The 121,896-nt window shown below is 33.2% G+C and overlaps 7 protein-coding genes, 1 non-coding gene and 3 pseudogenes across 11 annotated transcripts; 7 read left to right on the forward strand and 4 right to left on the reverse strand.

The window, feature by feature from the left end:
* The first annotated feature begins 6,538 nt into the window (after positions 1-6,538).
* LOC114726217 (probable galacturonosyltransferase-like 3) lies at positions 6,539-10,280 on the forward strand. 2 transcript variants are annotated; one of them, XM_028912794.1, is made up of 3 exons: positions 6,539-7,855; positions 9,582-9,789; positions 9,897-10,280. In XM_028912794.1, the coding sequence occupies exon 1, from the start codon at positions 6,621-6,623 to the stop codon at positions 7,668-7,670; it is 1,050 nt and encodes a 349-aa protein (XP_028768627.1). In that variant the 5' UTR covers positions 6,539-6,620; the 3' UTR covers positions 7,671-7,855; positions 9,582-9,789; positions 9,897-10,280. The 2 variants fall into 2 exon arrangements, with proteins under 2 accessions (XP_028768627.1, XP_028768626.1); XM_028912793.1 differs by having other exon boundaries at positions 9,582-10,280.
* Positions 10,281-16,911: 6,631 nt separating this feature from the next.
* LOC114726206 (uncharacterized) lies at positions 16,912-17,391 on the forward strand. Its single transcript, XM_028912780.1, has one exon. The coding sequence runs from the start codon at positions 17,040-17,042 to the stop codon at positions 17,169-17,171; it is 132 nt and encodes a 43-aa protein (XP_028768613.1). The 5' UTR covers positions 16,912-17,039; the 3' UTR covers positions 17,172-17,391.
* Positions 17,392-21,313: 3,922 nt separating this feature from the next.
* LOC114726253 (SUPPRESSOR OF GAMMA RESPONSE 1) lies at positions 21,314-26,295 on the reverse strand. Its single transcript, XM_028912831.1, has 6 exons — positions 26,089-26,295; positions 25,043-25,184; positions 23,537-23,723; positions 22,933-23,450; positions 21,886-22,287; positions 21,314-21,792 (listed from the first exon to the last, which is right to left on the reverse strand). Exons 1-6 carry the CDS (start codon positions 26,094-26,096, stop codon positions 21,736-21,738), a joined length of 1,314 nt encoding a protein of 437 aa, XP_028768664.1. The 5' UTR covers positions 26,097-26,295; the 3' UTR covers positions 21,314-21,735.
* A 15,347-nt stretch (positions 26,296-41,642) lies between these two features.
* LOC114726254 (leucoanthocyanidin reductase) lies at positions 41,643-45,377 on the forward strand (the record flags this gene model as incomplete). Its single annotated transcript, XM_028912832.1, has 5 exons — positions 41,643-41,906; positions 42,036-42,176; positions 43,174-43,411; positions 44,508-44,711; positions 44,912-45,377. Coding segments are annotated over 5 exons (1,068 nt in total), but the record flags the coding sequence as incomplete, so codon positions are not given.
* Positions 45,378-46,880: 1,503 nt separating this feature from the next.
* LOC114726237 (uncharacterized) lies at positions 46,881-50,309 on the reverse strand (annotated as a pseudogene).
* A 29,997-nt stretch (positions 50,310-80,306) lies between these two features.
* LOC114726271 (uncharacterized acetyltransferase At3g50280-like) lies at positions 80,307-81,910 on the forward strand (annotated as a pseudogene).
* Positions 81,911-82,672: 762 nt separating this feature from the next.
* Positions 82,673-82,746, forward strand: TRNAI-AAU (transfer RNA isoleucine (anticodon AAU)). The gene has a single exon. It is a non-coding gene; the product is annotated as a tRNA-Ile (tRNA).
* Positions 82,747-85,299: 2,553 nt separating this feature from the next.
* Positions 85,300-87,932, reverse strand: LOC114726269 (transcription factor bHLH30-like). Of its 3 annotated transcripts, none has more exons than XM_028912858.1 (3): positions 87,462-87,932; positions 87,081-87,326; positions 85,300-86,005 (listed from the first exon to the last, which is right to left on the reverse strand). In XM_028912858.1, exons 1-3 carry the CDS (start codon positions 87,633-87,635, stop codon positions 85,505-85,507), a joined length of 921 nt encoding a protein of 306 aa, XP_028768691.1. In that variant the 5' UTR covers positions 87,636-87,932; the 3' UTR covers positions 85,300-85,504. The 3 variants fall into 3 exon arrangements, with proteins under 3 accessions (XP_028768691.1, XP_028768690.1, XP_028768688.1); XM_028912857.1 differs by having other exon boundaries at positions 87,426-87,932; XM_028912855.1 differs by having other exon boundaries at positions 87,081-87,932.
* A 12,183-nt stretch (positions 87,933-100,115) lies between these two features.
* Positions 100,116-104,002, reverse strand: LOC114726216 (2Fe-2S ferredoxin-like). The gene is made up of 7 exons (XM_028912792.1): positions 103,757-104,002; positions 103,499-103,566; positions 102,683-102,786; positions 101,062-101,168; positions 100,834-100,883; positions 100,645-100,727; positions 100,116-100,565 (listed from the first exon to the last, which is right to left on the reverse strand). Exons 1-7 carry the CDS (start codon positions 103,812-103,814, stop codon positions 100,451-100,453), a joined length of 585 nt encoding a protein of 194 aa, XP_028768625.1. The 5' UTR covers positions 103,815-104,002; the 3' UTR covers positions 100,116-100,450.
* A 1,731-nt stretch (positions 104,003-105,733) lies between these two features.
* On the forward strand, positions 105,734-106,617 carry LOC114726215 (hevamine-A-like; annotated as a pseudogene).
* A 14,107-nt stretch (positions 106,618-120,724) lies between these two features.
* Positions 120,725-121,443, forward strand: LOC114726207 (CLAVATA3/ESR (CLE)-related protein 12-like). Its single transcript, XM_028912782.1, has one exon. The coding sequence runs from the start codon at positions 120,833-120,835 to the stop codon at positions 121,211-121,213; it is 381 nt and encodes a 126-aa protein (XP_028768615.1). The 5' UTR covers positions 120,725-120,832; the 3' UTR covers positions 121,214-121,443.
* The last annotated feature ends 453 nt before the right edge of the window (positions 121,444-121,896 follow it).

The following is a 121,896-nucleotide window of genomic DNA, read 5'->3' on the forward strand; positions in this document are numbered from 1 at the left end:
ACCTCCTTCGAAAGAGGAGGATGATCTCTTACAGAGAAGCTCTAAGAAGATTAAGAATGCAGCTAAGGAAGTAGGTGACAATGCTAATATGAGGGAGTGGCCAAAGGTGGGAGAAAAAGATGTCCCTATGCAGAGGAAGGGACCTTCGTTTGCGGAGATGCTGAAAGGAGTGCACAAGCAGAATGATTGCTTAGATGATGTCAGTGATAAGGAGGATGATAGTTCGGATGATCCCATGTCTGATTCGGAGAAGGGTAGGGAGGAACCACTAGTTAGGATTAGAGAGGATCCTAAAAGAAATTTTCCAACCTTCCATTTCTCTAGCAAAGTAAAGAAAAGACTATATCGAGCTTGGAAGAAGGCAGTTATCGTGAAGCTTTTGGACTGTTACATTGGTTTTAAAGCTTTGGAATTGAGATTGCAGGCTCTCTGGGCAAAGAAAGGAGTCACTAACCTGATCAATATTGGTTATGGCTTTTTTGTGGTTAAACTTTCAAATAAGGAAGATTATTTCAATGCCCTTACGGGTGGTCCTTGGATGATTTTTGATCATTACCTAACAGTGAGACCTTGGGAGCCCAGGTTTATTCCTAGTAGAGCAAAGATTGATAAAGTTGCTGTCTGGGTAAGACTTCCTAGAGTCTCCTTGGAATATTATGATCAAGAAGCTCTCATAATCATTGGGAATAGGATTGGAGAGACACTAAAAGTGGATGTGAATACTTCTTGTCAGTTGAGAGGTCATTATGCAAGGATTTGTGTGCTGGTGGATTTAAGCAAGCAATTAATGTCTGGGTTCTCATTAGATAGAGAAGATTATTACTTGGAGTATGAAGGGCTACACTCTTTATGCACTAGCTGCGGGGTCTATGGTAACCATTGTGAAAGATGTCCGACTAAAATTTGAGAAGCTGAGATGAACCAAGTTAATGGTAATAGCATGCCTAGAGAGGGACAGAAACAAGAGATGACGATGGAGGGGGATAGTGTGGAGAAGGAGGTTTGGAAGGTTGTCCAGAAACCAAGAAGACAACGGCGAGGTAAGGAGAAACAGGGGGAGTTGCTCCAGCAACAAGGAACCGGGACTCGTTTTGACGCTTTGGCTGATGTGGAAGATAGTATTAATTTAACAAAAATTTTTGAGGAGAACGTTTTGCCTGCGGATATGGAAGAACAAGAGGTTTCTTTTGCGAGGCCGACCACTATCAATGTACGACGTCTGAAAAGTAAAAAACCCGCGTAGCAGAAGAGGCAAGGCAAGGATAACGGTGTGGCAGAGATTGTGGTCCCAGCAGGAACTAACGAGATGGTCATACAGAAGGATTATATGGGGAAAAGAGAGAAGAGAACCCGAGAGATGTTTCATAACCACGTGAGAAATGACGAGATTTTAATGCTTACACTAGAGGAGTCAAAGGACGGGAGTAAATCACAAGAGAGGAATCGGGAGGAAGGGGCCCCAAGGTTCTCAGAGGAAATTGATGAGGACGAGCAAATGGAATTCCTTTCTCATCCAGCTGGCCTGCCACATGACCCAGGGAATGGGGGGGTTGTGGAGGAAAACAATAGTGTTGGAAATCTTGGGCTGCCAATGCAAAGCCCAATGGAGGTTATGGGTCAATCGAGTGAACAGGGTGATAGAGTAGTGGTGCCTGAAACTCAGTCTCCCGTCGTGTGCTAATTGGGCCTTGAGTTTTTCCCCCTTTTTTCCTCTTTGTCTTTATGGATTATCTCTCTTTCTAGAATACAAGAGGGGCCTGCGGAAAAGGCCTCCTTAAAAATCTGAAGGCTGCGTTTGGTGGGCTCAAGCCCAGTATTTTGATTCTGGCAGAAACAAGGTGTGATAACCTTTCCCGCCTGCAATGCCTCTCAACGTTGGGTTTCGATAAATCTATTATGGTTCCAAGCGTTGGTCGGTCTGGAGGGATTGTTGCAGCTTGGAGAAGTGAGCGCGTGCTAGTGGATGTTCTCTACCAAGACCGACAGTTCATCCATATGCGATGTGCCTTCCCTGGGTACCCTCTGTTTCTTTGCACAGCAGTATATGCGGTACCACATAGCAACTTACGCACCGAACTTTGGAATAAGCTGGAAACACTTTCAGCCACGGTTGTTGAACCTTGGTTAACTTGCGGTGATTTTAATGATATCTCCTCAGCTCTAGAAAGAATTGGGGGTTCTCGGTCGAATGAGAATCGCATCAAATGGTTCAATGAAAGAATTCAGAGGTGTCGTCTATCGGATTTGGGATTCACAGGACCAAAATTTACGTGGCGGGGTCCTAAAATCACAGGCTATGCAAGACTTTTTGAAAGACTAGACAGGGCCTTCGGTAACACCTTGTTTATGAACTGCTTTCCTGGATGGCAAATTAAGGTACGTCCGTGAATCTCTTTCTCAGACCATAACCCGTTAGCTATTATGGTGTTTGAAGAAGATTCACGAAGTAAAGGAGAAAAGCCTTTCCGTTTTGAGGCAATGTGGATGGAACATGAAAATTTTTCAGACCTCTTAAACTCTGCTTGGGTGGGGAATGAGAATTTAAATCATGCACTGACTGATTTCAAAGAATCTCTATTAGTATGGAATAAGGATGTTTTTGGTATGGTTGAAAAGCAGAAAAGAGTAATTCTGTCAAGATTGAAAGGAATTCAGAGCTCAAGCGCTTATCCTTATTCTAGTTTTCTATGTAACCTTGAATTGGATTTACAAAAGCAATTGGAGGAAATCCTGAATCGAGAGGAGATGAAATGGTTTCAAAAAGCCAGAACTCGATGGATCACTAAAGGTGATAGGAACATTCGGTACTATCACCTTAAGACATGTGTGAGAAGAAAGAGGAACAGAGTTGCTGCTTTGAAGAATGATGATAACGTGTGGATTGAAGACGAATCCGAGCTAAGAAATATGGTTCTTCACTATTTCAAAAATCTTTATTCTGATGATACGGTGGGTGGAAATAATCTCTGTACTGTTACAAATTTTCCCATATTTGATGAGATGACAAGAAATAATCTCAATGATGCCCCTTCGGATGAGGAGGTTAAGGAGGCTATTTTTTCTATGGGACCTTTCAAAGCCCCTGGTATTGACGATTTTTCCCCTATTTTCTACCAGAAGAATTGGAAGGTAATTGGGAATGCTGTTTGCAGTTTTGTGCGAGATATTTTTCTGGGGAAATCTGGAATTGGAGAAGCAAACAAAACTCTGATCTCCCTGATTCCAAAGAGGGATAACCCAGAGCGTGTGTTCCACTTTCGGCCAATTGCTTTATGTACTGTACATTATAAATGTATCACCAAGATCATCATGAGACGTCTAAAAGAAGTTATGAATGATATTATATCTCCCTTCCAAGCTAGTTTCATTAAAGGAAGGCACATTCAAGATAACATAATCATTGCTCAAGAGATCATCCACATTATGAACAAATCTAGAGGGAGGAAAGGTCTCTTGGCCATGCAAATAGATCTTGAGAAAGCCTATGACAGGATTAAATGGTCTTTTCTGAGGCAAGTCTTAATTGATGCTGGGTTTGAGGAGGATTTTATCAACTTAGTTATGACCTATGTCACGACAGTGAAATATAATGTTCTCTGGAATGGTGAATTGTCGGATGACTTTCTACCGCAACGAGGGCTCAGACAGGGAGATCCAATTTCACCACTTTTGTTTGTTTTATGCATTGATAGATTATCTCATTTAATATGTGATGCGGTTAATGAGCAGAAGTGGAAGCCAATTCGGGTTACCAGAAATGGACCTTGTGTTTCTCATCTAATGTTTGCAGATGACCTATTATTTTTTGGATCTGCTTCGGAGGAGCAAGCTCTTTGTATGATGAGTTGCCTTGATACGTTCTGTGAAGCATCTGGAGAGCTGGTAAGCAAAAGTAAGTCGTCGATCTTCTTCTCTCCTAGAGTTGAAGCCAGGACAAAAGCAAGAATCAAGGAGATTACACAAATGTGGATTAGTAGTGATATTGGTAAATACCTTGGTTTCCCACTCTCTAGAGGAAGGAAACCTACGGAATCTTTCCAGTACATTGTTGACAGAATTAGTTCAAAGTTATCGACTTGGAAGGCAGAGAGTTTATCAATGGCAAGTAGAATTACACTCGCCAAATCTATCTTGAGTACTGTTCCCCTTTACCCTATGCAAGTGGCAAAAATCCCAACAAAAATTTGTTCTGAGATAGAAAGATTGCAAAGAGATTTTATTTGGGGACATGACCGAGAGAAGAGGGGTTTTCACCCTATAGGGTGGAATCAAATCACACTACCCAAATCCCATGGTGGTTTGGGGTTTAAAAAACTTACGTCCATCAACAAGGCTTGTGGTGCTAAACTGGCCTGGAAGTTGCTAATCGGAGAATCTGGGCTTTGGGCAGATGTTTTAAGTCATCGTTACCTCTTATCTAATGAGGAGAATCTCTTTCAATACCAGCAAGGGGATTCTAATTTGTGGCGTTTCATTTGTAATTGCAGCGATCTTGCAGAAAAAGGAATTCAATGGCAGGTAAGAGATGGGAAATCAGTGAAATTCTTCACTGATTGCTGGCTTTTTCCTGACAAGCCTATTCGCACTATGTGTAAAAGGCCTATTTCTAGTGAAGAAGAAGGTAGTGCTGTTGCCGACTGGACACTCTTTCATTGCTGGGATCTGCAAAAATTAAGTGCCATAGTAAATGAGGAAGTAATTCAAAGACCGATCAGTATTCTTCCCCCTATGGAGGAAATGGGTAGTGATTTCATTTATTGGAAGGCCTCTTCAAATGGGATCTTCTCTATTAAAAGTGCTTATTTCATGCTGGAGCAAAATCCGGAAGAATTTTTTCACCCAACCTATAAGTTGATCTGGAGATGGCGGGGAGCGGAGCGAATAAGAGTTTTTCTATGGAAAGCCTTCAACAACAAACTCCCAACAAATAGTTGGAGAAGCTGCTGGGCCTTAACTTCACCAAAATGTTCTTTGTGCCTCACTGAAAATGAGGACACCTTGCATATCTTAAGAGACTGTACTTATGCAAGGCAAATTTGGTTGGCGTTAATTGATCACAGGTATGCTGATTCTTTTTTCTCGCTAACTCTGAGAGACTGGTTTTCATATAATCTGAAACAACAGGGAGCGAACACGCCTTTTGGAAACTGGGACCTCATATGGGGAGTGACAGTTTGGAAATTATGGAACTGGCGTAACAAGGCAGAGTTTGAAAATGGTGTTGAGAGGCCTAGAAATCCCGTTATGATCCTTACCCAAAGTTGGAGAAATTACATTTTTAAAGCTGAATGGGATGGGATAGATAAAAATTCGCAATTTATTAATGCTGGTTGGAATCCTCCTCCTAATGGGTGGGTTAAGCTAAATGTTGATGGAGCTGTGGAACTTAAATCCACTAAGGCAGGGTGTGGTGGTGTTTTAAGAAATGCTGAAGGCAATTGGATTGCAGGATTTTCTTATAAAATTGGAAGGTGCAGTGCTTATGAAGCAGAAGAGTGGGCTTTATTCAGGGGGTTGAGAATGGCTTGGGAATATGGTTTCAGGAAGGTTATGATTGAATCTGATGCAAAAGACTTGGTGGGAAAAATAATGCAAGAAGACTCCATCTAGAACTGTAGTTTGATGTTTATTCAGATCAGGAATTTGCTTCGGTTGTCTTGGGAAGCAAAGCTGACTCATGTGCCAAGAGCTTGCAATAGAGTGGCAGATATTTTAGCTAAGCAAGGAATTGAAATGACGTCCTTCTTTGAGTTCTGTCCAGTGAACCTCAAGGATACTGTGGAGAAAGAGAGCTTGGGATGTATTCCCCATTTGATTTAGTTTATTGTATTTGGGCTTGACCCTCTTTTGTATAAAAACAAAAAAACAAAAAGAGCACACGTGCTACCATCAAGAATTGGTCCAAGTAGTAAGCGGTTTGGTACCGCTTAAGCGAGGTCTCGAGTTCAAGCCTCAACGTATACAAAAATCCCAATTGGGAGACTCAACTACCACAGCCAGGTGCGTGACGTGGGTCGGATCCAGATGTAGTCGAAGCAAAGCTCCGGTGAACTGGGAACTGGGTGGGCAACCAAAAAAAAAAGGTGCCAGTATTTACTATCAGGCAATGTCACAAATAAGATGGCCTCCGATAAAAAAAATACATTTGCTTAATAAAATATTACTTCTGATCCTAATTATAAGATGTCATTTACACACTACAAACAAGGTCTTATAATTATAACCAGAGGTAGTATAACAAAGAAAAAAAAGAAGAACATACATGTTGTGCAACATGATTAGCAAGGAGAGTTGAGTTTGATAACAGTTTACATATAATTTCCTCTAATTACATGTACACTAAAAATAATATTAAGCCATCTTTTTTTAATTCAAGACTTAATTTTTGATTCTCATTTTATTTCTTATGTACACTTTTATTTTTGATTTTTTTTGGAAAGTAATTAACAGCAGTAAAATTGCACCCTAAAAAGATTAAGGTTAAAATTACACGTCTACCCTCTACTTATAATGTATTAGATTAATTTTTCCGTAAAACCGAAACTACCCCTGTGCCTGTACTGTTTAGTTAACAAAACTAAACATTCTGCCTTCGGCGTACGGGTACGACGAAGCGAACCATGTCAGCGACATCTCCCCCGTACAGGGCAATCTTCGCCTTTCTCCTTGCGACAGCCGTTATTTTTCTGGTATCATCGGACTCCGGTGAACTTCTCAAGTTCAGGGAAGCTCCGGCATTTCGAAACGGCTGGGAATGTTTCGAAACGTCATGGTCGACTTCCGACAAACGAGTTCACAACCCTTCCATCATCCATATAGCCATGACTCTCGATACCGCTTACCTCCGCGGCTCCGTGGCCGCCGTCTTCTCCGTTCTTCGACACGCGTCTTGCCCAGAGAATGTGGTTTTCCACTTTATCAGCGCGTCGCACATCCAGTCCGAGCTCTACAGTATAATCTCCGCCACCTTTCCGTATCTGGACTTCTACTTATACCGCTTTGACTCCAGCGTCGTCAGGGGAAAGATCTCGAATTCCGTTCGCCGAGCGCTCGACCAGCCTCTCAATTACGCAAGGATGTACCTGGCCGATCTCTTGCCGGCCGGCGTCCGCCGCATTATCTACTTCGATTCCGATCTGATCCTGGTGGACGACGTGGCGAAGCTCTGGAATATCAATTTGGGAGCGCACGTTTTGGGCGCGCCCGAGTATTGTCATGCCAATTTCACCAACTACTTCACGCCCAAGTTCTGGTCAACCCCAGTCTATGCGGCGGCGTTTCGTGCCCGGAAACCCTGCTATTTCAACACGGGGGTGATGGTAATAGATCTGTGGAAATGGAGGGAGGGTAGGTATACGAAGAGGCTAGAGACGTGGATGAGGATTCAGAAAAGTCACCGAATCTACGACCTCGGTTCTCTGCCGCCGTTCTTGCTGGTGTTCGCCGGAAACGTTGAGAGGGTGGATCATAGGTGGAATCAGCATGGGCTGGGCGGTGACAATCTCAAAGGTTTATGCAGAGATCTTCATCCGGGACCTGTGAGCCTGCTTCACTGGAGTGGGAAGGGGAAGCCATGGCTGAGACTCGACGCGAAAAGGCCATGCCCTTTGGATAGCTTGTGGATCCCATATGACCTGTTTCACCACTCTTCGTTGTTCTCTGATGGCTAGAGGTTCATCGTCGGCTATAGAAAACAGGGAGGGCAAAGAGAAGAAACCTGACAGAACTGGCAAGGTTATATTGACTTACAACCACGTCAAATGGGAGAATGTGATGATTTTGGAAGATGCGATGATTGTTTTTGGTTGCATGGGGTGTATAGTGATGGATGACAAGAGGAGAACGCGGTGTTCTGGTAAAGATATTATATTTTTCTCAAGGTCTAGGTGAAGCAGAAGTGCTGAAATTTAGCAAGTATATGTGTTCTTGTTCAGGAATTTAAAGTTCTTCTTCAATGTGAGATCCTAGAGGATTTTAAATGGGGTAGAGAAATTGAGCTTAGGTGAAGCACATGCGGGTGATGTTTGATTAATTTAGAATATTTTTTAAGTCCTGGAAGGTGATGCAATTTTTAGGATTTTGTTAGCTCAGATCTTTATTTATGATTTTTTTTGGGATCTGATGTATCAATAAGATATATATTTTTTCATTGCAAATCAACTTCGGAATTTTCTTTTGGGGCCAAACAATCAATGACGGAAGGTGAATATTAGTTTTGCTGTGGCTGTTAGAAGTGTGAACTTCTATATAGTCTTGTCGGAGGAATGATATTTCATATTTCTACATTTCTATGCCATATATAAATCATTATCATTATTATAACCAAGCTGTTTGTGTTAAAAAACATCTTTTTCTTGTACTGAATCTACTATGTTATGGTTCAGTTTGATTTGGTTTGTCAAGGTCGAACTAAAACTATATTCACTGATTCTCAATATTTAAAAAGAGCACTGAGTCCTGATAAATTATTAGATTGAAATGGAAATTAAAGCTTGACAAGTTGGTTCCAAACCAAACCTAACCCATTGTTGTTGATACTAAGAATTCCATGAATGTTTATCGGTTTTTCTGGTAAAAAAAAAGAATGTTTATGGTTTTGACAGGATGATTTTATTCAGGGGAAGGAGTTGAGAAAGGAATGCTTTTGAGTACGTTTAGAAAGATAAATTTCCCCGAACTCCTCTTTGATGGTACAAGATATTTTGTGTGGAGCTGTCGGAAAAAGTTATTTGATGTTTTTCAAGCGGTTATATAGGGTACCATAGTTCATCTATCTTATCTAGATTAATGTGATTCAAAATGGGGTCATGTTACTTACTACCCAGTGTGCCTATATTTACCCCTTTTGTTCAAGGAACTGAAACACAATTGAGTTCTGCAAAGTTCTCTTCCACATACGGATTTTTTCCTCTCCCTTCCAAGTAAGTCACTGGAGTCATTACTTCCCTTCTTGTTTGAAGATTCTTTATCTCTCCCCTCCTCCCTCCCACAATAATTCTTGTTTGAAGATTCTTTTTCTACTTCACAAATTAAAAACATCAGTTAACGTGATGAAAACTATTTTTCTTGTCAGTTTCTTAATTTTAAATGCTTAGGTTTTTGTCTGTTTAGATTGTTCGAGTCTTATAATCTATAAAAGTATTTTATGGATTCCTTCTTCTTCTTTTTGGTTTTTTTAAGGGAACCCGTTTGGCCGTTTGTTGATATGACATGATATAGGCACACTTCTATTGAAGATAAAAAAACCAAGTTAATTATGAAACGAAAGTGTAAACATGTGAGACAGGACTCACTTCTAACGTACTAACATATTTCTACATATTTGATTGATCTTCCGGCTACCTACCTTTTGTGAGTTGCTTGGTTACTGAGTGATGATGAATGGATTTTTGTTAGTGCGTCCTGGAAGGAAAGTCTTGAATAAGGCAACTGAATATAATTCAAAATAGCTGTGCCACCATTGCCTTGACCTACTAGTTGTTTCTATGTTTAGAAGTAACCTTGTTGTACAGACAACATCCGTTCTTGTTCGCATCATCTGACCCGTGTGAACCCGAATCCTTATTTCAAACTGTCTGCAGAATTCACCGAAGAAAGCTGATGCCAGGGAATTTGAAGGGCGACTTTGAATAGTCTCCATTTGCCCATTTGAAAAGAGAATATCTCAAGAGATTATGATTATGCTAATTCGATTTTCAGTCTATCTTTTTGAAGATCGAGGCGTTCTGATGGGCATGCCACCCTAGCACATCTGATGCTAGCTGAGTGAAGGCTTTCTATCTGATGCTGGTAGTCTCTCTAGTCAGCCTGAGTGCAACATGATAAGTTGTTCATTTTGTTAGTATTTACTACGTTTTCTTTCCTCTGGAGTGTCTGACTTGGCCCACTGCTAACAGGGAAGAAAGAAAAACTGGATATGTCGTCTTCTGCAACAGAAAGACAGAGAGAGGATTTTTGTTGGGTGACAAATAGTCCATATTCACTTTTTAAACAGTGACTTTCCACCGGCATGTTGATATTCTGCTAAATAACTGTTGTGACATGTATGAAAAGATGATTAATCTCAATGTTAAGAGATTAGCCTATTAAATGGGGGAGCCAATTGTTGTGGTTCTATCTCAAGAGTTATCCAATGTCAAATTAAAACCTTCTTCAAACTGGAAATAATGATTCAGGGTGAGGTGCAGGAGTTGAGTAAAGAATTGGGAAGAGAAAATTGAACAGGTCCAACAACGATGAGGCGTCTCCAATCTGCAATGTGCTTGACGGATGATAGGTTTCAGGATATTAATATAATTAATAATACATAAGATAATATAATTAATAAATAATTAATATGTATATATATTTATAAAATATAAGATTAAATATGTTTATAAAAAATATGTTTATAAAAAAAATAACAAGATACATATTCTATAGGCTCTCACACTCTCTTTTTTTTCTCCAAAAGCAAAAAAATTTTGATTTTTGGTGATTTTATTTCCCAAACCATGATTTTGGGGTGTCACCCAAACACAGCCTTAACTATTGGACTGTGAGTTGCCCACTGGAGTTTAAGAGCCAAACTGCTTATAACGGATCATGATTCAGTACTCGATGCCCAAGCCAAGCCAGGCATTTTATTATATTTGAGCTATTTGTTTCCTTTGAATCTCAACCGTCCGTGTCAAACATTGGGGGATCCAAAGGGGCCAACAGGCATTTAACCTCTGATTTTATGAAACATATATTATTTGCTTTGTTAAAAGACGATAATATAAACTTTAGCCTCCTAGTTTCCCTTATTTTAAAAAGCCAAAATTTTATATATATATATATATATATCGCTTATTTTTTAAGGAGCCCGATAACAGTAAAAGGAAAAAAAAAAAAAAGGAACAAAGTGAAGCCTAAAATAAAAATAGCAAAGGGTCCAAAACCAACAAAGACCTAGAAACTAGTTGATCTCCGCCCATCAGCTTTTAACTTCCTTTTGAGTTGTATCTATTTTTCCCTGATTTTTTATTCCACAAATATCTTAATGTCAATTCTGAAAGTAATTAATTTATAGAAAGCATTAAGTTTAAAACTAAATCTTCTTTTATTTTATAATGTCAAAAATGTGATAAAGTAATTTTTTTTTTCATTTTTCCCCTATAGTTGTGAACTATTTAGATCAAATTTTAATAGTTTGAATTATTTATCTTTTTTTTTAATCTAAAGTTATAATAATATTTGTTTTTATAAAATGTCAAGCCTGCACTTTTAAAATTTTGATCCAATAGTTGTGAAGGGAAAAGGAGGATAGTGAAGAGAAAGAGGATGAGAAGGGTGGTGGAGATGATCCAAGTTGGAAAAGTTGAAGGATGGAGACCGAAGGTTTCCTTCACAAAGGCTTTCACGTGGATTCTCTAAGCCCAATGGGCTGAGTAGTCGCTCTTGGCCCACCATAGAGTCCAATTCTGTGGATTTAGGCCGACATTTCGTGGATCTTACTGATGTGTCAGTCCCAGCTGGAAATTTGTTCTGCACGGGAAGAATGTAGGTATTTTCAATATGTTTAAGGAAACCTACAATATTGAGTTTAGTAGAAGAGACTAATTAAAATGTATAGAATCAAGTTTTGAATCCCTGCTAAGACAACGCCTCAAACATGATTGTCTCTAACAGGAAGATACCTGTGCTTAGCAACAAAAAAAAGAGGCTTAGAAGTGTAAAAAAATTAAATATTGGATAGATGGCTTAAGATGACATCTCCTACCATCCATTCACCCCAGCCTTTGTTTGTTTCAATGAGAACGTGATAGGAGAGGAAAAAAAATTATGAGTTTGATTTTAAAAAATCAGACAAAGAAGACTATAAAATTTTAATAGAAGAAAAACACAAGAGAAGAAGTAGGAAATAGATTAGAAACTTTTAATCTTGTTCTTTAAAGCAGAACTTATTAAAATTTTCTCCTTCCTTCTCTACTCTCAAAATGAACATACCATTGAAAAAACTTGGGAAACAATAAAAGAGCAGTTGAATACCTGAAAACCAATCAATTTTCAAGGCAAAACGTAAGAAATATTATGAGGTCAGCTATTTGAAGCATCATTTATTGTAGGGTTAATAGAATTTTTAGTTTTTTAAGTTTGTTTTCGTTTTAATTTTAGTCTCTCAAATTTCAAACTATAGGTTTTGATTATTTAAATTTCTTTTTGTCTAAAATATTAGTTCTTATAATTTAGTAAAAACTTGGAATATTTTGTCTCATAAAGACCAAAACATATGGTTTGAAACTTAAGGGACTAAAAACAAAATGAGAGAAAAATTGAGGGACTAAAGATTATATAAACCCTTTATTATACTCCTCCGGTCCTAAATATAAAACCCATTTTGTAGTATAATTTATACTACAAAATTGTTCTTATATTTATGATCGGAGGAGTAATAAGATAGTATATCTGTTGCCCATTTGCCTATTCTAGCCAATCATCTCTTCTTTTAAAAAAACTCTTCTAGCAATCTGCTGTTACCAAAAAAAAAAAGAAAAGTGGTTGATTTAACTTTACAATGCCAGCGGACACTGCTTTTTCATCTCTGAACCAAAAAAATCGGACTGGCTTTCCTTTATTTCACCGAGTTAAAAACTTGTCAACCTTCCTCTTACTGATTGCTGTTATACCATCAGTCTTGTTCATGTTTTGTAAAAATCTTATTTCATTTTTGTGGCCTGATCAATCAGAAAAGTACAGCTATATGGTTACTTATTACGTAGCCCCTTTGGCCCCTTTTAATCAATTAACTAATTGCTAATAGAGTCATTAAATGGGTCCGTACGGCATGAAGTAATTGATAATAGAGTCATTGCCAGCTATGCTATTACTAATATAATCTTGCAGGTTACGCAGCATAGTAGAATTTGCCAATGGAAGCTTAACGTGCTAATACTGTATTCCTTCGTACGACATCCCCTTTCAAATTGACTTCATTCCTTTAAATGGTGTATTATGGAAAGAATTAAAGATGTACTTCCAAGATTGTTTCGAGGAAAAAAGATCTGAATTCAATAAAAGTCCAAGCAGATCTCTGAACGAAATATTAATATTCTTCCGGTCTATAATCTAAGACCCATTTAACTAATTTGATTAGATTAAAAAAGTTAAGTAAGTTAATTAATTATAAGGAATATGACATGTTTTTTTCTCTCTAAAACATCGTAATCATCTTTTTTGATATCCTCCTCTCTTTCCTATTTAATTATGGTTGATAGAGTATTAATAAGGATAATTTAGAAAAAACTGATAAATATGAAAAATAGATCTTATATTTAAACCAAAATTAACTCAACAATTAGGTTCTATAGTAAGAATTGAAAGAGTATAATTGATTATAACATGAAATATGTCTAGTTAAGGAAGAATGTATGTGAAAATTTATTTAGCTGTAAATGGCAAGTTGTAGTGCTAGCGGTGGTACTATTTGGTATGTTTGAATGAGGTCTAAGACTCGAGCTTAGCGTTAATATTATTGTATGAATACGTGTGTTTGAGTGTTTGATTGTATAAAATTAAAAAAAAAATGTATAGTTAAATAACAAGAGATTTGTGTTAAGAAAGAATGATACTTAAGTTTCAAAAGATTTATTTAATAACAATTAGCTCCAAAAAATTTGATAGAAGATGACTTGCAAGTACTTGCAAATACGAGAGTCTCAAATGCAAATAATTGAGAGAGACAAGTCTTAAATGCCCAATTTGTAATGATACTCATATTTACAATTAAGGAGAATTGCAAACACATGAGAAAAAATAATTATCTTCTCAGTCCTGTTTATATGTCAAACTTCCATTTACAAGTGGTTAGAACCTGCAACTAATGACTTCTGTAATTTTGTAATTTAGCATATGCATGTAATTCTCCCATCACTTTCAACAGAATTGGTTGGAATTTAATGATTATTTTCTCTGATCCTAAATACATAAGTTTGTTGTGGATTTATTTTGATCTTAAATATGAAATCTTAATTCATTTTGTCTCCTAAATTTACAATTTTTTTTCAAACTATCTATACAAATTATACATATTAAATGGAGGTTTTCATATGGAATAGTTTCCATTGTAAATATTTTAAGAAAATCTACGCACATTTTTTCTTTACAAATAACTAATTTAATTAATTTTTTTAATATTTGTAAATTAGTTATCTCAACTCTGATATTTAAGACGAGAAGGAGTATTAAATTGACGTTTTTGGTACCTAAGTGATCATCTCCTTGTGGGTGAATTACTTGAACTAACAGAGTTGAGAGTAATTTCACATCTTAGAATAATGGGAGCATTCTGTCAAGAATAATAACCATTGCGATTAAGGTACACCAGAAAACTGGAACTGCCAAATCAAATGAAACCAACCCACTGATTCTTCCACATGCAAAATCTTGTTTTGCTCAAAATCAAAGACAAGTGGCTCTACATGTTATGCAAGAGCTGTCCTTAAATGGGGCATTTGGGATGAGACTAAAGCAAACATGTGGCGAGGTTGTTCCTTAACAAACAAGCATAAAGAACACGCATGGAGATCAAGAGAAATATTATTAAAGATTATAAAAGAAATGAGGCTCTTAGAGTCCAAGATAAACAACCAAATAATATTAAATGAATATCTGTTGATTGTCTCGCAGGCAATGCCATTGTGAATCACGAGAACTTCACGTGCAACCCTGACCTTCTTGTTTTAGTACAACCGACATCGTTACCTTTTTTTTAATGTTTCATTAAACTGCTCGTGCGTTGGAGTTGAACCACTTTGATCATTTAGTTAGTGTTCTAATTTAATCATGCACACCTCAACTAATTCTTCTTTTCTAAATGGTCAAATATGTATATGTCCCACACATATTGTAATATCTTGTCATTTCAATATCTATGTTAATGTTCTTACGGGAGTTAAACTCTGTCGCGTCCCATTTTTTCAACCTTTTGTTTGTACTTCTTTACAAAACAGTATGAACTGGAAAAAGATCAAAGAAGAAAACACACTCCTAACTGACAAAAGCTCTTAATTCCATGGACAGCATATAAAAACTATATTAGAAGGAGCCGTTGAATAAAGGTTGGCATTTCAAGTGACTTGGGGTGAGCACGAGACTGAGCAAGTAGATGCCCTGCTTTGGTTTTCGTTAAGTATGATTAAACTATTGATGATTTAATTAATCACTTATTAGCTGTGTTTTGGGTCTAGCATATAAAAATAGTCTCTCTCTCTCTCTCTCTCTCTCTTATTTTAATGCTGTAAGCTATGGAATCTTAGTCATAAGCTTGAAACTTACGTCCTTGGCTGCTTTTCTTGACCCCCTTTATGATGCTGCAGAGGGGGAAAAAATTAACCTTTTCTCTCTTTTGATCCATTACATTGGCAAAATTGCTTTCAGGCGCATGCAAAGTTGCAACAGATTACTTTACTTACTTTTCTCATTCAATGAAGTAAAGTTACTGTGAATTTGGAGTGTAATGGAGAACAAACTTGTGATTGTCATCCGATGATGGATTGATATTTTAAAACTTCAATCCTATTTTGTGTGGTATATGTGGGTGTATGTGTGTCTAATACTTATTATTAAACATCATACAGTGTTTTAAAATAATTTTTGTTCTATTATAATGTTTGTATCATGTTATGTTTCGCACCATATTTTTTAAAAAACTTGTGCTTCAATACAGTTCTGTCTTCTCCAAAAACTGTCAGAAGCATGTCTTATATTCTGTTGATTTAGACCGCCTCCATTATGCAGCTTTTGTTTACTCAGTAACAGAAGCTCTAATAAAACACATAGCCCTATATCAAGTTTCATTATTGTGGGGTTAGGCTCACCAAAATTCTGCTTCTTGTTCCTTGCGTGCAATAATTTCTGGACACAAACCTTTGGATAGACACAAATTTAACCTAAGAAATACTGACTCTGATGTTGATGGCTGTGTGTGGTGTCCGTGGGGTCCCTAAGTATATGTTTGTTTTCTATTTAGAGATAAGTTGAATCCACTAATGACCTTTTCAAATACATATTAATGGTTGTTGTGTACGCATTATTATGTAGGATTCAACTAAACCAACACCCTATCCACCGGTCATTTCCCTGATTATGTGGATCCAACAAAAAGATGAACAGAAGCAACAAAATTGAGGCACTGAGGAAAGAAAAAGAGAAGGCATTTGTCCTCATTCACACATTCACCTATAATGCATAAATCAGGGGCAGCTCCTATGAAATGCTGATTTTTTTTTTTTTTAAAAAGCTAGTGTATGATATATGTCAGGTATAATATAATCATTTTAGTTGGAATAATATTTAGACAGATGATATGTTGTAAACTTTTATGCATAATCACTCATAAAATTCTAATGTTAAAATCATGGCATGGATCTTGCACTTTATTTATTTTTCTTTTTAATCAAACTACCCGCTATTTAGAAGTCACCTTAGACTCCAACTAATCCTAGTTGAACTTGAGACTACTGGTTAAGTTAACACAACTTTTTGCTAGTTTTGCGACACGCTTGTTTGGTAAATTTGATTTATTTCAATCTGAATCATATTCCATGAGGATGTCATTGTTGAGTCAGCTTGTAAACTAAGAAAGAAAATGCCACCATATTTTTGAAACGGGAGGCCCCATTGTGCTGGTGGTTAGTGGCTACATGTAGGATAGTAGAGAGTGACATGACAATGGAAGAAAGTGAGGCTTGTTTAATCAATTCCCCCTTCATTGGGGTTATGGATTCCCCAAGTGATGAAGCTGCTGTGGGTCCCATTTGGTCTTATGTCTCTTAATGGATTTTGAGCCAATGCACACCCTTTCATGGCCCATCTCTGCCTTCTTTAATAGACCAACCCTTCGTTAGGACCACATCACCTCTTTACCATCCACTTGTATATATATAACACCCCATCTCACATAAAATTCTCAAACCAATTCACACAAAGTTGAGAACTTTGAGCTCACTAGAAGAAAAGGAAAAAAACCCTTTTTCTGTTTTTCTGAGAAGAAGAAGAAAGAGTAGCAGGTGAAGATCATGAAGATGGCAAGTGCTAGCTCAAAGAGAAGGCTATCAAACAGAGGACTTGGAGGAGCCCTCAGAGAGCAGAGGGCTCGTCTGTACATTATAAGAAGGTGTGTAGTCATGCTTCTCTGTTGGCATGACTAGAAGTTGAAGCCTAAGTTAAGAATGCTTTCCAGGGATGCGAAAGCTTTGTCTAGCTATTTATTTTGGTTTTTTTTCCTCTGATTCATGATGGAGTGTATATAGAAAAAAGGCAAGATATTATGTGAAGGGGAACAATTTTGTAAGGTTTTTCTGGCCTTCTGGGTCTAGCTTTATGTACATCGGAATAGCATGAATACCAAAGTCCTTTTTTAACTTTTCATTCTGTTCTTTGGTTTACTTCTGTTCTGATTTATCCTTTAATTTCCTCGTTTACACTTGAATCACTGAATAGCTTCCAAGGTAATAGTTATCTATGAGCCAAGTCAGTGATGGTTATCTTGAAGGGTGGTTCAGAAAGATAATCCCTTGAACATTTCTGAACTAAATATTCTGAAGTTCTTCAGATTTAGAAAAGATTTTCATGGAAGAAAGCTTTTTATGTGGTTATGGTGCTATGTCAAGTTCATACCTTCCACTGAGGGAAAAAAATGGAGGGTGGTGAGTTCAGTTGGAGTTCATTGAAGATTGAAGGGAGAGAAGAACACCAAACCCAATTAGTTCTTTTAACCTCTTTGCTGTTTGTCTTTTTCCAGGCTCACTAACCTAGTAACCTGCATTAGTTAAGCTGTTTGTACATTTTACCTTGCTCAGGAATTTAGTTAGTAGCAGATTTGGTCTTCACCATAAGCTCAAGAAAGCAGTAACTTTTAGCGTTTCGAGTTGAAATGCTGGTATCAAGATGCAGAAGCAGAGAATTAAGTTCAGTTTTGTACCGCTAAACCTTTCCTTAGTGTTGATTTGGTAGATGTTAAAACTCAAGAAAAGTGGCTTCTGAAAGAGCTTAGAGAGGGGGTGGGTGGAAGAGGAATTTCTAAAATAAAATGTTAAAGGAAGGCTAAGTTAATGGGCTTCAATAATTGGGTCATCATGTAGGTCCCTTAATCATTTGAAGTGAAGATTTGTTGAGGATTGCACAATTGGAACTTCCAAATTGTTTTATTAACATTGAATAATGTTCTTCACACACCCCTTTAAATTCCTAAAAAGACATGGTTTTATGTTATTTAATGAGTCATCTACGCAAGTTATCAGCAGATGGATGAGAAGCTTTGTGAATCCAAGCAGTAATCAGAATCAGACCCGTCATCTTTTAATGAAAACTAACTCTCATCACATTCCAATTTATAAAAGGAAAAAATCATCTTATTACAGACTATTGCATATTATGTACCATGAATTTGACATCATGGTTAAGATTACAAGAAAGCGCAAGATTGTACTAGTATTTTTGATTTCCCCCATAAATGATTCATAGTCACAACAATATTTCTTTAATACGCATAATGAAGTCCGATGATTACAGCAGATGATCAAATCTGTTGACCTACACCAATCATGTGATGTATTTATACAACGCTTCAATTATGTATACAAAACATGCTACAAGGTGCCACAAGCATTCCTTAATTCATATTATTAAAGAGAGATTACAGTACCAGAATCATGGATTAGAATTTGATAACAGCTACAGTTGTCGGTTATTTTATACCAGATTCCTTGTTAAAAATAATAATATCCTTTGTATTTTCATAAAATGCTGATTAGATACTGTAGGAGACACAGGTTGTGGCGAACCATGACAAAGACTAACGGCTGGTGTCCACTGAGAAGGTTGAAACAGATCTTCTTGTCTTCAAATCTCGTTGAGAATTGATCTGCTTGTCTTTCAACCAAACAACATCTCCCTCTTAATTTTCTTTTCTTTTCTTTTTTTGAATTAAAGGAAGTTAGCATATGGTAATCTTCATGTGTTTTTATTACATTGTTTTCTGCTTGAAACAGAGTAATTTTCAGACACGCCCTGGTTGTCCCTTTGGGTCAGGGAAGAAGCAGAGGGCAGAGAGTTCAAAGTGACATTTGTGGTCAAAGGACTCAAAATGTGGGTTGTGGGCCCAGCAAAGAGTTGGGTTCCAGCTGAGTTCCACACGTGCCACGTCAACAGATTAAAGGGCCTTTACCTTCCGAATGTTTCGGTCCAGAAAATAGGGCAATAGGGAGTGAGTAAGCTCCACATAAACAAATGATAGAGCTGTAGCTGCTGTCTTCACATATGTCCAACAATGTCATTCTCGTAATTTTATTTCGTTTTTTTTTCCTGGTAAAAATATTCTTTTGTCAGAAGAAAATGGTGATTAGGAAAGGCACTCCTAGAATTATGAGGCAGGGCACTGCTTGGGACTGAGGATTCACTAGAAGACATAGGCTGCCTCCAAGGGCAAGCTGTTTATGTTTTGGTTGGGTTGAATCCAAATTCTAATGACCTTGTGACCTATGACGCCAAGTTTTCTTTCTCTCTCTCTGTTTTTTTTTTTGTTTTATAGTACACTGCGAGTTCAATTCCGCTCATTTTCAAATTGTTTATCTTGCCCAGTTTTTTTTTTTTTTAAAAGAACAAAGTGTTTATTGACACTGTTGTTAGGCAGTAAGAGATCTCTTTGTTGAGGGTTAGCCCACCAATAAAATAGAAAACCTTGGTATGTTGCAGGGGATTCAAACTCAGTCTCACAGCCAAGGGGGGGAAAATGCAAATTTTATCTGAAACTTGAAACTACTTGTCCAACTTGCATGGTGTGTGTGAGGGAGAGGGGACCAAAGAAAGAGAAAGCTATGGTGAATATATCATTTATATGTATAATTTATAGCAAGGCACATGGATGAAATAACATATATGTAAATGTTTTACTTCGATGATAAAACTTGACAAGGTCTTTATCTTTAGATGAAATGTAAGAGGATTAAAGTAGCTCATTATTGTATCACTATGTGTCCAATGAAACAAAAAAAGGAGAACTTGGAGAAAGTGTCATGTCGGGCAAATAGGATAGAACATGGTTGGCAGAGCCTCCTTGGTTGCAGAAGAGAGAGGCAAGAGACGTCTGGTCAAAATGGCTGCCTTATCCCCTCCCACGTGCACCACCTTATCCTTAACCCCACTCATTGCCCTTTTTTGCCTCCCTTTTCCAATAATTCATTCCCTCTCCAACAATAATTTCCTCTCCAAAAACTCACCCTTTTACCGTTCAATGATTCATATGTTTTTTCCCCCTTCCGAGTTTCATTCAGCGTATGGAACACTACAGCACTCTTCAATTTCAAAGAGTACTGCCAGTTTATCAGCGAGGGTTTTATTTGAGCCAACTAAAAAAAACAATTTGATCTAATTTATTATGATATCAATATGTGAAAAAAATTGTCCCGTACGTAAAACAAATAGTTTTTTTAAAGAATTACAATAAAGCTTCAAGAAAAAAAATAATTATCAAAAATTTTCAATAACAACTTAAGTAGTCTATAATGATAATAAATTTCAAAATAAAAATAATAATTTTTAAGACTTGTTTTGTATTTTTTTTCCTGAGATTTCATTATAATTCTCCTATTTTTTTGGGTGACCCAAACATCCATGTTGTTTCTTTCTCAATGGTTTTGAACTAACATGATTTGGAAACGACATAAAAAAAAAAAAAAAAAGGGTTATGCTTGCCTTTTTAGGTTCCTAACTCCGGTTTTGAATTATCAGCAAAACGCAGTTTGGGCTTTGAAACTATAGTGTTCAACCTCCTAACATGTTTCCCAAATCAGCATTTGTTCTCAGCAATTCTCCATTAATAACAATGACTAAGATGAAATTATTAGCAATTAAAGATGTGGTTGGATTCTTAGATACTGTGACCGATATTCGGTTCAAATTCATGAACAAGACATCACCAGCTTCAATTATAGTATGATTAAAAAGGCATTGATTTTTGTTGTTGTGGGAACACTATTCCCCACAAGCACTTGTGCTACTCGTGAAGAGGTCGCCTGTTGTCTTTCTTCTTCATTATCTCTTTCTCCACCGCCTCGTGCCAACTAGCATGAACTTCTTCATATTCTTAGAAGTTCATGAATCTGTTATCATCATCAGACACAGTAAACATTAACTAACTTGACGGTCGACAGAGCATTTGTGAAACTTAAACATCCTAGAACATAGCTGCATACATCTGCATCTGTCACTTCAAACACAGGATTGTGCAGTTCAGGTCCACATCCAGGATTGAAATAACCTGAAAGATGCCATAATATGCCAAGACACAGTATGCTCTAAAAGCATTCTCATGCTCAGATCAGATAAGTTAAAGGGTGAAGAACACAGAAAAGCCACATGTCATTGTTTGACTGTAAGTTCGGTGACATCCATTACAGCGAGGTAGTAAATCCAGGGAGTACTATTTCAAAATATCCCTGATCAAATAAGGCAACTTATCGACAAAAGGGAAGTCTGGACAAAGTTCCTTAGGTGTTTATTATCAAGTTATCCCATAAAATTATGACATGTGAACATGTTTTTAATGATTCAAAATCATAACAACGACTCCTTAGAAATGATTCCTCCACATGTCATAATTCTATTGAAGGCCGTGATAATCAACACCTAAAAACCGTACCCAAGCTTCTTCCAGCATCAAAAAGTAGTTACAAGACAGGTTAATTTTCTTTTTATCTCGTGTGAAGAATGATATCAGTTCTCTGCCTTGCTGCCACCCCAGGCAATGTAGCTATCTTGTGAACCAAACTCCTATAGGAACATGAAAATGTGTTAAAACAAAAGAAATTCCACCAGTTAAACTGAATTTGATGTAAGGCAAATTTGCTGAGAGAATAAAAATACCAGCTGACTCAGTCGAAACTCAGGAGGCGTATCAAGTTCTATATTTGCGGGATCGATGGCAAGATTTTGGCACTCTTCAAGATCCTTTTTCAGATGCTCTGGTCCTAGCTGAGCATAGACAGAAAGACTGGGTCGGTCCTTGTGTTCTTCACTCTTGTCATCTCTGTTGGGAGATTGGCTGTGAAAGAGGTCCTCACACAAGGACAATGCTTCAACGAGCTGTTGTGAATTCAACAGATGCTGTGACTCACTGTCCCACCATTTAGGTTCTTCAATAACATCAACGTCTTCATTATTATCTGTTCCTTCATTGCTATTTTGATTTTCTTCCTTGAGTATGTCAGTTTTTGGCTCTTCACAACCTGCTTGAGACGTATCTTCTTCACAGTCCATTGAAGGATGCTAAGGAAGAAAGTAGTGCAGAAGACAAAACAGAACTCGTATTAGCTTCTTCTATGAATGCTATATTCAAATGGCATGCTTAAGATTAAATGCTTATGATATTTTCTGACACAACAGTGCAAACTTTGAAGAGATTTAAAAATTAAAATGCGGTATGTGACTTTGATGCAGCAATCAGTGCAGCAAAAGACATTAAAAATCGAATATAACAAAGTCATTTAAGCCACCACCACTTTATTTTCCTTCCATGAAGCTACAGCCGTCATGTGATTTTACTTCCGAAAAAAATGAAAATAAGTAAAGGATAAAGGTCGAATTCCGCATATGGAAATTTTATTGTGATAAGTTAATTAGAAAATGCATATTATCATGTAGTTACTTGTTAGGGGGAAAAAAATAAAATCAAACTAGTTTACTTTAAAAGCTCTCCAGCAAAATATGACAATGGGGATCAGGCTAAACATGAAAATAAACTCTTCTAATAACATATTCACCCACTAACTTCAAAACAATACGCATTATTTGTTATATCCTCTTGCAATAACAAAGGAAAACACAAATTTCAAACGTGTTTAACGGAATTGTAATCGGAAAATTATTTCAACATTGTCTATAGAGAAAATAATATATGATCACAGGATTCACCTGAGGAGTGACATGCGATTCTAGTCCCAAATCAACGTTTGAATGTGGTCTTTTGTTGTTACAAGGTGGATCAGGGGTCACTGATTTGGGAGTGACTGGATCAACTTGCACAGTTGTTGCTTCAATGTTTTCAGTACTTCCAGGAATATCCAGGGTGCTTGCAGGAATATCCAGGTCATCCTTATCCCCTGATTTGACCTGCTGCTGCTGGTAGAAAACCTTAGAAACAACATACTCTCCTTCCCTCTCATCCTCTTGTGTCCCTAGGTGATATTGATGCATAACCCAATTAGTTTTCTCAGCTTTACCTCCTCTAACCATGGTCATATAAAGAACCATAATCTTTTTACAGCCCTTCTGAACCCCGTCCAACATGACAGGTTTAGTTCTTCCAGTCTTGTGCCAGCGGACATCACCAAAATCCTGACCATGTATTTTTCTACGCTTACGATTGCCAGTATTGTAAGCCTTGATTGCTCTATGGAAGAAGTGGGTTGCACTTCCATCTTGATGGACACCTTTTGTTTCAACCACAACAAATCAATTACACCATATACGATAAAAAATTAAAATGAGAACAAACTTTTGCTAGCATGCAACCAACCTGGTAAGTGTTTTGGATGAGTATAACAAATTCCATCATCCACTTCAAGAGTAGTGATAAATTCATCAATGAAAGGATGAGGTCTTGAATTTGCCACACCAGCTTTAGCAAGCAAGTGGCATATTATATCTTGATCCGATGGATCAAATTTCACACCCTTTGGCAATCCAGGCCATTCTTGTGCTACCTAGCATCAGAAAGTTTCAAGTGTCAGAAAGCAGAAAACATAGAAAATCTATAACTTTACATGCAGTGCTCAAGAATGTAGAGAGGTTGAAATTTCAACCTCAAATCCAATAGAAGTATTAACTCCTAACAATAATACATTAATGCTAACCAATTTTTTAGGATAGGGTTCTACGAATTCAGAGATAAGGCAAAGAACGACTGCAGCCAACCAAAATCTTTGCATATATGAAAAATTTAACTTGCTCATGGGTAATTTAGATTTAATGTATCTAACTTAAAACTCTGGAGTCTGGAGGCATGGTTGAGAGTTGAGGTGCTCACGAAGGAAGTTCCTTTAGCAACCAATGGCTTCTGTTGAGCATGGGCCCAAGTTGAAGTATGTTAGACAAAGGAAAAAGCCCAATTCGGATGTGTAACGCTTTTTATGTGATAAGGGTAATTGTGGGTTTTTCCTAGAAGTTAGTTATGGGAAGGGACGAGTATAATTGGGGAAGTTGGGATAGAGAGGGGAGAGGAAAAAAACAGAGAGAGAAAAGTAGGAGAGGCCGTGAGGCTCTAGGGAAATGCTGTGAGCATTTCGGTTTCGTTTTCCTTGCTGTAATTCTCCATTGGAGCCTATCCGTGGAGTTTGGCCATTGAATAATACATTTCAGCATTGAATCTTCATTAGCTTCCTTCTCCAGACATGTAGTGACAACATTAACAAATCATCGTGCTGTGAAGATTTTATGTCCCATGTGATCCAATGACATATTGGCTTTAGTGGAAGCTAACAGCATATGAGCAATTAACATTTTGATTACGTCCTGCCCAACTTTGATCTCCCTTTGCTTACACCACTTTGGCACAAGAGGCTGAAGATATACTTAAATTTAGGGCAAGCCACTAGCTAGCACATGAAATTATGATAGTATTATCTGAAGATAAGAACAATACATTGACTGTTTCCTTTTAATTTATCATTAGAGGAAATGGTTCTGCATCAATTTTCACCATCAATTCAGTTGAGACAAAACCTTTTCTTTACTGCATTTTCAAGTTTCAACTAAGATAAAAGGGCAAACTTTTCTAATAAAATAACAATCATGTAACATTACTATTGAAAAGAATTGTAATAGACCACAATTAACACTTGTGAATGTGAATGAAATTAAAGAAACACAAATATAGCTGTAGGTCGAGAGTAAACATTTTCTTTCTATGAAATAAACCTAACATTAATAATCAAAGATATAAGCAGCTTATATACAACAATGTTCCATGTTCCATGAAATCTGACAAGGAAATCCAGAAGCTTCATGAAAAAATCACACTTACATCGCTGTTATCAATAACGTGTTGACAATTTGGACAAGCTCTGGTAGGATTGCTTTTCCATGTAACCTTCTCAGGATCAAATGCCCCAGCAGCACTCTTTATTTTGGTTGCTATTCTACTTTTGTCCACCAACCATGATGTCCTGCAAGAACAATAACAGACACAAAGGCTTAACATTCTACATCCCTATATTAGCTCCTAGTCAATGCAACATAAATTGTAACTGTCACATTGCCTAAAAACCAAGATAAGAAAGCTACCAAGTACAAATAGGACAAACACGTTACCAAAAATAAAGGCAACAAATAGAATGTTTACACTCACGAGTCAACTAAATGCTAGAAGCAGTTAGGGTTAATGGACTTTCATTCTATTTTTTCGGGGAGGGGATCCCTACTAGGTGAGAATACTGGGTTTAAATTCTTTTGATGTTAGAAGCTTGTGCTTTGAGGGCCATTTACGGCACTGTCATCAAATTTAGCAAACTTGTGCTTTAAGGACCATAAAATTACTCTGACTACGAACTCATGACGAAGTTAAAACGAGGAACCAATATTTAGACCCCGCAACCGGACTTAAAATTTTTTCCCAAGGAGTTAGAAGTTATAATAAAACGAAAGATTTTGATTCTTTCAAACTGCCGCTTAATCGGCCCTTTAGTTACAGCATCAAGTTGGTTGTAGGGGAAAAATCCGAAATTTCAATCCCCTAAATGAGCTTCCATTCAACTCGGTCCAAGAACAACGAACATTTCTAAGATCACACAACATGCGTGTGCGCCTGTGGGTATTTTAGAAAAAAAATGAAAAAGTCAGTATTTTTCAGATGAAAGTAACTAAACCCGTCGACAAAAAAAAGAAAGTCACAATCGAAGCTCAAGAACAGAATGGTCGTTTTCTGATCGCATAAATTTAGTTCCCAGGCAGTTCAAGAAGCAGTAATGTTCTGCTCCCAAGATCTCAGGAGCAAAACCAGCTGAATTTAGAGTTTAGTAGTATTCAACAAACACAGAAAAGAAAAAGAAAGAGAAAGAGAAAGGTACACACCCAGCCATAGGAGAGACGGAGCAAGATGATGATGCAGGTCAGGTCGCGTCAGAGATCAAAACCATCTGTTTCTTCGATTCACTGAGAAACTTCTCCGGTTGCGGATTTTAAATTTGTCCCTTTACTGTATTCAAGTGTATATACCAATGAAAAAGGAGCATCCGAGAACAAAGGAAAACTTTTTTGACATTATTTATGTTTAAATTTAGATTATAAAGAACATAACAGTTCCTTGAAGATTAGACTTTCTCCAAAATAAACCGAGACATTTGCTCAAAAACACACATACTGAAACATAAATAATAGTGCAGTGAGAAAGAAAGGGTTGGTCTTGCTAAATTTGCGGGCAGATTATTGCTTTTCTTATGAACCCTGTTCAAAATACCAAGAAGGAAATGCTGCCTTTTCCATCCTACGTGCTCCAGCGAGAGAGGCCAGATTGTATATTTTAAAAAAAAAACAAAGGATCAATATTATTTTTAATTTTTAAAATTTGATATTATTTTAGTTTTGATCTGTGAAATTTAAAATCAATCTTGTTTCAGGCATTAAAAAAATTGTTCCTAAGGTCAAACTAAAATGAATTCAAATTCCATATACCAAAATTACTGATTTCAAATTTTAAGAATTAAAATTAAAATGAGATAAAATTTTATAGACTAAAAATTAAAATTATTCTTAAATGTCTCAAATGATGTGCTGAGAGTTGACGGGGAAAAAAAAAAAAAAGATTTGCTGAGAGAAAATACCTTTGGGGATATTGTTGTCCGTGTCCGCCTCATTGGAGGGGAGAGACAAATGTGAACGTAAATGTCGGCAATGGATGGGGGGCTGAGTCCGCGTCCTCGTGTTGTTGACTTCGAGTCTCCCACGTCTTCACAGTACGATGTCGTCTGTGGTTTTGAATGAATGGTGGGCCCAGTCGGGGCATTTTTCGCGCTATAATGACCCAGGAGAGCGCCGGGCAAGTGATAAAAAGCGCTCATTTTTAATAAATCGAAATAAATTTTTTATATATTCATTTTGTATATTATAAAATTATTTTTAAAATTATGATTTGGGTTTCATTTAAATACCCTAAATTGTGATGTAGCCGTTGAGTTGAATTTGGAGTTGGACGCATGTGATTTTATATAATTTTAATTTTAAAATATTTCTATTGATTTTTTTCATTAAAAAAAAGTGACCTGTGAAGAAGTACATATTTTCAATAAAAGATGCCATATTTTAAACAAAATACATGCTAACCTACAATAAATAATATAATTAAAAATTATTAGCAGAATTAATAATATAACTAATTAAATGGAGAGTGAGGTACGAGGGAGTATTAGTATCGTTTTAATATATTTATTTTTATTCATAAAAATTATTTTTAATATTTATTATATGTCATCTTCGTCTTCTTTCTGGACAAAAAGCTCTGCGTATTAAGAATCAAGAAACATGTAAACATCATTAATACGCTTATAGAAGTATCAGCATCCTTTACAGTTTACACCGCACTCGGCTGTCTCATAATTCCACATCAGCCTCTTTTTGGTTACAAAATATAAATCATTCTGGATTATATACCTTAATTTTCCTCTTTTGATTAAGAAGTTTATTATTATTTGAATTTGAATTTTTCTCTATTATTATTCTATTAATATTTTATCAATTAACAATTTGAACTTGAAATAGTGAAATACACAATTATATTATCAATGTTATTATTGATTTCAAATTTCTAAAACTTATATGTAAACATCAAATAAACTAAAGTCGGGGGGTCATAAAGCAATCGGTTCTAAATATGTTTTCCATTTTTTTAAGCCAAACATGGTTCTAAAATCACCTTCACACTAAATATGGACACTAGGTTTTGTTGGAAAGATCCCACGTTCAATGTTAGATAATGCCCCGAATAAGAGAAAAAACATCAAAGATGCACCACTCACATTTAGTATCTATTCCACGGAGTTTCATATAAGATTGTTTTCGACAAAAAGATATTTGTATTTATAAATAAAATTACATTATCTTCTGTTTTTTTTTTGTTACATGTATTTTCTTATTATTAGAGGTAATCCTATTTGAGACAGTACACTAAATGTAAACACCTCCTATAATAAGAATTCAAAGCTCAGTTTGCCATATTATAAAGAATTAGGGGGTGTTTGGAAAGCTGTAAAAGTGTTTCTTAAAAGTATTTTTTCGTAAATCGAGACTAATTCCTCTACATATTTACTTGGAAAAATTACACTCAAGTCCCACAGAACACAATTAATATCGAAAAGGTCCCTCGAAATCGCAAAATGATTCTGAAGTCCCCAGAGACCTGTGTGTAATTAATTCTAATTGTGAAATTACCTACTTATCCCTGTTAATTTTATTGCAGCAATTCGTTTACAATCTCAACAGTGGCTGTTAACAACCCGAGAAGACGTGATTGACAATCTCGACAGTGCTCATGACAACTCACTCTGTGAAATGCCAGGGGCGTTGTTGAGGTTGTTAACCACCTCTTCTCGGGTTGTTAACAGCCACTGTTGAGGTTGTAAATAGGTTCTAATTTTATTGCAGCAATTCGTTTACAATCTCAACAGTGGCTGTTAACAACCCGAGAAGACGTGATTGACAACCTCGGCAGTGCTCATGACAACTCACTCTGTGGAATGCCAGGGGCGTTGTTGAAGTTGTTAACCACCTCTTCTCGGGTTGTTAACAGCCACTGTTGAGGTTGTAAATAGGTTCAAATTAACAAGGGTAACTACGTAATTTCACAATTAGAATTAATTACACACAGGTCTTTAGGGACTTCAGAATCATTTCGCGATTTTGAGGGACCTTTTTTATATTAATTGTGCTCTATGGGACCTGAGTATAATTTTTCCTATTTACTTTATATACCGTAAAATTACTTTTAAAACTATGATTTTATTTCTATCTAAATACTTTTTAGTTCGTTTTGTTAGCATCAACTCATTAGTTGTGAGCAGTGCCCGTATGATAAATTGATAACATGGCACACAACATGCGCGCGCGTTTCTGGGCACCTTTTTGGGTGAGTTCTTTTTGGGCACTTTAAATGCCTGTTCCTCAGAAGAGGCCCAACACCTTAGTTTTGGACCTTAAGTTTCAGATAAAATAGGCCAAAGGCCCAAAGAAAACATAAAACAACATACTCGCCTACCCTACTGTCAGTCCAGCCCGCCTCCCAGTCTCCGGCCTACCAAGAAAGAAAGACCGCGTAAGCTGATGAACACGGAAGAGGATACCGTCAGCGTCCTCTTTCCTCAGCACCCCTCAGCATCTAAATCGCAGCCGTTAAAATAAATCTAACACAGATCATATTGTGCCACGTCATGACGCTATTAAAAATTAAAAATTAGAAATAAATCTCAATTATAGTGTAAAATTTTCAACTAGGATATCTTTAGCATGGAATATCCAATTTTTTTCACCTGGCTCATTTTAGTTAAAGAATTTATGAGATGTTCAGACTCTAGACTAATAGACTTATCCAGATAATCATAAAGAATAAAAAAGCTTGACCATGAAATATTTATATATAATTTTTTAGATTTATCCATCTTAAACTGAAAGATTAATTTAAATTCAATCTGATGTGGATCGAGTCAATCATAACTATAAAGAGTGGCAAAACTATATCAAGTATTTTATTTTTTAAAATTTTTAATTAAACTACTTGATGGTAGAACTCTACCTCTCTTTGTGGTCCTACCTAACTTAGTTTATATTAATTTAGGAGGTATTTAGATGGAAACCAAACCATGGTTTTATAAGTGTTTTTACGGTTTACGAAGTAAATATGTAGAGAAGTTTGTCTCGTTTTGCATAAAAGTGCTTCTGCACTTTTGAGGGTTGCCAAACACCCCTTAGACTCTTAATAAACTCCACAGTTAAAACAAATAGATCCAAGAAATTAGGTGATGCACTCAATTTTTTTATCAAAAAATAGTTCATTTAAAAAAAAGCAATTTTAGCATTAATTAGATTTATTTTTAATTTTTAATAGCTCGATGATGTGGCACATTGAGAGCTCTTAGATTTATCTGATGGTAGATATTGGGACGTTGAGAGACGCTGAGGGAGGCGGCTGCTGAGAGAATTCGAACCCTGATAAACATAGTATAGGAGATTCTAAATTCAAGAAGATAAACCAACAAGAATTAGTCCAATTAATAAGAAGTTAGCTTATAACCTATAAAGTCATGAGTTTAAATCTTGCTCTTGATGTAAGAATCTTGCTAATGAGCAATTTGTGAGTACCTTAAATAATACAGTTTATTATAAAGAAGTTTAGATTAAAGAAATGTATATCAAGCTAAATAATGAACCGCATATGCTAGAGAGTCTAAAATAAGCCATATTATTGGCAATCTATGAATATTGCATCTTCTTAAAATTCTTAAATTTGTAAAAATAAAAAAATAAAAAAAGGACTGTGAATTTTGAATTTTCCCCCTAACTAAAATATGACCACAATAAAGTATATGTTGCTGAGGAATTAATTAAAGAGCACGCCAAGGGAAGGGTAAGATTGAAAAAAAAAATTAATTGCTATATCTTAGATTTATATTTAGGACTAAATAGAAGTGTAAGACAATTATGCTATGATTAGAAATTGAAGGGAACATATATTAATATGAGAACAAAATAAATGTAAGTCAAACTTGTGGAAGGTAAAAAGTTGCAACTTTTGGGGGTTGTTGAATCAACGTGCTTGTTCAAAGGAGCCCCAACACTTAACCTGTTGACTATCACAGGCAGAGGATTGTGAGTAAAAGGTAAAGTCAAGAAGATGAGGTTGGGGTAATATGAGAACAAAATAAATGTAAGTCAAAGCGTGGAAGGTAAAAAGTTGTAACTTTTGGGGGTTGTTGAATTAACGTGCTTGTTCAAAAGAGCCCCAGCAGTCAAGCTTTTGACTATCACAGGCAGAGGATTGTGAGTAAAAGGTAAAGTCAAGAAGATGAGGTTGAGGTGTGAAATAAACAACATAAGCAACAATTGCCTATATGGGTCCATGTGATGATGATATATGATTGAAACTCGCTTATATTTATGCAATGATGATATACATATGGTTGAAACTCCCTAATGTTCTACAGTGATATGGTTGAAATTCACTAATGTCCATGTAACTATATATATGTGTGAAAAATTGAAAAAAAAAAAACTTTTCACATTTTAAAATGACAAATTGATATTTTTGACGGATTTTGATTTGTCAACACTATTACAAGACTAGTCAGTATAACATATTTGTCTTTTTGAAATTTAGTTGATGTTCTTTTGTCATTTTTCCATACGTACACACACATATATATGGATGAGATTCTCTAATGTTCATATGATGATATATGACAGAAACTCTTTCATATTTGTGTGACGATGATACATGCATGGTTGAAATTCCCTAATATTTAGGTAAATAATGATGATATATGGTTGAAATTGCCCGAATGTTCATGCGACGATGATGATATAGGGCTGAAACTCCGATGATATGTTTAATTTGTTTGATGATATATGGTTGAAACCTTATAATATTAGAGTGATAATTATACGTAATTGAAATTATCTAATATCTATGTGATAATGATATATAGTTAAGAAATTTTAATATCTATGTGATGATGATACGTGGTTGAAACTGTCTAGTATACATGTAGAATAGCTTGGTTTGTGAGGTGATTCATTGAAATGAGTGTTACACCCTCAAGTACTTCACATTTATCTCTACGTATTTCCAAAATTTCCCACCTAATTGACAGGGGGTAACACTTTCTCTCAATTGATATCTATTTCCTTATTGCAAGAATTCATTCCGCAGTTAATTTTAAAGGGACCACCGGCCTGTTGGCCCAGTGGTGTGGGTGTGTGCGTGGGTGTGTGAGTGACGCGGGTTCGATCCCGCTCCTATGTAACTCAAAAAAAAAAAGTTAATTTTAAAGGGAGAATTTCAATAAATCCTCACAAAGCAAATTAGGATCAAATGTGTCTGAAACTACAATTAATGTGGGACAAAATAATTAAAATGATAATATACTACTCTCATTCTAAATATAGGATCTACTTTATATTGCAAATTGGATTACAAAGTAAATACTTCTTTAATCCTAAATATAAGACCTTTATACACATTTAGGACCGGAGGAGTATTATGTTTAGGATCGGAGTTAGTATTTTAATGAGTAATGATCAAAATGCATTTCATTTTTTTCAGGAAAATGTTTTCTCTATATCGTTTTACCGGGGGCCAAAGTTGCCACTGTTGACAATCGAAACCCTATCCCTTGCAACATTTGGTCCTGATTTTAAATTGATTTGCTTTGCATCTCCCAAAAAAAAAATATTGTTCAGACAAATAGCCAATGTTTTTTTTTTTTTACCTTGAAAATAGCCAATGATTTGCTACCATATAAACTATAATTTATTTTGCTCCCACACAAATTGTTTAAGAATTTTTTTACCTATGCATATGAAGAATACTTTTTTCTTGCTGTGAGTCCCACATTTTTTCACTCTTCTCCTGACCATATTAACTGTATTATGTTTTTAGAAGATTTTGTTGTTATAATTCGAATTTTATAATTAGAAAAATTATTAATTATAAAATCAATACAAATATATGTTTAATTCCAAGATTTTAAATTATTTTAAAATAAAATTATTATAAAAGATCATTATTAGAATTTACAGAATAAATAATAAAAATTTCAAGAAGCTGATTAAATATCAGATAAAACTATAACGGCTTGATTGAAAAAAATTAAAAAAACCTAAATAAAAACAAGTGAAGGTATGAGGATAAAAAGAGAAAAAACTATAAAACCCTAATTAAAAATTAGTTGAAATTATAAGGACCCTTCCTATTAATTATCTCTCTTTTAATTTAGCACCGTACCGTGGTCCTCTTTGTTATGGGACGTGGAACATCTAGAAATTTGGGTCCATATTTATCATCATAGATTACGTTACCATATAAAAAGTCGTATTGATCATAATGATAACATTTTCAACAGCATATGTCATTTGATAATAAAAAGTCGCATTTTTTTATATTTAATTATGACTCTTGTCTACAAACCAAGTGATGTCATTTTCTTAGGATTTGTTTGGATTGACTTATAAGTAGCTTTTCAAACGTGATTTACGGAATACGAAGTAAGTATGTGAGAAGAGTTTTATCTCGGCTTACGTGAATTTGTTTAAAAGCCCGTTTTGAACGGAGCTCCAAACAAGCCATTAATTTATAAAGTTGGTCTCTTGCTGTATTTTCATATTCTCTTGCTTCTTTATTGACGATTACGTCTTGATTTTCATTTTTCATTTTAATTTTGTCTTATCTTGTTCTTTATTTTCGTACATTTTACATTTATTTACTTTTATTTTTATTTTTATTTTTATTTTTATTCTACTACTACCTCTAGTCTTTAATATAAAAACTAATTAACTAATTTGAGTAGACTAAAAAAATTAGTCAGATTATTTATTTATAGTAAATAGGTGTTATCTTTTCTAAAATACCCTTGCTACTAATATGCATTAGCTAAAATTATCATTGGATGAAACATTTAATATGTGTAACTACTACAATGACTATCTTGAAAAAGAATAGATAAATACGAGAAATAAAGTGGATTGAGATATTATATTTAGAACTAAATTGAATGTCAAATTAGCTCTAATATTAAGAACTAGAGGTAGTATTATAATATAATTTTAAGAGTTCACATACTTAAAATTTATTATCAATGTGGAATTTCTTTTTTAAATATAATATTTGAATAGAATATAATATTTAATTTAAAAATGTCATATATATGAACATAAAATCGATTGCCGTTGCATTGATTTTTGTTCTAGCAATGAAAAAAAATTCTAAAAGAAGAACAGCCATATCCTCCTCAGTGATGAAGAACCCTTCATGATTCTAAGATATATCTTTCCAAAATCACCCTATGATTAGTTCTGGTCCTTAATATAATATCTCGTTTGACTTTTATTTTGATCTTAAATATAAGACCACAATCCACTTTGTCTCTCATATTTATGTATTTTCTTCCAAGGTAGTCCTTCTAATAATAGTAGTTCTAGCCAATACACTTGATTAGTAAGGATATTTTAGGAAAGACAATACCTATTTATTACAAATAACTAACTTAACTTATTTTTTTAATCTTCTCAAATCAGTCAACTAGCTCTTATAATTAAAACTGGAGGTAGTATCTTATTGCCAGGCAGACAAAATGGAAAAAAGCCATTATAAAAGACTGAAGAGACAGGGACATTTCGGGAGATTAGTGAGATGTGTTTTATTAAATTTTCTAAATGATCTTATACTAAAAATGAATGGCTAAATTTCATAAAAAAAAGTGAATGGGTAAAATAGCATCACAAATAGAATAGTACATTGCATCTTTAATACTATAAATTGCCTTCACCAACTAAAATTTCTGCATCTGTCATTAATTGATTTTCCGATTCAATACTGCAATAATTGTAAGGCCAGAGTTGATACGTGGTCAAGGTCAGAAAAGTCAAAATTCCTGAGACGAAAAAAAACAATGTAACTTTCAATTTGGGGCACTTTGCACTATTGGGCGGGGTTCTCAAAAGATGCCGCCCAACATTTTGGTTTTGGATTACATAAGCATAGAAATTGGATTGGGGAAAGGTAAAGTCAAGAGGACGATGAGGTGTTCATTAGAAGAAGAAGATCTCAACAACACTTGCAATTTGTATTTACCGCATTTCTCCAACAAATTGGCGGCATAACACGCTTTTTCTTTGATCACGTAACGTTTTAGACTTGTCTGCTTGGGTTCTTAATATTTACTTTATTTTTAATATTTATCTATTCTATTTATGATATACTTTGGTTCTTAATATAATAGTTTTAAAGATTCAATTTTCTTTTAAATATAAGACTCTAGTTTTCTCTATCTCTAATATTTATCGATTTTGTTTCAAAATAATTGCTATGATGATTATATATGTTAAGGAGTTTTCATAAAAAGATAATTTCAAATTATTTATTATAAATCATTAATATAACTAATTTTTTTAATTTTTTTAAGTTAGTTATTTAACTTTTGTATTAAAGATGGAAGGTAGTATTTAGAAGAGCATAAAAAGACAGTGTCTCTTATTGATGACGAGATATACAATATCATTATAGCATTAAATGCTTGGCTTTGGGCATATTCTCATGTTTTCCTTTGATCACAAATATAAAAATTAGATATTTGATACATATATGTATAAAAATTAATAAAATTAGTTAAATTATTTATTTGTAAAAAAATATCTATCGGTTTTGTTAAAATAACCCTTTGATCATTTGCATGGAATCATATAATCAATTCTGAGGTTCACTCAAAAAAAAAAAAATCAATTCTAAGTCACACACACACACATTTATAAGAGTATGAAAGTTATTCAATGGGTAGACGTAGAATTAACGCGGAAGTACACATGCATATATTTGGAAACCATATGACCATTTAAGGGCATTTCACCTAAAACTTTTAGCGGTACTATATATTTATGATTATTTAACTGTGCGTGGTCCATTACATAAAATGAGACCTAAACCTAACGAAATATATAGCATTCCGTCGTAAATATGAAACCAATTTCATAATGATATAAGATTTATTTTGTAGTATAAAATTATAATACGAAATAGGTCTTATATTTAAGATCGATGGATTAGTATATGTGATGGGTACTGAATTAATAGTAACCCTTAAACTTGAAGATTCCTTCCAAACTGTTGACAATTCAAAAGAAATTCTCTTCCATATTAAATGATATATACATATATATATGTGTGTGCGCGCTCATGAATACTTAATCCTCATTACTCCTCCGGTCCTTAATATAGGACCCAATTGGTGAGTTGGTTTTGGTCCTAAATATAAGACCCATTTATCATATTTATCAATTTTCTCTAAATTACCCCTATAGATACTCCCTCAATCATAATCAAGTGTAGAAGAGGGAGGGGGTATTAAGAAAGATGATTATGGTGTTTTAGGAAAAACATGTCACATTTTTTATAATTAACTAACTTACCTAACTTCCTTAATCTAATCAAATTAGTTAAATGGGTCTTATATTAAGGACCGGAGGAGTATTATAAAATCCTTAAAACTGAAGATTTCCCTCACTAATAACGTATGTTACTCTCTTGCGCATTCGAGACAAATATATAAATTATTCATTTTCAATTTATACAAAATTAATTAGGTTAGTAATTTAATAGTTAGCTCTAAATCAAATGTTATGTCCCCCCGACTGAATTTGTCTTTTTGGTGGGTGATAGATAGAGATAACAAATAATAGGGTTTGCATGCATGTGATTCTAGTCACTGCAAGCATATTATTAATAATATTACCTCATCAAGAGCACACTAGTTTATGAGCACCCAACATCACCACGAGCCAGGCGTTGGCCCCACTCTCTCACATATGCCTCACAATTCACAGATGACGACGAGGCATCCAATCTTGAAGCTGACATGCTGGAAGTATACAGATTAAATGCCCAAATATAATGTTTAAGAACCGACATGACAAAAATTGGATCCAAGAAATGGGCTAGCCCCTCGTTACAACGTGAGGCCTGAATTCTAACCACAAGATATGTACTTCTCCTGTCCTTAATATAAAATCTAATTATTGAGTTGGTTATGGTTCTAAATATAAGACTCATTTTTTATATTTATTAATTTTCTCTAAATTTTCTTTATAGATACTCTCTTAACCATATTATGCAGTGAAAAAGTAGTTTCTTCTATTACACCTAATCCCAATAGTTAATATTTTAATTTTTAATTTTTACTACCCCGGTGCTCAATACAAGAGCTAGATAAGTGAATGATTTTTAAAAGGTTGAAAAAGATGAGTTCTTTAGCCTATTTTAATTCAGCTAATAATATTTTTCATAAAAAATTATAGAATAGAATTCATCCCTAATTTTATCTCACTGTATTAAAAATAACTATTTTATTTGAGAAACCAGCTTACAAAAAAATTGAATATTTGCGAGGAATTAGCGTGAAGTTGTGGTTCAGGGATTTGTTTTGTCTGATATATGTCAACATCCACCAACTTTAAATGTAAAATTATAAGTACCATAAAAATATTAATTAAACAAATACGAGTATATTATATACTCTTTTGATCCTATTTATAGGGCCGAGAGAGAAGATATTTTCTAACTCTATTTATAGAGTACTGAGAAATTTTTTTGTATAGATATACAATTTTATCTTTTATTTATTATTATGTTAATTTTGTTTACATAAAACATATATTAAACATACAGATAAAGTTAAAAAATTATTAAATTTTAAACAAGAGTTAATAAATTTTAAGATTTTTCTAAATCTGTATTAAACAGGTTGGAAATAACTTATACAATCAAAATAGTATAAGCAATGCAAGTGGATCACATGAAAACCAAACCTCGGAGACTTAACAATTAAGTTTAAGATTTATATACTCCTCCGGTCTTTATTATAAGATCCAATTTGACTTTTTATTTGGTCCTAATTATAAGACCCAATCCATTTTGTCTCTTATATTTATGCATTTTTTTCCAAGATAATCCTTCTAATAATGATAGTTTTAGCCAATATACTTAATTAGCAAGGATATTTTAGGAATGACAACACTTATTTATTATAAATAACCAACTTAACTTACTTCCTTAATCTTCTCAAATAAGTCAATTGGGTCTTATAATTAGGATCGGAGGAGTATCATTTATTCCTCATGATCATGCTGTATTTGCGGAGGACATTCCCCCCAAACGATCAGTGACATTTTTTTTATCATTATTTTTTAATTCTAATCCACTAATTAAAAAGGGAGCTGAATCCAATAAAACATAACATGATGGAGACTGAAGAACGAACCTTGGAAAACGTAAGATTCGTTTTTTAATAATCTTTATTGGAAATTAATTAACCTCAAAGGATATTCTTGACGAATATATATTATATTCCTAATATGTGGGAGTGCATTTATCAAGAATTATTAAGCCGTACTTGATGTTGATGATTATGGACAATAGTTTATTTCCTCACAGAATTTGTAAAAATAGAATCTTAGTTATGAAAATAAGAATTATGCAAAATTGGAGGAGTGAAGTTGTATTTTTGTCCTCAATTTATTAAATTGCAATTTTTGTATAGCATTAGGCTCAATTTACGCTATTCACAGCGGATTCATTCATCTGGAAGTTTGTAACATTTGTGGAATTAATTATCATAGTAATAATTTAATATTACGTTTTCTTTGGCAAGAGACGCAACGCCAATCTCACATCGAAATCGCTATTAAAGGAGTTATGCTACGGCCGATTTTTCTTAATTATCATATTATTAATATTCCTAAAAAATATATCCCACACTTTTTATCATAATTTTTTTAAATTTCCTTTTAGGTTGGTTTGGTGACACGTAGACCTCAGGATAAGGGGGCTCAGGGAAAAAATATCTCGGAAAGGTCAATACCTTTATGTGGCCATCTTCGTTTCCCCCCTCCGAATTATTGATTAACGCTTACACTATTGAATCTCTCTCCCTCATTCTCTCTAGAAATTGCAATTTTCTAATTAAATTGTTTTCTTATATGTTTAAAATTTATTTTTTTATTTTTTTATTTTTACCTCCATTATATGTTCATCTCGTTATTTCAAAAAATAATTAAATTAAATTTTTTTATATTTATTATGTCAAATACTATTTTTTCCGTGTTAATTTGTAATAAAATGATAATATTTTAAAAATATAACACATCACTATGCCTAATTGAAAAGGTTTACTTAATAAATATAAATAACTTGATGTAAACATTGTCTTATTATTATTTATTTATTCTTTCTCATATTTGTTTATTATTTTCTCTTACTCTACTTCTTCATCAAATAAAGGTATACTTTAAAAAACACAACTCTTATGTATTTATTCTCTTTAGCTCATATTAACCCACTACTTAATTTATATAGGAGCTTGATTTTTTTGCTACACATAGTTCGATTGTTTATAATTATAATTTATTAAAAGGATGAAAATATTATTCCCCATATATAGTTCCCAACTGCCAGTCAATCTAAAAAGCCGAGTGACCATGTGACAGCCACGCTTCAAAATAATTATTAATGATCCTTAATTTTCATTTAATGACTATAAATGAGTGGAGTGATAAGAAATTAGGAGCTGGCAAAAAAGACAAATGAGAAATTAAGAGAATTACAATGAGGTCCTAATAAAAAAAATAGTTACTAGGAAATCCCCATAATAAATAAGCAATTATCATTTGTTACCATAGAACTTGTTATTTGCTGTGTTATTATTGACACTTTTTAATAATTACGTTCCTTGCCTTGCTTAGAATTCAAAGCACCTCTCCCTAAAAAGTTTATTAATCTATCCTTTCCTTTTTATAAAAAATAATCCCTCTTATTCTATATATAAACTTTAAATTTAGAGAGAGGTGTGGTTCATTTTATAAGTTTCAATTTGAATTTGTCTTAATATTTATTTTTTTTTAATTTTACCTTTAATTATTTATTCTCTCTCACATGTCATACTCTCCTATCATATTTCACCATTCATTATCTTTCATCCTTTTTCTAATTTATTATAAGAGTATATTTGACAACAAAATTATATTTCTAACTGATTTATTTCTTTTAACTAATTATTCGCTATTCGTGAATTAGTTATTTAAAGGGTATAATAAGGACTAAAAGGAGTAATTAACTAAATTATGTTATCTGAAATGTTGGTTAAAATTAGTTAAAAATAATAAATATGTAAAAATAGCCTTATTTATGTGGAAAAAAGAATATATGTTGTAGAGAGAATATGTGGCAAATAAATTTTAATAATATAAGTAATGTGAGCAATTTAATAGGGGAGACATGAGAAATCAACAAATAAAAATTGAGACAATTTCTAAATGTTTTTTTTTATAAAAATGAATATGCTAATCCATAATTATCTCTTATAATAAGAAATAGAGGGATGTATCTTAAAAGGAAGTTATTAGTTTAGAATTTATAAATTAAACAATTTTCAACTTTTAATATAAGATTTAGTTCATAATTCAACTAATCACGGAAGGAGTACATAACATCAATTTTGAGTTACATGCATAAAAGTGTTTACGGTAAATTCTGTTACTTTTTATATTTATGTAAATAATTCTTTTATCATGGGTTTATCTATTTTATTTATTTAAAGGGCATAATATCATCGGGGTTTCTTTGGCGTGATTTAAAATTTAGAAGAGTTGTATACATATAATTTAAAGTTTGAGGAGAGTAACACACACTATAGTCCGTTAATGAAATATTTTTTCCAGATACAAATAGTCCGTCAATGAAATATGAAATAATTGGCAGCATGGGAGTTATCTGTGCAAATTGCAAATCTACGGAAGTTTTTTGGGGCTATTTACATATAGTTTAAAATTTAGGGGAGTTTTTGGAAAAGAAATATTCTGGGGAAATCTTTTTTTCCCTCGATGAACTAGTGGTTAAGATTTTTTGGTGGTATAAAAAAAATAGTGGTTAGGATAATTTATCACCATAAAATTCACTCAATTCATTTATTTACAAATAATCTTTGCCTTAAATGAGTTGTTTCAATTTACGCGGCTCTTTAATTTGGAGACAAGACAATAAACTCCTTGCTACTTTTACCTGTACCCTTTTATTCATTAATTTTTAAAATTTTCAAAAAGCCACGTGACGCTCACATCTCACATACGATGAAATTGTCATAATGCAAAATAATAATAATAATAATAATAATAATAATAATAATAAAAATAAAAAAATTAAGTGCATTCCTCGCCCCAAAAAAAGGACATGCCTATACTTAGAAGAAAATTGTAATTCAAAATATAAAATATTGTCAAAATAATTAGTATAACTTTTTTCACTTTAACCCGTTAAATATAAGAGAGAGATGAGAGAGAACAAAAGTGTAATACTAAATGCAACGCTATCATTTTTTCCAGGGTAAAGTAAGAAATTTTTATCATGAGTAAATTTAAGTTGGTATGTGAGAAAAATTAACAAACTTCTTATACTCCTCTAATCTATTTATATGATAGAGAGAGAAGAAAATTTGTTGTCAGAAAATTTTTTCATAATAATTTTATTTTTAATTTATTATTGTATTGATTTTATTTTTTATGAGGTATAATGTATATTAATTAGGAATAAAATTAAAAAATTATTAAATTTTAAATAAAACATGTTAAAATGGCTTATAAATATGAGTAGAGGGGTATTACGGATCAGATAGAGTATTAAAAATATAAAAATATTAAATGCGGTTCATTATTAAACCTTTTGAAAATAAATCAATAATTAAAAAAAGAGTTAGAATTTGGCACGTGCGAAGTTGAAGAGTAGCTGAAACTTGTCGTTCGGGGTCTCGAGCCCTATATAAACGACAATCTTCCTCATAATTTTGCTCCCAGCCGCACCAGCCTCACGCCTTAAAAAAAATTAAAAATATATCTGTAAATCAAGCAAAGCAAAGTACGAGGTTGGAGATGACGGTGCCACCAGCCACTCCCCTACTGCCGCCGCCGTCGCCGCCACAACCAGGCGGGTGCTCATTGTCGGCGCGACGGGTTTCATCGGTCAGTTCTTAGCGGAGGCCAGCCTTGGCGCCGGCCACCCCACCTTTCTGCTCGTACGTGAGGAACCCCTCGTCCCTCCCAAGGCCGACCTCGTGAAAGCCTTCCATAAGAAAGGGGCCACCATCGTTCATGTGAGTAAAATATTCCACACTTTTTGTTTTCTGTTAAAATTTATTTAATATACAAATAATTAATAATTAAAATAAAAAATGAAATAGCAGAAATAATGTTCAAAATTTGGGTTGATATTATTGATATAGGGATCGATTAAAGAGAAGGAAGTGATGGAGAAGATATTGAAAGAGAATGAAATAGAGATTGTCATATCGGTGGTCGGAGGCGCGGCTATTCTTGATCAGCTCAGCCTTGTGGAGGCCATCAAATCTGTCAAAACTATTAAGGTATTATCTTAATCTCTCTTTTCTTTCCTTGGACCAAAAAAAAAAATCTCTCTTTTCTTTCCTTTTCCTTTTTTTTTTGGCCTTTTTAAATTTAAATTAAAAAATAAATTTTTTTAATACAATTATAACCGTTGGGAGGATAGAACGGTAGAGAGGGAGGACAAATGTTCGAAGCACTTCATCCAGCGTCTCTGAAACGTAACTGACTTGCACGCCTTTCTGTTCTTTTCTTTTATTTAATGTGAAAAAGACAGCGGAAATTAAATAAGATAAACAAGTTACGAATAAGAAACATTGAGCAGTTCCATCTGAAAACGGCATGACATGGGGGTGCGTGTGTGTGTGTGTGTGTTTTTTTTTTCGGTTTTGGGCTCCAAAACGACATTTCGATTTGGGGAAATGTCCTTTTCTCAGATTTGACAATTTATGTATGGATAGAAAGAAAGATTGGGATTGTATCAAAAAAAAAGAAAGAAAGATTGGGACGAAAGATAATAAAAGAAAAGAAAATCAAGAAACGAGAAAATCAGAAGGAAAACGTGAACACTCTTCCTATTTGGATGGACAAGAAAAAACAAAAATAAAAAAAATAAGTAAATATTTAAGTGACTAAAATATTTTTATCCTATGTCAAAATGTATCATGTTTAAAATTAAATTAAATATTACAATGAGATAATCATATTAACATTATACCATTAAATAAGTTAAATTTTTAATGGTATAATGGAGAATAACAATAAATTATTAAACAAAATAATTTTAAATATTTTTGAATTTTTCATTAAATACATCTGAAACAGTTTAAATATTAAATAATAACAAATATTTTAATATTTAAGAACGCTGGCAAAATTTTTTTTAATATTTAAGAAAATTTATTTATGTAGATAATGAAAAAATGATGGAGATAATTACGATGATAAATTATTTTATAAATAAAAATAACAAGAGGGATTTTTATTTTTTTAAATATGAAATTGAAATTGGGGTTGCAGAGATTTTTGCCCTCGGAGTTTGGGCATGACGTGGACCGGGCGGATCCGGTGGAACCGGGGCTCCAAATGTATGAACAGAAGCGGAAGGTGAGGAGGATGGTGGAACAGGCAGGAATCCCGTACACTTACATTTGCTGCAATTCTATTGCCTCATGGCCATATTACGATAACTGTCATCCTGCCAATCACCCGCCACCGTTGGATCTTTTGCACATCTACGGTGATGGCACCGTCAAAGGTAACTCAATCTGACCCTTGTTCTATGATTGAACAGAGAGAAAATCACATGCAAGAGAATTTTTTTTTTTTTTATAACCAGACAATTCGTTAAAGAGAGAATGATAAAAAAAAACTAAAAATTACAAATCCTAAATCAGATTTGATAACATAACTTTATTTGGTATTGACAAGTTTAAATTTTCAAATGACAACAAATTTTTGTTGACATTGGCATTTACAAAATTCCAGCTTTTTTTTTTTGTCGTTGTCCCTTTGTTAAACTGTAAAAAGATTAAAGTACACTTTTCCTAGCGTGTTTTTGAAATTATTTAATATTTAATATTATCCAATTTAATCAGAGATAACTTTGCAGTCGAACTTTTTTCTTTCTAATTTCAAGTTCCAATTCTCAACTTTATTTTAAGGAAGTGCCTCGTGGCTAATCTTCCCGCTTAATTTTACTATATTTATATAGACACAAATTGAAATTTTAAATCATCAAGTCCTTGTTACCGAAATGACATCAAACACTTTTTGTAAGATTTTTTTAAATGTAAAGTTAAGATAGAATGAGTGTGAATTGCGATTAAAAAAAAAAATGTTAGGTCTAAATTGCTATAAATCATCAAGAAGGGGAGAATTATACTATAAGATGGAATATCCTAATTATTGTTGCTCCCCACTACTTTTTTTTAATTGTATTTTCTCCTTAGATATATACACAAATACAACAAGTTTTCTTTTTATACTATGACATTTTTATTAAGGATCAAACCACCCATAGGCCCACCAAGCTTTCATTATTATTCTGTCTGAATGAATCATAATGACGTTGTGGAGCACCTAGTTTTATCTAAATTCTGGCATAATAGACCAAATGATTTATCGATTTACAAATTAGGAGAAATTAAATTTTAACCAAAATTATAATAAGTTAAAATTATAACGATGATGGGGACCCTTCACTTTAATCCTTGGATTCCTCTAAAGATAATGTTTTTCAAAACCATATTAAAGATTAAAAGGCTTTTCCTTATGCCTTAAAAAAAAAAAAAACCAAAGAAGATTAACAACCGCTAGATTGTGAAGAGCTTGGTTTGCTTATACATGGACAGCTTACTTTGTTGATGGAGCGGATATTGGAAAATTCAGCATTAAGGCCGCCGATGATGTCAGAACCCTGAACAAGAATGTCCATTTTCGACCACCAAACAATTTCTATTGCACCAACGAGCTTGCTTCTTTGTGGGAATCTAAAGTTGGACGTAAAATCCCCAGAGTCACAGTCTCTGAAGATGATCTTCTTGCTGTTGCTGCAGGTTCGTTTAGTTTCTCAACAACATCAAGCACTTTCATCTTCACTTCATTATTAGTTACTAGGAGAGCTCAGAACCAAAAAAATCTAAAGACAACATGAGGCGAGCTCATATGAAACACAGTACAAAAAGCAGACGCTGCAACATATGTCGTTTCATTCTAACGTTTCTTGTATTACTTTTTTTGATGTGCAACTCTGCAGAGAATCGTATCCCCAGGAGTGTCGTAGCATCCTTCACCCATGACATCTTCATCAAAGGTTGTCAACTGAACTTCCCCACAGAGGGACCTCACGACGTCGACATTGGAAATCTCTACCCTGATGAGACTTTCAGGAGCTTGGAGGATTGCTACGACGATTTCGCCCGGATGATCCCAGACAAGATTCATTCGGAGAGAAGTCGGAGCCGGCCTCGCTCATGATCTGATTATGGCCTTAATTAGATCTTGCAGGAGCCACAAATTCATCAGAAGCACAGCTATCTTTACTACTTTATGTTATTAATAAGACTATGTTACGTATGTATGGACTTGGTGTCTTATATATCCTGCAGTAAGCCCAATAAATTCGTAATAACATGTCACCGACAGCTGCTGTATATTCGTACTGTACTGGAGCTGATCTACGTACCAGAATATCACTATCTTTTTCCTTTTTTGCCAATGAATATCAGTGTATATATATATATATATATATCTATATATATCATCGAATGTTCAGGTTTGGACCATGGGATCTGAAGCAGACAAAATAGCCTTGCATGGGAGCCATAAAGACAGTGAACCAATTAGCAACGAAGAGAGAGATAATATATCATCCAGTCTGATTCTGTAAGTGATCGCAGGATTACACTATACAGGGAGGGAGGGGAGGGGAGGGGAGGGGAGGGGAGTGGAGTTGATTGCCTATTCACCCAACTTTCCGGAATTATACAATGGAATGGTCATAACAGGGGTAATGATAATTGATAAGATGATTATGGAATGCTTGTCAAGTAAAAAAAAGAAAAATGAAAATCATTCTCGAAAAGGAAGGTAGCAGCTGGAAATTTTACTTGTTAAAAGATGACATATTTGTTAACTTATATAATGCAACTTTATCTTCTAGCTTCTATTTTAAATCTTGACATATCATTTCAGAAGAAGACATGGTAAGTTTCTTCAAACAAACACAGTATGGTCAAATTTTTTCAACTCCTAATCTATCAAAGATTAGTAAAGTATGCTAATTATGCAAAAACGTGTTTGTCATTTGCCAAATGTAGGTCTTCCTAATAATTGAGCACGGTACTTTTTTTTTTTTTTTTGGGTTCATGATTAGCTTGATCTTTCCAAGAATTTCTCACTATGGTCCTAGGGAAGATTGAATCAACAACAGGAGTCACCTGCAAGGAAGCAGAGCCACATTTATCTGCTCTTCAAAGCAAACTCTGCATAGGATCTTTTCCCGATAGATTAATCAGTTACTCCGTTAACAGTGTGATAGATTAATCAACATTAAGATAATTGTCCCTTTACCATCTTCCAAGCACGATTTTGGGGGGGGGGAGGGAGGAATGGTTCCCAATAATAATAAGAATAAATGAGTGCATAAATTTATACACAACTATAAATTGCCAAAAGGGAGGCCTAGCATACATCAGCCATATCGGACAAGGTTTTCCAAATCACAGGTCTACTTGTTTATACAATAGGTAGGCCTCCAATAACTTTGTGGGGTACCCTTGGCCACGAAAGAATCTCTGTGAGATGCCAGATTCCTTGAGAAAACAACTGCAATAATTTTTGTGGACATTTGCCATAAAATAATGAGGCCAAAATGACAGCTTTTCGTTGCAGCATTTGCACCACATTGTGAGGAAGACAAGAGCAATTACTCAGGCACAGGCCCACACAATGCCAGAGATAACCACCCAAAACATAAATGAATTAATAGATAAAGCACACGCATTCAAGCTGGTTTCAACTGATGAACGAATTGGAAGATTGATGATCTTTGACAAAAGTGCTGATGAATGATGACATGGGGAAATGTAAGTATGACAAAATATACATGGCAACTGTACATTACATGAAGTTTGTTTTGTCTCGGAAGAAAACCTGCTGAAGATATTCATTTTATGCATCCAATAATTTTTGTTTTGCCAGAGTATCCAATAGGCATTATATTATTACCTTGACCCATGATCCAAGAAACCAAAGCAATCGTGGGCTCTTGACGCAATAGCTGAGTATCTTGGAGAAGTTTCTCCACTGTGAAGTAAAAGTACTAGTTTTTCCACTAATCTATAAGCAGCAAATAAAACACCAGCTCCTTGCAACAGAAAAAGGGGAGAAAAAACAGTCAGAAATGGTATATTTCTGGCAATGGCAGGATTTCCCTTAAAAACGGAAAGGACACGAAATGAGGAAAGAAAAACTCTTGAAAAGATTTTTATTTTCCATCATACCTCTAAATGCATAATTAGCAGTATTTGGAAACCAATGAAAGGAATCTTTATAATGTGCCCACCAATGTTCTGCTGAATGCAGAACCTGCTTTGCTGACCATCTTAACTGCTACCCCAGTTCTGGTATCTTATAAACAATGGTGATGATTCAGTAATCTCACCATTCCCATGAATTCTTGGATTGTACCACTTTGTAGAAGTAAGAAATGCAAAGCACTCTCCAATACTGAAAAAGGAAAAAAAGCAATTTATAAAGGCGTCAGATAGAACACTGAAATCCAGATACCATCAGTCTTATCACATATGTATACTATACCCAAAGTTAACAAATAAGTCCCACTAGCGTAGAGTAGCAACATCACCTGCGGATCATGGAGGGCAAGTTAGCTGCAACAAGATCAAAAAAATTGTTATGAATGTTTGTCAGAGTTCTAGCAGCATACGGAAGTGAACTCAAAACACTGAACGGTTTTGGCTTAATCAGACTTAACCCCAGGCTCAATCACCACTTAAGTGGAGCACAATTTGTCGATGTTCAATATAATGATTATTAATTTTTCAATGGCCAACTGATATGAGTCAAGTTGTGTCTTAGTTAATAATTGTAACATGTGTTAGAATAAGCACTCCAACTGTACAACTGATTAGTGGTTAGTAAAGGGATTAGCTTATAAATACTCCTTAGTTGTAATATCTGGGCCAGTTAGTGAATACAATACACACGTGCTATCTCTCTCTTTACTGCGTAATACCAACAGTATTTAATTCCTTTGGTCTGGTTCATCACAGCTAATACACTCTTTATTATTTTCCCCATTATTAATGAAATAATTTCAGTTAAAACACATACTTTCAATATCTCCTCAATCTCTAAGATGAACTCGGCATATTTTTAATGTGCAGAACAGCAAAGAGCAACACAGAACTCTTAATTTCTCCCAATCATGACGCCAGAGAAATTGTTACAATTTAACAAGTGCGGTTATTTATTCTCCCAAACATGCATCATAGTTGCCAGATATAGAGAGGCCACCAAAAGCTTTAGGGAAAATAAAACAACCAACATATCCAGATATGCCATGAAAAAGATCTTTTTTGAGTTTTTTTCGGAGGAAGGAGAGCAATGTAAGCTTTAAAGCTGCAATTCATTGGTGATCTATCGTGCATCTCCAGGGAACAATATGAACAGACATAAAAACTAACCACATATTTAAAGAAGAGTGGACACTGTAGCAGCAATAAGCAAGACCATGGATATTGTAACCCAGATGTGCTAGAAAACAAAAGTTCAAAGTTTACTAATTTAGTTTCAAGGTGACGAGATCGCATACTCTATTGAGTTCATTATTTTAAAAATATGATCTGTAAGCCTTGTAGCTTATATTTTGTCCCAAGAGAAAAAGGTAAGGTAATATCAACCATTAAGAAGGGAACCAAAGATCTTTAACACCAAGTACCAACAATCCCTTGAAGAAAGTAGCATATGAAATCCAGAGCAAGCAATAGATACCTATTACTTAGATCAACTCATCAATCAATTAATTAATCAAAATAAATGATGATCTGCTCACAGGAAGGATTTCCCATATTTCTTTATTATTCATATTTTCATCATCTACTGGCAGTAAAGTCCTGCACATCCTATGGAAAGATATATTTATTAGTTAATACTAAAGCAAGTACTTAGCAGATTGAAAGGCATAAAACTAGTATAATTGCACTTGCAACTAACATAATTGATGAACATTGGGCTGAACTAATCAGAGCGATTATTATAACCTCCTTTTATTGTGAAGTTATAATAACACTTCCCAAGTAAGAAAATGATTTGTTAAAAGCATACAGCACACTATTTAATCAATCATTTAATAAAAATTGTGCAGATGTGATGATTTGTAGTTCAATTCTTTCATGGAAGCTCTTGCTGTTTCGACAGCAGATGGAGGAATCAGAACCAGTTGAACAATATGCAAAGACTAAGAGAGTAGGCAGTCTTGATAAACTCGCAGATGGGATATGATAATTATCTGGAGTTATCAATCACAATAGCCACTTCAAAAGCCAACAGGGGTTAAAAAGAAAAAAAACTATCTTTAAATTGACCGCTGCATCATTTCAATGAAAAAAATTATAAATCAAAGGCATTAAAAAAATCAGCAAATTTTAAAAGAGAAGCTGCAATTCATCATCAATAAGATCCAAGATGGTTATTCCACAAGAAGTGTTTCCTACCATAAGAGCTCTCAAGATGTACACAAAGAAGTAGCTCAAAAGCAACAAGCAATTGGAGTTGCCGGGATGGCATGACAAGGAGCCTACTGTCCAAAAATTTGTTTTACTTCGAAATCCTATTAAAAAGCCATTTCCAACTTTGCAAGAATTTAATCAATTCACAATGAAGATTACGCTTTTTAACTATATGCTCATACATGGCGTTCATGAGGCATTGAAGGAGGAGGCAGGGCAAAGCGACCTCGAGCCACAACACCATGAAAATGCCAGAGAGGTGAAAATATAAACCTGCCAATTAGATTAAAAAAGAAAGATGTGGAAATTGGATTCTACTACCTCCAGTCCTAATTATAAGAGCTAGTTGACTAATTTGAGAAGATTAAGGAAATAAGTTAAGTTAGTTATTTGTAATGAATATGTGTTGTCCTTTCTAAAATACACCTGCTAATCAAGCGTATTGGCTAAAGTTATCATTATTAGAAGGACTTCTTTGAGAAAAAATACATAAATATGAGAGACAAAGTGGATTGGGGTCATATATTTAGGACCAAAATAAAAATCAAACGAGATCTTATATTAAGGACCGAAGGTAGTATTTTTCTTCCTAGGGTATTTATAACCTAAGATGTAGACCAAAAGTCCGCTTCTGATTAAAGACTTGCTGCAAACTTATAAGGACTTGCACCTGACTCGGATAAGGAATGCGACAGAAAAATCACAGCTTTTTTATTGTTACAACAAATTGGAGGGTATGCCATGGAGGAAAGCAATATTTGTGGAGAAACCAAGTTGTGGTCGCCTCAGTAACTGTGATTTCGTTTGAAAATTAGATTCAAATATCAACCATGCATGCAAGCACTGAATCACAAAGAGAGGAAAAACCAGCAGAGAAACCTCGAAGTCCAGAAACGAAGTCATATAGTTACCAGGTCGTCACCCTCCTCCAAACCAGCATTTCAATAAACGTATTGCACAGAGAGGAAAATGCAAAGCGAAAAGAGGCAACAATGGAGGAGTAAAACAGTCCCTATCTCTCTTTCATTCTCAGACAGAGAAGAGAATTGCGAAGATGATCGGAAAGTATCTCTAAGAAAATTGCAGGGTGGTTGCAAAGAGAAGTTTTCTCCGTTGTTGACTTGTGGGCGTTACAGAAAGAAACAGTTAGAAAAAAGTAAAAATAAAACTGCCAATCTTAACTAACGAGCATGATTATCTTGGAATGATAAATTATCACCATTTTATTTTATTATATTTAATTTATTATTTTTATGAATAAAGAACAAAAAAATTAAAATAATTTTCTCATTCTCATTACCATTTAGAATTTTATATTTAAACTGCCCATCCACATATGATCTCGAGTGAGCACCAACTAATGGGACTAATTCCATTTTTTAAATATGTTATCCCATTTCTTCTTCTTTTTTTTTTTGAAAATTTCTTTATTTTTTTCGAGAAGAAAGTTCCAAATAAAAGAACAATTTTTTTATACATGAAAAGCAAAGTTTCTGCTTCAGAGTCAGCAAATGGATAATGTGTTAGCTGATATCTAAATTATTTTTAGTTTGATAATTTTCTTTGTATGATTTGTGCATCATTGGAACTGAACGCAATATTAATTTGTGGAATATGCGTTTCCTGTAATATATTTTAGCAGCAATATTCAATTAAAATTGAAATGAACAGTTTTATTTTTTAAAATATAATTTGTTAATCATAGCATCATGTATATGTTGATGATTTAGAACTGTTTTATTTCTAAAATAAAATATATGAATTTAAAAACTAAAAGACATATAATTGAATTCTATAAATTATTAGTATGATTTAAACAGAAAAATTAATAAATTCAAAATTAATGCACGATAACATAACGCTAACTATTAATTATTATTATTATTATAACAGACAAATTTTAATATTAATGGCCTATCAGCACTATTGGTTAGAGTGTTGGTGGAGACCTCATAGGTCAAAGATGGGTATTATTTTCTGATTCCTGTTAAACGAATCGTTGGGCCCTGAACTGGGCCTACGCATAGACCTCATGATCCATGGCTTTTTGGTCAATACACATGGGTTCTGGTGTCCAAAAACTTACAATGGGTTTTATTTATTTCAATACCACATATTAAGGTTTACGTCTAGCGGATGGAACTAATCTCCAGTAACGTGATAAACTAAGGTAATACTGCAGGCCTACTATGAATGAATATATCACAGCAGCTATGAGGGGTGTGTGAGATTCTAGATTTGATGGTAGAAGGATTGAATATTTAGCCAAAAAATGCGTTTAGCATGCTGGTAATAAGCAAAGAGTGACTCTATGTTCAGGATCAATCATTACCCTCCTTGTCCTGAGCTAGCCGCCGCGGATGGCGTTGATGATGATCCAATTGAGAACATGATTGAATTTGGAGAACACATATACCCAAACGTAACTCTTATGAGATCCAACAACACTTCAGGCGTCCAAATTTCTCTTGATAATGGCACTTAGTGTGAGATATGTAACACCTCACCTAATTAATCCATATACTAGATAAAAATACTCATTTAAAAGTTCATATGTATTTTTAGTATCTAAATTGCCAGAAGAGTCAAAGCAACTCTGACAACCATAAACATGTCATAGTTTCAAAACAAAACCCTAACATGACTTAATAAAATAAAATATTGAAGTCTTGTAGTCATGACAAATAAAACATAATATAGTATGTGTTTGAAGAGTAAAGAAGTCTTCATGACTCAGTCCATCAGTGCCTTCCCTTAATTCCTATTAGGTCCCTCACCTGAGAATGTTAATATAAAGGATGAGATCTAACATCTCAATAATTATTGAAATTCTAACTTATAGAAGTAAATCTTTTATGATTGACAAAAATTCAATTATATATGTGGTGTGTATATATATTTGTGCGTGGATATTAGGGATTTTTACAGTCAACTAAATTTTACTTTTTAATTTAACAATATATCAATATCAATTTTTAATGTATCCAAAAGTAATGCAATACACAGCCTCTTTTTTATCACCATTCATCCTTATAATGCTGATTAGAGCCATAAGATAACACATAGTCCAAAAGAAATTAATCCATTTTACTAGATTATTCCAAACTCACCAATACTTGAGATATATCTAGCTAAAGATGTAGAGTTTAAGTTTGAATTATGGCTCCCCTCCTTTGAAAATAAAATAAAAAGGTGTCATATGTTTTGTAGCTCCAATAAATTCCCGACTAGAGGAAAACATAAAAGAAGGAGCATTGGCAAGTGTCATTCATTATGCACTAAGTAATAACATACCGCGTGGTAATTATATATCTATGTATCTTTTTTTATCCTTAGCCCAACAATGTACATGTCGTATGTAGATTATGTTATATCAAAAATACATTCACAAATATATTATTATTCTAAATAAGAGAACAATAAAATTTTAGCACAATTTAACAGTATACCACTTTGTTCCTTATTATAGGTCACTTATATCCCAAAAGTTTGTTTCAAAATATAAGTAACTTGTAGTATAATTAATGATCTTTTTCCAATTTTACCCCTATTAATTTAATAAAAAAATAATTAATCTCTCTCTTCATCTCTTTCTCAACTTTTCATTTCCTATACAATCCATCCCCTCCTCCCCTCTCTCTCAACTTTTAATAAGGGGAAATATGAAAAAAAATGGTTAATTTAATATATTTCTTAGTTTACGGGTTTAAGATACAAGTGACTTATAATAAGGAACAGAGTGGTAACTCATTATAATATAATTTAATTAAAATATTCAAATAATAATCATAATTTATAGCAATAATCTTGAATTAAATAAAATAAAAGTAAATTATTAAAATTCTATTTATCTGAAAACTCAATATATATACACTCACATAATTTAGTATAATTTAATGGGATCAAAAAGTTCATCCACAAATATAATCACGTGAAATTCACATGTACATGAAAGAATTTTCAGAATTACTTACTACTCTTTAGCTTACAAATAATTACAATAATTACTCCAAAATTTTCAATAAGTATCCACAAAATTCCACATAAATATTTACTAGTATATGACTCAAAATTATTCTAAAATTACCCTAAAATTCTAAGACTATCCTCTAAATTAAAATTATATAAACATATTAAATTTCACATATCTAACTATATACAATAGATACCATATTATTTAGGAGTAAAAATTTTCATATAAGACAATATTTAAATTTAATAACTTAAATAAATATATATTTATTACCCAAAATTCCAATCCCACATTAAAAATCTCAATTATTTATTCTAGTCTCATTTAAAAAAATTTTCATAACCCAAACAACTCCTTTAAATTATAAATAAACTTTAATATAAAATCCTCAATTTATAATCTAAGTCTCAAGCTTGAAATTGTTTTTTCAATAATATATATTTAAGAAGAAATCGGAAAAAAAGACTCTAGAATTTGAAAAACGCAGATAGGCACTCATGACAATTTCACTATGAGTTTTGACAACTTTATGATATATTATTATTGTCAAAAGTCATAGTGAAGTTATCACGGGTCTCTATCTACATTTTTTAAATTCTAGGGTCTTTAATTGTGATTCTTTCTATATTTAACCTATCCAATATTTAAACTGATGAAAACCTTAATAATATATTAAATAATCCAAATAAATTTTTTAAATTTAATCAGTATAAACATTCTATATGTTCTGAATAATAAATTTTTCTAACTAAAATATTAATTTAATATTCTCAAAACAACCAATAATGAACAAATATAAACTGATTAAAATTTATTAATAATTTATTTTTAAATTTTTTTATATATATTGTCAAAACTCACATGGCCAATCTTCGGTAGAAGAGAAGGTTGCTTACTTCATACCCCAATTGCAAAGGTTTCTCTAAATATTATAATAGTATTACCAGCATAAAGCTTAAAATATATAAAAAATATGCGCACAGAAAATTTGATAAAAAAATATTTTTACATATCTAAATAATTCTTAAAGCTTATCGTACTTTTTAGACCATGTACTTTGCAAAGCTTCTCGCTCGCTCTTTCTTTTTTCGTCTCTGCCTCTTGTTCTCTCTTTCTTTGGCTCTCGCAAGGCGAAAAAAAATAATTGGTTGATATATTTAACACATTCACATCAACTTTTCTAACAACCCCCCTCTTTTCCCTTCTTTAATTAATTACCCCCAATGTACTTCTTTCTCCACTTAATTATACCTCTTTTTTCATTGTCGGTGGAAAAAGGTGGGTGATTTTATTTTTTTTAAATTTTTTTAATTAAGTTTATATTAAATTAGATATATATTATCAGTAAATTTTAAATAATATTATCTTATTTTAATTTTTCAATAAACTTTTGTTTCAATTTTGTATTATTATTTGTCATTATTTTATTTTTATTTTTAATTAAAAAATAGTATGTTAGATATGATCATATTTAGTACCTGATAGTACCTCAAACAAAATTATTTCTTATAGAAAGATACTTTGCTTAGCAAAAAAAAGACCGAGAAAAATATTTAAGAATCTAGGTGAAATTAAAATCCCAGTAAAAGAAACAGCTTGAAATATAACTAAATTTTTAATGTTATATTTTCTCTTAAGTTTCTAAAGAAAATTTATACTTCTATATTTCGGATGATAGAAACAATTTTAATACTCCTCAACTGCTCCTTAATGTAAAATTTAGTTAACAGCAGGTTAAGGATGTTAGTTAAATAAATTACTATGAAATGTTATTTTCTGAAACACCATAAGTATCTTTCTTAATTTCCCTTTCTTCCTCTTTTCCTTGATTATTGTTAAGGGAATATCAATAGTGTTGATTTGGAAAAAAATTGATAAACATGTGAAATAGATTGTATATATAGAACCAATATCAACTCTAAAATTATGTCCTATATTAAGAACAGAAGGAGTGGGTTTTTATTTAAAAAATAGGATGAAGTATGTAATTGGCGCTTGCTTAATTTTGTTGACTTGTCTTGAAATCGATTCATATCTCGAGAGTTTTTCCATGTAAGAAGTTTTGGGTGATGCTGAGAATAAATTTAAACTAATATAAGAGTTTGTTTAATTTTTATTTTAATCCTAAATATAAAACCCCAATTCACTTCGTCTCTCATATTTATCTTTTTTTTTAAAAAAATAGTCCTTGTGATAATAGTAGTTTTGGCCAATACATTTAATTAGCAATGATATTTTAGAAAAGACAATGCTTATTTATTATAAATAACTCATTTAAGTAGTTTCATTACTCTACTCAAATTAGTTCACCAGCTCTTATATTAAAGGCCGGAGGTAGTATAATTTAGGGTTTGTACAATTTTTGGTCTCTTATGTTTTTTTCATTTTGGTTTTAATTCTTTAAATTTCAAATCATATGTTTTGGTCCTTCAAATTTTTTTTTATTTAAGACATAAAGTCTTTATAACTCAATAAAAACTCTGACTATTTTACTTATTGAGGGACCAAAATCAAAATAAAAGTAAATTTGAGGGACTAAAGATTATATTAACTTTATAATTTATGTGTATTTATTTACATTCCAAAAGACAAAGATATTAATTAATATGTTATTTGCAAAAAAAATGACGTTAAGGTTATTTGCATGTGATACGGAATGTTTGGTGGGAATTAATTTTGAAGCAGGCTCTTGAGGAAATGAAAAATATTCGAATTCGGGGGAAAGACAGTTTTTTTTTTTTTTTTGCCAAAAAAGATACTATATAACTAAAAGAAAGGAAATAAAACCAACAATAACCAAACATAACCAACAAACCAAAAGAAGAAAGCTAAGAGTTGTTCATTCGGCAGAAGAAAGGCAAATCAATGGCTACGGCTCTTTTACCCAGCCGATGGCCGCGGCTTCAACGATGTCATGGATTAGTGGGTACAATCCTATAAAATATATAATAATTGTTATGAATATAATATTTTTATGAATATCTATATATCTATCATTATCTCTCTTATCTCCTAGTATATTCAATATCTCCTGTTATCTTCATTATCTACGATTATCTTTTATTATTATGTTATTTGTAGATTCTATCAAAGAAATAAAGTTGTATCTATAAATAGAGGTCATGTATGATGTATTGAATACTCTTGAATGGAATGAGAAATACTTTTTTTTATTGATCTTCTTTATTTATAACATGTTATCAGTACGAGTGCTGTAACGAAGGTATTATATTCCTATCTTCTTATTATTACTATATATTATGTTTCATGATTTATCGTCTATCCTCTGTGCTCTTCTACATTATGAGTATTTTTTCCCCCCTAAATGGTTTGAAGCCATATAGGTTAAATTTTTCTATTTTATGGCTAGAAGCCATAAAACTTTATTTTCTATTTTATGGTCATAAACAATAAAATTTTATTTTCTACTTTATGGCCAGAAGCCATAAAGCTTTGTAATTTTTTGTTATAGCTAGAAGCCATAAAACTTTATTTTCTATTTTATGGCGAAAAGCCATAAAACTTTGTTTTCTACTTTATGGTTAGAAGTCATAAAACTTTGTTTTCTTTTTCATGGCCAAAAACTATAAAACTTTATTTTTTATTTTATCGTCCAGAAACCATAATAAAACTTTATTTTTTACTTTATGGCCAAGCCATAAAACTTTTTTTTCCTTTCTTACAGCTAGAAGCCATAAAAATTTATTTTTTTATTTTATGGTCAGAAGCTATAAAACTTTATTTTTTATTTTATGACTAGAAGTCATAAAATTTTGTTTTCTTTCTTATGGTCATAAGCCATAACTTTGATTTTTCTATTTTAATGACTAGAAGTCATAATTTTTATTTTCTGACATATGGCTAGAAGCCATATGATTTTTAACTCATGACCCGAAATCATTTAAATTTGATTTTATCTTATTAAATGGCTAGAAGCCATGTATATATTTATTTTTGAGAAATATTTGTTGTTTATTTGTTAAATTTTTTTTTTATAAATATGATTTTAAAATGCTTATATTTGTGGAGAAAATATACCAAATTTTGTTCCTTTCTCATTTAATTTTCTTTTAATTTGTTTCTGTTTGATAATTTATGATTCTTTTTTTTTCTTCTCCTTAACGAAGAGCAGTGTAATTTCCATACATGTCAATTTTTTTAATATTATATTCCTTTGTGATAGTGTTATCATGTCAAATCTTATAAAACTTGAGTTTGTAACTTTTGACATTACTGGGAAGAACTACTTATCTTGAATACTAGATGCAAAAATTCACCTAAATGCCAATGGTTTAGGAGACATAGTTAAGGAAGAAAATAAGGCATCTAATCAAGAAAAGGCTAAAGCCGTGATCTTTTTACACCATCGTTTGCATGAAGGACTAAAAATAGAATATTTGACCATTAAAGACATACTCATTCTTTGAAAAAGTTTGAAAGAATGACCACTAGAAAATTGTCATTCTTCCAAAAGTTTGTTATGAATGGATGCACTACACCTACAATGTTTTAAATTTATTAGTAAGTATAATTTTGCGATATTTAGAATCAGTTTTCAATTAAAATTATGTAGAGAAAAGTTTACTGATGAAGACATACTAGAGAAAATATTCTCCACATTTCATGCATCTACTGTGTAACATTCTATTTTTCTTTATTTTATTATAGGACTTAATTATATGGGTATGAGATTAATTAATATTATTAGAATTAAATCTTATTGAATAACTTGAAAATTATAATTTCAGTGAGAAAAAATTTAGTAGGGCTTTAGGTGTGGGGCTCACGTGACCCACTTTTGTTTTTAAAATCACGCACACACTCGTATTCATTTCCCATCTCTCTTTTCCCTCCGTCCAGTGCCCCCTTGTGCTCCGTGTTCGCTGTTCCTTTGGTCCGCGCGAGAGAGTGACTGTGAGAGGGAGGTGGAGAGTGTGAGAGGGGAAAAAAGTCTTGTTTGGTCTCACCTAAGTCATCTAGGTAAGCTATTGTTCTTCCTACTTTTTCTATTTAACTTCTTCTTTTATTTTTCTAAGTTTTTGGCAGAATAATAAAATTTTTAGGGCTTGATAGATTTTTTTAATCTTTAATGCTTTTAACTTATTTTGATGATATTAATGGAACTAGTTTTTTTTTTGTTGAGCTAAGGAACTTATGGGGTTAGAATAGAAGCTTTATGACTTAAATTTTTAGTTAGATAGTTGATTTGAGACAATGTAAGTTAGGGTTTGGTTGGGAATTGGTTATTTGTGTTAATGATGATATTAATTTCAAAATTTATCTCTTATTTGAGTTCATTTGAGGTTATATTGAGGATTCAATGCTTGAACTTTGAGGATTTTTGTTGAAATAAGAGTGTTGATGATTTTTGGAGAGACTTTAACTAGTGAAAGTTGGGTGTTTTGAATAAATTAAGGAAAATATTATGAGTTATTGATTCTAATGAATGGGGAATGATTAATGGAAGAAGGGAATAGGGTTATAATAATGATTGGAGGTATAGTTGGTATATGGTTATTTTTCTAAGAGTTGGAGTAAGCACTTTTTGGAGATTTTTGGATGATTTGAAGGAATTATTCTTATTAATAATGTGAATTAGAGAAATAGAGTTGGGAAGTACTAGAAATTGTCACTTGGAGGAATAGATGAATTATTATTTTTCCTAAAGATAATTTTTTTAAAGTAAGTCAATTATGGGGATTTAGTTAATAAACTATTTTAATGCTGTGTTAATTAGTCTTTTTATTAATATATGCTTATAAATTCATTATTGTAGAGTGAGCTTGGTTTGAGCTCTTGGGTCTTGAATCCTCCTACTTTTTGTTCTTGTGTCAAGAACTTGAGGTAACTACTTTCTAATTTACTTGTATGCTTGTTGATGTGATTATAAGCATGTGTTGATATTATAGATGTTATCATTATATGTTTGGTGATTTATGTATGAAAAGTGAAATATATATATGAAAATTTATGTTTTGATAAATTTATTAGTGAAGTGGGCATGAATTATTTTATTTTGTGAATATCTTGTTGATGTTGAATAAAAATTTGATTATTGAGTCTGAGGATACTTTATGAATATTGGATTACGTGGAATTAGATGGTTGGAATGTTTATGGAGCTGTACTGTGTTATGTTGAAATGTAATGGTGGGAGATTTGATTATTTATACCACGTGGTATAGCCGCCACTTGGTGCCTAGTGGCTGGCTTTAACATTCTTAGAGCCTTTGGTATCACCCTTCCTTTGGCCGGGTTAAGGGTCAGCCCAAGGGACATGGCACCTTTCCGTATTCCAAGGAAAGGAAACTCATGGTCTGATGTGAGCTCTGTAATTTTTGGCCAAGTTATGCCTCATTATTGGAGAGCTTGGTGCAGTCTTGTTAAAGAGATGAATCCTGTTATGTATTATTAGCCCATGAGTTCTATCAGAGGTTACAAGGAGGTTATAAGGATGGTTGATGAAGTTCTGTGCATGCAAGTTATCTTTTTTTTTTTTTTTGGTGATATGCAAGTTATCTTTTGAAATTATTATATATTGTTTTCTCTAAAGATGTTTACCCTAGATGTTGTTTTAAATTGTACTTTGCCCACTTAACTATCTTGCAATCACCCCCTGTATACTTGTTGAATTGGAATTGTGGTTACTGGGTCAATTTGACTCACCCTGTTGTTATTTAATATTTTTTCAGGCGAGGGTTCAGGTGTTGGTCCCAAGAGGAAGTTGTCCAAGGCTTGAGTTGCTCTTCCAACTCTGTGTAACCTCTATTTTGGTATACATGATTTGTTTGATGTATATTGCCAAACTTTAGGGCTTTTTTGTTAAACTTAACATATGTTTAATTTTTCCGTTGTATTTTAGACTTGAGTTATTGGGCGAAGCCCTTTTTGGATATAGGTGACTGTTATTTTGATTGCAATTGATATGGGCAGTGGTAGTAGTTATTTTGGTGGACTTCAAATACTATAGCCCATTCATGATTGGTTTTAGTTATATTTTTGGGATTATAGATATTCATGATGGAGTTGTTATACACATGAAAAATCAAGTATTGATTACTTCTTGTTATATTAATTATCTCTACTACTCTGGAATAGTGGCTACTGCACTGTTATGGATGTAAATTGTTAATGGCTATGGTAGATTTCTATTTGACTAGTTTTGTTCTTTTTTATCATGGTTGACCTTTCAACGTAATTATGGGAGTCTTTTATAACTATCGTAGTTTCTTTTCATTGTATGATGTATTCTTTCTACCATAGTTTTTACTTAAATGTTTTTAGTTAACTCTTTCCGATTATATTGGTCATTTAAGAATTAATTATTATTTCTAAAAATTTTAATTACCACTTATTACGGGGGTTGTTACACAATGTGCTCCTGCAGCAGCAATACTGTGGAAAAGGCTTCAAAAAATATTCTGAACTAATTTTTTGCCTTCTTATAGTTGAGTAAAATAATGAGCTTTTAATGAAAAATCATGAATCTAGTCCAACCGGGTCCACTCCATTCCCAGAAGCAAATATGGTAGTAAATGGACCAACACATGGTCGTGGATGAGGACATGGACGTGCCTGTGGCCGTCGTATTGACCGTGGATGTGGTTGTGGTTGTAATAGAGGTGGTTCAAATTCCTACTCAAAGAGGACAAAGAATGATGAGAATCACAAAAGAAAGACTAGTGGAAGTAATAACCACTCTAAAGATTTGTGTTATCGTTGTGGTAGGAATGGTCATTGGTCATGTACTTGTCGTACATTGAAACATTTGGTTGACCTTTATAAAGAATTGCTTAAAAATAAAAGTAAAAGCAACGGCAAAATGCCAAGGGTAGAAACCAATTTTGTTGATGACGAGGGCGATTCTGATTATGACAACATGGACGTTTTCTTTGCTGATCCTAATAGAAAGATTGATCATCTGATTGGTGATGGGAATGTTCAACAACAATTTACTTTAGTGAAGTTAAATTTCTATAACTTAGTTTTTTTTTCTTTCATCTTCTTTTATAAAGTTTCTACTTTCAATGTTGTTATCTTTCCAAATTAATAAAATTATGAGTATTTTTTTTAATTAATTTTGTTTTTTTCCTTCCCCTCTATTGACTATGTTCCTTGTAACGAAGAATGGCTCCTATGGACGTCAATCATGAAGATTTATTTCTTGTTGATAGTGCAACAACTCATACAATACTTAAAAATAAAAAGTATTTCTCTTCTTTGGTAACGCAGGAAGCCAACGTTCAGACTATATCTGAAAGTACAAAATTGATTGAAGGCTCCAGAAGAGCCAATATATTGTTACTTGGAAGAACAATATTATACATTGATAGTGCATTTTACTCAACTAAGTCTAAAAGAAATTTGTTGAGTTTCAAGGATATCCACAAGAATGGATACCATATCGAAACAACAATTAAGAAAAATTAAGAATATCTTGCTATTACAAAGTCAACTTCTAACATAAAATGTATATTAGAAAGATTGCCCGCATTTTCTTCTGACTTGTACTACGCAATTATTAGTACAATTAAAGTACATATCATTATAAATCAGAAGTTTATAAATGATAACAAATTTAATGTTTGGCATGACCGGTTAGACCATCATAAGATAATTATGATGTGAAAAATAATTGAGAATTCATGTGGACATTTATTGAAAGGTCAACAAATATCATAATCCAATGTTTTCTCATGTAATGCATGTTCCAAAGGAAAGTTAATTGTTTGGCCATTACCAGGAAAACTAAAAAGTGAGCCTCTCACTTTTCTAAAACGCATACAGGGAGATATTTGTGAATCCCATAGGGACCATTTTGATATTTTATGGTTCTCATTGATGCATCAACAAGATAGTCACATGTCTGTTTATTATCTTTGTGTAACATGGCATTCGCAAGATTATTGGCTCAATTAATCAGATTAAGAACACATATCCATGATTTTCCCATCAAGAAAATACATCTTGATAATGCTGGTATATTTACTTCACAAGCTTTCAATGATTATTGTATGTTTCTTGGGATTAATTTGAACATCCTGTGGTTCATGTGCGCACACAAAATGGATTTGCAGAATCATTGATCAAACATTCACAATTAACTACAAGACCATTGCTTATGAGATCAAATCTCCCAATTTTTGCTTAGGGACATGCAATTTTGCATGTATCAATGTTAATTCCCATCAGGCCAACAAGTTATCTCAAGTCTTCCCTTTTACAATTAGTTTTTGGTCAGGAACTCAATATTTCCCATCTAAGAATCTTTGGATGTGCTGTACATGTTCCAATTGCTCCCTCATAACGTACCAAGATGGGTCCTCAAAAAAGGATAGGAATATATGTTAGATATGAATCTTCTGCTATAATAAAGTATCTAGAACCGTCAACAGGAGATTCGTTCACTGCTCGATTTGCCGATTATCATTTTGACGAGTCAGTTTTTCCAACAATGAAGGGAGAAAATAAGAAGTTGGAAAAGGACATTAGCTGGAAAGAACTATCACTATCTCATCTTGATTCTCGCACAAAAGAATGTGAACTGGAAGTTCAAAAGATAGTCAATTTACAAAGTTAAGCTAATCAATTACCAGATACATTTATTGACCCGAAGAGAGTAACAAAGTCACATATTCTAGCTGTTAATGCTCCTATTAACATTGATGTCCCTGATGGACAACCAATTGTGAATGATTCTAAAGCATGTATGAAGCGTGACAGGCCTATTGGTTCCAAAGATAAAAATCCTCGAAAGAAAAAAGGAACTAAAAGTATAGATGGCCTAGTTGAGAATAATTTAGAAAAGTTAGCAACTCCAGAAGAGTCATTAGACAATGTTAACATCCCAATTCTAAAAGAAAGTCAGGTACATGAAATATATGAAAATGATGGGATCTTAATTAATTATGTTATGAATGGGATACAATGGGACTGAAGTGAAGTTGACGTCAATGATATTTTCTCTTATATTGTAGCACTTGATGTGATGAATGATAATGAGGATCATGAACCAAAGTTAATTAGTGAATGTAAACAAAGAAAGGATTGGCCAAAATAGAAAGATGCGATTAAGGCAAAATTAAAATCGCTGGAACAACAAAAAGTTTTTGGACCAGTAGTCCTTACACCATAAGACGTAAAACCAGTTGGATATAAATGGGTTTTTGTGTGAAAGAGAAATGAAAAGGGTGAAATCATAAGATACAAGGCATGACTTGTTGCCTAAGGGTTTACACAAAGACCTAGTATCGATTTTGAAGAAACTTATTCACCAGTGGTGGATGGAACTACTTTTCGATACTTGATTAGCCTCATAGTAAATGAAGGGCTCAATTTGCATCTAATGGATGTTGTTACAATCTATCTGTATGTCTCACTTGACAATGACATTTATATGAGACTCCCTGAAGGGCTGAAATTGCTAGAAGCATACAATTCAAACTCTTAAGAACAATACTCAATTAAGTTAAACAAATTCCTATATAGATTAAAGCAATCAGGACGAATGTGGTATAACAGCTTAGTAAATATCTATTGAGGGAAGGGTATAAATGATGCAATATGCCTATGCATTTTTATGAAAAGATCAGGAAATGAGTTTGTTATAATCGTTGTGTATATTGATGATATAAATATTATTGGAACTCCTAAAGAGCTTAAAAAGGTAGTAAATTACCTAAAGAAAGAATTTGAAATGAAGGAGCTAGGAAGAACAAAATTTTTGGCTTGGATTACAAATTGAGTATTTGAAAGATGAAATTTTTGTATATAAAAAAACTTATACAAAAAGGATCATAGAACATTTTTATATGGATGAATTACATCTATTATGTACTCCAATAGTTGTAAGATCTTTAGAGGTGGATAAGGAACCTTTTAGACCTCAAGAAATCGGAAAAAAAAGGTGATGAAGAGCTACTTAGTCTAGAAGTATCATATCTTAGTGCAATTGGATCACTAATGTATCTTGCTAATCATACGCGACCTGATATATCATTTGTAGTTAACTTACTAGCAAGATATTCTTTACCAACATGAAAATATTGGAATAGAGTGAAACACATCCTTCATTATCTTAAGGATACAATGGACATGGGATTATTTTATTTGAATGCACCTAAGACTGATCTTGTTGGCTATGCAAATGCTGGATTTCGGTCTGACCCATATGTCAATAAATCACAAACAGGTTATCTATTCACATGTGATGGTACAGCCATTTCATGGCAATCTATGAAACAAACTACATTAGCCACATCATCTAACCATGTCGAGATTCTAGCGATGCATGAAGCAAGTCAGGAATGTGTATGGTTAAGGTCCTTAATACATCACATACAAACTACTTGTGGCTTGTCTTCTAGTAAAATAATCCCAACAATACTATATAAAGATAATATTGCATGTATTACCCAATTAAAGGAAGGGTACATCAAAAGAGATAGAACAGAGCATATCTCACCAAGATTCTTCTTCACTCGTGACTGTCATAAGGATGATGAAATTAATATCCAACAAATTCGTTCCAGCAAAAATTTAGCAGATCTACTCACCAAGTCACTTCCAGCCACCACGTTTGAGAGGTTTGTTCATGACATTGGACTTCGCAGACTCAGAGATACCAACTGACGTTGTCAAGAGGAGAAGTAAATACACACTGTACTCTTTTTTTCTTGTTTAAGATTTTTCTCATTGGGTTTTCCTAGCAAGGTTTTTAATAAGACATCACTATAAAATATATTAATAAATATTGCACTCTTTTTCTTCTACTAGGTTTTTGTCCCATAAGGTTTTTCTTAGTAGAAGTTTTTTAATGAGGCAAATATTTAGTTATGGACATCTAGGGGAGAGTGTTATGAATATAATATCTTTATAGATGTCAATGTATCTACCATTATCTCTTTTATCTCCCAGTGTCTTCAATATCTCCTATTATCCTTATTATCTTTTATTATTATGTTATCTGTAGATTCTATCAAAGATATAAAGCTGTACCTATAAATAGAGGTCATGTATAATTTATTGAATACCATTGAATGGAATGAGAAATACTCTCTCTTATTGATCTTCTTTTCTTCTCTATTATTCTTCTTTGTTTATAACAATAATAACTTTAATACTATTTTTGGCTTTTAATATAAGAGCTTTTTTGACTTTTATTTTGATTCTAAATATAAAACTTTAATCTACTTTATCTCTTCTAATTATCTATTTTTTACTAAGAAGTCTTTGTAGTAATGATAGTTCTAGTCAATATACTTGATCATTAAAAATATTTTAGGAAAGACAATACCTATTTATTACAAATAACTAGCTTTACTAATTTTCTTAATCTATTCAAATTAGTTAACTAGTTCTTATATTAAGGACCGGGGGTAGTGTAATCTATATATCATTTCTATTTCTTAATATAAAATCTTTATTAATTTTTTTAAAAAAAGAAAGTTACTAAGTTACTTAATTATAGTATATGTTATATGGTTCCTCAAAATATTTAGGTATCTCAATAGATTATGTATCAATTTATAAGTGAGACAAATTAGTTTGGAAAAAAATAATAAATACAAATACTTTAAAATAATTTAATAATTTTCTTAGTCTTCTTAATTAGTTAAATGAGTTTTATACTAAGAACCAGAGTGGTAAGTAGTAATATTGTTGATCAAGCGATACAGAATAAATAGTATGGAGGAAACAATGAACAACGACTATCGGTCTCTTTTTTTTTTCCCACTAGAAAGACAACTATTAGTCCTAAACTTTAGTTTAGCCTTTAAAGAGGAAATAATAGTGGTATACTATAAGATTACAAGGACTATAGTATCATTTGAAATATGGCGGGAACCCAAAAAAATGGAAATGAAAAAAGAAGGGAAAATCGCCTTGAAAGATGTAAAATTACAATTTGAGTTTTTCAAATCACAAAATTACTGTTAGAGACCGGATCTTAAATATGAATTATAAAATGTTGATGGAAAGACACAAATATCCCTCTTCTTCTCTTGCTCTACCGTCTCATCTTCGTCCTTCTCTTCCTCTTTCTTCTCTCCATCTTTGTGAACAGAGTGAACTGGCCCAAAGAGATATAGGGAGAAAACCTCACGCTTTATTGATAACTCAAGAAAATATATATACTACACTGTCTTGACTTACAACTAAAAAGGCTTTAGGCTTATGCTAGCCCAATCCATACAACAAACTTATATAGACTATAATGCTAATGCATTGACTCAATATCTATAACTCTAACACCCCCTTCAAGTTGGGGGCCATAAAGGTTAATGGTTCCCAATTTGCTTATCAACCTATTATGATCTTCTCGTCTAAGTGTTTTAGTGAGCACATCAACAAGCTAATCTTTAGAGTTAATATGTTCCAAGCTGATAAGTCCTTCTTGTAGCTTCTCTCGGACAAAATGACAGTCAATTTCGATATGCTTTGTTTGCTCTTGGAAGATGGGGTTGGTAGCGGTATAGATGGCAGCCTTGCTGTCACAATATACGTTAACCGGCTCAAGTCCTTTCACTCCCAGACCTCCTAACATCCGAGATAACCAAGTGATTTCTGAGACAGCTGCACCCATAGCCCGATACTTTGCTTCTGCTAAAGACCTTGACAGTGTTTGCTGTTTCTTTGATTTCCAGCATATGGGGGACCCACCAAATTTTATGACGTATTCTATTACTGATCTTCTTGTATCATGACATGTGGCCCAATCAGAGTCCACGTAACACTTTAGATGTCTTCTAGAAGTTGCGGCCAAGAATATGCCCAATCCTGGACTGCTTTTCAAATATCTTACTACACGAACAGCAGCTCCCATATGTGATTTTCTTGGATCACTCATGAACTGGCTTAAAGTCTATAGAACAAAACATATATCAAGCCTTGTAACAGTAAGATATGATAACCTACCTTTTCTATGATAGGGTGAAGGATCCTACAAGAGAGGATCATTTTCCTTGGCACTTTTCTGTTTCTGTTTTGTGTTTTTCTTAATGACTAGATTAGTGCCTACAAAACTCAATCTAGCACTTCTTTCCATAGGAATTGTTAGTGGTTTTGAACTACTCAAACCTGCATAAAAAAATGAGATCCAAAGTATACTTTTTTTGACTGAGAACAATCCCCTTTGCAGACCTTGCTAATTCTAAACTGAGGAAGTATTTAAGTTGTTCCAAGTCTTTAATTTTGAATTTTTGGTGCAAATGTAGTTTAGTCTCATTAATTTTGTCAAGGCTATTTCTAGCAATCACAAGGTCATCAACATAAGCTAAAATAACAGTAATTTCCTCTTTATCTCTTTTTACAAATAAAGAGTAGTTGTTGTGCCCGAATCCTGATCATCCCGTAGAAAGGAAAGAAAGAGGAGTCGTTACCAAAATTTTAAAAGGTTAATTTTGAAAACCTAAAAATGTGTGGTCTACGAAAATCGAATAGGGTTTGGGAGTCGATTGTGTGTGGAGAAGGTGTTAGGCACCCCACAACACCCATTCAAAAGAACGGTTACCTTAAGTCAACTACTCAAAATTAATATGGCTTTTTTATTATATTTTAATCACTCTAAAAAATAAAGATAGAAACAAAGAAAAAATTTATTTAAAAGAAGAAAAAATAAATTATTTATAAAGCTGGACTTGATCTAGGATAAAAACCTAGTGCCTATGTACCTTTTAGAGGGATCAAAGCCCATATAGTTTGGGGGTAAAAATGCATGTCACTTGGTTAGTATTTTTAAAAAAATATTTATTCAATTAAAAAAGGTGTTTTTTAATGGGTTTGTATTTTTAATATATGGAAAACAAATTTTGTGTGTGAGGAAGGTGTTAGGCACCCCACAACACCCATTCAAAAGAACGATTACCCTAAGTCAACTACTCAAAATTAATATGGCTTTTTTATTATATTTTAATTACTCTAAAAAATAAAGATAAAAACAAAGAAAAAATTTATTTAAAAGAAGAAAAAATAAATTATTTATAAAGCTGGACTTGATCTAGGATAAAAACCTAGTGCCTACGTACCTTTTAGAGGGATCAAAGCCCATATAGTTTGGGGGTAAAAATGCATGTCACTTGGTTAGTATTTTTTAAAAAATATTTATTCAATTAAAAAAGGTGTTTTTTAATGGGTTTGTATTTTTAATATATGAAATACAAATTTTGTATTTTTATTTAGAAAATATTTTTTAAAAGAAATTTTGAATTATCCTCCCTATGGATGTTCCCATAGCCTCACATGAGAGAATAATCGTTTGAGCCTGCGAATGTTCTAAAAACCTCACACGACTCTAAAAAAAAACATTTTGAGATTACATGTACATATTTTAAACAGATTTTCTATTCTATTATTTATTTATAAAGATGGTGCCAAAATTATTTTCTTTCTTTTTATTTCAAAAGAAAAATTTGCACAACCACATTGGGGTGACCTAGAGCCGGGAAAACGGGCCGAGCCCGTCGGGCCGGCCCTTTTAGGCCCTGAAATTATGAGGGCCGGGCTTGATATTTTTCTCTTAAAATGAAACATAAGCCCTGGAGGGCTGGCCCTGGAGGGCCGAGGGCTTAAAAGGGCCGGCCCTGGAGGGCCACGGGCCGGCCCTTTTAAGCCCTTTTATATTTTTTTTATTTTTAAAATTTTTTTATATAATATTAATGTTATTAATTTTTTATATTGTTAATAATATTTCAAATATTTAGTTATTATTATCATTTTAAAAGTAAATTTAGTTTTAGATAATAATTTATCCAATTAAATTTTTAAAAAATGGGTTAATTTGGACTTTAATAATGATTTGATTTATATTATATGCGTTGATATTTTTAAACTATATATATATATTTGATAATAGAATATTTTTATACTTATATAACTTGTGATTCTATAATTTGAATTAGAAATTCATGAGTTTTAATAGGAATGTTTCTCACATTAAAGTAAAAAAATAGTTAGATTGCAAAATTTAAAAATAAAATTCTTATAAAGAAGAAAAACTTGATATTTTTGTTACGAAAGAAAAGTATACTTATGAAGAAAAGTAATTAATTATAGTGATGATGAAGTTTCAAAAGATTAATAATAGTGTTTATTTATTGCACAATTGCATTATAGATAAAACTTTTAGATGTTGTTATCTTGTTAATGAATGTTTTAGATGTTGATGAATATTTATATATGATGATATTTTATATGTGACTTAATTTTATTCATATTTATGTCTTTTATTAATAATTTCATTGATTTATTTTTATAAAAAATATGATAAATATAAAAAATAGTATTTTTTCTTAAACGGGCCAAAAGCCCGCGGGCCGGCCCTGGCCCTGTAGCTTAAGGGCCGAGCCTAGCAAATTGGGGTATTTTTAAAATTCCAGCCCTGGAGGGCCGGCCCTTTTAAGCCCGCCAGCCCTGAAGGGCCGGCCCTGGAGGGCCGGGCCAGCCCTGATTCCCGGCTCTAGGGTGACCCAATAGTCTCAAATAGTTTACCAATGAATCTAGATACTTGTGGAGGTTCTGAAAAGCTCACACGGTATAGATTTTAAAAAGAGATACGCTTTCTAAAACAAAAAGAAAGAACGCTAAAAAATAAATCAATATGAAACTCAAGTTAAACATAATAGATAGGACAGAAAATTCATACTTGATGCTCCACTTATCAATTGACTGAAAAAAAAAGACATTATATAATAAGCTAATAATAATAAACTATATACACATATTAGTAAAAAGACATGAGCCAAAAATAGAATAAATGAAATAAAATGAAAATAAAAAAAGAAGAAAGTAGATATCAAAGTGAGAAGATATGGGAGATAAATAGATAAGGGTATATTTCGAGCAAATCAAAGAGAAGGAGAGTAGCGAGAATTAACTAAAATCATATTAGATTCAACCCTCTAGCTGTCACCACTCAAGCTTACAAATATGATAGTAGTCACAAGAGCATAAGCTTTTCTTGAGTAGAAGATAGAAGAAGATGAACAAAAGAATTTTCTCTAGTTAGGCCTCTTTTCTCTTTTCCCAACCCAACTCATTGCCATGAAATAAGATGATAGAAAAGCTCTCTATCTTGCCTCCTTTTTCACTGGGAAATTCTGAATGATTTCCTCTAACCCTTACTCTATAGACTTCACCTAGGATTTTCCAATTTTTCTCTAATTTTTTTTAATTTCCCTCAATTATGACTCATAATGTAACTTCCTGTTTAAGTACCAAATCATCATCAAATTGTGATTTTTTTATTTTTTATTTTTATTTATTTTTTCTAGTGTTATGACTCCAAAATATGTTCACCTCATATTTCCTAAATTAGAGACCAATTAGTATTTAATTTCATCTTTTGCTTTATTACTATTTATTGTGAGAAAGATGTTCTTATTTGATTTTTCTTTTTCGGGTAGATTTTTAAACTTGGTCTCCAAAAAAGAATCAAGGGGAATTTTTCTTTTATTATTATTAGATTTATTATTATTTATGTGAGCTCAGACAAAATAGGGTGTTTACAGTAGTCATACTTGCGCTATCTAAACCCCCATTGTATAAGAGTTTCGGTGAGTTTGACATTCCATTGCCTAAAGGCTTGCTTTAGGCCATAGGGGAGCTTAACATATCACACGGCTCCATATTACATAATTTCTAGAACCTGTCAAAACTTGTGGAACCAATGTGACTGCCTGGGTGTCTGAAGGGTGCAATTAAAGGGATGGTTCGAATCGATTTGTGTTGCCATTGGTAGAATTCTTTAATGGGGAGATTCGAGACCGTAGCGAAAGGTAAACTAGAGGTGACAGAATGAAAGAAAAGGGTAATCAATAAAATTTCAACGAATAAAGGGAACCAAACCACGATCAAGCAGCGTTCTTGACAGTAGAAACAATGAAACTCGCTTGACAACAAAAAAGATTGATGTTGCGGAGGAGGCCACTAACTTGTAGAGAACTCAGAAGAATTTGATGTTTATTAAACTAATTGCTAAAATTCTTAAACAAAAAACTCGTCCAAGATTCGTCCTTATCCTGTGAATTTTGACGAAAAGGCGAAGATTTGAGGGACGAAATCTCTGGATTAATGCATCGACTTGGCGATTTGAGGCAGACAGAGAACACCTTTCAGATCTCTCGAGTCAATCTTCTTGGATCTGATCACATGCAACGACGTCGTTGCGTTTGGGACTGAAGGCTTCGTGACAGTGAGGAATTCTAGACTGCCTCATCATTGCTCTATGAAGAGTCTTGGGCCTTAGGGGAAAACCTGGCTTCTTGGTACCATGTGAACAGAGTGAATTGGCCGAAAGAGATACAAGGAGAAAACCTCACGTTTGTTGATAATTCAAGAAAATATATATACTACACTGTCTTGACTTAACTAAAAAGGTTTGGGGCTTATGTTAGCCCAATCCATACAACAAACTTATACAGACTACAATGCTAATACATTGACTCAATATCTAGAACTCTAACAATCTTCCTTCTCCTTCTCCCCTAACCACACCTTCCTCCCCCCACCACATCTCCCCGTCCCCACCCCTACCTCCTCCTCCCCCATTACTTGTGCAGCAAAGTCGATGATGAAGCGGGTAACACGATCAAAGAAGGCTTTAGCAAAAATAAATGAATAGGCAGGGGCAACTACAAACTCTAGAAAGATGGGTCTTGCTTCTACCGTACACATGGTTGGAATAGGAGATTTGCAAGCTTTGCAAGTTCTCTCTCTATGTTCCTTTTGGGTTTATAGAAAGATTATTATGAATAAAGTGTCAGACTTTTAAGCGTTAGCCTATGAATAAACTGACATGTATATTAGAAAGGAAACAAAATTTATTAAAGTAGTGTCATGTTTAGAGCTTTGGTGGTAAGCAAAATGTGGAATTGAAAAAAAGATATGAATAAAGATTTGTTGTGACTTTATTGACTTTGGCTAGAAAAAAGAATGTTGGTTTAGTAACATGTAGTGAATAAAGCAATGTACATGGCTGGATAAACAGCAACAAAAATTAATGGCAAGCTCTGAATTTTGCTGCCACGGCCATACTTTTTTTGTTGTTGTTATTGGCCATAATAACATTGTTCTTGCCAATATGTTATTATTGGTATACTAGTGATAAAAAATATTGTGGTTGTATTGAAAAAATAGATGCTGTCATCGTCATACTAGTATTTTGTTATTGACTATAAGAATGTTGTTATTTCCAATATAAATGTTGTTATCAGTATACTAATGATGAAGAATATTTTGTTTGTCATTATTTCCACATTTCACTATCAAATGATAAGTGTGGTAAGTCAAATGAGAATAGTAATAAGTGAAATAATAATTCTATTATTAGATTTCCCATGAAATTAAGTTTTAAGAAAAGTTGTCATTATTTTCACATTTCATTGTCAAATGACAAGAACGGTAAGCCAACTGACAAGAGTGGTAAGCGAAATAACAATTCTATAATTGGGTTTCCCATAAAATTAAGTTTCGTAAAAAGTTGACTTTATTTTCACATTTCACTACCAAACAATAAGAACAGTAAGCCAAATGACAAGAGTGGTAAGCGAAATAACAATTCTATAATTGGGTTTCCCATAAAATTAAGTTTCGTAAAAAGTTGACTTTATTTTCACATTTCACTACCAAACAATAAGAACAGTAAGCCAAATGACAAGAGTGGTAAGTAAAATAACAATTCTGTGATTGGGTTTTTTATGAAATTAAGTTTTATAGATAGTTGATAATATTTTCACATTTCACTTCCAAATGATAAGAGCGGTAAGCTAACTGACAAAAGTGGTAAGCCAAATAAAAAGTTTGGTAAGTGAAATTGCAAGTCCGCGACAAAGATTCTCATTAACTTTAGAATATTAAATAGATATACATTACGACTATTTAGAATAGATAAATACAAAATGTTAACATTATTCTGTCCAAAAAACAAAAGACCAACATTTTTAACTTGTCATGTCATGTTACTACCATCATAGTAACAAGTCTGTAATTAAAATACTACCAAGTGAAATTGTAACAATGGTAAGCTAAATAACAAAAACCAAAGGTGTTTTGATAGCAACCAGTTTTTGCAAGATTCAATAAGAAGTGCACCTCAAACTAATTACAAAATTATCCAATTAACATCTTCCATCATCAACTTTACCTCTCATTCCCTTCCATCATATAGTAAGTGTAGTATGCCAAATAATAAATTGTGAATGTCAAATTACAATTTTAGACTACACAAATGCGACAACTTTTTCATGTACTTTAGAACATATAATACATCAACATTGTTACTATTTACAATTGATAAATATAAAATATTAACATTGTTGTGGCCATCAACAAAATACCAATATTTTCAAATTTTCATGTAGTATTACTGTCATTGTGACACTTCACATAATTATATTTATATATGCGATAAAAATACTTCATTTAAAAATTCATACGTATTTCTAGCATTCAAATCAGGTAATAATTTCAAAATATTTTTCTCACATAACTTAACAAAATAAACTATTGAAATCTTATAGTAATGCAAATAAAAATATAACATAGCATGTGTTTGAAGAGTATAGAAGCCTTTACAGTTTACTCCATTGGTGCCTTTTCTTTACTCTTACCAGATCCTTCACCTAAAAAATGTTAATATAAGGGATTTAATCTAACATCTCAGTAACTACTGAAATTCTAACCTATACAGACAAACCATATATGACAAACAAAAATCTGATTATATGTGTGTGTATATAGAGAGATCACATATTTTCACATTCAACTTAAATTTACTCTAATTTAAATACATATAAATCTTAGTTTTCATTATATCCAAAAATAATGCAATATGCAACCTACTTTATATCACCATCTATCCTTATACCGCTGACTAGAGCCATAGGCTAACACAAAGTCCAATAGAAATTAATCCATTTTATTGAATTATTCCAAACTCACCAATACTTGAGATATATTAAGACAAAGATATAGAGCTCAAATTTGGATTATGGTTCCCCTCCTTTGAAAATAAAATAAGGAGATGTTACATGTCTTATAACTCCAACAAATTCCTGACCAAAGAAAAAATATGAAAAAAAAAGTTCTGACAAGTGCCATCTACTATGCATCGAGTAATAGCATATCACGTGATAATTTTATATCAATACATATCTCTTTTTATCATTAGCCTAACAATACATATGTCATATGATAGATAATATTATATCAAAATGCTTCCACCAAAAATACTATATTACTTTAAATAAGAGAGCAAATAAAATTCCAATACAAATTAACAGTACAGTTCATTATCATTCAATAAATATCACTATATTTAAATATTGATAATAATTAATGGCAATCAATCTTAATATAATAAATTAATATATCAAAACATTGTAAACTCATAATATATACTTATATTTCAGTATGATATAAAAACTAGTAAATTCACAATATAATCATACACAATTCACATGTACATGAAAGAATTTTTAGAGTTACTAGCTACTCTTTAGCTTACAAATAAGCACACAACGATTACTCTAAAATTCTCAAGAGTCTACAAAATTACATATAAATATGTATTAATATATAACTCAAAACTATTATAAAACTACTCTAAAATTCTAAGACTACTCTTTAAACCAAAATTATATAAACATATTAACTCTCACAGATCTAACTATTTGTAATAAATAAAATATTATCTGACAATAAAACTTTTCATATAACAAGATTTAAATTTAATAACTTAAATATATATTTTTATTACCCAAAATCTAAATATTTTATATTAAAATTTTAATTATTTATTATAATCTCATTTAAAATTTTTCCTTAGCCAAACAACTCCTTTGAATTATAAATAAACTTCAATTCTTATAAAATTCTTAACTTACAATTCTTCTAACTTTCAAAAATTATTTCAATAATATATGTTTAACCTATTCAATATTCATATCAACTAAAATCTCGATAGTACATTAAATAGCCCAAATAAATTATTTGACTTAAATTTAATCAGTAAAAACGTTCTATATATTTCGGATAACAAATTTTTCAACTAAAATCTTGATTTAAAATTCTCAAAACTATCAATGAACAAATATAAACTGATTAAAATTTTTTAGTAATGTATCTTTAAATTTTTACAGTCGTATATTGTCAAAACTCAATATTTACTCTATACTCAAACCGTAAAATTTTTTTTTCTAAACATTATAATGATACTAATAATATAAAGCTCTAAATATATAAAAATATTTAAAAAAAATTGATAAAAAAGGTATTTTTATGCACTTAAATAATTTTTAAAACTTGTCTTATTTTTCAAAATAGCTAAACACTTCCCTGCCTCTTTCTCGCTCTTTCTTTATGTGCCTCTTCCAACTACCCCTCTCCCGTTTTTCTTCCTTTTATTATAAATAACCCTAAACTTTTTTACCGAATTCGGTGGAAAGTTGGGGTTTCTTTTTTTAATTTTAATTTTAATTTAATTTAAATAATAATAAAATATTATTTTACTTATTTTTATTGTTACTTTTTTAGTTACAAATTTTTTTAATAATTTTTTTAAAAAAAATATGTTACAACTGTTATAGTATAAAGTCTGCAGTCACAATATTACCAAGAAAAATTATAACAATGGTATGACAAATAACAAAAAATCAGCATTGTTTTGACGACAACTATTTTTTTGCAATATTCAATGATAAATACACATTAAGATGGTATAACCACTTAATGTTCTTTTGTTATCAAACATATTAGTTATAAATCATCTCCTTTATAAGGCATTTATTTAATAGTCTATCCACTTAATATTTTCTTCTCTAGACCACTGTACATGCTTCTCTAACCTAAATCACCTCCTTTATAAGTTAGGCACTCACCATTATTCTCAACACTCATTGACACACATTCATTATCAAAAGTCATCAGAATTTCATTCATTTCTTGTAATAGTCCCAAGAAATTCTCAATCATACCAATATAATAATAAGTTAGGATGCATATATTCAAATTACAAATTTGATTAGTGAAATAACAAGTTAAGTTAGTGAAAAAATAAGTCTGAATATGAAAATTACAAGTCTAGTAAGTAAAATAACAAGCTCGGATATTAAAATTACAAATTTAGTTAAAGAAATAACGAGTCTGGATATGAAAATTATAACTTTATTTAGTGAAACCATAAATCTGAGTATGAAAATTACAAATCTAACAAGTAAATTAGCAACAATTCGTTGGCAAACAACAACTTTCAACTACAACACTATAAGCATAATAATAACATTTCTAAGTGAATTAGTAACAATCTATTAGCAAACAACAACTTTCAATTGCAAAAGCATAACCACTTACATTTATACATTATTCATTGCTCTAGGTTCCATTTTCCCTCCGACACTCCCCCATGCATAACATTCCTTATCCTTGTCCATCGCAACCAACCCCACACAAATCAGAGATTAGAAATCAGACTATAAAAACAAAAATATTTCACCTCAAGTTCACCACAACCTCCTCTAACTAACATCTTCCATTATCAACTTCATCTCTCACTCTCTCCCAATGTGTAACCCAGCGAACCACAATGCAACTCACCAAAATAAAGAAGAAAATCACATTGCTCAATCTTAGAGGAAAAAATAGGAGAAGAGTGTAGTTAGAAACATTGCTCATTTGATTCCCACAATTGAAAGCTGCAAAATATGTCAATCTTTCCTTCTCTAAGTAGCTCCCACCATGTACTTTTTACCTTTGCTTTCATTAATGTTTCTCAATAACAAAGGGGCATTTTAGTCTTTTGGGTTTCATTTCACTTGCAATTTAAGACCTGGCCTCCTCAAACAATAATGTTAATTCAGGAACCCATTTTACTATTTTATATATTCAAGGGTCTTTTTACGTGATTTTTCAAAAAAAAAAAAGCAGGCTTCTCATAGTCATGCACAGGTGGAAAAAAAAAAAGCCCCCAGAAAATGGAGTTACGTTCTCTGCCTCCTCCCGAGCAAAAGACAAATACAAATTTTACATACATAGATATTAGATGGGGTCTATGACGCGACTTCTAGATAGAGTTGGAAAAACAGATCGGTCCAGCCCTACAGGCTCTAAATTTTAAAAATATCCCAATTTGTTAGGCTCGGCCTTTAAGCAGACGGGCTCAGGGCCTGCTCCCGGGGCAGGGCTTTTGGCCAGTTTAAAAAAAATTATTTTTCATATATTTTATCAAAAAATAAAATAAACCAATAAAATTACTAGTAAAGGACATAAATATGAATAAAATTAAGTCACAAATATAAAAGATCATCATATCTAAATGTCCATCAACATACAAAAAATCTAAAACATTCATTAGACATAACAATTCAATAACGTTAACATCCAAAAGTTCCATTAAAAGTAGACAAATTTTTTCACTAAAAAAAAAAAGGACAAACACTATCATCAATTGTAAGAATATTTGATTGTGCTTCACTAGTAACAGGCTCTTCTTGACTTCTAAAAATATCAATGATTTTTTCTCAAACAAGGTCTTATAATTAGGACCGGAGGTAACATTTTTTTTCTCAGGCTTTAATTGTGAAAATCACTTTGTTGCAGAGTTTCATGGGAAGTCTGAAATATTTTAGCACTTTGGATTGATCCATAGTATGCTTTTAATGAGCTAACTATGTCATCTTTTTTTGCTTTTGTTCAGTCTTCTTTGATTTTGTCTAGTTCGCTTGTCTAACTCTATTTAAATATAGAGTAAAAATTATGATATAGTCACTATAGAAAAAGTGTTAACCTACTTATTAAAATTTTATAACATATATACATATTGATATGCATCTGTTGGTTCAATGATTAAAATTTTTGTTTTAATATGGGAAATATATTTTGCTTATTTTAATATATAACTGTTGGTTTAAATAAATACAAATTTAAAATCTGATTTAGGATATAGAGAATATTTTTTATTTATTTTAATATCATTAGAGATTGAGGTGTGAGCTGAGAGTGAGTGAAAGAATGAAAGTGAAACTTAGAGAGGAAGAGTGTGTAAAATGTTAGAGACTTAGGTTAGGGTCAAGGAAATAAATATAAATTAAGAAAAAAAATTTATTGTTGGCAGGCTTAAATGGGCCGGCCTTTTTATTTTCGAGCCCTACAGGGTTAGTCATTTTAAGTCCAAGTTTCCTTTAAAGACCCTAAATTATAAACCCGGCTCTTAGCTTAAATAGGCTTAAATAGACCTGCCCGACGAGCTCAACCTATTTTTCCGGCTCTACTTCTAGATATAACTTTTGTTCATGCCCTCCGAACCAAAAAAATGCTTCACGAAACCGCTTTAGGTGCTCATATGAAATATGAGCAACTAAATTGATCCCATCAGCGTCCTCTAGATCCAAATATTTAAATTCATTTTTTTATTTTTTAAAAATAATTATTTTAATGAGTATAAAATTTAAAATAAAAATAATCTCTTAAATACAACTTCTTTTAAAAAAATATTTTTATTTAAAATGATATTAAATTAGGTGCTCCACTTTTTCTTTTTGTTTTTTTTTTGTTGATGCTTCAGCATTATAGGGCCACACATATTCTTATATTTTCAAAAAATATATATTGTAAGACATTTATTTTTTAACCTGTGTTTTATAAATGAGAAAATTTTAATAAAATAATAGTTAAATTTGCCAATTTGGGTCACTTAAATTTACAAAATCTCATTAGTTATAATGACTGAATTAGAATTTTTAACATGTTGGTCAATTAACAATGTTGTCCTTTAATTTTTTTTTTTTTAAATCCTCAAGTCACCCCCATAGCCGACTCGCCACTGGAGCACTAGAGGTCAAGTGGCTACTGGTGACTAGAGCTCTAGTGACTAGCAATTATTTATTAAAATTTTTTTAATTTGCATAATGTGATTAACAACTCTTATAACAATATTTGTAATTTAATTAACGCTATTAATCACATGTTTTTCAGTTTTTTAAACTAATATTTTTTAACTTTTATAATATAATTTATAACTCTTGTTAGGGTATTCACAACTTCAGTAACTATACTAACCACATGTTTTTTAAGCTTTTAAACTGAGATTTTTTAACATTCATAACATTGTTAACAACTCTCATAATAATATTTGCAACTCTATTAATGTCTTTAACTACTTTATATGATAGGTTTGTAATGTTATGAAAATTGAAAAAAATACTTCAATAAGTAGTTGCTGGTTGGCGAAGCTCCGAGAGCCACCTGACCTCTAGTGCCAATTGCCAGTGCTGGAGCTCCGATGGCCGGCAATGAGATGTCTTGAGGTTTAAAAAAAAAAATTAAAGGGCAACATTGTAAATTGACTAACATTGTAAAATTTTGATTTAGTCATTGTGACTAATTGCAATTCTGCAAGTTTAGGTAACCATTTGAAAATTTACAAATTCAACTACTACCTCAAATGCTTAATATAAGAACTCATTTGATTTTTATTTTATTATATTTTATTTTACTTTTTTTTGTTTACAACCCAGAAGCACAAAAAGACAAAGTTTATCCTATGCCATCTAACATGTGAACAGTTCCAAACTCTTCAGACTCATCATAGTCAACCTAGCCCTTTCACTGCACGCACAATACGAGGATCAACATACTCCACGCGTCTCCAACCCCCTTCTTTGATCAAGCAAAGTTTTGCTAGGCTAGTATTTGTAATAATAATAATATTAGCTAATACACTTTATTAGTAAGAATATTTTAAAAAAATAATATCTATTTATTATAAATAACTAATTTAATTAATTTTTTTAATATATTTAAATTAGTTAACTAAATCTTATATTAAGTATCGGAGGTGATATCATTTTATTGGAATTTTTTCTTTATAAATAGGACAAGCGGAGGGAGAATGTAATAAACAAAGGGAGGAGTCATCCAATTCCAACGCAACAAACATTGATCAGCACGCAATAAAATCCAAACTCATCGTCTCTCTCAACTACAAGCGAAGATGAATTCACACCCTGCCGTCCGACGAATCTCCGAATGCTTCATCAAACCACCCCTTCCACCCGATGACTCTAATCCTATCTGCTACCTATCTCCATGGGATCTCGCTATGTTGTCTGCTCACTACATTCAGAAAGGCCTTCTCTTCCTCAAGCCTTTTTCTTCTGATCCGAACCATCCCGGTTTCATCCATTCTCTTCTCCGCCGCCTCAAGCAGTCTCTTTCTCTCACCCTCCTCCATTTTTATCCCCTCTCTGGCCGCCTAGTTACCACACGTGTTCCCTCCTACTCCGTCTTCGTCGAATGCCACAACGGTGATGGAGCTAGATTTATCTACGCTACTTTAGACATGACCGTCTCCGACATCGTCTCCCCCGTCGACGTCCCGCCGTTGTCCAATCATTCTTTGACCATGATAGAGCAGTCAACCACGACGGCCACACCTTACCTTTGTTGTCCGTTCAAGTCACTGAACTCATAGACGGCGTCTTCATCGGCTGTTCCATGAACCATTGCCTCGCTGACGGCACTTCCTACTGGAGATTCCTCAAGGCGTGGTCTGAAATCTTTCGAGCTCAAGAAGATGATAATAAGTATGATCAAAGTGATGTTCTCTGTATTCCCAATATCTCACACCCACCGATTCTCACTCGTTGGTTCCCAGAAGGTTGTGGTCCCTTAATCAATCTTCCCTTCAAACATCACGACGATTTCGTGAGCAGATTCGAAGCACCCCGTCTTAGAGAGAGAATATTCCATTTCACAGCAGAATCTATCGCCAGACTGAAAGCAAAGGCCAACCAAGAGGCCAATACCACCAAGATATCGTCATTCCAATCATTATCGGCGCTCGTCTGGAGGTGCATAACACGCGTACGGAGTCTCCCCCGTGATCAGAAAACAACCTGCAGGTTGGCGGCAAACAACAGATCAAGAATGGAATCGCCGCTGCCAGAGGATTACTTCGGGAACTCGATCCACGCGGTGGCTGCGGAAACGACGGCGGGGGAATTGCTACAGCACGACCTTGGGTGGGCGGGGCGGAAGATTCATGTGGCTGTTGCTAGCCATGACGACAAAGCAGTGAATGGGTTTCTGAAGAAATGGTTGGAGAGTCCGATGGTGTATCAACTGAGTCGGTTGTTTGACCCGTATAGCGTCATGATGGGGAGCTCACCCAGATTCGACATGTATGGGAACGAATTCGGAATTGGGAAAGCGGTGTGTGTTCGAAGTGGGTACGCCAACAAGTTTGACGGGAAAGTGACGTCGTATCCGGGCCGTGAAGGAAGAGGAAGCATAGATCTGGAGATGTGTCTTCCGCCGGAGTTGATGACTGCCCTGGAGTCCGACGACGAGTTCATGAACTCTGCATCTCTGCAAACTGTTTCGGCGGAGTTTTGATCTCCTGTTACGCGTTCGTCCACATAACAAGTCAAATGTCTCTGCATGTCATCACGTGATTTTGGATTAAAATAAATTTTGAATAATTAAATTAAATAGCCCTTTTAAGCAAGATGCGATGTGTTTTTGGTCTAAGCCGCCGAACCTAATCCCCTTTGCTTAATATTTTTGACCGGAATTATAAATTAAAGATCGGTTTTTTTATACCTAATCTTTCATTTGGAATTTATAATTCCGGTCAAAAAATTCAGTTTTTTATACATAAAAAGAAGCAAAGTTTCTACTTCAAAGGCATCTCTCCATATAAATATATATATTTATATATATATTCATTAGAAAAAGAGGTTACCTTTATTTGATTTCTTGATTGATATAAAGGTCCCCCAAGTGGAAATATAATAATGTGGTGGGCTGGTGGCTGATACTTAAACTATTATTAGTTTGACAATTTTCTCTGGACGAGATGTGGAATGTTATCATCGGAAATTGAACACAATATTTTAATGCGTAAAAAGTAAGCATTTCCTGTAATATTTTTAGCAGCACAATGCAATTAAAATTATAATTAATATTTTTAATTATTTAAGTATAATTTTTTTCAGATAATCGTAGCATCATATATATATATATATTGATGATTTAGAATTATTTTGTTTCAAATTCCATCCGTTTTCCGATTAAAAAAAAAAAACTCGTCTGATCATAATTATTAATACTTGTGGAATCATTTGATTCCAATCTACTATTGTAATCCATTCGTCAATTCATTTGATGTTAATTCTTATAAATCGAAGATATGAATTTTAAAAATAAATAAAAATTTAATATAATTATTTTAGTATGATATACTCCAAGAAAAAAATACTCACTCCAAAGTTGACAAAGACTAATTAGCTCCACCTGTCAACGGCCTATTAGCTCAGTTGGTTAGAGCGTCGTGCTAATAACGCGAAGGTCGCAGGTTCGAAACCTGCATGGGCCAGATTTCAAGTTTTATATTCCTAATACCAGCTAAACGAATCGTTTTGGCATTGACTTTCCGAGTTAAGACACGGACTTTCCTGTCCAAGAATTTCCAATGGGCTTTACGTAATCCAAAACTACATAGTACATAAATGAATCCCATGGCCCAACGAAAAATTTAGGAATTTAGGGGAAATTTTTAGTTTAAACTTTTAAATATGATTGGCGCATGCTTAATTTTGTTGAAATAGATTTATATCTCTCTTAAGTTTTTTTCATGGAAGAAGTTTCTGGGTGATGTTGAGAATAAACATTTAAATTAAAACGTTTAGGGTTTAGCTATTATAATTTACATGAATTACATTCCAAAACACAATAAAGATATTAATATGTTTTTTTAAAAATAAATAAAATAACACTAGATTTATCTACGCATATGATCTGTCATAAATATTCGTTTATCATCGTCCTTTAAAAAATAGCATCCCTATGATTTAATGTAATGTTTCATGATAATGATGGTCATTTGCTGTGTCCACCACGAAAACGATAACAAGAGACAAAAATAAATGAGCTCTAGCTATTGCATATGCATATATATACATATGTACACATTTGGGATCACAGTGAAAATTCCATAAAAACACATTTTGTGTAAGCCGAAACAAAATTCTTCTTACATACTTACCTCGTATTTCGTAAATCACTATTGAAAATCTACTTATAAGCTGTTCTAAACAGGTCTTATTACATGTCAATCTTCACCTATATACATATATATATATATATATATATATTAGCTAGCTAATTTTTTTGACCAGAGTATTAGATAGCTAATTTGCTGATCATATTTTTATAGTAATGTAATGACAATGGCGTAATTTTCGGATAACAATGTTGTACCTAATGCAAGTATATATATTTTACCAATATTACAATCAACATGATGGTGTTGGAAAAACCTTTTTTTAAAAAAAAAAATCTCAACTCACCGGTAACTTTCTCCATGAACACGAGTACGTATAAAAACCACACAACTTTTGGGCTTTGTTATCAGAAAATTTCCAATGGGCTTTACTTTAATTCCAAACTACGTAAATAAATCCTATGTAGAGTTAAGAACACTTAATTAGGCCCAACGAAAAATTTAGGAAGGGAGAATGACAGGAAAAAAAATCACTAAATTTCAAATCAAATTTGATAACAATATTTTATTTGATATTGACAATACTGAATTTGCAAGTGACAAAATTTTTTGTTGATATTCCTTATTTGGTATTTACAAATTTCTAGCTTCTTTTTTTGTCATTTTCTTATTTAGGAATTTAGGTGAAATTTTTAGTTTAATTTTTTAAATATAATTTGTACTTCTATATTTAGGATCAAAGAGACCATTTTAATATTTTTTAAAAAAAATAGAATGAAGCATATAATTGGCGTATGCTTAATTTTCTTGAATTATGTTGAAATAGATTTATGTCTCTTTTAAGTTCTTTCAATATGGAAGAAGTTTCTGGGTGATGTTTAGAATAGACATTTAAATTAAGACGTTTAAAGTTCAACTATTACAATTTACAAGCATTACATTCCAAAAGATAATAAAGATATTAATATGTCGTTTAAAAATAAAATAACATTAGATTTATCTTCACAAACGATCTGTCATAAAGATTGGTTTATTATCGTCGTCTCTAAAAAGAAAAAGCATAATTCTTTTGATTTAATGTAAAGTTTCATGACATTTTCTGGATGCGTCTCTGGTGACCCCAAAACAGCATGCAAATACAATTTCATTACGATTATCCTTTTTCTCTTTTTTTTAATTACTTTTCATGTCTAGGGTTTACATTAAAATCTGCAGTACTGTCCTGCAAAATGGTGAGAACGAAACACGTTTTATTTTTTTTAGTGCCTCTGTGAAAAATAAAATAAATTGCAGAAGGTATATATTAAATGAGGGAATTGTTTTTTTTAATGAAAGATCATATGAAGAAAGGCCTTTTGATAAGAAGTAAATAGTGCATATTTTATAATGATTGATATACGTTGATCTCCCATGTTGTGTCTGCCAGAAAAATCTTAACAAGAGACAAAAATAAATGAGCTCTAGCTATTGCAGATGCATGTGTGTGTGTATTTATTAGCTCGCTAATGTTTTTTGACCAGTGTATTAGCTAGCTAATTTGCTGATCATTTTTTTATAGGAGTATTATATATAATGTAATGACAATGGGGTAATTTTTGGATATTGATGTTGTACTTAATACAAGTATATATATTTTACCAATATTATAATGAGAAAATTTAAAAAAAAATGATCTTTAAATTTCAAAATTCCAAATCAAGAATTACTACAAAAATGTGTTGTTATTTAATTTTTGAATGTAGTTATTTTTTTTTTATGAATGTAGTAACCAATGCTGATTGAGAATTTTGAAATTGAACCGTCACTTTTTTGAGATTTTTCCTATTAATCAACATGATGGCGCTGCAAAAACCTTTTTTTTTTTTTTTAATAACCTGAACTCACCTATAACTTTCTTAATGAACACAAGTACATATAAAAACCACACATTATCATAGTTCATTATATTGTAAATGAAATTTTTTTCCGGCACACCACAAAAACCACACCCGAAAAAAAAAATAGACCAACTGAAGGGCCCAAAAAACCCCAACAAAAAAAATACAAAAAACAAAAACAAAAGGCAAGAGATGATTTTAGTGTGATGATGGTAGTAATATATATGGTAGCTGATACTTGTCCTACTAGATCTTTATAAAGACCTGTGTTCGAGGATATTAAGGTTATTAGTCCTTTGTCTCTTAACAGCCCCACTTGCTGTGTCATCTCCACCGCCACTCTTCTCCATCACAGCCCTAAGAGCTTCTTGTATCGAGTTTATACAATATTGTTGTTGCTGCATCATCTGGTTCTGATGATGAAGCTCGCCGCTGCTCTGTGAATCGCCGTCGTCTTCCCCGGTGATGAACAACACATTCTTCACGCGTCCACCAAGTGTGGTGATTTCTGCTTTCAGGGTTCTCAGCTTTAGTGCTTTCAGTGTCTTGATGAGTTCCGGCAAGAGATCTGACCTGTCCTCGCAGCAGAAGGAGGCTTTGATCACGACCTTCCCGTCGTCGTCCTCGTCGGCGGCGTCCACCGTCAGCTCGTCGACCTCCGTCGGCACCGGGCTTGTTTCTGCTATTAACGACGTCTGCCGCTTCAGTTCCTTCACATGCTGAATCACTTCTGCCAGCAATGATGCTTTATCCGTCTACAAATAATAATAACAAAAAAAGAAAGTTATATATCCATTTGTCTTGCACTGCGAAAATACAGTGGTCGTGGAGGAGAGTCTTTAATTATGGGGCTTTGCGTAAAGAAGACACATACATAGTAAAGTAGTATGTACCGAGGAATTAACATGAAGACATATAGAGTACTGGACCACTTAATCCATCATAGTTTTATACGAATCAATATCATACACATAACCTTAAACAAAATATGGTTCCTTTCTAATTGAATTGCTCTTGATCATCATGAGCTAGCTTATAGATGTAACCTTAAAATAAGAATGGATGCAGAAAAACATCATAGTACAGATATTGTGTGTTGTTGTCAAAGGTTAGAGGAGAGGAAGAGGAAGAGAGAGGCACGCATATAAACTATAGGTATGCAGAATGAAGATTTGAGTGACTGAAAAGGAGGCTTATAGCTTTGTCTGGTGTCTGTGTAATTCTTTTTATATATATTCCATTCTCATCAGAACTGAGTTTGACTGATCATTAACGTTATCCAGCATGTAATTTCAATGTCTAGCTTTTCAACTGCTCTTTGGTTCCTCTTTATCATGTCAACTAAGCGACATTAACGCTAATTCACTTTTTACTTTTCTCTGATATCTTTCCTTCCTTTACTTTCTCTCCTCCTTGGAACTACCACACTCAACTTAACTACACCCCCAAGCAACACGCCCAATATTTGGATATATAATTAACCAGAACTAGCAAAGCCAAAAAAGAAAAGGGTAAAAAGTAGTGTGACTAATGACTATATCTTTGCACCTCATTTTCTAAAAGGCTTTTGGGATTTCCATCTTGTTGTTATCCGACCAAACTGATTACAATCTTGGAAAATGATTCACATATCCATATCTCTTTTTAATTCCCAAAACAAAAGCCAAACCATCTCATTATAACCGCGGAACACACCCCAAAAGGGTTCAGCCAAAAAACAAGCATACTTTTATGTAAAACTCATGGTGTTGTTTAAAAAAATTAAGATTTGCGATTAACTTTAGGATGGAATAGTTCAAAATAGTTCAATTTTGTGGAATTTGTACTTACTTTGGTCGTACTGGGCAATAAGCTGCGAAGCTTGGCGAGATGGTTATTGATTCTCTCTCGGCGTCTCCTTTCAGCTTCACTGTGACTCTTGGACGCCGCGAGGGCCTTAGCGTCCATAATTTCTTGAGCAGTCATCTTGCCCAATTCGGCTTGGAGACCGAATGGAGCAGAACCGGGCTGAACCATGGGTCCAAGAGCCTCAGATAAGATCCGGAGATGGTCGGAAGGTGAACCGTCGTACGCAAACTGCAGAGAAGGAACCCTCCTGTTAAATAAACTAGCATAGGGTCCAGCTGGGGGAGGAGGTGGGGGAGGAAGAAGAAACGGGTCATGCTCGACTCGAACCGGATTCGAAAAGTGATGATGATGATGATGAGCCACCTGGTTGAAGGAATGAACCGGCGGGATGTTCCACGGCGACTGTAGGATCGGAGAAACCTCCGGAAACATACTGTTCTGTTGCTGCATCTGTTGCAGAAGTAATTGCTCTTGATAACTGTGGAAGTTGTTTATTGCTTGTGAAGAACACTGCCCATAATCGTCCTCTCTTTTCATCTCCAATATATTCCAAAACTATATATGATCAAATGTATTAGAACACCTCAGAGCGGAGATATAAATGTACACACAGACGTGATCAGCTTCTAGTTCTTGAGGTCGAGGTTGGCTCTGTATAATTTTTCTTGGGCGTGATATGGCCAAGACAAGAGTGGAAGAAGAGAATATCGTGAGGTTAGTGATAAGAGAAGAGAAGAGAACAGAACACAGACCTTAAGTTGTAAGAGTTTCTCCTCTGATATGCGATGATGGTGCAAGAACAAGAAGAAGAAAGAAGAAGAAGAAGGATGGAAGTGGGATCTCAAATCTCTATCAGACTTGGTAGGTTTTTTTTGGCTGTGAGGGAAAGAGGTGAGAACGACCCTTTTTATCCTAAGCTTGATGAACACAACTTTCCTCCTTTCTTTTTCTTCGCTTTGTTGGTAACTTTTTGGGTTTATATTTTTGTTTTTTTCTCATGGGTCTTCTTAGAACCCCACCACCTTCCTCTAAGTATACAGAAAGAGCCTGTTCGACTACTGCTTTCTATATAATATTATTCTTTTCTTCTTACGGCGGCATATTAATTCTCAGGAACGGTGAGGCAGGCATCTTTATCGGAAAGATTATTTATTTTTACAGAATATATTATATTAATCTACAGTATCATAAGCGTATGTGAAAGAACAGTGATAAATTGTTTTAAGCTTGTGATTGGTTCAAAGTGTATTATGACACTATGTGAATGATGGGACTTAGGGAAGAGAGAGAGAGGGAGAGGGAATGGGAAACACAAGCACAACACAAGCAGAGAGTGAACACACAACGCGAACATTGTCGACCGACCAAGGACCAAAAAAAGGCTGATAGTATCATCATGATAAAAGGCTTACCCTAGCTAAGCCTTTTCTTTTATTTTTCTTTGTTCATTTATTTAGTTCTCATAATATGTATATATTTTTATATTGTAAAGGGAGTTCATCTTTTTAGCCTTTAGGCTTTATTTTTTTATTTTTTTATTTTTTTTTTGGCTCTCTCCCTTTCTCTCTTCTTCTCTCTCGTACCTCTCGGTCAAGCCACGTTCTTCCATGCTCTTGGGCTATTTCCACTTGAACCCTTTCTGCGTCCCCAAGACCATGTAATGATTGAATCTTGAAACATACTCCACCTCCACCTCTCTCTCCCTCTCTCTACAAAGTTCATGTTCTTTTCTCTCTCTAGTTTTTCATGAGTGTCTTGGTTTCAGTTATATCTAGGTGCAATATATATTCGTGGCTCTCATTACCCCTGTCCTTTTGGAAGCTCTATATCTTAAAATTTTATCTCACACACACACACACACACACACATACATAGGATGTTTAATAATGTTTGTAGATGGATAGTTAGTGGAGGTTGTCTATTGATTAAGGACAAGACATTAGACAATGCTTTGAATTTCTATGTTTTGATGGAACATTAGAAGAGCACACTGAGAGAGAGAGAGAGAGAGAGAGAGAGAGAGAGAGAGAGAGGAGCCTTCATCTTTACGTGGGCATGCAGTAATGTGCCTGCTGTATAAAATCAAGTATTGCTCAAGCTTCAAGTTTCCATCTTAACTTTAGGATCTTCTTGTTATTATTATATTTATCGATTCTTTCATCATTTCACTTTATGAACTCTGCTCAAACTACTTGTATTATTACATGATTTTATGTATGTACTATACTTTGACCAGCCCCCTTTATTTCTCATTAGTTAATTACAATATATACATATGTTTTGAGGCCATAAGTAAATTGTAATTGTGATTATATATGGTTATGGTTGTTTTGCAAGGTAATATACAATACAATCCTTACATATCATAATTTATAATGACATGTCTGGTGTGTTTTGCGAATTTCATTGCAAATAACTTATTACGTCTGTAGTTAATTAATTAGGATGATGGTTCATAATTTTTGTTTTGGCCATTGACAAGTTTAAACATATAATTCTTAGTTGCATCAACTCATAGTTGCATTTGCCTTATCGATATCTATAAAATATTCGTTAGTATAATGCCTACCTCCCCTCTCTACCGCACACTGACACACACAAGCATAAGAACACACACAGGCCCGCGAATATCGGCTCCTAAACGTAGGACCTACTTAACAAGATGGTTTTGATTATAAATATAAGATCTTAATCAATTTTTATCTCTCATATTTACTACCTCTGACTTCTTATATAAGAGCTACTTAATTAATTTGGATGGATTACGGAACTTAATAAATGAGTTCTTTGTAACAAATATGGGTTAATTTCTCTAAAATATCTTTTTAATTATGACTACTTTTGGATGGTATCCTATTTAATACGTGTATCCAATATGAATATTTTAGATATTATAAGTTTGAGATAGAAAGTGGATTAAATTTTTGTATGTAGGATCAAATCAAACCCCCTAATTAACTCTTATACTAAGGATCAGAGGTAGTATTATTTCTCTCCAAACTAATTTATCAAACTTATAAATTAGCAATATAGATACAATCTAATGTTACATAGAGATATTCTAAGAAGATCATTTCAGATTTATTAAAATTAAAAAATTTATTTAGCTTCCTTAATCTATCTAAATTAATTAAATAACAATTTACATTAACCTCCAGATGAGTGTACACACACACACGATCTTCTAGCCAGGTAGCATCCTAACTTATAATTTTAAGGTATATTGTGTTTGTCTGGCTTGTTGAAGCAAAAGAAAGAAAAGGACAGAGAGTTAGGGGAGAAGATAAGGGTGCAGTAAGGTGGGTTCATGACTCAAATTTGCTTCATATAGAATAAGCCAAAAGAATAACCTAAATCTCCAAAAGCATGCATAAAAAGTTGTGGCTGTATTTTACAAATTTTAAATCCATAAGTGCGCTTATACATATTATAACATCGATCGTTACACACACACACACATATATGTCTAAACCATGGGATAAAGTTAAATACTAAAATTCATTCTGTCTCATACTTCTTCCGGTCTTATATATAAGTTTCAAATAACTGAATCACACTTAATGAACTCGTAGTTAAAATTACTTAAAAATAATAAATATTTGTACGTCAGAAATATATTTTTTCCCCTAAATTTGCCCTTATTTATTAAGAGAGTAAATGAGAGACAATAAACAAAAAAAATGATGAAAGAGAATATGTGAGAGCAATATTAATGAGAGAGAGATATATAGTAGTAAATATAGTCAATTAAGGGCAAAACAGAGGAAAAAAAGTAATTAATGCTTAGACAAACTCAAAAATAAAGCTTATATTTTGGAGCAAACCCATTTCTAAAAGTGAAGTTTATATATAAGAGCAAAGGGAGTATATAAGAAATTTGTTTTAAAGGTTGGTTTAGTCTCAAATATGAAAAACAAGTAAGCAATATCCGGTTCAGTAACTGTAACATTCCATTTCTGCCCTCTATTGATATAGCAACATAGTGCTGATAAATCGTGAAGCATATCCATTTATTTTTCATACCCATGTTGGGAAATAACTTTTTAAAACAAAATTAAGAACTTAATTGTGTGTTTTTAACTGATTTTATTAATTCATGTAAGTTATTTCTTATATAATAGATTAGAGAAAGTATTAGAAATATAAGTTTTAACTTGAATATAGGTATGATTTTGTTTTTCGTTCATTATTGTGTAAGTTGTTTTTTTTTATTAGAAAGTATTGTGTATATATTGAATATGGATTCAGGCAAAAAAGTATGTATTGAATGTGGAAAAGATTAAAAACTTATGAATTTTCAAGGCAGAGCCAACAAAATTTATTTATTTTTAGTTTTGATAAAATATATTAGCAGTTAATAGGACCAGAAGAATATTAATTATGCTACAAATGCTAGGCTAACAATGATTTAATAACTCCACACGCACACTAGTTTGTATTTAATAAAATTAAAACAAATTGTTAGTAAGTGATTTTTAAGTGTTTTTGTAGGTACCGTTAATACCTATATATATATATATATATATAATAGATATATATGATCCAACCCAATTATTTTGCTGGTCAAAAAACCTAATCAATTATTTTTTTCACAAAAATATTCCATTCCCTTCAAAAAATACACAATTTCACTCTTGATTTATTGTTCTTACTTTTTTTGGACTTCTCACTAATACGTATTCCATAAATACTCTTCTAGTCCTATTCATAGGATAGAGAAAAAATGTATTTTTTAGTTTATTCATAGAGTACCGAGAGAGATTTTTTATAACCCTTTATTTATCATTGTATTGACTATGTTTACATGATGCATCATGTATATTAAATAGGGATAAAGTCGGTTAGTTGTTGAATTTTAAATGAAAGTTAATGAAGTTTAATATTTTTTTAGTCTATATGAAACATGTTGGAAGTGACTTATAAGTAATACCAAAAGAGTATCAAGTTAGAAAATTACTTTATTAAATTTTGAGAGTCAATAATTAATAAATCTGACAATTATATTACATAAATATAAAGTTACTCTATCAAATTTTAACAGAGACTTAATAAATCTGACAAAAGAAAGAGATAAATTAATAAAGTTTAAATATTTTTTTGAGTCCCAATAAAATATATTGAAATTCCCTTATAAATGGGTACTTCCATTATGTTTACCCGAATTAGGAAAACGTTTCTAGGCATTAATTAATACTCGTAGATAGGGATGAAAGCACCGAAAGAATATAGCATGTGACGTTTGGGTTGGGAAGGGTTGAAAGAAAAGAGATGATAGATTTTACCAATTACTTGTTGACACGTGGCGCGTTCTCTCCAGACCCCTCCTCCTTTATCTTTATTAATGAACCATTATAATTAGTGGTTAATTACCCCTCCCTCATTGGTCCACACAAAAGGTTCAAACTGATTATGTCTGTAACCTGCCAAATCTCTTCACCCATATTATCGGGTCTTATTGATAACTCATTTTGAACAAATTTCATATAAATTAAGAAAAATTTTAAATTCCACTAACTCTATATTACAATTTAACAACTTTTTAATTTTATCTTTATTTAGTATGTATTATCCTACATGAAAATAAAATCAACACAATAATAAATAGATGATAAAATTGCATATTCATGTTAAAAGTTTCCCTCTCTGTCTTATAATAAATACGACCAATATATGTATTCATATATATAATCAACATGAATGATACTATACGAACAAAACTATCAGATAATTTTGATTATTATATGATATTCTAGCTAGCTATGAGAACATGTTATACAACTAAAATTACTGCAATTCATAAAATGGTCGAGAAAGGGGATATTCACGAAAACATCAACAATGTGACTCCAATGAAAAATAATATATTTTTCACTCATCTTTTAAGAGAGTTGAGATCAAAGTTTCATTCCCTTTTCATTAAGTAAATATAATATGTAGAGTTGACTAATGATATTGCTTTGCTTCTTATTAGTGATTGGTAAACATTGATAATATCTTCATATAATTGCATCTGTAACATTATTGACCAAAATTTAACTAGACTTTAAAGGCAAGTTACATGCACTCACACTTGGCAGGCCTGCAAGATAACCAGATGGTTTCATAATTAATTAAGAAGCATCCATGTTCATCTAAAGTAAATAAAAATCATTAAAGCCTACTCACAAATTTCAACCCCATAATTCACAATTACTGTTTTTCCTAATGAGTATCTGAAATAATGTCAAAGTCTCTTTATGTTTCTTTTTTCCCTTAAACATTAATGATTTTGAAGTTAATAGAGAGTTAGTTCTTTTCAAATTTATCAGAAACAACACATGCTAATCTAATTAATGTAATCTTTTAGTACGTTCAGCGTCCCATTCTTTTTTTTCCTCAGGTCCAGCATCCTGATCTTTTTTATAGTATATTCAGTATCCTAATCTTATTTTTTGTGTGCATCCATCATCCTAATCTTATTTTTAATACAGCTATCACCCTAAAGATTAGAGTGTTATATGTAATTTAAAAAAAATAACATTGAGGTGCTAGATGCACACACAAAAAAGGTCAGGGTACTACTATATACATTATAAAAAAGATCGGGATGCTAAATATACTTGGAAAACAAAATTATGATGCTAGATGCACATTTACCCTTCTTCTAAATAAAGCACACACTTTCTACGTAAGCTTCCTTTTCGAAGAAAAGAAAAACGCATGGTATGTTTAGAGTTAATGTGCAAAGTACCCATGAAGTATTATAAGGCTTACCTAGATGTAAAAAAAACACTGGAATCTTTTAAAACAGAACAAAATTCCTATCTTCATTAGTTGTAGCTATATTGATCGTTTGCAAGAGTCGAATAGAAGCCTACACATTAACCGTTAACAGATATGAGAATTTCGCTCTATTTTAGAAATTGATATATATTTTTGGATCTAAGTAAATTTTATGATATCATATTTTTATCGTAATATATTTTACATAGATGCTTTTGCATCCTAACTTTAGGATTTATTTATACTATATGAACGAACAAAGATCAAAAAGCAAAAGGAAGTAAAGATTAAAGATTTTCTCCATGAATCTGGAAGGTACCAATAAATTGGACACAAGGCTGACACATTTTAGCTTTAATTAGGTTGGGTTCAGAAGGGAATGAGACCAACATTAGAACATCATAAGTAACGTGAAGTGGATGAAATCCAAGAATTAATGGCAAAAGTACACAGATCGCTCATGACCATTGTCCCCTCTGACCCATCCTCTCCCTATTCCCTTTTGGTACGGATTCCTTTCTTTTTCTTAATTAGGTCAGTCACTAAGCCCTGTTCCCCCCTCTTTCTGTACACGTTTACTATTTATATCTCCATCCATCCCTCACCATTTCCAAACCCCCTCTTAATTAATTAAAATTAATTTTTCATCAAAACTTATTTAGAGAGTGTTTGGATGAACATCAAACCATAATTTTAGAAATGATTTTACGATATGCGAAGTAAATATATGAAAAAATTTGCCTCAATTTATAAAAAAGCACTCTTAAAAAGTATTTCTGAGGATATCCAAACACTTCCTAATTAGCTACTGACTTCTAGAGCTTTTCATCAAATATATATAGGGTTCGTTAAACAGATTCTCTTGTAAATAATGAATTTAGAGATTCAAATTTAAAGCCTATCTTTTTGTAAATGTATCATTAATATATTATTATCTTCTGTCTTCAATATAAGATAGATTTATTCAATCATACCATTTCCTCATTTATTATTGTTGGTTTAATTTGAATTTAGAATTTTAATCACATCATGTTATATTAACTTGTTTTTAATTCCAATGTGGCACTTAGCTCATATCATTCATTACATTGAAGGGGTCACAAAATCGAGAAGATTGATTTTTTCTTTAAAAAAAAGGTTAATACAAATTTTGGTGCCTTAAGTTTATCCTCATTTTAGTTTTGGTCTCTCAAATTTTAAACCATAGATTTTGCTCCCTCAGATTTTTTTTAATTTAAAACATTAGTTCTTATAATCCAATAAAAATATGAATCATTTTGCTCTTTGAAGGACAAAACCTATAGTTTGAAACTTGAGGGACCAAAACCAAAATGAGGACAAATTTAAAGAACCAAAAATTATATTAATCCAAAAAAAACTAAGATTAGAGGTATAAACTAATCATTCCTTAAGAAGCAGAACTTATTAAATTTTGCCTTGCATTTAAGATAGGAGAAGTACTTGTGGATTTGTGTAGTCTAATTCCAATTAGAGAGACAAACACTAACGGCTTAATTTGAAATTGAACGAGACCGAACTTATAACCTTTCGTTTATAAGTGAGCTTATACGCTACATGGGCCGTTGACATTTGAGTTTTAGTTGATGGACTCCCTTGGCATGTGATTATGAGGGTAAAAAACTGAGGATCTTTTCTTACCCTAAAGTCCTAAACTTTGGTTCTTGTAGAGAGAGAGAGAAGGGGGGGGGGAGAAGAAAGGAGAAAAAGAGAGAGAGGGAAGCTGTTTTCTCGGTCGCACGCATGTCTGCTTTTGTCCCCATTCTTTGTAAATGAGCTTTTCAACTTCATCTTTCTTTTGTGATATATATATATATATATATATATATATTCTTTTTTTCTGTGCGTTTCTGTTTGAAAGTTGCCATTTTGTTTTGTTTGTTTGAAAAGAAGGAAACCCTATTCAAACCATTGATGATAGCTGCAGAAGCACCACTAAGAAGAGAAATGCGGGTTGCTGTGAGTGGAGATTATTATGATGACATCAGTCCCACCCTGTCATGACGTACAGTGCTCTCTCTCTCTCTCTAGATTTCTCTCTCCAAACATTATTCTTTAGTGCTTAATGTCTAATGAATGAATGAAATGGAGTTATGGCTTCTGCACTTATTTTGCTCTTTACACTTACAGCACAACCAACTCATGCACAATTACTTTGCCTTCACATCTCATGAGTGCTCCCTTTGAATAATTCATTTCATCAATCTTTAATTACCAATTCTAAACCAGACATACTCCTACATTGTTCTAATTCTACATTTGTAATGTATGTGTCTGTGTTATAACTACTCCTTCTAGTTTCTGTACATAATAATCTATATACTGATCATACATACATATGTAATGTTATATTTATATGATCATAGTATCTAACATAATGATTTCTTGTAAATAATTTTCCATTCTCCCTCCCTCCCTCTCCCTCTGTGTCATGCATAATTAACTAATGTGGGTTCATTTTTATAATTTCATCTAATATTCAAATATGTGTATACAGCTATAGCCTTCTACATATTATAGCCATATTATGACAAGTTTAATTTGGTATTGTCACTTTTAGATGTTTATAAACATTTCAAATATCTTGTGCTATTCCTGTGTTACATGAGAAACTTCTATTATGAATTGGGGGAAAATAACGTTAATACTCATTTGATCCCTGATATGTCACGTTTTAGTTATTTTATCTTTCATATTTATCATTTTTTTCAAATTGATTTATGTAATTTATCAACTGATATATATTGTATTATACATTATGATATAAGTACTTTTAGAAGATCATGTCACATTTATTATAATTAACTAATTTATATTTTTCTTCTTTTAATTTATTCCAATTAATTAAATAGCTATTATATTAAGAATTATGGTACCAAATAAATTTTACAAGAAAATCCATGAATTTCAAGTAGTATATCAGATTTAAAAATTAAAAAGAAGATATCCACCCTTTGAAATTTTTTTGACTCAATGTAACTGATGGTCAAAAAAATGTAACTACTGGCGATAAAATCTAAAAAGGTTTTTCCTTTATAAAGGTTAAAGAGAGCGGCGATAGACAATTTTTAGATATGGAGGTATGATGATGGCTTGACACCATGTATGTATTTTTATTTATTTATTATTTCTTTTTTTTAATTTTTTATTATTTCGTCCCCACCAAATGATTAGGGGTGATTGTTTGGAACTAATAAAAGCTATTAAAAAAAATTAAAATAAGGGTGTAAATAATCACAGATTTAAGACATGCATGTATATTTATGATTATGTCTTGCTACATGTGATTCTATCAATTATTTCTTTTGATTTCAATTGGAAAGTACATTCTATGGCTCACTTCCACATTAATTTAGACACTAAGTGCAAGACAAGTAATGATGAGCTTTACTATTATTTTAATTTTTTTTATTTCCTAAAAACACAGTGCCATTCATCGGGGGGAAAAGTTTAAGTGATAATAATTATACTCAAATATATCTATATTAATTATAATAGGCTATGAACTTGTGTGGTGTTAAAAAACAGTTGTCCCCCGAATTTTATAATACTCCTCCGGTCCTTATTATAAGACCCCATTTGACTTTTATTTGGTCCTAATTATAAGACCCCAATCCATTTTGTCTCTTATATTATGCATTTTTTCCAAGATAATCTTTCTAATAATGATAGTTTTAGCCAATATACTTAATTATCAAGGATATTTTAGGAATGACAACACTTATTTATTATAAATAACTAACTTAACTTACTTCCTTAATCTCTTTAAATAAGTCAATTGGGTCTTATAATTAGGATCGGAGGAGTAGTAATTATTGTGAATCTTGTATATGACTCTATAAATATATATCTATATATATATTTTATGGGGTTTGAGAAATTAGTTTCACTATTCAAAACTCATAAATAATATAGCTTATTGGATTTTTTATGTTATATAAAAATATATAGATTTAGAAGATACTTGCAATAAGGTGATGATACTACTCTCTTCAGAACAATGCTTAGTTTGATACATTTGGGTTCATTATTGGCTTATGGTGCCTTTTTGAGCATGACAGAAAAATGGTTGATATTACAACATGCCTTAATTTATATAAAGTTTAATTTATCTAATTTTAAAGTTTCATCAATTTATGCATGTAAAATTGACATTTTGTTAAGGCGGCGTACAAATTAAGAAAAAAAAAAAGGTAAAATCATAAATTAAATTCTCAAAAAAAATGAGAAGTTAATTGGAATTTTTCATATACCTTATATAAATATAATATTTCAAATTTCGATATGTAATCATCATTTTATCATCCAAAAAAGACATACTTATTATATTTTATTATCAAAATTTCTTAAATAAACAGTATAATATAGTGACAAACACAATGCTTCCCAACAACTTCAAATTACTAAAGCAGGTCATCGATTGCAATTAAAAACGTGCAAGGTGGCTCTTGGGTGTGAAACAGTTGGACTATCCATCTATCTCTATCCAGAGAAGAGATAGAAATAAATCCATTGATAATTAACATTATAATTAGACTAGTTAATTTACATTAAGGCACACATAATAATATGTCACGCTGACACCAAAAGGCACCTTCTCATTCCAAGGTGGAAGCTGGTGAGAATAAACAAAGACCCAAGTGTTATATATATATATATATATATAGTATAATCTGGTTCTTCGTCTTCTTTTGTGTTTGGCAATACAGACGACAGAGCAGATATGAGAGCATCAGGGATAGATATGTAGCCCTATAAGCCAAATATATATTTTTATATGTAATCAACAGAGCTGGTAACGCGAGGGATAAAAGAGAAAGATCCAAAATATAATGATATAAATATGTTTGTGCGTGCATATATATAATAAGCTGTGAATTAAACAAAAATATATATGCCACTTTGTCTTAAACAAATACTAGACTTCAACTTAGTGCACAAGGGTTGGTGTGTGTGAGAGTATGTAGTAAACATGCATTCTGTTGTATTTGAAAACATCATATTCTCTTACTGATAAGAAAGATTCCTAACAACGTGCACGCAAATGGGTTAACTATTCTTGATTGACATTCGTCAAAAAAGAAACTATTCTTCTGGACTGATGAATTGTGAAGCATTAATATATCTGATTTATGTTTAGTATTATTTGTACTAGATTAAGGCCTCTTACTTGAGGTCAACAGTGATAAAAGTTTTCCAATTACAAAAGCTAATCCTATTTGAACTCAACAGTACTTGAATCTGGTTTAGTTAGTTGTTTTAGATAGCAAATAGTTTAAGAAACAAAGGGTTGTCCAATCATTGACTTGTGTGTTTGATTAATATATAAGCCATAATGGATTTTTCACTGAAGTGAATAGCAGAAGTGGTCCCTTCAATGGATGGATGTGGCAGCCAACAAAATGTTACGAAGATCCAACAATTACGTATGAAATGCCAAAAACTGGTATTTTATATAATACACATTTTTCACAAGTGCTGGCTTTATTAGTTTCTATTTTCTGCACATATGGATGTGAATTTGCAGGCTTCAGCCTTTTATTTATGCACATTTTTGCCCTGTAAAAAAGCTGATCTAATGAATAAAAGAATCCCCAGATGTCGTTTTCAGTCTTTCTCCTTTAAATTTCAGACCAATGAGTCTGACCAAATGTGATGAGTCTCTCAATAAATTTTGTCAAATTGTTCATATTGGCTCACTTAAAAACTGCACTAGTTTATTAGGAGGATAGTGTTTTAGAGCACAGGTTATCCCACTAAGTTTAAATATTGGTTGCTTCCAAGGGATATTACACTTTATAAATGAACAAGGTTCATTGAATCATTTTAACCTCTGGCAAATTGATTAAACTAGCTCATCTTTCTTCACTCACAGCTAATTATAATTAACCATGTTCACTGCACTGGAGAACTGAATTTAATATTAATCTCCAGGATGGTGCTCTAGCATCTAGTAATAGCATATGCATTCATAGCTTTTACAGTTTTGCTCCACTAGCCGTCCTGATGCAGAAGAATCAAGTGGCATCAATCATCATATCTAGAAAGTAGTAGATGATATATGATCCATTACTATAATCATCTCATTGGGATGTTCTTGTCTGGATAATTTAAAATGTACCTCAAGTTCTCTCCTCCTATCAGTTGGGCAACATGCCCATACTGAGTGAGCAAGTGAAGAAACTGGGTACCATGTAGTATGCTGCCCTCAAAGTTGTTCACAGCATAAAAACGAGATGCCACTAAATAAATTAGCATGGCTGGAATTCATTTCTCAATAGAATTTTGTGCCAGAAGAGGCAATTGGTACAATTAAATTATACAGTATAACTGTCCAACAATTGCAGGCGGCCGAACTCTACAACCGTGTTATCTCTGTTATTTGACAGAAACAGGACCTCCTCAAGCCAATAACCAATGATCAACACAAAAATAATGCCTCGGATATACTAAAGCTCATTTGTTTGAACGGCAAGATGCCACAGAAACTGTTATGTGGTTTTACAAGCACCCAAAAATTTTGCGAACAAGTATGATCACTAAACTCTAGTGTGGTTGTCGGCTTAAAAATCTTAATGTGGTTTTGGCACATAGCCATCAACAGCGAAGTTCCGCGTGGCCGCAGGAATAGCTAACCGAATCCCGTCAAGTTCTGGTTTAGCAATCACTTGGCAACCCAGACGTGATCTGCGAGGTAACTTAGAAAATTAGACTTGGTAGAATTTGAAGCATTATAGTCCCTAATTGGTGTAAAAAAAGAACCCACGTGTCGGTTAGTCCAAAAGCCAGATCCAACATGTCATTTTCTTCATCAGTTGGGTCTTCTAATTTATTATAGTACCCTACATCCTGCATAAAGTTAAAAAATTGGACTTGTAAATGAGAAGCAGAAACTCGGGACAACAGATAATTTATAATTAAAATCACTATCTAATATTTATCCTCCATGATGTACCATCACTATAACATGGCATGTTGAACAGGCAAGTGAACCCTCACAAGCTCCTGCAACAACATTGAGTAGTATATTAACAACATTGAGTAGGAACAAGAAGAAACGAATTTCATGATGGAAGCAAGACATTGATTCTAGGACTCTAGAAACCAAACTTTAGAAGAGAGCACTAGCAAGAAGATAAATTTTCAAAGTGGAAGAATGTCACAATGACAGTAGAATTATTGCCTTCAAGTTCAATGTCATTTTCGTGAGCAGCTTCTAGCATAGACATTCCAATAGGGACTTTAATTTGCTTCTCCTCACCATCCTTATCAACAAAAGTTACAGATATCCTGCAAAGAATTGCATCAGAGTAAGGAGCAGAATGAGAATTGTGCAACGGTGACATATGTTTCAATAGGATCAAATAAGGTAAAGCCATTTTATATTGGGCAAAATGCACTGTTATTCAGTGTCAATGGCCGAAGAGGAACACCAGGATTTTCAAAGAAATTGTTATGCACTGTTTTTCTCCATTCTCCATTTTTGTTTAATGATGGACAACTAATGACTGCTTTTAGGGGGTCCCTATTTGGTTGATGTCTTATCTTGCTACTCCAGCCTCAATTCCGCTGTTGTAGTCAAATATTTTTCTTCTTTTATCCCAACAGAACAACAGCGCAGTTTTCTTCTTGAGTATGAAGATATACACGGCCTTGATATGCTACATTGAGGACATTCTTTCCTTCATTTTAAACAATGGTTAAGTCAAATGGCGTCTTCTTATTCATCATCAAAATACATGTTCATTTGGGAAGTCACAGTACCGGAGTATCAGCCATCCCAAGGGCAGATACTAAGGAATAATAATAAAGAAGATTAAGCGTGATTAATGACCAGCTGGATTCTTGCCATCTGGAAAAGACATGAAAAGTAAGATATTTCAAGGAATCATGACCCACAGCAGCCACATCCCTGCTCAAGGATTGCTATTACTGTTGCTATGGATTAAATGATCAAAATCTTATTAAACCAAAATCCTATTCAGATATCGGCCATTGCCAACAAGAAGAAATCTAGACTCGTATGGGGGCATTGGAAGTTTCAGTATGTTAAGTTCACTGAACTGTTCAACATATAATCATTAGGAGAAAAAGTTTAAGTTCAAGCTCATTCTATTTTTGTCTTTCTCTAACCTTCCCACTCAATAATTGAATCAAAGCACTCGTTGCCATTTATCTCCAGTCACAGTGATTCCTCATGCCATAATAAAGCTAACATGCCACCCTCCGCCAGGCAACAGAATTGCCAACAAATTTCAGAATGGCAACCATATGTATTGTTAATTCTGCTGAGGTATATTGAGAAGAAAGTAATTTATAAGTAAGTTCAAGATTCTATTCAGCTGGACCTTAACCAACTAACAAATTTTGGATCCATAAAGCCAGTCCTATACATATCTTCAAGAAAAATATTATACATGCTCTCTAAATAAACACTTCATGTAGCCGCTGATGTTACAGTTTTCTTTTGGAAAACCATGTCTAGATGATTACAGGAAATATTTAATATATCTAAGAACAGAACTGACAGAACAGGTTAGTGTTCATTCAGTGACAGCGTGACAGTTGAAATCTCCAGTGATGGCCTTAGCACGTTCAACTAATGTGTGCCGAATGTTTCACAGGAGTTTACTCTACACAGCAGCTTTTTCCAGAGGGGGGTACTAGTAAACCTCACATAAACAGCAAAGATAGCGTATCTAATGCATTCAATGCCGTAATACACCACTACTAAACTTCAGATTGAAGTTTAATAAAAAGAGAATATCATCTTCCTGTTCAATCCATCTCAAAATAAAACTTACGTTTTCTGCTCACCCCCTTCCTCAGAAGTATTGTTAGTGGGCATAGTTGAAAGGTACTGAGGCTTTTGAAACATGCCTCCCAGGCCCAATTTAGTAGATGACCACTGTTCACAGAAAAAGAAAAGTTAAGCATTTAAAAGTATAGCCATTGCTTTGACAATAAATAACCAAACGAAGCTATTTCTTCAATAATTACACATAAAGGCATATACGCACAAAACCAAGGCACCAATTTCATGAATAGTCACATGATTCTGTATGATTAAACTCAGTTTCACAATTATACTCTCCCAATAAAATTATAACTACATCAGTAGCAAAGTTTTAGCTGTCTGGGCTAATCCCTCCCTCTAAGTCTATTGTTTTTGTTATCAGGTGGAGGGTAAACCCAAAACGTGATGAAAAATATTAGGGTTAAGCACATCCCTTCCATTAGGACCCACATCTACATTATCAAACAAGATGCCAAAGCAACACAATGCTATGTTCATAGCATTTCCAATTCTATTATAACTGATAATAGCTTTCCCATCTCTCCTATCTTGGGTTTAACCAGAAACAAGATCAGCTTTTTGGCCATGATGGAGGGTTGGCCTCTTCCCATGTTCCCGCATTAAAGTTTCCGCCAACATTGGTGAAAGCAGGTGATCTCAATATTAAGTGGCTCAGTTCCACCAATTGATGACCTCAAAAGTTCCATTTGTTATCATTTGATATTTACGAAATGAATGCTTAAACATAGCTTCCAGAAGAGTGTATCGCCAAATTAATAATTCTAAGTTCCGAGTATCGCTGATCCGTTAAAAAACAACTAACCGGAGGATGCAAATACTGCCCATTAATCCTTCGAGTATATCCTGCTCTATTATTCGATATGCACTTTCCTGCCAAAGGAAATGAAACGAAGCTAAAATAACCAGTTGAACTATCGATTCAATGCAATTGTAGCTTCTCACCGTGCATCTCATGAATAGCAATAACGGAAGCAAACTAAAGGAGCTAACAAAAACAAGGAAAACAAATAACCAAGACGATTTTCTTTGCCCATTCAAACAGAAAAGCACAGATACGTACCTCTGGATAACTCCTTGACCACCCAAGCTCCCACTCTGGCTAGCCTTGAGTTTAACATGGTAGGGATTAGGAAGCTTAATAGACCCTAATTTGTGTCAATTTATATGAAAATGATCTCCAGAAAAATCTGAAACAGAGGCGAAGCCGGACCTTAAACTGAGGCACGCCCCCGGCGAACGAAGATATAATAATAATAGAATTTGAGTGATAGCAGAAGGCTGAGAATGGCGGAGACCTTCGGGTATCGAGCGGCTTCTGTGATTCTTACCCGTCCTCGTCAGAGTTCTATTTTCGGCCTCAGGCATGGATCCGACTTGACCCGGGTCCTTTTTTTTTTTAATGCTCAAAATACCGTACTTTTGAATTTTTTTAAATTTTTAAGAAAAACAAGGGTCGATTTCATTTTCTTAAAAACCCTACAAAAGGAAGGTGAAAATCAGTAATTCTTACACAAATACATTGTTATTTGTAAGTTAAATGTAATTAAAACTCATTAAAGTAAGTGAAGCAATCTTGAATCCGGATTTAAGAATTTTCATTTTTTTTATTTTTTTCTCCTGGAAATTAGAAAATAGGGTTTACTTGAAGTTTATAACTTTTTCTTTTTTCCATTCGAAGCTTCGTGATTTTTTTTTATCAAGTCTCTATAATTTTGTCTAATTTTTAATTAGACCTCTGTAGTTTTCTACCTAATTTGTAGAGTAATGTGACGTTATTGTAAACTTATATCAAATGCAATGTGTTAGGTTTTCAAATATTAATGTTACTTATCCTATCCTAAATCTAAGGGTTAAATAAATAATTTATATATATAAATAAAATTAGTTAAGTTTATTTTTTGACAAGCATTTGTTAAATTAATTATTTATAATAAATATATGTTGATTTTTCTAAATACTCTTTAATTATTTAAATTGGAAATCACCCCTTCCTGGACTCCTACATTTAGCTTGAATACATTCTTGGTTTTGTTGCTGGAAGGCATTTTATCACGAATTGAAATCATCCCCCATGAGATTTTCAGTGTCAATCATTGGTTGATATATTTTCTATTTTTGAGCAAAACACACATTGGTTGATACTCCTCCCTAATTGTTAAGATGATCTTGTTCTAAAATATAATACCTACTTTTTATATTTATCAATTTTTTTAAATTACTCATATTGATACTCCCTTAACTATAATTAAGTAAGAGATAAGGAGGATATTAAAAAATAATAATAATGATATTTTAGAAAAAATATGTTAGTTAACTAACTTACCTAACTTTCTTAATCTAATTAAATTGGTTAAATATGTTTTATATTGAGAATCGGAAGAGGATTAACACAAGAATTCCTGTCCACGGGTTTCATCCCCTATGAGAAAAAAAACAATTAATAGTCTTGTCACCCCGTGTATAATATCAAAAATATGTAATTGGTTGTGAAAATGATCTAATATTAAACAATAGCTAGTAATTTATATTCAAACACTATTGAATTTAACTTAAAGTTTTATATAGTACGATCTGTGTTCGAATGTAAGATATCAGAAAATGCAGTTATATTAAATTCAATCAGGCCACCGACAATATCTTACCACATTCCTTAAATGATCCAACAGTAATATTTCTTCCATGAGGATCCCATACAATATTTGACCGCTGCTGTACACAGTTCTGCTTGGAATAATGGAAAAGAACCGCATAGAAGCAGCCATAATAGAGTCACAGAGAAAAACGACACAGAAGATGTCAATGTAGGAAAATTGTACGATGCTCACCTTAATTTTGTCTGCATCAACGAGACTGCATTTTAATCATGAATGCCACAGACAAAGTGACTGCCCAGCTACGTTGTTATAAGAATAATCAGCATAAATTTTTAGAACCAGAGACAAGTTTCTGCTATAAAAGGCATCCTCTGCAATGGTGTTAGGCAGAAGAGGAAGCCACACAAGACGCAATTTCGCTAGATATTGCTTATTACCTGGCAATGGAATCCAAAAAATTGTCAGTCTCAGTCTCAATCTTCTGCTTCATCTTGTTAGCACTAGCAAATAGCTCCAATGCAGGAAGCATAGCAATCTACTGGGGTCAGAATGGCAACGAGGGCACATTGGCTGAGGCTTGTGCCACTGGCAACTATGAGTATCTGATTTTGGCCTTCTTGCCAACTTTTGGGAATGGCCAAACCCCAGTTATAAACCTAGCTGGTCACTGTGATCCCTATAGTAATGGCTGCACTGGCTTGAGCTCTGACATTAAATCCTGTCAAGCCAAAGGCATCAAGGTGTTGCTGTCATTGGGAGGAGGTGCTGGTAGCTACTCACTTGCATCCCCTCAAGATGCAAAGCATGTAGCCACTTACCTTTGGAATAACTTCTTAGGAGGACAGTCTTCTGCTCGTCCACTGGGTCCAGCTGTTCTCGACGGCATTGACTTCGACATCGAAGGAGGATCAAACCAGTACTGGGGTGATCTTGCCAGGTACCTTAAAGGCTATGGAAATCAGGGGAGGAAAAAAGTTTACATAACTGCAGCACCTCAATGCCCATTTCCTGATGCTTGGATAGGAAATGCCCTCAAGACGGGTCTTTTTGATTATGTTTGGGTCCAGTTCTACAACAACCCTCCATGCCAGTACAGTTCAGGAATCACCAATCTTGATGATGCATGGAAGCAGTGGACATCAGATATCCCAGCCAACAAGATATTCCTGGGGCTACCAGCTTCTCCTCAGGCTGCAGGCAGCGGCTTCATTCCTGCATCTGATCTTACTTCCACTGTGCTGCCAAAGATTAAGACTTCAGCAAAATATGGAGGCGTTATGATGATGCCCAAAGCGGATATAGTAACTCTATCAAAAGCCACGTCTAAAATCTGTACTCATCATTTATATATGTACTAGCCTACATGTTATGTACTGATGTATATTTAAATATAAGTATATAATATGCTACTGTTTCTGTCTTCAACTTTCTTGGAGTAAAAAGGGGAAGGGGGTTAAACTTTCATGGCATCATTGCAACATACATTAGAAGCTCTAGAGGATGGATAACATCATAAACATGATCTAAAAGAAAGCTCCCAAGATGGCTCCTGCAGTTGAAAACTTGCAACAAAAAAATCAACAAATTCTAGCATCATCCCGGGCCTAGATGTTAGCAATGCAGTATAGAGCGCCACTATTCCTCAGAATTAATTAAAGTAACATGCTTGCAGCATTCTTGAAGAAGTGATTTTCTAAAATTGGTTTTGATCTATATGATACAAGGGATAGTTCAAGGCAATATTTCTTCAAGTGTTCCTCATTTTCTAGTATTCCAAATGTAGCCCTGTAATATATAGATTATCCTTTTGTTATAATCATCGTTTTACTCCTGAGTATCTCTTATACTTACAGTTTTACACTTTAGGCAATAGAAGTTAAAGCAATACACAGATGAGTGGAAAGGTGAAACAAAAGAAATTACAGAAAAGTGGTGATAAAGCAACAGTTGAAAATATGACAATTATCTACCACACATACCTAGAGCAGCTTGAAATATTCTAGGAGCTGGTTCATATCCAAGTTCTGAGGATATAATTATGCCATCAAACCTAAGATGAAAACCAAAATTTTATACGGATAAACACCAAGAGAGATTCATGAAGCATACGAATTTCTGAAAACTTATAATACAGATAAAACTATGGAATAACATATTTAAGGAATTATTGATGCTCACAGATTTAATACATTAAGATCTTTCAATATATAGCTTCCTTAACCCGTGGCAAAATTGGAGACAACGCCCACCTGAACTGTGTCACTGCTAAACGCTGAACTTTAAAGAACTTAGATAAGTCAGGGCATATAATTTTAGCGGTCTAGGATAAAGAAATATGTACAATTCCTTTGACCTCCGGAACCCTTGAGAAGGGAAATTGTTTCATAAGCTCTATCCTGAACATGCCACGCATGACCATTTACGTAGTACTGACAAGAACATTACTTAGAAGTTCAGATATCATGGCCTGAGACAAATTAATTTCGTAAAAAATAATGTCAGCTACCCAAAGAACTGCCTCAAGTTGCAGTATAACACACCCAAGACAATTTATTTCCCTCTAGTAACCGAGCAATGATATCTGGAAATAACATGAATGAACATTCTGGACCATCTAGACAGCTCATCAGAAACTACCATAGGAAGGACAAATATCACACTACGGACATGGCTCAAAGAAGCTGACAAAAGAAAAGAATCTGTAACCCATTTACTGAATATCACCCTTTCTTCCAAACAAACAAGAACGTCTCGATAACGACCATTTCCACCCATCAAACTATTCGAAACAAAAAGAATGAGGCAAGTCCAATATCTGTATAACCTACAACAGAAATTCAAGATTTACAGAACAAGAATATGTAGAATTTAAAAGTTGTTTAGATGAAATCAAAACCATGAGTTTAAAAGTATTTTTACGGTATACAAAATAAATATATATAGAAATTTATCTCGATTTATTAAAAAATACTTTTAAAAAGCATTTTTCACAGAGCCCAAACATCCCTTAAAAGAAGCATGATTTAATCATCAGAATCAGATAATTCTGTACGATTTCTAGTTGTTATTTTTGTTCCAATTTGATGCTTTTTCGCCTAGGATCTCTGTTTCATAAATCAGACAATTCGATCTGAATTAAAACCCGGAAAAAAAAAATCCGGCAGGAAACCCGGGAAAACAGACGAGGAAAGGGAAAAAAACCGAGCATTTGCCAACACTTTTCAGGTCAATACACCGATCTATGGGCTATGTCAGTTTCTGATGGCCCATAATGTGATCCAATCCACTAGGCTATAATTATCATTGGGCCCTATAAAAAACAATTAGGCAACTTTAAAAAAGAATCTCATGTTTTAATTTTAGGGAGAATCCCATTTAAATTCAATTGAAATTCTAAAATTCAAAATCAGGTTTTCAACTTGAATAAATTCCTAATTAGAAGAAGAGGTCTAAGTGGAGATTTATGATACTCCTCTGCTCTTAATTATTAGTCAATTCCAATATGTTTTCTGTAGACCGAGAAAAACTTCAAATTTCATTAATTCTCATTTAAAATTTAACAACTTTTCAATTTTATCCCTATTTAATATATATTAACTCATACAAACAAAGTCAATACAATAATAAATGAAAGATAAATTTGTACATCTATATAAAGAAATTTCTCTCAATGTCCTATAAATATGACAAAAAATGTCTTCTCTCTCTGTCCTATAAATAGGACTAAAAGAGTATTATTAAAAGACCAAAATACCCCTCTATAATTAAAATATGTGATAAATCACATTTTTTACATACTTTTTATCCTCTCCATTTGGTCTTTTTAGTGAGAAATTGTGCCTAATTGAGTTTAATTAGATCATATTTTATTTTATAGACATTTTACACTTAATGGAAATTAATTGATTAAATCTTAGAAATTTATGGTTAAATCTTCATTTAATATTTTTGCATATGTGGCTATTGATTATTATCTTATCTTGTGCAGATTTTGGGAGATAAATTGAAGATTGATGATGGAGATTATTTGGGCTGAAGTTGATTAAAATTACTATCTTAATTTTAATTTTTCTCTTGGGTGAAATTGTGTAAATAGTTTTAGGGTAGTTTAATTATTTTATTTTATTTCATATTACTTTAGTTTTTTAGTTTGAAAGAGGGGGAGTGGCGGAAGTTTTAAAAAGAAAAAAAAAGATTAAAGGGAGAGGAGGCGGTTAGAATTAGAGGAAAAAAGTGGGGAGGAGATCAAAGGAGACGCAGACGGAGCAAAGGACGAGAGTAGCGATCTTCACTTTTATTCTTCTCCAAACTTCTGCGACGCCTTCTTTTCTCCATGATCAGTAACGTTGTGCTCTTATTTTCTGCCATGAACTTCTAATTTCATCTGTAATTAACTATAAGTTTGAACCTTGGGTTTGTAATAAGAGTCCAAGACTTGTAATGGGAACTCTTCTGGTTGAGATTCTTATTTAATTTTCCTTTCTTTTGACTCTCTTTTATACGTAATTTTTCTGTGCTCAATGTGTGTTCAGATTTGAATATAATATGTGGTGTATCCGGTGAGGATTTGTGCTGAAAATTCCTGATTATAGATTTATAACTTGAACTAGTAGGCTTTTGAAATTTTAGATTTGATAGTTTCTACAATTCCTCACTGTTAGGATTTAATTTGTGCAAGTTTATATTTTCCAGATTTGGAATATGTTTACTTTGCTATTTTTCTTGAATTATTGAGAGGTCATAAGCCCTTAATCGATTGATTGGAAGTTTGAGAGGGAAATTAAAGGAGGAAATTGATTGATTTTCTCTGTTTGTTAAAATTTCAGGATTAATTGTTGCTTAAGTTTAATTTGGAGTTTAAGTGAGATGTCATTGAACTTTGATTTAAACAAGAGCATAAAACTTGAATGATAATTCAAGGATTTTAGTTGGGAAATTTTCTTAAGGAATCTCAATCAAAGGAATTGAATCTTTTATCTGGACAAGGACCATTACATCCCAAGAGAAGAACTTGTAGTTAATTGCATCGCCATTATAAATTCTTGTTAGTTGTCAATTTGCTCTGTTGTCATTTTCTTTTACTAGTTAATTAGACTTTTAATCTTCAGTTTACAAAACCCCCCCTTTTTTTTAAAAGCATTTTCGAGTGATCTTTTTCTTATCGAAATTCTTAATTTAAGTGATTAACTCATTGGCTCATCGGGAGACGACCTAGGTTGCGCTTTACTGCAAAATCTAGTTTTATATTATTTTGATGCTATTCGACAGTGGTGTCAAAATTTGGCGCCATTGCTGGGGAGCCAATTGATTTTATTCATTTAAATTTGAATTTCAATTAATTGTTAAATCTATCTTCAGTATTTTTTCTTTTGTTTAGTTTTTTTTCCTTCCTTCTTTTTCTCTTTGTAATTTCTTTTTTTTTTATTTATAATTTTTGTATGACAAGATCTTCTCCTGGTGCATTAAATGATTTTGATCCTGAAATTGAGAGAAGTTGTCGTGCAAACCGTAAGGTTCGTAGAGAGCGTAGGATTAGAGATTTAGTAGCTAGTGAGGTTGTGTCTGATTTGATTAGTAGTGTTTTTGATATTGTAGAAGTTGATAGTGACTTTGATTTTACAGTCGCAAATATGGCTGAAGAGAATGGTGAAAGAACAATTAAGGAATTAGCTGCTCCTAACATGCATTATCAACCTTTGTGTATACAATATCCTGCTTTAGATGCTACTTTTGAGCTTAAATCTGGACTAATTCATCTCTTGCCCAAGTTTCATGGTTTAGCAGGTGAAGATCCTAACAAGCATCTAAAGGAGTTTCAGGTGGTTTGTTCAACTATGAAGCCACAAGGAGTATCTGAGGAGCACATCAAGCTGAGAGCTTTTCCTTTCTCTTTAGACAGTGCTGCCAAAGATTGGTTGTATTACTTACCTCCAGCTGCCATTACTAGATGGACAGATCTTCAACGGTTGTTTCTAGAAAAATTCTTTCCTGCTTCTAGAACTGCTGCAATCCGAAAGGACATATCTGGAGCAAAGCAGTATACTGGTGAAACTTTATATGAGTATTGGGAAAGATACAAGAAGTTGTGTGCTAGTTGTCCCCATCATCAGATCACTGACCAATTGTTGATACAGTACTTTTATGAGGGGTTGTTACCTATGGATCGAACCTTGATAGATGCTGCGTCTGGTGGTGCTCTTGTTGATTTAACTCCTACAGCTGCTAGAGACTTGATTGAAAAAATGGCCCAAAATGGTCAATAGTTTGGCACTAGACCTATTACATCAACTAAAGCAGTGAATGAGATTTATTCTTCTACTGCTCAACAACGAATGGAGAATAGAGTAGAGGAGTTAGCATCTCTTGTGAGACAAATGGTTATCGCACAAAAGCAACCTTCTTCATCACAGAATTCTATGCAATTGGTTGGTCCTCTATGTGGTATTTGTTCACTAGCTACTCATGCAACTGATCAATGTCCACAGTTACAAGAGAGTTATGAGATGTGTGCTGGAGTATTTCCCGGGAGACCTTCACAACCACAGCAGCCTAAATATGACCCTTATGCCAATACATATAATCCAGGTTGGAGGGATCATCCTAATTTCAGATACAGTAATGGCTCTAACCCTCAAGCAAATGCATATAACTCTCAAGCTAGATACAATGCAACAGGACCTGGCAATCATATGCAGTATTCTGTGAGACAGACTATTCCCATTCAAGAGCCTCAAAAGCAAGATAATAGTCTTGAAGAAATGATGAAACAGTTTGTTTCTAGAACTGATTCCACCATTCAAAGTTTGAGTAGTCAAGTTGGTCAACTAGCTGCAGAGCTCAATGACTTGAAAAATCAAGGGTCAGGAAAATTACCATCACAACCAGTAGTGAATCCCAAGGGTAATGTGAGTGCTATGACATTAAGAAGTGGAAAAGAAGTGCAAGGGCATACAGAAGCTTCTAAAAGAAAAGCAGTGTTTAAAGAAACTACTGTCACTACTCATGATCCTTCTTCTTCCTTTACTCAAGAGTCTCCACAGGCATGTAATGATGAAAAAGATGAAGTCCCTAAATGTAGCAATGCTTTGCCTTTTCCTAGTAGGGTGACTCAATCTAGGAGAATTTATGAATCTGAAGTAGAAAGGGAGATCTTAGAGCTCTTTCAGAAGGTTGAAGTGAACATACCTCTTTTGGAACTGGTCAAGCAAGTTCCTAAATATGCAAAGTTCCTCAAAGACTTGTGCACAAACAGAAAAAGGTTGAAAGGCAATGAAAGAGTGTACTTGAACAAGAATGTATCTGCTTTAATTCAGCCAGCCATGCTTGTCAAATGTAAAGATCCTGGAACATTCTCCATACCATGCACAATAGGGAAGATGCAGTTTACTGATGCCATGTGTGACTTGGGTGTTGCCATAAATGTCATGCCAAAATCTGTGTATTCTTCTTTGCAATTTGGTGAGCTCAAGCCTACTGGAGTGATTGTCCAACTGGCAAACAGGAGCTTAGTTTACCCTGCAGGAGTTCTAGAAGATGTGCTGGTAAAAGTAAAAGATTTAATCTTTCCTGCCGATTTTTATATTTTAGATATGGAGGATAATCACACACATGGACATGCACCCCTGATCCTAGGTAGACCATTTCTTAAAACTGCTAGAACTATCATTGATGTGTATGCGGGTACACTTTCTATGGAATTTGCTGGAACTAAAGTCATTTTTAGTATATATGATTCCATGAAACATCCCAGTGAAGATCATTCTGCATTTCTTATTGGTAGGATAGATACATTGATTAGTGATGCATCTGATGATATCTATTCTGAGATGATTGATGACTTTCCTGATATTCATGCCTACAAAGATTCATTGACTTGCTGTTCTGATGATTGTACTCCTGTTAACATGTGTGTTGTATGTGATGAAGTGGATGAATTTATACATGCTCCCATATCTGTTTTCTCTTTTTCTGACTTTGGGGATGATTATGAGCTTGATTATGCAACTGAGCCTATTTCTGCACATACTTCTACTTCTAACATGCCCTCTTTAGATCATATTTCTTGTGAAGAGGTCAACATGCAGGTCAATTCAGTCATAGATTTGAATCCAAAGATGTTGATTCCTTCCATTCAAAAGCCACCAGAACTTGAGCTCAAGCCACTTCCTGACAATCTTATGTATGCGTTTTTGGAGGATGGAGAGAAGCTACCAGTGATCATAGGCAGGAACTTCACACCTAAGCAAGAGGAAGAATTACTAAATGTGCTGAGAAAGAACAAAAAGGCCCTGGGGTGGTCACTTGCAGACATACCTGGTATAAGTCCTTCAGTTTGCATGCATCGAATATTGCTTGAGAATGATGCCAAACCAGTGAGACAATACCAGAGGCGACTCAACCCTACCATTCTTGATGTGGTTAAAAAGGAGGTGTCTAAATTACTTGCTGCTGGAATCATTTATCCAATTTCTGATAGCAAATGGGTGAGTCCAGTGCAAGTGGTTCCTAAAAAGACTGGTATCACAGTGGTAGCCAATGAAAAGAACGAGTTGGTTCCTGTTAGAGTGCAAAATTCTTGGAGAGTCTGTATTGATTACAGGAAGCTGAATCAAGTCACTAGAAAGGACCATTTTCCTCTGCCCTTCTTAGATCAAACATTGGAGAGACTAGCTGGAAAGTCACATTATTGCTTTCTGGATGGGTTTTCAGGCTACTTTCAGATTCATATAGCTCCTGAAGATCAAGAGAAGACTACCTTTACATGCCCCTTTGGTACTTTTGCCTACCGAAGAATGCCTTTTGGTCTTTGTAATGCTCCTGGCACCTTTCAGCGTTGTATGGTAAGTATCTTTGCTGATCTTTTAGAACATTGCATGGAGGTGTTTATGGATGACTTTACTATTTATGGGTGTTCTTTTGATGATTGTTTGGATAGTTTAGACAGAGTGTTGCAAAGATGCATTGACAACAATCTTGTGTTGAATTATGAGAAATGTCATTTCATGGTAGAAAGTGGCATTGTGTTAGGGCATGTAGTATCTAAGCATGGCATTGAGGTAGATAGAGCTAAAGTGGATGTTATTGTTTCTTTACCTTACCCCACTTCTATTAGGGAAGTGCGTTCTTTTCTTGGGCATGCAGGTTTTTACAGGAGATTCATCAAAGACTTTAGCAAGGTTGCCCTTCCTCTTTCCAGTCTTCTTCAAAAAGATGTGGAGTTCAACTTTGATGACAAATGTAAACTAGCTTTTGATGAACTAAAGAAAAGACTCACAACTCCACCAATCATTCAAGCTCCAAACTGGGATTTGCCCTTTGAGTTGATGTGTGATGCTTCCAACTTTGCCTTAGGAGCTATTCTATCTCAAAGGGTGGGTAAGAAATCTCATGTCATTGCCTATGCTTCTAGGACTTTGGATGCAGCTCAAGCCAATTACACCACCACTGAAAAGGAGCTTTTGTCTATTGTGTTTGCTCTAGATAAGTTTCGCTCTTACTTGTTGGGCTCTAAGGTGGTTGTTTATTCTGATCATGCTGCATTGAAATATCTTCTTAAGAAGCCTGATGCAAAACCTAGATTGATAAGGTGGATGCTCTTACTACAAGAATTTGACATTGAAATAAGGGATAAAAGTGGAGCTGAAAATTTAGTGGCAGATCACTTGAGTAGAATTCCACAGTTTGCTGACTCTTCTGTTGTGGATCCACTTCCTATTAAAGATAACTTTCCTGATGAAGTGCTTTACTCTATTCATGGTTGTGAGCCTTGGTATGCAGATTTGGTAAATTTCTTAGTTGCTTGTGAGTTGCCTGCACATATGAAGAAGCATCAATTGAATAAGCTTAAAAGTGAGGCCAGACATTATGTTTGGGATGACCCATATCTATGGCGAACGTGTAGTGACCAAGTAATTAGGAGATGTGTACCTAATCATGAATTTGCATCTGTCTTGCATTTTTGTCATACTCTTGCATGTGGTGGTCACTTTGGTCCTCAGCGTACTGCTAGGAAAGTTTTAGACTCTGGTTTGTATTGGCCCACTCTTTTCAAGGATGCACATGAGTTCTGTAAGCATTGTGTTAGATGCCAGCAAACAGGGAATATTTCTCGTAGAAATGAAATGCCTCAACAACCTTTACTGTTTTGTGAAATCTTTGATGTTTGGGGCATTGATTTCATGGGACCTTTTCCTGTTTCCTTTGGATTCAATTATATTATCTTAGCTGTGGATTATGTTTCTAGGTGGGTGGAAGCAAAAGCCACCAGGACTGATGATTCTTCTGTGGTATTGGATTTTGTTAGATCTCATATCTTTTGCAGGTTTGGCATGCCCAAAGCCATCATCAGTGATCGAGGCACCCACTTTTGTAATAGAAACATGGAAACTTTGTTGCACAAGTATGGTGTGGTACATAAAGTATCAACTCCTTACCATCCTCAAACCAACAGGCAAGCTGAAGTATCTAATAGAGAGATAAAGCAGATTTTAGAGAAGACCGTGCAGCCTAATAGGAAGGATTGGAGCAAGAGATTGGATGATGCACTATGGGCTTACAGGACTGCTTTCAAGACACCCATAGGCATGTCACCATATAGACTTGTCTTTGGGAAGGGGTGTCACTTGCCTGTTGAGATTGAACACAAAGCTTTTTGGGCAATAAAGAAGTGCAACATGGACTTAACAGAAGCAGGAACTCAGAGAAAACTACAACTGCAAGAGCTTGAAGAGATCCGGCTAGAAGCTTATGAGAACTCAAGAATCTACAAGGAAAGGACCAAGGTAGTGCATGACAAGTTGATAGTCAGGAAGGAATTCAAAGTTGGGGATAAAGTGTTGTACTACAATTCCCGACTTAAGTTGATGCCTGGTAAATTGCGTTCAAGATGGACTGGTCCTTATGTAGTCACTCATGCATCCCCTTATGGTTTTGTTGAGCTTCAAGATACTGCTTCCAACCATCGAATCAAAGCAAATGGACATTTGGTGAAGCACTTCTATGAAGGATTTAAGGAGCACAATGTGCAGGAGCTCCGTCTATACGGCACCCCTTGACACTTTCAGGCTGTTTCCTTTTCCCTTACTCTTTTATTTCACATGTTATTTATTTATTAATTGCTTCACATTGAGGACACTGTGAAATTTAAGTGTGGGGGAGGGGTAACTTGTTGTTAGTATTAGTTTCTTTTTGTTTTAGTTAATTCTGAAAATTTAAAAAAAAAATCTTGTTGTTTTTTTGTTTTTTTTTTTCCTTGCATTTTTGCTGTTTTCTTTCTATTTCTAGTGTGAAATTACACGTTTAATGCAATTCTTGGTCCGAAGCATTTCGACTTGAGAAGGAATTGAACTTGTGACTTGAATTTAAGTTAAGCGGCAATGAATTTGGCTTTAATGGATTGTAGTGGATAGTTATTAGTTAGTGAGGATTTGGGCCTGAACTTTACTCTTTCTTGTGTGTACTTGCCTATCATTGTTCTCACTCAGAACTTGTCTTGAGTCTTTGTTAACACCACATTTGCATTTATTGTGTATAAAAATGATTGAGGCATTTATTTTGTTTTAGCTAATTAGCCAAATAACCATCCCTATATATACATATAAATTATCCATTGTTAAGCCCATTTGGACCTTATTGTGTTTCCTTTCTCGTCCCATAACCCACTGTTTAACAAAAAAAAACAGAAAAAAAAATCCTCACTTTCTCCTCATTAGGAATTTAAGAGCATCTCTTATTTAGAGATTGATGAACTGTGTCATGATTCTTTTGGCCATTAGTACATATAGTTGCATATATCAATTGAGCTTGTAAATAGTAGTTGTTGTCGAAAGTGTGTTCATTGAAAAAAAAAAAAGAGAAAAAAAGAGGAGAAAACAGAAAAAAAAAGAGAAGGAAAAAAAAAAGAAGTGAAAAAAAAATTTGTTTGTATCTAGTATTGTTTGCTTGTTGAAGGCCAAAGTTTTATACACATTCATTATATCCTTGGTCGTTTTATGGCTCTTGAGTTTCTACGGAAGTTGTTTGTTCCCTCTTGTCCCTTTGTTTTTGCAACTACTCCAACACCATGACCATCCCAATAAAGCCCTTTTGATTTATGCATGGTAATAGTATTATGTGGTGGAAATTTAGATGATAAACAAGCCTATGATAGTGGGACATGATAGGTGAGATTTGAGAGAAACACCAACCTTTAAACACATGAGACGTGAGGGATAAACACTTTAGCCTTGGTGAGAGACTTTTCACTGTACTTCATTTTTGTCAAGGGCATTGCCATGGTACTCATTTTCTTGATGCTGGGGAGATGACTTTGATAATTGACATGTTGAAAGACCAAGATTGTTTTAGACTTTGTAATTTCTTCAATTGCTTTTGTGTTGCTCTACCCTTGTTTTCCTATCTATTCTGCTTTTGCCCAGGAGTACAAAAGTCTAAGTGTGGGGGAATTTGATAAATCACATTTTTACATACTTTTTATCCTCTCCATTTGGTCTTTTTAGTGAGAAATTGTGCCTAATTGAGTTTAATTAGATCATATTTTATTTTATAGACATTTTACACTTAATGGAAATTAATTGATTAAATCTTAGAAATTTATGGTTAAATCTTCATTTAATATTTTTGCATATGTGGCTATTGATTATTATCTTATCTTGTGCAGATTTTGGGAGATAAATTGAAGATTGATGATGGAGATTATTTGGGCTGAAGTTGATTAAAATTACTATCTTAATTTTAATTTTTCTCTTGGGTGAAATTGTGTAAATAGTTTTAGGGTAGTTTAATTATTTTATTTTATTTCATATTACTTTAGTTTTTTAGTTTGAAAGAGGGGGAGTGGCGGAAGTTTTAAAAAGAAAAAAAAAGATTAAAGGGAGAGGAGGCGGTTAGAATTAGAGGAAAAAAGTGGGGAGGAGATCAAAGGAGACGCAGACGGAGCAAAGGACGAGAGTAGCGATCTTCACTTTTATTCTTCTCCAAACTTCTGCGACGCCTTCTTTTCTCCATGATCAGTAACGTTGTGCTCTTATTTTCTGCCATGAACTTCTAATTTCATTTGTAATTAACTATAAGTTTGAACCTTGGGTTTGTAATAAGAGTCCAAGACTTGTAATGGGAACTCTTCTGGTTGAGATTCTTATTTAATTTTCCTTTCTTTTGACTCTCTTTTATACGTAATTTTTCTGTGCTCAATGTGTGTTCAGATTTGAATATAATATGTGGTGTATCCGGTGAGGATTTGTGCTGAAAATTCCTGATTATAGATTTATAACTTGAACTAGTAGGCTTTTGAAATTTCAGATTTGATAGTTTCTACAATTCCTCACTGTTAGGATTTAATTTGTGCAAGTTTATATTTTCCAGATTTGAAATATGTTTACTTTGCTATTTTTCTTGAATTATTGAGAGGTCATAAGCCCTTAATCGATTGATTGGAAGTTTGAGAGGGAAATTAAAGGAGGAAATTGATTGATTTTCTCTGTTTGTTAAAATTTCAGGATTAATTGTTGCTTAAGTTTAATTTGGAGTTTAAGTGAGATGTCATTGAACTTTGATTTAAACAAGAGCATAAAACTTGAATGATAATTCAAGGATTTTAGTTGGGAAATTTTCTTAAGGAATCTCAATCAAAGGAATTGAATCTTTTATCTGGACAAGGACCATTACATCCCAAGGGAAGAACTTGTAGTTAATTGCATCGCCATTATAAATTCTTGTTAGTTGTCAATTTGCTCTGTTGTCATTTTCTTTTACTAGTTAATTAGACTTTTAATCTTCAGTTTACAAAACCCCCCCTTTTTTTTAAAAGCATTTTCGAGTGATCTTTTTCTTATCGAAATTCTTAATTTAAGTGATTAACTCATTGGCTCATCGGGAGACGACCTAGGTTGCGCTTTACTGCAAAATCTAGTTTTATATTATTTTGATGCTATTCGACAGTGGTGTTAATATGAGCTGATACTTTTATATTTTTCTTCCTTATAAATTTTTTCCTTAAATATGAAAATAATAAATTATAACAATGTCTTCAATCCAAAATTTGTAAAAATTTTGTTGTCTAAATAAGTTTACTCTTAAAATATACATGTGTTATATTAAAAAAATGTGCATGTTTAATAAAAAAATTGTATGTGTGTATATATTATTAAGTATATGGAGAATGGATCCATATTAAAACTTAGCAGAAATTAAACACATCCAAAATTAAAATCTATCAGTGATCTATACTGTTACATTGATGGTAGTGCTGGAGTAATTAGTAGTGTGAATCAAGGACTATGTTGTAACTTCCTGTCATTTAGTAAAGATTTATTATTTTCAAATTTTAGGAAAATCTGGCAAAAAAATTTAGGAAAAGAATTTGTGAGAAAGAAAAATATAAAGGCAAATCATATAGGGGTATTCTAGATTTTTATCAGCCTTTATAAATCTCTAATTAGGCCTGTTGGCCTAATTAGAGATTTGTTCAAAGTGTAGGCTTGATTTTGGATTTTACTATTTTACTTGAATTTAAATGGGATTCTCTTTTAATTTTACGTTTGGAAAACCCTCTAAAAATCACTTTTACATTTTACAAAATAAAAATTATTTTGCATATTTACCTCACATAGTACAAAATTACTCAAAAAATAAACTAAATCAAACACACCGACTAACTAATAGTAGAAACATGAATTATTGTCACTAATAATATCTCATTTCATTCTTATCATCTAATTCAATCTCAAGGGACTTTACCAATTTAGTTTTATTATTGTCAAAAAACGATATCTTTTTATTTAAATGTAGTTAATTAATTATCGAACAAAAAATAAAAAATAATATTATTTTACCCACAAAATCATTTTTTTCGCGAAAAAAAAAAATTGCTATGTTGCTTACCTTTGTCAAATAATTCATATTGCTTTGCCCATAAAAAATATAGATTGCATATTCCCCACGCCCATTTCATTTATTTGCAATTCACCCAAAACCAGCCTGGTTCTTTCCTTGCACCCAATCATCTCCTTCCTTTTTACTTTATTTGTACTTTTTTCTAGAAAGGACTGAGGAAAGAAAGAAGTGGCCATTTAGGGTATATTCAAGAGATTAATAATAAACATAATCATACTTAATATTCCCCCAAGTTTGAAAACTGACATCATGATCCTAAATTCTTTTTCTTTAGTTCTAAGAAACTTTCATTGGGAAACATGCCCTGCCCTGCCTCCTCTCTCTCTCCCCCCCTCCCCCCTTCACTCTCTGCATTACAAAAACGTACCATAAAAAGGTGCCTTAAAGCTCTGGGGTTTCACATGAAAAGGGCAATCACGGTTTCACTTTCACCCAAAAACACCACATTAATTGAACTCGATCGAATCCATCCCCTCCCTTTTTAGACAGTCCATATCGATCAAATCCTCCCAACTTGCAAGAGCTCGATCCATATATCTCAGGTTCAACTATCCTATCAATCTTATTAATTAGGGTTTCTTTCCCATGCTTCCTGCTTCTGCATCTTCTTCTTTATCTTCATTTTTGCTTTCTCCTTCTTCTTCTCCACCATGGCCTTCAAACTCTCTCACGTACTTCTTTTCCTTCTTCTGTGGTTATCCATAATACTGCTGTTTCTTTTTCATGAGTATCATGACCATTTCAAGGCCAAGATCTACAAGAATAAGGACATCATGCAGGCTAGTAGAGATCGTTCATCCTCATCCTCATCCTCTCATCGTCTTCATCATGATCAGAAGAAGAAGAAGCAGCAGAACGGTTCGATGAGCAGGAAAGTTCTGGCAAAAAGCAAGTTTGACTTCTCTCCTTTCTTCAAGAATCATCAACAACGACATTTGCAGCCACCAGACCCATCAGACGCACAGATTGATCCTCGTTATGGTGTGGAAAAGCGTCGTGTCCCAACTGGTCCAAACCCATTACACCACTGATATGATCTGATGGGGTTAGTGAAAGAAATTAAGCATCCATATAATTAACCACCTTCTTCTTCTTCTCCTTTTTTGGCCCTTTCTTTTTTGATCTCCTTACATACAGGCATATATTGACCTTGTTATATTGTGTATGATATTTCCAGCAGCTTGTGGTGAGACTGTACATGTATTATAATTAAGTTCATTTGTTTGAGTTATAAAAAGAGAAGAGTACTGCATATTTTTCAGGTTTTGGTCTGGGCATTTTATTTTCATCCATGATTTTGCTTAATTTGGTCAATGTAATGATTCATCATGAGAAGAAAAATTTATGATATGATCAGAATGTTTTCTTTCTTTTGGTGAGCGATCATGAGGAAACATGAGTTGCTGAGACGGCACGGCACATGTTGGAAAGGAGATTTCTGGTTGAAGCATAATAATGATACATATATTAATGAGATTGGTTAGTGTAAAAGATCTACGAGCATCTATATATAGATTTATATATATTCCGTCAATTTTTTAATATGATTTTTGTCTTTGGGAAAAGCAGAGTTTTCCTTTGAAGATGAACAAAACCAAATATGGTACGGCACGTGACATGGCCACATAATCAAATATCAACCATATATTTTTCCCCATTACTTTGCATTATTTGTTTGTTCAATATTATTATTATTATTATTATTTTCTTCAAT

This window comes from Neltuma alba, unplaced genomic scaffold (genome assembly GCF_004799145.2).
Source record: "Neltuma alba isolate B1F8T4 unplaced genomic scaffold, ASM479914v2 tig00012348_pilon, whole genome shotgun sequence".
In the NCBI taxonomy this organism is placed as follows: Eukaryota; Viridiplantae; Streptophyta; class Magnoliopsida; order Fabales; family Fabaceae; genus Neltuma; species Neltuma alba.

What these genes read in the sequence shown, in the direction of transcription:
- LOC114726217 (XM_028912793.1), top strand. Translation starts at nt 6,621, where the DNA reads ATGTCAGCGACATCTCCCCCGTACAGGGCAATCTTCGCCTTTCTCCTT.
- LOC114726253 (XM_028912831.1), bottom strand. An exon ending in ACGTTATTGATAACAGCGAT is followed by an intron (nt 23,724 to 25,042) that starts GTAAGTGTGATT and finishes TTCTGATGCTAG; the next exon opens with GTAGCACAAGAATGGCCTGG. An exon ending in AATCGCATGTCACTCCTCAG is followed by an intron (nt 22,288 to 22,932) that starts GTGAATCCTGTG and finishes TTTCTTCCTTAG; the next exon opens with CATCCTTCAATGGACTGTGA.
- LOC114726269 (XM_028912855.1), bottom strand. Translation starts at nt 87,635, where the DNA reads ATGAAAAGAGAGGACGATTATGGGCAGTGTTCTTCACAAGCAATAAAC. An exon ending in TATTGCCCAGTACGACCAAA is followed by an intron (nt 86,006 to 87,080) that starts GTAAGTACAAAT and finishes TATTATTTGTAG; the next exon opens with ACGGATAAAGCATCATTGCT.
- LOC114726206 (XM_028912780.1), top strand. Translation starts at nt 17,040, where the DNA reads ATGAAGATGGCAAGTGCTAGCTCAAAGAGAAGGCTATCAAACAGAGGA.
- LOC114726207 (XM_028912782.1), top strand. Translation starts at nt 120,833, where the DNA reads ATGGCCTTCAAACTCTCTCACGTACTTCTTTTCCTTCTTCTGTGGTTA.
- LOC114726216 (XM_028912792.1), bottom strand. Translation starts at nt 103,814, where the DNA reads ATGTTAAACTCAAGGCTAGCCAGAGTGGGAGCTTGGGTGGTCAAGGAG. An exon ending in GGCAGTATTTGCATCCTCCG is followed by an intron (nt 102,787 to 103,498) that starts GTTAGTTGTTTT and finishes TTCTGTGAACAG; the next exon opens with TGGTCATCTACTAAATTGGG. An exon ending in GAAGGGGGTGAGCAGAAAAC is followed by an intron (nt 101,169 to 102,682) that starts GTAAGTTTTATT and finishes AATTCTTTGCAG; the next exon opens with GATATCTGTAACTTTTGTTG.